Raw genomic sequence first — 144,179 nt, 5'->3', positions numbered from 1 at the left:
GACAAGCAGAAAATGCAACTAGGTAGCTTTGCACAGAATCTTTTCCCATGCATGCTCCTGTTCTAGGCACACATCAAAATTCTAACTGATTTTAAGTAGTATTTTACTACTAAACCTGATTTAGTAAACAAATAACAAAATCATTTACCAAGATCTAAATTGCTAAAATGCCTTCTGTTGGCTTTCTGAGAGCGTTTGACGTGAAGTCTCCCTGAGAAATTAAAAGTGCTGAGCCTCTAATTTGGAAATTTTGTTTCTCTTGGGCTGCCAGGCACTACCCTTAATTTCAACTGTTGGCAGTAAACAACTTCAATGTGAGGGCTATTAAGAAACAATCATTCAGAGGAAGCCTCATGGGTGACAGAGACTGTGTTGCCAGGATTCAGTTTAAAACTGTGCAGACACAAATATGGAGAAAATGCAACTCAGCTGCATGGATTAATAAAACAGAAATAAAATTCTGGATAACAAAACTTAATATTTTTACCTAGGTGTGTGTGATTTTGCCAAGTATGTGTTAAATTTGCAAGTAACCTATTAGAGACTCTTTATTACATCATGTGGACATGCTACTGAATATTAAAATCATTCCTAAACAGTTTTAAGTCATACTCTTAGAATGTTTTAATATGGAAGTAGAAGGGTTCTTTCCGCCCACCATCCCAGTCTCAATCTTTTCATTCCTGTTTCTTTTATAAAAATCCAAAGAGATTTTGTAACACAAAAATGAAACTGGTTTAGATATGGTAATAATGTAAGGCTTTTTATCCTATATGTATGCAGAAATACTAGAAGTCAAACACTTCTAAGTCTTCCCCCCTACTCCCCTGAATACTCCCACAACAATTCTTTAAAACTGTGCTGTGGATTTTGAGGCAGAGCAATGCTGTGGCTGTTTCATGGCATAGCCTGAGGCAGCAAATGCTCTCAGTCCTCAAACATTATCCTTCAAAGTTTTTAGAAGTTTCTCAATTCATTGCTTAACCATCACATGGAGTCTCACACACAAATTTCGCCCAATCCACCAAAAAAATTAAATAATGAAAATAATTAAAAATCCATCTGCCTTCATAAATAATTCATTACAGAAAATATAACATGTATCATGCTGACTGTATTTAACTGTTAAAATAACGGCGTGAATTTTGCCAGTGGGCATTGAAGGCCAGTTTCTCAATCAGTGCATAAACATTACTTGATTTACTTCAAAAAAGACATTTAACACTGAAGTATACCATCTCAATTTATAGTTTTGGGCAAACGAATTAAAACCCATTTAGTAGGTTTCCACCTGAGTAAGTTTATGCATTTTCCCTTAAATGACTAGAGATAAGAAAAATAACACAATTATCAAGAAGGTCAGGAAACAGATACTTCTGAACATAAGAACTGTTGGATATTAAAGGTAAATCAGATGTCACCTGTATTTCAGCAACGGTTATCTGCCTGTACATACACAATTTTTATTTGGATAGACCACTTCTTATTTCTCTAAATTCACAGCAAAAATATAATGTGAGAGTTGCAGAAGGAATTAATTGTAAAATAAACCAACTGCTGATGAGAACAACGCTTTTCAAAATAAATATTTAATTTTCAACATTTTCATGCTCTGAAAGCATGATTAGTTAACAGGCATTAAATACTTCAATTTAGAAACATACTTTGAAAACAAGCATGATTTGTAACTGGACAAAAAGCTAAAACAAGCAAAAACCTTATGTGCAAAACTAAGCAATGAAACAAAAAAAAACCTGCAGTTTTTCTTTCTACTGCACATTCTGTTTCTGAGCTAGCGGTCGTCATGTCACTGAGGTGGACTTATTCTGGTGACCTGCACCAAATAGAAAACCTGCAACTTCAATGAATTTAAAACCAGAATAATATTTGTGATTCAGGATTGAGAAGGATCTTTAATACTGAAGATGAGTAACAAGTGCTTCTTGTGTTGCTTCTACATTTCTATATAATAGCAGAATGAAACTAGTAAGATGGATCTGTTTTACTACTGCCATTCAGAACTCCATAGCAGCAGTAAACCCCTTAAGAATTACATCAGTTCCAGGATGCTGCTCTGAAAAGCTACTAAGAACAAAGGACAACTGAGATGTAGATACAAATATTATGGGGTTCCCCCCCTTCAGGGCAATGAGGATAAAATGTTTTAAATAGGGTGCACCCCCTTCTCACAATAGTGAGAAGAAACACACAGAAGAAGGAAAAAAAAAAATCTCAGCAAAATTCATTCCTTTACGTTTTGTATACAGCCAGACCTGTAAGAGGCTGGAGACACCAGTTAAAGGAACGGCTCATGCACAACTGCCTGATACCATCCAGACCCTGCCTGAGACATCCAATTCTAGCCCTGGAAGAAAGCCACTGCATGTCCACAGCACTTGCTGACTAAGAGGACACTCTGAACCAGCCGACAAGTGGTAACCGGCTGCCTCTAGTCCTATATATTCTGTCTGTGAACTTGGCTGTGGAATCAGTGTTTGCAATTGCCTCTTTACTCTAAAAACTTCACCTTTTTGTGTAAATTAACTTTCCAATATCAAAATCCTACCCAGCAAAATTAAAGACAGGAGAAATGTGGCTCATGAGGGACATACTGTGCCAAGTGAAACAATAAATAGGACAGATACTTATCACAGTTATTCTGGAATTATTCAGCTATAATTTCACTGACTTCCATAGTATTAGTATCATTCATTAGTTTCATGGGGATGTGCTCCAGCATAAATAAGGTTAGAATCAGGGTCAACCCAAACAGATTATAATATATCCTGTACCGGAATGAAGTAGCAACCATGCTTATTCACTCTCAGTTTCTTGAAACTCTGGGTTTTTACTCGAAGATAGATAGATATATATAGATATATATGTATGTATAACCAGTACAGCACTGCTTGCATTTCAAGGGTTGGGAAATTAATTTCTTTTTCAAAGACATTCCTTTTGAGCAGAAGCAATGTTTTAGCTTTCACTAATCTTAAGCTTTCAGTTGCAATTAAGATCAGCAACAAAATCAAATGAAAAATTGAGCAATTTTACTTACTTGAGTTTAATAACTTCTTAATTTAAGATAAGATATTTATTTTCACATAAAGTATTGGCAATCTTTTGGATTAGAATACCTTCCTTTATAAAAATGAAGGAAAAAACACTCTACTTATGATTGCTTTGACGTTGTATTACCCCACTGTGTAGAATAACTCAAGCTCTCCAGACCAAAGCTGACATTCACAAAGCAAAATAATCAAGACATGTTAGTAACTTAATTCAGTTTCTAAATATTCAGGCACGTTGAATTCTTCTCTGTTTTTAGTTGAAGAAAAGTCTATGAAACCTGCCCTCATTTTTTTTCTGCATTACTATTTTGAAGAAAACTTATTTATATTGATGTTTTTGGATATTCACTATGATTGTCCAAAATGTTAGATGATGGAGTCCAGGAATTATGTGATAATCATAGCATTAATTCAAGAAAAAGTAGCAATGAAATAAAACATTTCTAGTGCGATGAGATGAAAGAAAAAATTGAAAATATCACCCTAAAGGATCATAATTTTTAACTAGTCTCCCTAGCCCATCAAGTTAGAGTTCACATTTCCGGATCTCTTATCTCACATTTCTGCCTGTCTACATGTGGAAACAATTCCTTGATCCTTCTAACTGACCAATATCAAAGTTGTGGCTTAATTTTTTGTTGCAGATGCTTTATTTAAAGAATTTTCTCATATTCTTATTATTGTGGCTAAGAAAATGGAAAACAGTCCTTCTGAGAGCCTTTGTCAGGTTTCATGCTCATCATAAGCCATCTGGTGCTTAAAATTAATTACAATTGGTTACCTTGGTAACACTAAATCATGCTTGAAAGTTTCAATATTGTTTATCCTTACAAGTTTCCACAGCAATTTCAGTTGTGAGGGTAAAAGATTGGGGATCAAAGTTCAGCAGAAAAAGCAGTCTACACTGACCCCACCACTGATTCAGCACCTCTTTCTCTTTCCACCTTTTATAAGAGCATTTATAGCTTGTTGCGTTCTGGTTTGAAAACATTTGAACTTTGCGTATCTACCCTTAAAAGGCTATTCATCAAATGCCTACTGTTCACATCAGACACCTACTGTTCAAGTCATAGATTCTTAGATCTCTGCTAAATTGATATTGATTTCATATGTTCAATTAAAAGCATACGAAAACCAGGTTGAAAGCAGAGACTGAGGAGCTTGTTATGTTGTTTTCAAATAGGGAAAGAAGAACAAAGCTACTTTCAAATACATCAGGCTATTCCCTGCAGTCCAAACTCCCCTTATGACTTAGGATAAAGAAGCATCAGAAGAACATTAAGTTCCTTAGCTTTGGAAGAGAAATTTCATTTTACTAGTAAAATGGGCTTTTCAGTATGTAGGTTTTCCTGCAGGGTGAGGGGTGGAGGGTTATAAACTCTGTACCTAAGTGCTTGGATATATTTTTATAACCCTCCCTTTCTACCTTAGGTTTAAAAGATTTTAAAGGTAAATATCTTAGTCTGCAGTTGACAAATTTGTAGCTTAATTTTCTATTTGCTACAGAACTGGTTTGAGACTCCTGTTAAATTCTGTATAGTATAAAACACCTCATAGCTAACAGTTGTGAACAAAGCTTCTTAATATTAATGTAAACTGATGTCTGCTTTCAATTAACTATTTATGTCCCTGTAAAACATGAGCTGATACAGCCATCCCATTTACCTGAATTATATGATCTCTTCACCATGAAATTTGCCCCATCCTCTGAAATACAAGAAAAAAGTAGCCTTTTTTTGGCTACAGAACTCTTATTTCCACCTACAACCAAGGCACTCCTAACATACCCACACTGCAAATGCTTTTCCACAGTTGTTAATTGCTCTACACCTTTTGTCACAAGAGCTCAGGGATGAGGAATTACACTAGTTTAACATACCTTCTCTCCTTACAGGTCTACAGGGCAAAACTGGGAAACAAAGTTCAGTGTTTGAGCAAGTCATGAGACTTGAGAGCACAGGTATGTTGCAGGAGAGCACGTAGCTAAGGCTTAAAGTCAGAACAGTGGCTGAAATTATCAATAATAGACTTTTCAAGTCTCAGTCGTCATCATCTCCACCACACTTCCACCTGCTAAACCATTCATAGTGAAATATCTGCTGTCTTCTCTTCCTGATCCATGTGCAAATCACCCATGCTGGACACTTGGAGAAGGAACTGTCACATTTGCGTGCTGTAGCGAAAGCATCTAGCAGGGCCTTACACCTTCTGGAAAGTCGTAGAGCCTCTCCTCCAAATCTTCTGTATGTTCCAACTTGGATAGGCATACTCATCTCATGAACCACAAAGCAAATAACCAACTCAGACATTCCCCTGATAATGAGACCCAATATAGGCAGATGCATGCATTGCCACTCCATAAAATTGCGAGTGAATTTCTCTAAGTTCCCTAGCCTTTTAGAGCCTAAAGTGAGGATAGAAAAAGTAAATTGACAACTGCTGAGCTGAAGAACACAATGACCTCCATCAGTAAAAATATCAGTATAAATCGATGTAAAATAACATCTATTCAGAAGGTGAAGGATGAGGTGCAATTAACCTTACTTTGCAATTGAGGCATGTGTACAGGCAGACTTCTGGCACTCATCATGAAAGCAAGTAAAAGGCATTTCTTGAAAAGTGCTATTTAAAACATGTCCCCTCTTTCATAGTAAGAAGTGAAAAATGTACTTTTTGCACTTTTCCAGTTGCACAGAGAATTGGCACCACAGAGACAAGGGGCTCCATATTAGCCCAGAACAGCAGATGGAGCACATTAACATTTCTCTTTCTTTTCACATATGACATAGAAGTTTTCAGGTATTTCTTTAGCAACTAATGACATGTGAAACCAAAATCCTTGACTATAACAAACTATGCATTGAAATGTAAGTGCAGATTACCAAGTGCAGACCTTTCCCTGCTCCTACTGCTGCTCTCACTGGCACAAACCACACAGAAGGAAATAGATGATCAGTACAGAGTTGTAAAAACAAACCTGGGACATACAAGGATAGAAAGTCCTTTACTGTCCAGCCAGAGGAGAAAGAGGTGGGACATAAAAGCATGTAATTAAAAGACTCATTACATTCCTCCTGAACAAAGAGTACCCGGGAATATCCAGCAGGTGAATTAGATGCACCTTTTCTTGAAGAGATTTGTTCCCACAAGAGTCTGTTACTGCTTCATTAAGTTTGCAGATCTGGATCTGAGATGTGCAGCACTGCTTTGCCCTTTCGATGCTACTCCATTCCAATGCAGTTGTTCATTACAATTAACATTAGTTACGGATTAATCAACAAGAATAAAGGTTGAAGAACTGAGTCACTGGAATTCATGTATTATGATACTGCAAGTTTCAAAGCTTGACACAAACCGTTTGAGCCTGTGGACCTTTTCAGTTAAGTTCAAATCCAAGCCTTCACCTAAAACTTATCTAAAACCTACCTTCTCCTGTCTCCTATTGTGCCCACACATCTTTCCCTGGCTAAACACATACAGAATTTTACCCCAACAAAAAGACAATACCTGTGCCACTGCATTGCTCACAAATAAAAAGAAATAAATTGTGTTGAAAACCTGATCAATTTTCCATACAGCTCTTGTGTCATAGAATCTACCAGCTACACAGCTATTTCAGCCAGAGACTGCTTTATAGGAGAAACCACCAAGCAAGTTGAAATGTCTACTAAGGTGGATGACATCTCAAAATCTGTGCCCTCTAACAAACTTCGAAACTGCAGCTTGGGCTCAGATCTTTTGTGTTAGGCTAATATAGTACCTCACTGGTTTACCTGGCCCTCTTTTTTTTTTTTTTTTTTTTGTTCTTAATCTTATGCTGCATGTATGGGTATCTGCCCTCTGTGTGCATTGCTTATCAGATAACACAAGGTTGCTATAGTGATTGCTTTAAAAAGAGAAAAAAGTGAAAGCTGGATTGTGGAGAACCCTGAGGCTAGAAGATGGATAAATGACCAATCCTGAAAATGAAGCTTAAGTACCATTTTTCCTGAATCCTGCTAGAACTGTTTGTAAGAGAGTATATTCTCATTTATGAAAAAAAGGCATCTAATTTCTTCTATTAAATCTTTATGATTGGTACCTATATTGGAGGTGGCCATAAAAAAGGGACAAAGTAAAACAGTGAAGAAAAATTCTGTAATATTAATTTTGTACTTGTCCAAACAGGTTTTTTGTTCCAGGATCAAATGGGGATAAAATTACCCTCCTGTAACACAAAATGATATAAGTCACAAGGAAGTTAAATAAGATGCCTAAAGCCAAAAAGGGTCATTGCTTCCTGAAACCTGAACTCAATCACTCTACGTTACTGCTTCAGATAAAGATTTATATATTACAGTCCTTTACTTAACAAAAAAGTAGATATATACAGACACACGTGCTTCAGTTTATTAGGTATTTATACACTATACAATTTATAGAGGAAACACAAAATTAGAACCAAATATCTAACCTAAGCCAGCATTTAAGGCCTTACAATCCTTTAGTTTAAACCTTAAATTGTCAAACAGATGTTTCCCTTGGTGAACCTAAAAAACACAACCTGCACTGGAGTACAATGATATACATTATTTAGATTGTGCTTCATCAACCACTATGCCCCTCTGTAACTCCATTTGCCCTACTATGGCCCAGAAGGTACATAACTGAAATCCTCTGACATCCTCTTAGGAAGAATTGAGAGTCCCACACCATTCAAAATAAATTAGTGAAACCTCAGAACAGCAAGTCTCTACTCAACAAACAGAAGTTGGGTCCCCAAAGTCGCTAACATAAAAGGTAGCATCAGCATCCCCTCAGGGAACCCTGTGGCTTTAAAGAATTTCCAACAGTTAGAACAATCACTTAAAAGGTATGACTCAAACTAGCTTGCTTGCTGCAAGTGGAATCATTAATATGCTATTAAAAATCAACCATAGAAACAGATATCAGGAACAGCACCTACTTACTGTATTCTGGTATTGTTTTATACAAATCTACGACTGCATGAACTTTTAGTGACACAAGTATCTCTAGATTTGTATGACATCAGTTTGGTGTATTATTTCAGGAATACAGGCATATCTGAAGACAGTTCCATGGACAAAGATGGGAAACCAGTGCCAAACTAAACCTTCATTACTGACCACATTTCTGCCTAGTTCTATATACTAGAGGATTTAGTTGCCTATCACTAGCACCTTATACAGTGATCTTCATAGCTCTAATTTTAGTGGATTTAATCATTGCACTAATATTCTTTTTGCTTTAGAGGTTCATTCATTGGGATATGTCAATGCTGGCAGGCAGCAGGTGATACTCCAGTGTCTGAAATTTGTAGAGAAATATCAAAACACTTAACTTGTATGCTTATGCTTGGAATCTGTTGTATTTTTTTAGTATAATTTTATTCCTTATTCACAAAAAGTTTAGAGAATACATGCTTCTAGGCAGATGGGGAATTTGCAATAGCTTTCACTTCATCATTCTGTTTTCTTAATTAATGGTGGGTACTCTGTCTCTCAAGATACATAGCCTTTGTTCTGATCCCTGATTGGAAGATCAGGTTGTAAGCTATAAAATGCATAAATTACCTGATAAATAGCCATCATCTTCCTGTCTCTGCAAGGATAACCCAGCACTGATTTAACCAGGACACTCATACAAAATTATGCTCTTCAAGAGAATATTCAAACACAGAACATTTTCACATACTGAGAAATGCCACTGAGATACCTCCGTCAGATAATCAAGGAAGCCAGCTAACCAAAGGGGAATCTAAAATTTAATGAAATGAAAGAATTTAATCTGAAAAATATTTAGACAAAGTTTCTGATAAATGGCACAACTTATTCTCATTTTCCCAATTATCTAATTTCAAAGCTTAACAAAAAAATGACAATTTAAGTTTAGTATTTTATCTGAGTAGAAAAAAAAATAAGTCTCTTCTTTTCCTTCTCTGGTTTTAAAAGGTAGAAACAGGGCAGGTGGGCAGTCAGGATTAAGAAAAGAAACTACTTGGCAACAAGCAGGAGAATGTAAAGCCCATTACAATTCCAAGGACAAAAACTGCTTCAGCTCCATTTTAAATAAAAGCCTTTAGGTACTTTGTGTAATTTATGGACAGCTGCAAGTCTAGAAGCATCTATGACAGCCACAGAATTCCATTCCTCTAATGCAGTTAACTAAGAGTATTTAAAACATCATTTCTTAATCTAAAACTGAATAAAAGCCATAATTTGTCTTATGGGTATTTACACATTTGAAATGAAGTGACTACACAATGGGAATTCTAAAAGTAATTACTTCCCATACATTTATATTGCAGCCCAGAGAACCAGTACCTGTTGGTTGCCTTTCCCACAGAAATTACTTGAAAGTTTTTGCATTCTCTCCTAGGGGTGAAATACAAAAGGAATCTACAGAGAACATCAATTTTCTTTGCTCTTCTAATGTTTACAACTTCCATGTAGTATTTATCAAGAAATATACAACTCCCCGTAGTTAGAGCTGTGCAGGCTAACAGTAGGAATTCTTGGTGTTGATGGAGCTATTGATCATACAAACATTAAAATTATGTCTCCTGTAGTAAATGCCAATAAAACAGAGGTACATTAATCAGGAAATCAATATCCTTGTCAATAGAAAGGCTAACTTTGACAATGTAATGCAGCAGGCAGACCTACTGGATGGTGGACCAAAACATAGTAGCCCAGGCAGTGACCTTTTTGTTTGACTTCTGGCTGTGCTGAAATACTGTATGAATAACTGGAATGTACAGAACAAAAGGAGGGAGGCAAGGAGTTAGCTGTTTAATTTGTTCTGTAGGCACAAACTTTAATTTATTGCTACAGTGACCTTTAGTTGTTCATTTAAAAAAAAAAAAAAAAAGGGGGGGGGGAACACAACACCAAAAACTGAAGAAAAACACACACTCACACACAGAAAACCTCAAAATTTATGGCTCATGTTCTTTAATAGCTTTGTGTTAAGGGACAGCATTAGTAGCATGCAATTTGAAAATTGTTTGATGCTGGGGGAGAAGGCTAAATTGCCATCTTTATAATTTTCTCTTTAAAAGAGTAACAGTGTTCTTTTATGTAACAGGATCCTTATATATTCTTTCAGAGCCTTAAATAAGTAGAAACTACATATCAGGTGTGGTCTGTCCATTAGATTGGAAAAAAAGCAGCACACATTCTCCTGGACAAAAAAAAAAGCACCTATTTTAGCACCTTCTTTATACGGGTTAACTGAAACTATGTATTTGAATCCCTGAGGACAAATCCTAGAGTTTAGGAGACAGTACAGCTTAACTGAGCCCTGCACTCTGAACCAGAGTTTTCCACAGTGCAGATCAACTTTTTAATTAGCTTATTTTAAACATTCTGCACTGGGACAAAATCAATACTCAGTTTTACAAATTCCATATACGGAATTGTTGTAGACTGTCCAGTGCAGTCCTGACCACTTCATCCTGTATAACTGCTAAATATGTAGATTAAGTGAAGACCAAAAGTTGACAGGTACTGAAGTGCTAGTGGTTGGGTACAGATGATTCTGGCCATCCAATTTCAGATCAATTATTAAGCCTCTGTCAGTGGATTATTTGTTTTGAGGAAGAAGAGATATGCTCACTGACTAGCTAAACAGTACTGAATATATGAAACAGGTAAATTTATCAAAGAGCAAACAAGCTATATGTGCTACCTCATATATGAGCTGTATCTAAAAAGAAAGGAAAAAAAAATAAAAGAGTTTGGCCTATCCAAGACAGAAGCAAAATCTGCTAGAAAAGTAACCCATATATAACTATACATATACATACTTACTAGATATGCCACTGAGGTGGTGCCCAATACACACATGTGGCAGCATTAATAATAATAGCATTAATATCATATGAGTCAGCCACAAATGCAGTCTCCCTCCTTCAAAGAATAAAAAGGAAAGAAAAGACCCAAGGAAACAGAAAAACCCCAAACTTCAGAAAGAAGCATCACTCATCTGGACCTGTGATTTACTACTTATCACACCGAAAAAAAAACCAACTAAAAAATAAAGAACTGTGAATTCCTTTTAGGATTCCTTCTGCACAGATGTTGAAATAAAAACAGATCTTATACAATCCAAAGTACATAGGAATAGTACAACATAATGTTAATCCTGTATCTTGTTAATAAATGATATATGGTGGCAAAGCTTAGATTGTTAAAACGATAGTGCAACACATCTCTAAATTTTATTTTCTGAAACTAGGGAATGAAAGTGATTTTCTTTTCTCTTTTTCTCAATTAAAAAAGCATTCTTTTGTCTCTCACAGCTCTCATTTTCTCTCTTTTCCTGTCTGTGTTCCTCTTCTCTATTATTGCTTTGGTGCTAAACATTAACAAAGCCATAACTGGGACAAGCCTAGGCAGCTATTTTTAGGGCAATTTTGTTTGACTGTTTATGAGCTTATAAAAACATCCTTAAGTATCAGAAATACATTGTTTGTATCCAATGATGTTTCACATTCTTTCAGAATGAAATCTGGAGAGGATTCAGACAATCCCACTCAACTAATAACTCTAAAGTCAAATGCTTGATTCAGCAATAAAGTATGACTTTGTAAAAGAAATAAAGTTTGGAACATTTGCTCCTTTAGGTGCGGACAGACTTGATCACAAAGGAGACTGACCTTGTACCCTGATCTGATTTATCAGTAATGCTGGCGATTGCCCCTGTGCTGCTGGAATACAAAACCATTCCATGGCACTATAAATGGGTCTTGTATCAAAAATTAATGTTGACCATCTAGTCAACATCCTCTCTAGTTTTATTTACCTTTCTAACTGTGCTGGGATGTGGGATTATGAAGCCATGCAGTTTTTATCCTCTTCAGTATTTTCTTGTTAGACAGGCTTCTTCATTTTTATTTTTGGTCACCTTCCTTAATTTTTGGATATATTTCCACTTACATCTGAAATATGTTAATTTTTGTTGAAGATATTTATGGAGAAGCAGTCATCATGTGATCTAGGTGCTATAAATTTATTTTTATACTTACCACATTATTTCCCTCTCATACGCATTTATGACCCAGTTATAGTGCAGAATTAATATGTACATCATAACTAAAAATAGTCTTGGTTTTGAAAACCAAGTTAGATAGACTTACATTGAGAACTAAGGTCATAAACTTTTTTCTCATAACAGGTAATTAAAAGCACATTTATCACTCATGTCTCACCACAGTAACATGACAACAACACAATCTACTTCAACAGGTCAACAATAAGAATATAGCCAGCTGACCCCTCTACTCAGCACTTGTCAGCCTGCACCTAGAGTAAGTATCATGTCCAGTTCTGGTACCCACAATTCAAAAAAGAGTGGTCCAAAGGAGGACCTGCCCTTTGAGGAAACTGAGGAGTTAGGTCTTTTCACCCCAGAGAAGAGAAGGCTTAGGGGGCAACACATGACAGTTTTCTAGTACTTAAAGGGCAACTACAACAAGAACAGAGGGTCTCATCACAAGGAGACACACGGGGAGAACAAGGGACAATTTGTGTAAGTTGCACTAGGAGAGATTTGAACTTTGATATAACAGAGACATTGTTTACAGTGAGATCAGTCAGTCACTGGAACAACCTCACCAGGGATGTGGTAGAGTCCCCATCACTGGAGGTTTTCAAGACTCAACTGGACAAGGCATTAGATAATCTCACCTAGGCTCCCTTTTCCACAAAAAGTTGGTCCAGGTGATCTTTCAGGGTCCCTTCCAACCTGGGATGTTCTACGATTCAGTGATCAAAGCTTCAGCATGTTTGGGGTATGAGTTCAGTAGACTCTAAAACCTGTTGGCACAAAAGAAAGCTTACAAGAAGCTTGCCATTTTCTCATGTCTGTCTTAGTGCCTCTACAAATTCCTACAAACATTTTAAAGCTGTGTTCACTACTAGTCACAGAAGATCCCATATAGCATCCATCAAGCCATAATGACCATAAGCCTCAGTCACATGAGCTAATGAAAGCTCACTTCTTGAACTTGGCTATCCAAAATCATCTGCAGCTCTCCTCACAGGAGTAGTTCAGAGCAAAATGGAAAACTTCAAGTTGAACACATAATTACGATGTTTAATTCCTGAAACAATCACTTCAGTTAACTTGAGAGTTACTACGGTTGATTGACTATTAAAAGCTACATATAAAACTGTGAGGTATGTCTTGGTAAATAAAAACAGTGTATAATGATACATCATAACAAAACCAGACCATTCAGAATGACATTCCAATAAATTTGAGGTTAAAGATAAAAGAGGGAAAAAAAAAAAAAAAAAGCAGTGACATCCTCCCAGTGTAATTACAAAGTTAAGAAAGTTTGTCAAGATTACTAATCAAATAGCATGGAAATATTTGCATCAGATAATAGAAAAGAAATTTAAGTAAAAGAAAATGCGTAAGGAGCTGAGTTTTGCAGGACTAAAAAGGAAAATACTTGTAGAAGTAAGAAAAGGAGACAACTGTCTTACATGAACACGTGATGACATATTTATGGGGAACTGAGGAAACACTTTAGATGACCAATTCTGGAATGGAAATATAGCCAAGAAAGAAACCAAGGTAAGTAAATAATTTGAAGACCAATTTCAATTTTCATTCTGTGTTACTCAAGCAAGCTCACAAAAAGGAAGAGGAGAAACAGAATTTTATCCTACATTGGGAAAATATAAATCTCCTTCTTGTCCCAGTTACCATACTTTTCATTTCATAGTTTTAACTAAACATTAAAAAACTAGCAAAATAATTTAATGATCACATATATGAATTAATGTAACATATATTACTGAAATTGAATTGTGATATATCAATAAAAATGTTATTTAATATATATAATTTACCTGATATTTTATTCTTTGAGCATTTGCTCAGAATAGGAAACAATAAACATTGCCATTTGTCACTATGCTTCCTTTAAAGGAGTACCACACATGTATTTGCTCAACAAACAGAAAATCAGAACTTTGAATATCAGAACTGTAAGTAACTAGGAATTTTGCACTTTCAAATTTTGAGGTATTTCTAAAGCTTCTTATTCAGACATTTTTTTGCATCAACACAATTCTGTGTAACTAGAAAGCATGTAGAAATGAACACTAACTTCCAGACGTTTCTGACCTCTCAATCAAGAAGGTACTCCACAGTCTTAATATCAGCTGCAAAGCAGTAGTGATTTCTAGTAAGTGTCCTGTAACCTATTCAAACAGAAATAGACAAGACAAGTCCATTTATGTGTAAAGAGCTTTTTCATCCTGCACCTTCGTTCTTGAAAGCTTCTGGAGAAATTCACAAGACTCCTTCTATAAATTAGGCTTTCTATCACATCACACCTTCACTGACAGGTAGATGTAGTAATTACCTGTAGAACATCTAAAGCCTGTAGAATGAAATCTTGACTGCTAAAATTGTTATTTTTATTTACTTCATCACATAACTGTAAATCTGTTGGTGTATACCACAAAAACATTGAAACTACTTTAATAACTGAGTATTTGTCAACTGTAGTTACTGTGTCTGTCATGCTGTTTATCATGGAAAGCTTTAGGGAACTCCATTACAATTCATATTTTTTTCTTGTGGTGACAGATTGAATTATCTCAGAAAAGAAAGACCACTTGGTTTTTCATTTGAATGTAATTCAAGATTTAGGCTGAAACTTGCAAGTTTATACCTTTTCACAGGACTTACATGAAAAAAATGAATCCTGAAGAGGAAAAATATGCAAATATATAAAAATATTATCACTATTTTTAAGTGCACTAGAGGACAGAAAGGTTTTTCTAGGATGTGAGTCACTTAGACACTGATTTTAAACTTATAGATGACAGTAACTCACACAGACCTTAACTGAGATAGGAGTTCTGCTGCACTTGGCACTGTAGAAATGCACAGAAAAGACCACCTAGATAAGGGGGGAAGTTATCTTCAATCTTCATTTTGTACACATAACAAAAAAAAGGAAACATCAGGGGACAGCAGAGGCCTTTAAGCAGAGAGAGAACAAGACTAGCCAGGGTATTTTCCCTACAGTAAAACAAGATTCAGAGGGTCTGAGAAATTAAGAAAAAAAAAGTGTTTTTCGTTCCTTCTCCTAACTTATCCTTGACTCCTTCAGCTGTTTACAAGTACTAGACCCCTGCTTCCTACATAGGAGTTGTAAGCCTGAGGAGTGAAGGTATTTGGCCCAGCCTTAAGGTATTTTCACAGCTTAAAGGATTTAACTCTCAGCTGAGGTCCTAACAAGTTACCTTAATATGAGATCAGTCTTAGGTATGTACTAGCAGGAAAATGAATGGTACTGATCCGTGTATTAATAGTACTGATCTTGCGCTGTCTGCAGCTAGAGCACATCTTGGTAACCATGACAAAGTTGGAGCTTTCCAATTACAGTGTCGCGAGTGAAATTCATATTACCCCTTAGTAGAAGATATATTTCAGAAGGGCTTTCTTTTGATCTCGTTTGGGTTCTTATGACCAAGGAATTCATTGCACTTAAAAATGTAAGACTGTCCATACTGGCAAGTCTGATGATAAGTCCAACGTCCTCATCAGATCTGCTGTTTGTGTAGAGCAAATCCAACACATCACATAGAGCATGCAACCCATCTGCATGGGCACAGCAAAGCAAACATAACCTGGTCCAGTCAAACCAACTACATATGAAAGTTTATACTGGTAGAAATTCATTATGACACATGCAGACAACTAAATTCTTCAGGATGGACTGATGAAACTTGTTGAATGGGTTTTCTTACTTATTTCAACACACACAGCTACTAATGGGCTTTTCATGCACTTCTGTTTGAAACCTGTTAAGGTTTTTGCCAGTAAACTGGGTTTTTGTTTGGTTTTGTTTTGTTTTTTAAAGAAGTTTGGTAACTCTTGATATTGTGCATGATAAGACTATCATAAAATAGTATTTTGCAAAGAAAAACTGATTCAAAGGTGAGGTTAAGTGGTTGATCCACTGTCATACAGCATGAGAGGCTCTGCAACACAGAAGTAATGTCTATTTTAGAAGATAATTGTCATTCATAATACATCAGAGCATATTATTTAAACAAAGAATCTCATTATCATAAAGAATGGTTTCTGGAATTATCTTGACTCAAGCAGTTTGGTGCTAAAACCAAAATTTTCCAAACTGGCTTGTACTCCTTAACAGATAAGAGCAGAGCTTCACAACTCATACCTCTTCATAATCTGATCTATTTTATATTTGCAAAACATGGTTTGAAGGCAAATGCAAGGCTTTTTTGCACGATCTCCGCAGTTTTAGTAACTTCCCCAAATCCTCAAACTTCCACTAAATATCTTTAACAGAAAAGAGTGAACGCTAGAAACAACAGAATCTATACTCTGTCTCTAGTGATGGAAGAGAATGTAACACCAAGACATGCTTTAAAAAAAATACATTAAACAAAAAAAAAACAACCAGATATTGGCTCATATGGAATCTACAGAGAATGGAATAGAATCAGTTTCATCTACTGAAAATAAATACTGTTTGGCTGATTAGAGACCAAAGCAGCTATCTGCAAATGACTGCCTTAATTTATGCTGAATTTTGCCTCATCACTATTCTGCACTGTATCAGTAACCTGAGAGGAAAAAGAAAACAAAAGTGGGGGATAGAAGATAAAAAGAGATCAGAAAGAAGAAAAACAGTATCACTTCTTTGCAATATAGAGATGCATTTCCCCAGCCTTTTCTTCAAAATCATGGAGTTTATTTTGCAGGAGAATTAGCTGAAATAAAGCTGCTGAAACATAACAGTCCAAAGAGGGTTTATTAAGTTACAAGCTTGAAAATCCTCTATGATAATCAACTGATTTTATACCTCACATACACTTCCATTTAGGCAGTAAGCAAAAAGCAAATTCCTATTCAAATTAGATTCCCTAAAAACCCAGAAGCAAGTCCTACTCTGTTTTTACACAACTACCATGGCACTGTCAACAATGGCAAAGTTTTATTGTTAATAATAGTAATGTCTTTACGTTTTGGATCTATGTTCTTGTAAGATCAGCTTCAAAGTAACTTAACATTCCGGTTAGAAATTCAGATTTAATTCTTTCTGTCCATTTTCTTCACTGATATTTACCCAGATACTACCACCTGACCTTTCTTCTCCTATAGCTGCATTCACCTGACGATCCAAATGGAGTAAGTGGGAGAAGCTGTGAACATGCAAAGTCTAAATTCCTGGATGCTTTCTTTGGTATCATAGAATATATTGATATATTTTACCAAAAATTAAAAACTGGGAATAATGCACAATAATGTTTTATTTCAAAAGTTCAACATCTGGTAATATTTTAATTATTATATAATACCCTGTGATTCCTGGAGTCAGATTAATATGCTAAATAGGATTTTCTAGCAAAAGGTCTTTTTAAACAAGCAACCAAAAAAAAAAAAAAAAACAAACAACAAACAAACAACAAAACAATAAACAATGTGCCATTAAACTACTATGCGACTTTTAAGAAATGTAAGAAATGATAGGTTGAGAAAGACAAATTAATGAGACAATTTAAGTCTGCTTTTCAAAAAATGTCAAGTGTTTTATCTACATTTTAAAGGAAAACCATTACTAATTTCATGAAGATCCATAATATTAATATCACCTGCAACTGGAAAGAAAAAAAAATAAAAATAATATATTCAAATATTGCACATATGTTCAAAGTTGTTCTGTTTTTCATAAACTAAATTGTCAGGGAACTCTAAAACCGAGAATGGGTATAAGAAATAAATTTCAGCAATCACTGCCATTTTGTTCTGCAGATAGCAAGGTGAGAGGAAACTGAGAAGGCTTCCTGTAAACTCTACAAAAAACATTTTTCTGCAGAATATTTCTAATCATTACAAAAAGATGATTTATTCCTGATACAGTTCTGGTAAACCTCACAGTCAAGACACAGAAAGCTGTTTACACAGCCTCAGGACAGATGGGTGTTTAGGCCAGGCAGTGTGCTCTTATTGAGAAACAAATGAAGGTTACAGGAGAAAGTTCCTGAACAGCTTTCTCAACATTCCTTATTACTGCAGTGAAAATATGGCAGTTTTGCAATTTTTCCAGAATAACATTAGTCAGAACAAAGCAACAATGCCGGGGAACCTGCTGGTTTGAAATCTTATCATTCTCTCTTCTAGAGAGATTATTCCTGAAATCAAACGAAACAGGATCTCAGCACTAAGCTTTCTTCCTGATGACTAGGACAGTGCAAGACCTAGCAGCATTTAACGGAAAATGAAATATTATTTCCTGTGATCATGTCTTTTCTACTTCACACTAGTTTGCCAGGTTATGCAGGTAGTTTCAAGTTGGAAGTAAAAAATACTTCCTGGCCCATGATACTGCAGAATACTTAACAGTCACTTTGTTCTACACACTCTGAACAGTAAATCAACCTATATCCTATCAAAGATAACTTCACATTTGATAAAAATTTTCACAGGTTAGATTCAACAATTTGAGTCTTTGGGTTTCTCAGAAAACTAATGTACAGTTTTTCCAATCACCTTGCTACTTTAATTACCTCTATGACATAGTAACAAACCAGCAATAAAAATAGACATTTCAAATTAACCAACATTCTCCTCTTCCATTTTAGTGACAGAAAAGCAAATGAAATCATAGCTTTCAGTTTGTAATAAGAGGACAAAGGCTAGTTGATTATAATGCATCTTTTCCGTAAGAAGATCAGTACTACCCCCATTTTCCTCCAATAAGCTCCTGTGTTTAGTTTCTAGTGAGCACATCGCTGAAAAATGTTTGAGGTCTTCAGTGTGCTGTTCTCCCGACATCCTGCAGAACTCCTCCAGAAGTCTTTTTAACTACATAGTTTAAAATAATTGGCACTCTAAAGCTTATAGTTTCCTTCCAGACTTTTCAATAAACAGCTCAATAAACCTGTATTTCTCTTTTTACTCACACATGGAGACAACTGATGTTGTCCAGCTTTATATTATATTTTCTGGCAGTACACTGCATGACAGTGTTAACAAAAATTTTGCATCTGCTACCTCAGTGCCTCTTAAGAATCATATAAGCACCATATAAGCTTTTCCATATAGTAAGTCTGATACAAATCAGATTCCTTTTATAATGCCTCCATTTAGCTCTGCAATGTTTAAATGCAAATATTTTATTTTAAAAGAAATGGCTCAAGCACAAGGCTTCCTTTCACATCATATTACTCTGACAGTTTAGTACATTAAAAAGGTCAGCTTTTATGTAAATTCAACAGACCAAATTAACACATTTTATTAGCTGATCATTTCTACAATAACATGTTTGCAAAAAAAAAAGCTACCCACAAATTCAGTTATCAATGAAAATTCTGTTTTTCTGAGCATCTGTTGGTGATCCAAGTATCAAATTAGCAACATTGTCATAGATTTGGCTTACTGTTATTGTTGCCAACAATCTTATAACTACATTTTAAAAGGGAAATTACTCCACAGCTGTTGATTGATACTAAACTAACATCATCTTTGTGCAGTTTATATACTTCAACTGTTGCACCTGTTTCCAATTCAATTATTAATGGGAATTGTCTATTACTGCTATCTTTTCATTTGCTTCAGTACAACTTAAGAAGACAACTGCATACAATGCCTGTCTCATTTTAACTTTGATGATTCATCTTTTAAGTTGTATTCTTCTAAGTTGTTTTATTTCAGATATAGGGAATTCGGAGACTATAAGAAAAATTCTGTCTTGCTTCTGTCTACTACTTGCCTTCCTTCTCCAACATGTATTTTCTCTATACCTAACAGCTCCTCTGCATTCAGAAACAGGTTATTAGTAGCAGACACCTCTACATGTAACAGATCCTCTGAAGTCCAGCAGAGTTGTGTTCCAATGCATACTGCTGAGGTACCCACCAGGACAGACCATAGCTGCCTTGAATTAAACTACTAACACTAAATTTCATGTTAGAGAATTAGCTCAGATTAGAACAGACTCAGAATAACAGGGGAGCAACCAATTGTTCCCATATCTACCACTTTTAGTATAGCTGTTCAGTAAATGGTATTTTATGTTTTCCCTCCAAGGAATTTCTCTGTATTTCCCATTGTCAGAATGTGTATAAGACTGGGCAGGCAGTAGAGCAAGCTGGTAAAACTACTATAGTGGATTAGCATAACTATGACTTACTGATTTGTCAGTTCATTTTCAGATTCCAGTAATCATTATCTTACAGATACAGAAAAGATTACAAAAATGGAGACATTTTCATTAGCTTGTAATAAAATAATGCTATCTCTATCTCCAGTAATATAAAAAAACCCAACAACAACAAACCCAAAAATCAAACCAACAAACAAACTTTAGTAGAAAAAAGGTTTGAATGAATTGAGAAGTTGCTGCTACAGAAAATGGAGTGCCTCAAGTAGCAGTAGCCACTGAAGTAGAATCACTTTAACAGTTCCTTTTAGTTTAGAATTTACAGAAATATATTAAATAGATGTGACATTTGAGATGCATTTTATTGAGATTACTGCTTTGGTGCCAAGTGATCTTGCTTGTATTTTATAGACTTAAAAATTATAAATGTTTCAACACTATCAAAGCAGTAATCTTTATACTTCTTATTAACTTAATGAAATTAAGGTGCTCCGTAACTTTGATTAAATAGTGGCAGTACAACTAATTAAATATATTTTGATCTATTAACAAGTGACTCAAATCATTACTTAAAGTTTTGGTAATGTTCCAACACGCTACCTAATCAAGCCTGTAGGTACTACTAATTTGTTCAAACAAATAGCATTGTACATTCACCTCATTTAACTAAATATGTTAATTAAGTTGTCCTTGTTATTTTAATCTTCAACAATGAAAATGGACATGTCAGTGTCTCTGTTAGTCGAATAAAATCTCTATAATCCTGTGACTTTGCCTCTTAATGGCTAGGTATATTTAAAACCTCCAGAGTAGCCAAGTTAATTCCACTGTATAATAGTCGCTGTTGTAAAATTTTACTTTTACTGCATTCCAATTTTCAGAACCAATTAGCACACTTTATGACTCCATTTGGAACAGCTCCAAGTTTACAACCATATCACTATACTTCATTATTACTTTAGTTAAACAGTCTGACTGAGACCCTTGCTACTATAAGGTGGTCTACTGTCAAGTTCTGGAAATATTGCATGTATTAAACAGATGTCAACACTATAGATTTTTAATTAGCTGCTCTTATTTTGTAACATTTACTCAAGCTTTTGAGTGCTGGAACCATTTGGTGCCAGACAGATATGATGTCCTTCAAATTGGACAAGAGGGGAAAAGAGGTCATGGGAATAAAAAGAATAAAATGTCACAGTCAAGTTTAGAAGTGGAATAGCTACAAGACACTTCAGTTAACAGCTTAACAGTGTAAATGTGGCACACAGTAGGGAGGTTCATAGTCCATGGAAATCTGCAGGTTTGTCCATGGCTTTCAAGCACACAGAAACTCAGGGATCTTGGTAAGTATCTTGATCTTGTAACTTGCAATCTGCTACTACGGCAAAAATAAATAAATAATTGAAATCCTTTTATCAAGGTCCAAGGAAGTAGTCAGAAGAGCAGACTAAACTTGCAGTGGAAGAATACTGCACTTTACCTATCCTTTTCCTCAACCCAACAGTGTTTTCTGTATCATTTCTTCATATGAAGGCTAAAGAGTTGAGAAAAGTCAGTCATTCAGAGGCTCAGGCTTGTTGCCATTTATTTAGAGGATAGTTTACCATAAATCCATTTTGCAGCTCTGGTTTAGCTAAGAGCCAGAAGCCCAGGGGGATGGGTATCCACCCCTGATAAGTCCCCGAACTCACAGAAAGCTTTCCCAACCACTTTACAAATCTCTCCCCATATTATGCGTTCTGAAAAGGTATAGCTCCATGCCACTGAAAAAACAACCTGAGGACTGAGCAAGATATTTCTGGTAAACAACTAACTAGCTATTGTTCTATGTTTTGGCTTTGTTAGTCCAAAAAAACTCTCCATTATAACTTTTGTTGCAATGTTTCAGACCATTTTATAATAATTTATAGAAAATTAAGTCTTAAGTTTGCCCTTTGGAAAACAAATTTAATAAACAATTTTGTTGAGCTACGTCAACATGAAAGATATGAAATATTGCATCAAGAAGTTAAAATTAAGCATTTCTATTTCCCCCATATTTTTTCCACCAACCATACTTCTCAGATAGTATTTTGAGGAGAAAATATACTGACATCCACAAAGGAAATGAAGACACAGCAACTGCACTTCTCTAACAGCAAAACTTATAGGTGCCTAAGGGAAATTAGGCTAGTTATTATTTTGTAGCAAGATAAAAGTCTGGATAATGAATGAAAAAGGTACTAGAAGCCTGATTCTTGACCAATTGCTAAGGCAGCCAATATGAAAACATTTTTAAATTGGGGATTATATTGTCAGAATTATATATTTTATTTATAAACAAATTAATGGGGTACTATCTTCTGCTGTCAGAAACAGCTGTAAGATGGGGCTGGGGTTTTTTTTGCTTTCACACTGAAGGAGTCCACTTCCAGACCCTATCAGAATCTACAGAAAATACTAAGCATATCTACCAACACCACATAGCGCCCACTTCCAAAAAATCATTACTTCATTTTCACGATTCCTTCTTTTTTTAGAAATGCATAAGTAATAGTAAAAAGCTTTACTTAACCTCTATCACTCTAACTTTCTTCTTAGCTAGGGAGGACCCAGTTCTGACTTTACTGATGCAAAATCCTGAGAGATAATAAAAAGCAATGGTTGGCAGGGCCAGGCCAACCCACATACATTAAAATCCCCCTTCTTCCTGGAGTCTCATGACTGCTGTGAAGCACACAAAATCGAAAGGACCTTCCTGTATAGAGTCTTTCATCTTTTAAAGAGAGAAAGTGCTGTAGGCAGTATGCAAGCTTAATGAAATTCCCAGCTCCCTCTAAGGGCCACATGCTCTTTAAGGTACCATTCAGTCCCAGAGTCGGAAGGATCCAGCACAGCAGCACCTGAATGTGAATCCATGTGCTCTGACCACTGAACAAGAGCTGAAAGAAGGGTCAGCACTGAAGAGAGGACAGGCAATTGCATCACTGAAAAGATGCTCTATCTTTGTGGCCTCTTGAAGACAAATGCCAGAATGAAAACAATGGCCTCCTCTAAGGTGATAAAGCATTAGTTTCTTTCCCTGCAGAGAAAGCAAACTGTAGCTGATGGGGAGATAAATCAACTCAAAATAGGCAAAATTCATCAGCATAAAGGTCTGTAAAGTTCAGAAGTCCTATGTGGATTTTGAAATGATCTTTGCAGGTTTTTGTTTTCATACTAAAATTCAAGAGCATGTAAATTTTGCTTCAAGTTACATTTTGAAAGACCTGCACAGTCTTACTGAATATGTTTCAAAGAACTAGCACAGTACAGCTAAGCTTTTAAACACATCTTGATCCACAAAAGCTAAAACTTTACTTTTATTTTTCATCTATTTTCTGAAGTCAATAAATCTCACATGAATGCACTAGGTTTATTACATGCTTCTTTCTTTCTCACTTCTTCCTAAAAAATAATTTTCTAACTTAGCAATACCTTTTTATCAAACCTGAATATGACTAAGGTTTTCAAGAAAATCAAATATCAACTGCTGTTGTGAAAAGTAGGAAGCCTAAAAGACTAATGACAAGACCTAACCATCCTCCTGGAAATAAAAACTTGATGTGAGTTCCTATTCTGTCAGATCAGATAATCCATATGGAAGATATTTAATAAAATCACAAACTGGAGGAAAACTTGAAAACTGAGACAAGACCAATTTACTGCAAGACACAGATACACTAGAATGTGTGTAATTTCTAGTGCTGGTAGAACATTTTTTTCCCCATTTAAACTACTTTTTTTATGCCAAGGATCTGATATTGACCATTCCTCTATAGATATATACCATTTAAGTTTCCTTCCTATTTATGCTGTTTTACTTTACTAGATGATATAGTTATTTAAAAAATCTGAAAGTTGGAGTGGCACATTAAAGTTTCAAAGGCATTAAAAATTCAGGAGATAAATATTTCTCAGAATTGTAACAATTAAAATCTATGAAACTGTTTTGTTCTATTGTTAAATTATTTTCTCAGTTATTTTTAATATTTTGTCACTTTCCTAAGGAAACTGAAGTATGTCACAAAAATTTAATTGCCCACAAGTTTCAAAGATTTCAAAAAGCACATTATGGCAGGGTAACAGCTTGATTGCTAGCTTTGTGGAATACGAAGAAAATATAAATAAAATTGTTATATTAAACGAAGCGGCACTGAAGAAATCGATGCTTGCAACCTGGTGACAAAACAAAATTTTCAATTAATGTAGGATATGCCTTGACAGGCAAGTATTTCTGACAAATCTGATCATCTGGTTTGCTTGGAGATGTTTACTTAATTTAGCAATAAAATCTGAGACATCTTGATTTAGTTTTGAGGGCTTCCCCCCCACACACACACCCTTTAGCTCTATTGTTTAAAACGACATAAAAATTATTGTTATGTGACAAAGCTATTCAAATTTAAAACATCAGCAGTCCAATTTCATAATTCTAGACTTGAGAATATTAAACTTTTTTTTTTTAATTATATCATCTGTCCATCCTATCTGTCTACTCCAGTTCCTAGAAATACAATGACAGTACACTGCATCTTTTCTGCCAGGAAAATTGGAAAATGCAAAAAGGAAAAAATCAGGTCAAATGCAATTTTTTGGTTGAAAAATATGTCATGTAAAATTGGTAAGGCAGCAGTGGGGAAAGCTATGGGGATATTCAGGAAGTAGGACAGCAAAGAAAAGTATGTGTACCTCCTATAGCTGGTAAAAGGGTCAGGTAGAATATAAAGTGGGTATAAAAAGATGAAACGGTAAAAAGCAATTAACCCCTTGGCACTGGGAATTGGGATTTCCTGACACCAACTGCTAATGCTGGCCTTAAGGGGTTATAGGATCAAACAATAATAAGCCAAGTTCTGAAATAAAAGCTATCATTTTGGGCAGTGAGGGAAGGCATTTCAAGTACATTCTGGGCTGCCAGACCAGTATGGTACAAGAGGAAGGGCACAGAGGAGAAACACTCTGAAAGATAAATGGTAAAAATAGTTTTCCAGATTTGGACTCAAACAGATATCTTTCAACCAACCTTTTCTTTTTTTTTCTCCTTCTGAATTAAACACACTGTTTTGCCCTATATATCTGTGATCTGTGACCTCATCCAGCTCTTCTCTGATACACAGAGAGATTTAGCCTCCATTTTCTGAGCAAGTTCCCTCTCATTTTGTGATTAACTTCTGAACATTGTCTGTATTAGCTGTAGGTGGTTTACTTAATTGCCTTAAACAGTATGGTTTTTTACTTTCCTTCCACACAGAAGGGTAAAAAAAAAAGTACATGTGACAACAGGAAACTCCTTAATAAAAACACCAGCATTTGATAATCAACCAATCTGAGAAATGGAATGATTCTAAGAACCATAAGCCTACATTGATGGCAGAGGGGTTGTTTCTTTCTTTGTTTTTAAAAAGGCCACTTGTTCCAGGACATCTCAGGACCTACACATATTAACTGATATTCTACTCTTTACATATTTGCTAACTTATGGTTTTAAATTACTGAAAAAAATTAGAAGTTTTGTATAAAATAATTACTGGATTTTCAGACCAGTTGATTTATATTACAGAAACTCTTTATGAGCGCACAATGAAGCTGATTTCCTTTAGTGCACAATAAACATTCTGAAACTGTTACATAAATGCTGATCTTCTCACAAACCTTCAACTCGTGCCCTTTTAAAATTAGTGAAACTTCATTAATTTCCAATAGTTGAAAATCCAACATAGTTGCATTCAAAAAATTGCAACATTTTTCAGTATAACTTAATCTCTTGCCATATGGGAAAATTATAAGAAAAATAAAACTTAACATAAATTTCAGTATTTTGTTTGAAATTTTGTTTATAGGTCCTTTTGTGTATAGGTCACTGTCAACTGCCTAACTTTGTATAGGTGTAACAGACTAAGAGAAGAAATTAAGCACTATGAGTGTGAGAGCATTTAAAAGGAGCACATAATATGCCTGCTACTCAGTTATCTCTCCCTCATATAATTGCTCATGTTTGGACATACCAGCTAGCCTGCCAGTAATGACATTATTTACAACTGTCTACAAAATAGTACCTCAAGAGATTGAAATTTCATGCAGTAGGTACCGTGAGTTAGCTATTGGTAAAACCCAAATGTATTGTCCCTTTGCATATCCCTTTGTACTGTCACAGCTTCAACTTTGAATTGTGCTCACTGAATTAAACGAAAACATCTCCACCATCTTCAGTGGTACTGGTCCAAGCTCTGACAGAAGAGTCCTCTGTGTATTGTCAACAGAAGAAACAAAGACTGATAAATTCTACAAGGATTAAGAGCAGTGGGAAGGAGATAAGAAAGATAGAAAAGATACAGAAAGACATAATACAAAAGTAAAAGAGAAATGAGGAGGAAAAAAGACCAAGTGATAAAGAATCCTACTGTGATATAGTACCATACAAAAGACAGTGAAAAGGTACCTGTTACATACTAACATGAAACTGCTACTCTCCAAAAAAAAAAAAAAAAAAATGCTGGCAGTTGGAAATTAAATATTGCTTACTCTAAGCAGGTAAGATCAACATCTCATGCAGTTTCAAAATAGAAAGCAACAGCTGACATGACTCCTTGCTAGGTGGCCTGAAAATACACGGGCTGGTACTTCATGCAAAGTTACGAAGTGCTTCTCTAGAACACTGATCTCAAAATGGATCCCTGAGGAACACTACTTGTTACCAGCTGCTTCTCCCAAAGGCCGTACCCAGCCAGAATTTTACATTCCTTTTAAGCGGTCGGTGAAAACATTCTCTCAATGAAACATCATATCCAATTCTTTACTGTGCTCCAGAACAATAAGGTCTCTTGTTTTCCCAAACTTCTGTAAAGAATTGAAAAATAAACTGGTTCTGCTAGGTCAAAAACTGAGATAAAAAACCATGTTTGATAAAATATTAAAGATTATTAGGATTATTATCAGGATCCTACCACTCTCCACATTATTTGTTCTCCATAACACATTTGAGAAGTTAAGAGTTAGGAAATCCTGACCTCCTATGGCCTGAAAATACAGTGTGATTTCTTTCAAGATCAAATAAAGTTCTGACATTACAATATAAACCTTGTCTTTGGGTTGTCTCCAATTAGCAATTCTGTTCTCAATTCAACAGCTTCCTAGGAAGCAGGAGAAAACAATGACAAATGGAGATCATGCAGTAAAGGATCAAATAAAGCTTAAAATATATAAAGACATATATTTTACAAATATGTGAAGCTTATTTGAAACTCCTTCAAGTAACTCAGACCTATACTACTTTTTGAAAGCCAGCATGGAACTAAGACTAATTTATTTCAAATTTATATTTTTCATTTGTGTTATGTAAACATACTGATATTATTATATAATGAAAAACAGCTTTTCAGTGAATATTTTACTTTCAGACTACATTGTTGTAGTAAGTTGCATCAACATAACACTGATACTATTAATTAAAAAGCAGTTATCTGTTCTTCCACTGTATTCTTAGGGGCAGACAGTAGCCAGCATGATGCTGATTTTAAATCCTGTGGACCAAATGAATGTTTGTACAAGCTGCATCTTGATGTGAAGCATTTCAGATGCAAGTCTGAAAACATACAGGCAGGAAACTAATTTTTGCTGTTTTCAGTTGTTTTGCGAGCCAATGGATTTCTATGTGAAAACTGTAGCTTTGGTAATGACTATACCCACTAGTATGAATAAAAACAGAAGCTGAGATGAACTGTTTTCTCCAAGTACTGCTCTCTGTATGTATCTTCTCTTTTCTCTTATCTGATTATCCTAAGGAGATTAATGATTATAACAGCATTATAGTCACATTTCAACTACTGTTCCCTTCTCTTCCCTCAGCTATATTTCCTTAGCTAGTGGACCATTCATGCCACACCAAGCAAACAAGCTTGCTTCTCTTTAGAAGCTACTACTATGAAGACAAAGCTGTCCAGCACTTGCAACAGATTAAAACCATATATAAAGCTCACTGTGGCTCAGCTAAGGGGCAAAAGTTTTCACCTGTGTGGTGGCGACTGCTTAAAAGGGATCACTCAAATTCTCAGGATAGCATGAACATGGGCTAACAGAAGAGTTAAAAAATAAAAAGAGGAATAGACATGATGATCCTGCTGAAGTTCTCATTCTTACAACTACTATATCTATGATCTCCCCCATGCTGTTCAGCTTCACTCCCCACAACACCTCAAATCACATCCAATCATTCTCTTTTCCAGGACTTTTCATATATACACTGTATGCTGAAGATTAGTAAAGTGATGCCCATTGTGTATAATAAAGCACATATATACCTAGTGACATGAAGATGCACTAAGAAAACCCCAAATTCAACCAGTTTCGGCACAAAGATTGAGGTGTTCTTGTCACTTAAACTACAAGTCTAATTTCTACCTGATAAATTACTCTTCTCCCTCTCCAATTGTCACTGCTTTTGAGATTATTTCTGCAAGCTATCAGAGGGTATTGATGCTACTAGATTTGAAGACTACTAACTCTAATTCTGCCATAATGAGAGACAACACCTTCTCCAAAGAACATTTCAAACAGAAATATAGATGCTCTGAACCATCCTTTGAAGGGGGGACATCTTCCTTTCCCATTGGCTATGACCATAGATATAACAACAGGTACTCAAAACAGAACATTGAAATGTCATTCACTGCTACTACTGAAAGACCATAGACCTCATGACAAGGTTAAGCAACTGCAGTCCACAAATGGTTAAGAAACCTTAACTGATCAGAAAAAAAAAAAAAATCCCTTGAACCTGTAATCATAGAAAAGCAACAAAAGCTAAGTCAAAGCTTTCTTTCTGATATCTTAGGGGAAAAATAAAAATATTTTTTGATATTATCACTGCTAGCTAGTAAACAAGGTGGTCTAAGACAGACAGAAAGCTCCCAGCTTCAGTGCTAGGTCCATTCCTGAACTGGTAGAAGTATTTACCACTATAACTCAACTTTTAGATATAGTCCATACAATCTTTTCATCAGTGATAAGTTTTATATTCTGAAAAATTTCTTTTTCCCTGCCAAAAGCTCTGAATTCCATGCCTTTTCATAGTCTATAACTCCTTCATCTGTTCAGGGTTGTGGATAATTGGAAGTCATGCTGTCCTTGCAAAATATTTGTCATGTGTAATCTGAAATACATAATCATAAAATAAAGAAAATATATTACCAGTTTCTAATGTGAGTCTGATGGATTAGCAATTCTTAAGCTTTATTCTAGAATGAATAAACCTGTAATTGCACAGTATAATTTGGCAGGGATCAATTAGGAAACCCTGTATGAATACATATTCTAATACATATCATTCCAGTTTCATATAATATTTTCCAAACTATGTTGGTACTTCTACAGAGAATTCAGGAAAAAAAAAAAAAAAAAAAAGAAAAAAGAAAAAGCAGCACCTACCCATATCTATTTCAAAATATATGTTGCTTTTATATGTATTCTGTAGAAAGGATTTTCCCCCCATAGTTACCCCTGTATCGCTGCAAATTGACAGCTATAATTATACAGGAGAACCTTCCCCCCTCCCTGACGGACAGAAATTACAGCAGGATATAGTCTGAAAACCAGCCAAATGCTTGTTTAAAACTGTTTGAATGCTTTGCAAGTGGGGTATTTTTCAGCTGGGGCTCTTCTTTCATCCACACACAACAATGGCTCATATAAATGCAAAAAAGGTATGAGAAACAGGCATCATGGTTTCCCCAATCTAACGCTATTAACCATCTGACCCAGTATTGGCAGGATGCAGCTCAAGAACGTCACCACTCCCTCTGACACAGCCCAAGAACCAGGGAATGTACTGTGAAAGATAAAGGAGCAAAACAAAAAGTATATAATAACGTCCTCCATGCTCCTAGGCAAAGAAATATATTGCAGTAAAACTTTTAAAGCATTTTTTCCTGTTTTACACAGCCTGCTTTTTACATAAAGGAACCAGGAGGACAAAGTCCTCACACACACACACAAAACCTTTAAAAAGCTGTTTGAAAAGCTTTACAATTTCTACAAAAAGACTTCCTGCAGCCCTTTGAGAAGGCAAACAGTGCTTTTAAGTGATGTATTTTTATTCTTTTAAACTTGTAGATAAAATCTGGGTCCGATGGAGAACATCCCCCACATGCACTAGTTTTGCAAGGCAAGTTAAGTTAAATTTATCTCACTGATAGAGTCATAAGCATGCAAGTGGACAGGAAAACATATCACAATCCCAGCACAGTAAAATGAACACAGTAAATCGAACACTGTCAAGTCTGCAGATGTGAGGACAGTGTCAGACAAATACAATTTAGGCAAGATTATTAACACTAAGTAGTTCAATAGTACAGTAATCATGCAAGCTCCTTGCATATGAAAAAAATACTTATGCAGATGCTTATAAGGGTGGGATTAAACACTTTATTCACATCCCCAATAAGGATACAGTTAGTATCTAGGGTACCAGAATTTAATATCTGATCTCAACAAAACCAGGGAGTTTCCTTGCAAGGACACAGCTTTTCATTGTGACTTCAGTTTCTCTGAATACTTCCAGTCATGTCAGTGGAATTTTCTCCTTGTATGTGAAGATACAGTAACAGAAATCTCACATCTAAACACATGCAATCATTTCAACAGTACTTGCAGCTAAGCATGTTGGACACTGTATTCCACATGCCAGATCATACTTACAAAATCCCAATTATGGTCTTTGGCAGTACAGTATTACAAGAGGTACTAAAAATGTTTACTCATTTTTCTTTCTTCTGGCCAGGCAGTATGGGTCACACAGACTAAATGCAAGTAAACACCTAACCATTAAGGAAAGTATGGGGGCTATCACATCCTGTACCAAATAACCACGCAGAACTCCTTTCTGTAGTCTAACTACAGATCTGAAATGGAACTAAGGCAAGGGTTCAACAAAGTATTTCAAATCTATGAGGCTCGTGCTGGTATAAATTTAAACCACAAATTTCTACTGCTTTTACTAGGTCTTTGTTTCACCAGGGAGTTAGACTGTGCTTTAGCATACAGGGAGAGGTTTATGGTTCTTAACCCTTACTATCCATTACAGAATGAAACTCACTAACACCTATGTCTTCTGCACAACACATACGGTGTATTTCATATGAGCACATGCCTTCAAGCCTGCTGATTTTGCCAAAATAACATAAATTTGACATTTAAAATTTTAACTTGCATTTAGTTCCATGGAACACCGATCCATGTCTCCATTCTGCAGGATGTCTTTCACTGAAAAAACATCAGTCTTTTCCTTTACTGTTCTCCATAAGAACCATGAAAGAGCCTGAGAAGGCATCATTTGGTTATATACTCATATTTGCAAACAGAGAAAGTAAAACAACAAGCCAAGGAAAAATTATTGCATAAAGTATTTGGGGAAAAACAGTTGCCTGATCTCTGCCACTGGCATGCATGTTATTTAACACATTTGCAAGGCAGAGCAAGAAATCATAGATGGTGACAGATTAAGAGTTTTTAAATTTGATTTAAATTCAGTAATATTTTCTGAAGAAATCAAAAATAGACTTCATGTGCTAGCCCCAGTGGAAATTATCCAAGTTTTAAATCAAAGATCATTAACATATGAGAATACACCATATCAAGAGATAACTGGGCCGTTTTAAACATAATTACTTCCAGCTTGTATTTCCACCTTATGTAATGCAAGTTACCCACTAACTGATTAATCTTTAAGACCCAATTCCAGTTTTAGCTCTAAGGGAGATATTTCTTAAGACATTTTCTTAACTTATTAAGGTAAATATGATATATAGCATTAATCTAACAAGACACGGAATTATTTTAGGCATGTAGGAAACGAAAGTCAATTTTCAAAAGTATCAAAAATGCATGCAGGTTAAAATTTGCACAAAACTCACCTTGGAGAAGGCTGAAAATCAGTTACTTAGTTGATGTGGGAATATGAAATGGGATTTTGGTCAATTATTAGAATATTTTCCTGAAAAACCTACAGATATAAGTGAAGTAAAACACTAAACGTTCTTAAAAGCACAGGTATCATTCTTATAGAAACATTTAGTTGTGTGACATCTTAATATTCACATTGTTATTTAGAGTCCTCTGGAATTAATCCTGCATATTAAAGCGGAAACTATCTGCAAAGATTTTTTTTTGATCTGTAATAAGCATACACCACATAGATTTGGGATGGCAATGGGAATTATTCTTCACACTGTATTTCCCATATTTTTTTTTTTTTCCCCTTTAAAAGTCTCTCTCTAAGCTTGGACCTGTTCTGGGAATTCTAAAATACTGAACATAGCAATTTTATTTAACTTACCCATATATTCACACTTTATAAAGATACATAATACTTCTGAGAAAAAGATAATATTTTAGAGTTTACGAATAAATGCAACAAAGATGTAAGTAAACATCTTTTAATACTTTGTGTCCATTTTCTCGCAATGGGTAAGTGAAAAAAATTGCTTTTATTCCTGTTTTCAGCCCAATGACGGCAAAACTTCTTTGCACCCATAGATCTAATAAAAATCTGACAAAAGTGAGATAAAATAATGAAAAATAGATTCAGCACACTGAGTCAAACAGAAAAAAAGAACAATACAGACCTTTGACGAAAGATGGATATTAGACTACTTTTTATTTATTACACACATTTGCACTGTGCATAAGTCTTTTTATATTTACCAATCTGTTGTTTGCATACTGACCGGTTACTATGCTCTCATCTTCCACTGCACCGGGACAACAAATACTTGCACACTTACCCTGTGAAACAGTACTCACATTTACAGAGAACCTAAAAGTAGATGTCTTGACTAGAACTGCAACATAGATTCCAAATGTTAAGATGGGGCAGTATGCCACTACCTATTTCACTGGGTGCAGTGACTTTCACCACAGGAAATCCAACATCCCGTAGTCTACTAGGCATGAATGGGTCATGACTTTCTGCCATAAGTTTGTACCCTCACTGAATTTCTATTCTAATTTCTGTATTGTGCCTCAATTACTTTTATATAGAGGCATATGTCAGATAGATGTGAAGCTCCATAATTTTTTCTTTTTCAATTAAAATTCTGTCAGTTTTGGCTATTCTCCAAATAAATATCTATATACGTTTTAGGAATCTATGAAAACATTAAAGATGTACATAAGAATCTGGGCACCTCCTTTTCTTTCTCTCATTCTACCAGTTGTCTTTGGGCTACCAAACCCAACTCCTTATGTTTCCTTGTCAATATATGTCTTTTTGCAAAAAAGAGTCAGTGAACTATTCTGACATAAGAAACTCAAGCAGCAGAGTGGCCACAGGACGGCTCATATTCTTGATGAGTTTCAGATTAAAAATTTGCTAAACCATTCCTAGTCCTGCTTCCTATGCTCTTCTGCTTGCCCCATTTTCCAGTTTTGCTTGTGGCCTTCAGTAGAATCAAGGGGAATTTGCAATATATCAGATCAGTACAACCCTGCATCTATATTTCATCAGGACCAGCCAAATTCCCACCTCAGAGCTCAGTGGGGCATTCTTTATGTATGAGTTAGTAAAGCTATTCATTATTTTAGCATTCAAAAAAAGACAAAGGAAATTTTTGATATAAGTAGTAACAGGCTAAATGATCAAACACAGAAACATGGTGGTATACTTCTGGTAAATCCAAAGACAGCTTCAAAGATAATCCTCAAAGCAAAACCAGATAAAATGCCTGCACTGACACTCTGATTCAAAAAGTGATCTTATGTACATACTCGCTTATGCATATGCTGTTACAAATTATTTGCACATGAAACCACTCATTCCAGAAAATAGTTCCTTTTTACTGATTAATATAATGAACTTTCAAACTATCTTAAATTTAACACAGTATGGTGACAGGAATACTGATAAACAACTAGGATACTTTATATGTGCATCCTACCAAAGTTCATATTAATTTCTATGTTTAAACAAGCTCCTATACAGTTGCAATTTAGTTCATCTCCAAGGAGAAGGGAATAACAGTAACCAAAGGATGAACCTACATTAGGCATTAGTGTTCTGCAATGAGACCACAGCTGGGTACTCCTGACTCCATGTTTTGTGTGTGTGTGTACTTGTAGGAATGAAGTATCTATATCTTGTGCACATACTGAAATACAAAGTTGTTCCCAGTACAGATATCCCAGAAGGCCCTGATGAAAATCCATATAATCTCTTAGTAAGAGCTTCCCTATTTACCCCTTTTTAAAGTGGCTGTGCTGCTGGTTGTTTCTAATTCAATCCAAGGATTGAACTAGGTTTTAGTTCACATTAGAAATCAAGTCAGATTTTATTACATGCAATTCAGTGTAAAATGGTGATCTCATGTATGGTATAGAGTGAATTAAGAGCTGTAAATTCCCAGTTTCCAATCTTGTACTTAAATATACTGTTTTAAGAGGAAACCACTTTCCAAATTTAATATAGAATCTCTGAAGAGTGCTTGTTTTTGTGCAGCTTTTCAAACCTTCTATCTCAATGCCAAGTGAACCACTCTCAAAAAGAATTTTCAGTGAGTGGTATCAAGTGGGCCCAGCATACCCATTGACCCTGAAAGCAAGAAAATGGAAACAGTCACTTCAAACAATGTAATTTGTGTTCTCCAATAGCGTTGGAGTGAATAGCATCCAGCTAATCTGTAAAACTCTCAAACCATTAAAATTTACCCTATGAAACGGGCTTCACTGTCAGATGAAGAATCTCCGATACTGGACGAACACTGTATACTCAGCTTTTATACAACAGTCAAGAGATTTCTGAAATGCTCTCAGGAACGTAACCTCCACAAAATTCTCAAGATAAAAACATACTGATACTGTTTGCACACATCACAACAATACAAAAACACTTCCAGAAAGTGAATGACAGCAATTTAAGAACAATGGATTAAAAAAAAAAAAAAAAATAGAATTCCTTAATATGAGATTATTCAAAAGACTTAGGTAACACATTCAAGGGCTGGTCAATAATTTATATTTTACCTTACCAAAATGCAATAAAAAAATTTAACGGGTCAGAACAAGCAAACTATAAAACACTTTCTCTTAGTACTTTATCAGCAGAACTGGAAACCCTTTATACACAAATAGAAGGAGTAATCTTACTTCTTGCAAACAGCAGTGGTATCAAAAAAAAAAAAAAAAAAGGAAAAATATCCAACCCTCCCCCAAACACTTCGTATTTCATAAATCTATGTTAGAGGCCATGGCCACTCACTGCCACTAACAGTCTTGTAACATAATCCTTCCTCCACCTCTCAGACAACTATTGAGCATACCTCTATATTAGCAGATATATTATTCTTATAATTTTCAACCTAGGTATGGATGTTTTAAAGTAAATTATTTGAAGGTAAATTACATCATCCTTACACTGTAAACTAGACTTTTGCCTAAACATGCACACACACACACACAAAACCCTCTCCTTCTTGTGTCTCAATACCAATCTATTTATAGAATGAAATCATATTAGCATGCAAACACTTCTCCCACCCTAAATAAGATAGGCTTTCATCTTTTCTCATAGAATCAGCTCTCCCTTTCCTTGAAAGCACTTGCAGCTCAACACCCTCCTCCACACACACAGTGATTTCAACTGGAATGAGCCTTCTTGTATGCAGATAATCAGACCATACAGTATCTCAGAAAAAGTCTCACAGTCCTTGAACAATTAGATAAATACTTTTCCCACTTTACAGTAAATTGCCCACATCATAGAAATATTCCTTTTTTTTTTTTTTTTTTTTTTTTTTTCTCAGTCATCAGTCACAACCATCACAACCAGTGAATGTGGTTTTCCAGTACTACCGTGGAAAGGAAGGCAACACAGTTAGGGAATACAGAAGCCATATTTCACAGGCGGACATCTGGATGTAATCAAAAGTATATCATTACTACTGCCAACTGCAAACTGCAAGTGAAAGGCATAACACTGATAAGAACATAACTCCAGCAACTATCTACAAATGTGACAAACTAGAAACATCTAGATGTTATGTAGTTTGCGAGAACCATTCTGGTGGTTCTTTAGTGAAGAGAGCAAGTGCATATATTTCATGACGTAGCTTAAGTAAAGAACTGAGGATGCACAGAAGACAATTTACCTTACTGTAGGATATTTATTATGAAATAAACACCTTAGGTCTCAGACCATTTCTGTTCCATGATTCTACAGCAGTTAGGATGATGAGATGCTGGTTACTAATTTTCTATGCTGGTTCCTAAATTTTCTATAGAAAACATGAGATACAGATCACATAAAGCTGATATTAGGCATATGGATTATTTCCAGTGTTTTAAATATTTTGAATATTTTTTGACTTTTGGTCTCATTTTGTTATAGAGATATCACTAGTATGGATCTTAGGTAATGTATTGATGGAAGTCATCACTAAGTGACAGATCTGCATTTGCATACAAAGGCCACACTGAACACAAATAAAAGCAGCGTCTGTGCCCTTGTACACAGTTTGACGTAACACGATTCAGACTTTTCTCCTCTGAAAGTAGAATTCTACTTTGAAAGTAGAGGGACTGGAGAAAAATACTCTCCTGGCCCATTCTTTTCCCATCTAATGTTTTTCCACCATGCTTAAAGTTCCCGGGGGGGGGGGGGGGGGAAGGGGAAATAAATTTTAATCTATGCCAAAAAGACATTTCCTTTTCCAGAAAAGAGATCTGCTTCTCCACTTCTGAAAATCTATTTCATTATTCTCTCAAGATTGCTTTCAATACCCCAGTGAAAGAGGACAAATCTATCTTCCTAATTTAACTGGTTTTATACTTCTTTTCCTCATAATGTATTTTCACTTTAAATATCAAGTCACTGAACTTGTGACTAAGCCTTGTCATCTCTTTGTTTCATTAATGTAAAGAACACCCTCAAGTCACTTATGTTTCAGTTTCCCGTTCTCTTGACTAGATACCTGTCCTCTTTGAACATGCCAGAGCAATTTTTAGATTTTAGAAATAAATTATTTTTTCTGCTTTCTTCCAGAATTGCTGACATCACTTACAATAAGTAATGCTACTATTAATATCTTGAGAAGTAGTAATGTTCTGTACGTGGATGATATAGAAGTAAAAACATAGGTTACACTGGAATCATAATATTGTAAATGAAAAGTCAGTCTTAAGTAGTCATCCTGTATTCCATCTTCCTCCCTTCATGTATACATATTATTTGAAAAATATTGTTAGTCTAATTTCTGACTAGTATGCACGCTAATTTCTTCTGTTAATCATTCTGATGAAACAGATTCACAAAAATGCTATTTTCCTCAGAATGGATAAAGTGCCTTTTTTTTTTTTTTAATCGATTGAAGAAAATTATGTGAACAAAGCAAATAAACTAATACAGTTTAATGCCTATATACAGGTTAGTGTACATGTTTAACAAAACATATTTGGAAAAATGTTCATATTATTTCGGCTCTGTACATAGGGGCCCAGAAAATCTTCAGTCAAACTGACAAGTCTAATCCAACATCTATTTTTTACAGACAACTCCTGTTCAGAGAGATTGCTGAATCCATATTTGGGTCCAGGTTTTGCTTTTGTGTTATTTATAATCTAGATTGATATTTGGCTATGGGAAAAATGCAGACACTTTATAGTTTTTCATAAGTGAAATGCTATTGACCATCATACAGCCCAGAGCTCATGACTTCAGGATATTTCATTGCATGTATTTTCTTCAAAGCACAACAATCTAATGACTGTTCATTAAAAATTACTTGGGTTTACCACCTCTTCATATTCTTCCCACATCCCTTCCTTCTTTGACTAAAGCAGATTTATGAAGGAGCATAGAAGTATGGGCTTGACTTTAGAGAAGATATATGTCATTGTGGGAAACATGCTGGGAACAGTATTCAATTTCTGTGTTTTGTCACTTGTTTAGGTTAAACCTAGTGCACTTTTAGGAGCAGATTTTGAAAACAGAATTATCTGAGAACATTTCTTTGCATCTCCAACACTTTCTGTAGAACTCATGTCACATCAGAGGTGTGTCTCAGTGGACCTAATTCATCAAATAGATTTTAAAAACCAATCAAATGAAACTAAGTAGTCTTGCTCCTTAGGGACAAACGGTAGTAAATGAAACACTTCACAATGAAAGAAAGAGATAATAGCAGTCACAGGACTACATTATTCTTACACATATATGTATATAACATACAGAAAAGAAAATGCCTTGTGCAGTATGAAAAGTAAATTACATTCTCAATAGATTCACTAAACTGACTGATAAAACAATGTAATCTGAAAGGCTGTCATTTCAGAAATGACAAAAGAATAGCTTTTAGATGGGAAGGAAATGTGTTTTTAAATACATATTTCAGCCTTTAAAATGTACTTATGATATTGCAAAAAGTAAAGTCTTTATAATAAAAAAAAACAGACAGGGCAGCAAGCTGTAAAAATGATACTGAAAATACTGTCTTAAAAACTAGCATCCTTTGTTCTCTTCCATCAGCTACCATAAACCTCAGTGAGATCAATGACAGTACTTCAGAAAGGCCTAAGCTCTTTACAGGTGATGACAATTTCAGCAGTTTGATATACATAACAGCAGGAAACAGCACCTGCAACCATTCAGTGGCAATATGATACAAGAGGTGTGCCTTTAATATATAGTAATGGAGTAATATCAGTATCTCACATCATAGTGCAAATAAAAAAATGCCAGAATAAATGCAGTTTCAGAAACTGCTGACATTTGGAAAACAACTATTTGACACTTGAACCCCTGGGCTAGTTTTACAATTTATGAGGTTCCCAAAGCTGATAGACAGTTTATTAAAATGTATTTGCTAGCATGAAACAAAGATTAAAAAAATTCTGCAGAAATTATAACTGAATTAAAACTCAAGATATTCTGCTGCAGAATCCAAATGGCTCATATGTAGGTTACCTGCTTTAAAAGAAAATCAAGTAGTAACTAACTGCAATTTGCAAGGAAGGACGTTATGATCAGGCATCAGGTATATTTTGCAAAAGTAGCCTCTTGACCTTTGGGCTTTTCTGTCACTTACCAGATGGGCTGGGATTTAACACTGGTGTGATAGCAGTGGAACTGGGCCAAAAAGGAATAAAAAGTTATAGTGATCACAGCAAGATATATGTACAATTGACCCAAATTAACAGAAGGCACTCATAACTAACCGAATAAGCATCTTCATCATCCAGCAGGAGCACAAGCAGACATATTTCAGTGGTTTCTCTTTTTATCCTTTTTCTCTAAAGGCTACATGACACAATCACGTTTGAAATTAAATAACTGTTTTAATTATGATAGTTTGTTTTACTGATATAGATATACTCTCTCACTTGGCTGGTATTTTAGAATTTTTCATTCATTATTTTATTACTATTGGTCCCTTAAGACTGTCATATTGAATTTACCTAGTCTCTGAAGTAATGAATATAGTAATTAAATCTTGGTTAAAGGTAGTTCATGGCCAAATGGTGCTCATTTCTTCCAACCATCTGGTTGTCAATTCAACTTTTAGTTTGCTGGCTTTGGTAATTCTTGACCCTGATCAAAGAACTTCTTAATAGAGCTCTTAGTGGCTATTTACATGAGAAGATAAGAACTGGAGAACAAAACTACAGGAAAAGCCAATCGGGCACTAAAACTCTGATGGCTTTTACCACATCTTACTCTCCTCTCCTTCAGAATAATCACAAGGATACAGAAGTGAAAACAGGTGGAGCTATCTAAAAAAGTCTGTTCATTGCCCTGAAGGGACTACAAATTACATTAAGAGTTAGATCCTGTCCTCCTTAATCCCATGGAACTCAATGGTAGTTTCAAGTAAAGCAGAAGTCAGCCCTACCTGGTATATATATTCATGAACATAGAATGGGAATACCTGAATTTACTGAGAGCTACTTACGCAGATGTTGAGGAACAATTACCACGAGAGCTGAACTTCTGTCATGCTGTGACTGTAACTCTTTCAGGTGCCATGCAATCTAATTGACATTACTACTTGGACAAAACCACATCTGGACAATAGCAGAAGGAACTACAAGGGACACAGATTGTTCCATAACACAGGGAAGGCAATGAGAAGTCTGGTAAGAACTGCAATAGGGAAAGAGGTGATCTGCAGTCAACCTCAGAGATAGAGAAACAAGTCTGTGAGAGCTCTGTTGGAGGCTGCCAAGGAGAACATGTGACTGAAACAGAGCATGTGTCTAGAGGATTTTGAGATGAATGAATGAAGAAAGGAGCTGCAGGGAAGGACGATATAACATGAGTCATAAGAAATGAATGAGCAGAAGATACAGACTTACTGTGCTGGAGGACACAGGCATAGGCATCAGGTATATTTTGCAAAAGCAACCCTTCGGACTAAGTAAAACAGCCATCCTAATGAAAAAATAGTGCAAGACCAGAGCCTGACAGGTGAGGTTTCTGACTCTCCATGATTGCAAACACTGATGAAAAGGTCGGATAAGTATTTTTTAGGATTACACAGTACAGCTGATTTAATTTTGGGCCCATGGCAGAAATTAGGGGAGATCAAGATCTGCCCAAGTCCTATGATTTTGTGACACAAGACTGTATTCAAATGCTTACATACAAGTAGGAAAAAACAATATGTGGGCAACCTTTTACAGACTTGCTAAATTCTGACTGACTTCATTAAAAAAAAAAAAAAATGTCCCAAGTCTATTCTTCACTAGGAAAGCATCATTATTTGGCAAATACAAATTAGCATGTTGACAGTCACCCTACATACATACATAAAGACATATATATGAGAGATGGATATTAAAAAAACTATATTTTCCTCCAAGGAATTTTAAAATGCAAATTGCACATTTAGGTAGAATGTTTGCTGTCTTAACGATGTCAATATATCATATATGTAAGTATGCACAGAGCAGCCTTCTAAGTGTAAGTAAACCATTTGCAAACAATGAGGACCCATATGTTTCAATGCATACAACTTTAAACTTTTAGAATAAAACATTGTATGGTCTGCTCAGTCTCAGATAAAAATACTACAGCTATTAATTTTCTTATTAAGAAGGCTTTTCAACTAACTATAAAAATAACAACACGTTCTTGTTCTCCCAGTCTATACATTAATTTTCTCTTGATCGTCATAACCTTATTCCTGCCTTACAAAGAATGGTATGCTGTTGTAACAATAGCAATGTAAGGCTTATCTCTCTAACTCTCTCTCTAAGGAACATGTATCTCCAAAAATGAACAATTCAACAGATTGAACCATCATATTCTGTTTTATTGATGCAAGTACGTCTATTTCCATGATCTTAGAGTACTACAGTAAACTGAAACAATCCTTGGCCAAGTAACAGAAAACAAGCCATTCTACACACGTGCTCCTCTCACCACTAACAGCAGTTGTGGAAACTCAACCCTAAACCAGCAAATATACATCTGGAATGTTAAATATGGTTTTCCTGGTCAATTAAAGGTTTACGGTCTACAGTTTCCCAGAAGTAAAGCTACTTCAACATGAAGTGGAAGTGTCTCCTATGCATCGATGTTTTCAGTGTTGTCAGAAAGGATCTAGTGGGGTTTCTTCTGTTTTTTTTTGGGGGGGGGTTATCTTTAATTGAAGAAGCCTTTTGAGGTCCATTTTTAAAGGTATAAGATGGATTGCAGTTTGCCAAAAAGCAGTTCCATGTATATACAAACAAAACACATGGACTATACTCATTTTCTCAGCATCAGCTTTGATATTCCTGCCTTTTTAGACTCCTAAATTGTATGTAATGCAGTGATATTGAGAAATATTAGTTTGATAAATTACGCCATTAGAAAAATTAAATAAAAGCATGTTTTGGAGAAGCTTTTCAAGTAGGGGTTTTGTAGTTCAAACAAATTAAGGTGCAGAACTTGTGGTTTGCAGCCTTGGAGGAATTAAGTGGGACACTTGCAACACTTGCAACAAGCCCACAACTACCTATCTGATAGGATTAGCTAAATAGCAAACCATGCTGTGTGCCTCTGGCATCTGGCACCGTCTTATAATGGCACTGTACCAACAATTCTATTACATTTCATTACAGGCACAGAAAACTACGCTATGTATATATATTATAATCTTTCAATACTTCCTAGGCACTCTGCTCCCTTACAAGCATGTTTATCCTTCTCCTAACTTCAGTGTTTTGGTAAGGACTAAACAATCATTAAATAGTAAAGTCAGTAACAGACTAAAAGTGGAGCTCTACTGATACAGAAACAGACAACATTATTTGAAAAAACCCAGATAATTAAGGTAATATAGAAAAGGGTCTATAGCAGCTGACGGCTTATAGCAGCTTTTGTTACTGATCAGAACCAACTATTGGCAATGAAGCACCTGAAAAATTTTTGAAAAGAGATCTTACTGTACGGATAAAATAAAAATAGCACTATGTAAGATCCTGATCAGCACTCGCAAGTAATGCATGGAATCATTTCATTTCCCCATTTTAGCTATTTTGTTTTCTTGAGATTATAGATTAAAATTATCTTTTTTCTACCATGTCTGATCATTTCAGATAAAAGATACCAAGTCACAACAAATAAGCAAATATTACCCTTACAATCTTAATATATATTCACTTTTCTGCAACGAGATCAACACACCTTGGATTGCTTAGATTTGTCTGACTTTAGTCTCCGACTAGATATATCATCAACTTCTAGGACATATGTCAAATGGCCATCATCTTTTGTACTCTTGAGGAAAAAAAAATAATCCACTATAGCAACACATAATTTTGAGCCTAGACTCCCTCCTTTTTTCAAAATCCATAAGGTGTAAGAGGAGTTATCACCCTAGTTTTGCATCAGTGAAGTTACAACTTCAGTTTGAACAGCCTACTAAGAAATGAGAACAGGAAAACAAAGCTTAGAGTCCTTTATTCCATCCATAATTTTCCTTCTGAAAATGTTCCCCTAGAACCCAAGCAGCTTTCTTGTCTTCTTGACAAGTCTATGACTGCCTTATATATCATGTATGATTTCTGTACCACAGGATAGAGCAGAACTTCCTTTAATAGTAAGGATGAAATTAAAATGAACATGAAAACTATGCAGAAATATGGACATCAGGCTCACTGTTGACATTTGAGTCAATGTCCCAAGCCAGAACAGCTAGCCTTAGCCCAATTTACAGTAATTAAGTATCTACGTATCACACACATGTATTGCAGTGACCCGAAGCCATCGTATTTTCAAAGAACATTAAGGAAAATATGATCTCTCCTGGTGCAACTGTTGTCTCTCTTTCATTAAGACTATTGAGAACAAATTCTACCCAATCCTAGACCAGGTGGAAAATTCAGTTAGCTTGACAATGATATAATTACCAAACCATACAGCTTCCTAAAGCTCATAATCCCTTCTATGTAATAAATAAAGGAAATTATCTTTAGTTCAGTGCATAAGATGCTCTCAAATAGCATCATAGGAAAGTGACCTAATAAAACAAATAATTAATAGTAAAAATGACCCTCAGAAAACATCTCTCAGTATATATCTCAGCATTTTTTCTAGCTTATTGTAATGGTTGAACAGAGTCTATACTTTTGGTTCTGTGTTTTCACCCTAGCAGTCAGGAGCAGGGGAGAGAGGAAGTGTCTTTTACATTCTTTTCTAATACGTACAATATGAAATGCTCAGGAGTGCAGAAAATTATGTCCTGATGGGTTTTCTAACATTCTTACACACTGTCTCTCACAATACTAAACCTAAGATGACAGACAGTGATCTCTCTACCTCATTGATAATTAGATCCCACTTACCTATTCAGGGCTTGAAAATACTTCTTTGTCTCACACGCCCCCTCCGCTCCCCCCTTAATATTTTTGAATAGCAGAATTATTGCAAATAGCAAGGCAAAGGCAAAACTCTGAGCAAGATTTGACTCATTCAAAGTCAAAATAGCAATAAAAAGTAATTTGGAAAGAAGTCTATCTGAAAGGACAGCAGCTTTCTAGCCCTACATAAAGTCCCTTGCAAATCAATTTTACCCAAAACAAATATCCCCCATGGTTCACTGACTGCCTGGGGAATATTTCCAGGAGGTTTCAAAAGCAGAAGTTTCTCCATATTTTTTTCAAGTTGCATTCAAATATCAACTTTTTTTTTTTTTTCCCCCCCTAATTACACAGTATTTTATTATGCTCCCTTCTTTCTTTCACCAAGAATAGGAAACAACACATAGATTGGGGAATTGGATGTATCCATTAGACAGGTAATTAGACCAAAAAGGAGAGTGTAAAAAAGAAACTGAACATGCAGTTAATTGAAGTCAGTGGGGTTTTGGTGCTGGGACAGACGAACTGCTGGCAGAAAATCATGCTGAGTAGAGCCAAGAATAAAGGCTTTTAAGCCAGCAATTGTACCTACAGAAATTTCTCTTGAACCAGGAAAATGATGGATAAACTAATTCTACAGGAAATAACACAACCCCTTCCACACAGTTGAAAAAACAGACAAGGAAGACCTGAAGTAAAATGATTATTGTCAGTTCCAGTTACTAACCCATTTCATACCTCAGGATTGTTTGACCAACACGTGTTATGCTTTTTTATTCTAGATCATCATGCTGAAAAATGGCAGTTTCTCTCCCTCGAGATCCCTGCAAAACAAAAAGTGGCAGAATTATTTTTTACTTCCTATCTTCCCTTTGTTTGGATTTATCACTTATAAACAAGATGGATCCCGAATTTCATACAGGATTTTTTAGTTTTTTGAATAAGAGATGAAGATTTTTTTATTTTTTATGAAAATATGTTTCTGAATATGTATTTAATTATATCCTCCCACTGAGCAATGGTACATTCAAGAAAACGGAGAACAGTTTATCAATTTTCAAGTACAGGAAAAGTGCAGAGAAAAAGAGAAAATACATAATTTGTCAAACTGGAATTTGGCTAGTACCCTCAGCCCCAATCATTCCCCAAAATATACACATTGTGGAAAGAAAAGGGCATACTACATTACAAGTGGTCAGTTTAACTTGGCAATTCACATAACATTAAAGCAAACCACACTCCTTTTAAAATTGGTTCTCAAGGCATCTATATTTTTTAAGATTTAAGTATGCAAAAACGTATCTTCCACAAGAGAATTCTTAGTTGGTTTTGGAAACATATATATAGGTAGGTATGTATAATTTTTGAGTTTGGGAAACGGTAGGGAAATTACACTGAGGAGTTTGATTTATATTTCCATTTGCTGACAGCCTTTGCAGAATGATACAATGCCTTATTCTATGAACTCCATCCTAATTATAATATCACACTTGGGAGTCAAATGTTTTAATCATTACAGAGGATGTAGCAATTCAAGTGGTCCTAATGAGATTAATAAAGCAAGAAGGTCCTTCAGATAGAACCTTATGTCACGTTAGGCCTTATTAGAAGAAGAAAGTATCTTGCCATTGCACAGCATATTCTGAAGGGATTGTCAATAACTGTCGCATGGTTGCTCATTAATTGTGATTCACTGCTTTGAGAAATTTATTTTTCATCTAGGAAACCAGAACCCTGGAACTTATTTCATTTAGGATGCTGCAAATTCATACCACCCTACAGCAAATTTCAGGATGGCAAAGTTTCGGGAAGGTTCCTCTAATTAAGGTGTTCAGTACTGAGGGGGAATGAAGTTGGCCACTCCTGACCTAACGGCATAACACGCTTTGCTGATCTGCAAACAGATAATGTATTCCTCAGCTGACACCAATTCCTGAAGCTGTAAATCGGCTTTCTCCTCCACTGGGAGGAACGCTATCCTCACATTAATTAATCCCTCTAAAACCCACTCCTTGCATGCCAGGGCTTCAGTTAGCATATTTGTCATACAATCACAGGCCCATGAGCGAAAATATTTTTAAGTTTCACTGAATTTACTGCTAGCTGTTAATACATTTGTTTGACTTTATCATAGCTGCTAATATTTCAATGGCAAATCAACGAATCTCTTCACAAACTAAACTCTCCCCTACCCCACACCTTCTGACTAAATGCACGGTAATATTTTCGCAATTTACCTTTGTCCTTAGAGCGGCAGGCAGTGCAGTGGATCAGGACTGCAAATGCCCGTGCCGCCAGGGCACTGCGACGGCTGCCAACTCCCTCAGGGGCGGCCAGGCCAGGGCAGGGCAGGCCCAGAGATGGTGGCCAGCTCCAGCCGCCAGCCCACGTCACAAGGCAGCAGGGAGAGAGAGGTCTGAGGCCAAGCTGCAAAGCCACTCTGTGGGCCAGGTTTGGGCAGCGCTGCTGCGAGCTCTGGGCAATTCCGTGGAGAGGAGCTGGGAAGCCATCCCAGGGCCGGGGTCCAGGCCCCAGGTGCTGGCACTGCGGGCACAGCTGAAGCAGGTGCTGGAGGCCCTGGGCTCAGCTAACAGGCTCTGGAGGACCCAGGTGAGGCTCCTCATCCCCTTTACGACCTATTAGTGCCCTTGGGGCATGACACCCTAGTGACCCATTTTCTTTCATTTTGCATAAAATAAGGAGGAGAGGTGAGAATTGGAAGAAAACTCTTACATAACAATGCAGTTTATGAGGGGAGACAAAAAGGTAAATCTCAATTTCATCGTAATGCTCCAGCCCTGCTCTATAGTGGAGCAGAACACATGGTACTTTTCAGAACAGCTCTCAGAGCATCACAGGCAAAAGGAAAGGACGTGTCTAAGTGTAGCATGATGGCTCAGGACAAAAGAAGATTATTTCCTGTAAAATAAGTATATACCCACATACTAAGATGTCTCTGAATCACAGCAGTCCAAAGAAGGGTGGCATCCTTCATTTTCTTGCAGACCTGCCCTACCAGTGAGGAAGCCACCCAAAAATTTGAGTCTCGCCTTAAAAACAGAAAATAAGCATGAAGATATTCAAAATTATTCTGTCCTTCTTTCTACATTAAACACCATGCAAAGTTATTTAGAAAAGCACCTATTTGGGAAAGACTCACTTTAAGCACATGCTTAAATAATATCCTGAAATTTCACTTGAGACTTCTTTCATATCTGAACACAAATCCACCTAATAAAACAGCAGTTATGAGACCTGATCCTCCTAATAGCACAGACTCAAACACTTCCATGCTTTCTTCAAACACTAAATCAATTCTTGCACTGACCTTGTGAATTACTTGAAGTCTTCCCTTATTCTGAATTTTGATGCTAGACCAAAAGTAGATGATTCCACTGTCAGCTATCAAAGTCATCCTTTAAATGGTTAAAGCGTGGCAGTATACATAAGATATTTGTTCTAAGGAATATAAGTTCAGGAAAGAGACAGAACTGCTATCTGAGGAAGGACACCAAGTGATAAACCTGGCCGTTTCTTACCAAGATAAATTTTCCTCAGTTAGAAACTACAGAGAAGCATCTGTCCACAGCAGCACAGAATGGCAATTAGGAGTATAATGTGTACCTTGCATGCTATTAAAGCCTTGGACACTTCTGTTGAGAGCATTCTGTAAGCCATAAGAACCCCTATGTGCATATTTAACTCATCAGGGAATTGTATATCCAAGTAGTTACTTAAAGTTAATCCCCCATAAACCAAAATGGCACAAAATTCAATTTCAAGAGTTGGTGAAAGTTTTCAATTGTTGTGGTTTAACCCCAGATGGCAACTAAGCCCCACACAGCCACTTGCTCACTCTCTCCCTGGTGGGATGGGGGAGAGAATCGGAAGGGCAAAACAGAAAACTCGTGTGTTGATATCAAGACAGTTTAATAAGTAAAGCAAAAGCCACGCACAGAAGCAAAGCAAGGAATTGATTCCCCACTCCCCATGGGCAGGCAGGGGCTCAGCCAACCCCAGGACAGCCGGGCTCCCTCACACGTAACGGTGACTTGGAAGACAAACGCCATCACTCCAAATGTTCCCCACTTCCTCCTCCCCTCCCATACGCTCCCTACGCTGAGCACGATGCCGTACGGTGTGGGATGTCCCTGGGGTCAGTTGGGGTCGGCTGTCCCAGCTGTGTCCCCTCCCAGCTCCTTGTGCCCCCCAGCCCCTCACTGGTGGCATGGGGTGAGAGGCAGAAAAGGCCTTGGCTGGCTCTGTGTGAGCCCTGCTCGGCAGTGAGGAAAACAGCCCTGTGTTACCAACACTGTTTCCAGCACAAATCCAAAACACAGCCCCACACCAGCTGTTATGAAGAAAACTAGCTCTATTCCAGTCAAAAACAGCACATCTATGTATACAGAGAATAAAGAATAACTTAGGCTACAATCTGTCATCGCAATAGAACTTTTCCCCTTCCAGATATCCAAGCTAGTATGTTTACCCTTCCAGTCTATGCTGCAAATAGTTCCTACAAGTTTAAGGCAACTCTCAGAGAAGAAAAAAAAAACTTTAAAAAATTACAACAAGGTATGCCTACAATACGACAAGGTTACAACCAGATCTTTTGATGAACTGCCTAAACCACACTTAACCAAGCTTCAAATTCTGATAGCAGAATAATGCAGAGCGCCATACAGGCTAACCACCTCAGTGTTCAACCAGGTGAGTCACCAGTATGCTGAGGTCTTTGCCAGGATGAATATGATGTTTTACAGGATGGGAGAAGGGGCAGAGAAGGAAGGAAGGTCTCTTCCCTGGGAAGGGAAGTTTTGGTTATGCTTAGGTTAGTTTTTATGTATTCTTACCACTTTCTGCTTCCTGTGTGGCAGGTGCCTTTCCCAGACTCAGCTGACACCAGGCTGTGGGTTGTCACTCACCGACCCCCAGAGATCTGATGCACCAACCCTGGGTTACCAGCCCCTTCCTGGGTCTGCATTCGCAAAACTGAAGCTACAGGTGGGGAGGTCACAGGCACAAGGCTGCTGGACGTAGGAAAACAAGTGCCAACCAGCTCTGGCCAACACAAAGCTAGACAGCTCTTGGGGCCCTGCTCTGCCAGGACAATGCAACCCTATGGCCTTCTACAGGCAATTGCAAAACCAGTGAGCTCCTAATCCCCTCTTCATAGTCACTGAACCACAGGCCATCACTCAGGAGCGCAGCAAAGATATTGCAAACTCTATAATCCCTCAAGGATTCTGGATCAAAACCAAGCAACATATCCTCCTGGTGTGCTTGCTTTTTCCTGGCTAGTCTCAACTCATGACAAGCTGAATAGGTCTCAGTGAGGCTCACATTTCCTTAGCAGATGAAGTGATGACCATGCACAGTGATAAGTGATTGATTTTTGTACCCAATGCAATTTTTATAATCAGCAAAAACACTATGATAGAACTTGCAACCACAGGTTGTAAAGTTAAGCTCAAAATTCCTGCAGTTGTTGCAAACCACTGTGTGACTTTTAAGGGTGCAGTATAATTAAAATTATAACTTTTTACATAAGCACCTATTATGAGGCAGGTCATAATCAATAAGGAAGTTTATAACAATTTCTAAGCATTAAATAAATATACAAACATAATTAGTTTCCACATATACAATTATAGGTTGATTAGAAAACACCAATTCATTAATCATATCTGGCCAAATTTTGATCTAAGAAATTGCCCAAAATTTGAAAACTAATACCTTCATATATCTCATTCATACATTAAGCTTCTGGCTTTTCTGGCAGCTTCTCTAGAGACAGTTTGGAACATTTCATTTGGCAGGTAGCTCGTTCTCATAGATACATATCTCAGAAACACCATAACACATTTCCAAAATTACCATATCAGACCCTTTGTAATAAAAATAATTGTTTCTAATTCAAGAATGATTAAATAACATATGCATATGTAGTATTTTGATATTTCCATAATTGAGAATTTCTACATCATTTGTTAACCACCATATATTTTAAAATAGCCCCAGAACAGCACAAAGTGAAGTCCTGGTGTTACAGAGCTACACATACGAGTATGATTTAAAAAAAAACCAACCAACCAACCAACCAACACAACACTTCCGAACAGTAAACTTTTTTTTTTCAAATACCTGATCAATTCACCTTTGCTTCTTACAGCTGTAAAAATATTGTTTTATAAACACAATAAGTATCATCCATTTATAGATTATATACAAAATTTTACAAAAATAGGCTTTCTATATTGGTAATCTACTAATTATGATCATTATTAATAATAAGAAAAATATCTCTCCTTACCCAAGAGAAGAGGGTTGCTCTTGTTTGGATATAGAAACACCTGAATCTGGATTTATTTTTCCTTATTACCTAATTTCTTATGCATTTTTTTTCTATGATTTTAACTTCAGCCATGACAATTGACCTGGAAAAACCCTTATAGGTTTATTTTTTCAAATATGCATATTAGCTAATAAAACAAAATGAAAACCAACTAACACAAAGCTAAACAATATATAATTAATGATAGCCAAATGGTTGGAATGGAGTACTTACTCTTCAACACCTACCGTAGTTATCCAACATAAAGCATCTCCCACCATAAGATTTTCTGATTATATTAAGGCTATTTAGTATGTATGTTTCTGAAATTTCTGTCACTAAGTGCATTATTGTTACTTAATAAACTTCACTCAGTATTCTTAAAAACTGCTTATTAGTCTTTTGTTCTTGTTTGTTAACCTTTGGTTTCATCTCTCGTTCAGAACAAAGTTCATTTTAACATTAACAGTAGTCATGACACTTGTTCATAGATTTCACCATTCCTTTTTCCACCTTCTCAATTATATTTCAAAGACACCCTTTTTAATACATGAATTAAAAACTTATTATAGGGTTAAATTATAACTTTAAGTTAACTCCATCCCAGTCCAGTTAGAACTACTTACATTCTGAGAGCAGTACATACTGTTCTATTTAAAAACCTGCTTTTTGTCCCTTTCTCATTTTTGATATCCCTTTTCACTTTCTGCTCATCTCAAAATTACCCCTGATTATTGGACCTATTATGGCAGTTCTACCATTAGCTTGCACCACTGCCCACTCTATTTTAGTTTAACCAAGCAGTTAATGTCAGTATTTCTCACATCCTTGGTGTTCAAATGCTGCATCAGGACATTGCACATTGGCAGTCACAGCTCTCAGCACCTTTGGTTGCACATTTCACCATCCTTCCCTTTCTTTCATTCCTCCACCTTTTATTTTTAGAGGCCTGAGTAGCAATGAGCATTAAAGATTTTGCTTTAAAATTACCCAAGTGTTTCATTAGCAGGATCATAAGGTCTTGTAACTTTTTTGAGAAGGGTTTGTCATTTAGGTCAAAGTACCTACTGTGAGGCTTATCCCATTGATAAGAGACTGCTTTAGAAAGGGCCATGGTCACACCTTGTTTTGTTCTTGGTGCTCCTTTAAACCCTTTAACTTCAGCATTACAAACTCAATTGTTGAATACTTCTCTTTTAAGGTATTTCCTGCATTCTCATTACTTTGCATAAAAATCTGCCCAGAATAAAAAAAAAAAAAAAAAAAGCAACAACAAACAACCCCCGCAAAAAAAAAAAAAGAGAAAAAATTAAAAAAAAAAAAAAAAAAAACAGAAAAAAATAATAACCAAAAAAACCCACAAAAACCCCACCAAAAAAACAGTACTCAGAGAAGAGAGATTTTTTCCCCAGTGTCTTCCCCAAATCCAGTAAGAAAGGTCAATCCAGTGCAGGTTTTCTCTCCTCGACAGAGCAGTATGGGGTTTTAAACCCTCAAAAGTCTTCTTGGACTCTCTATAAATTTAAACTGGTAAGAAGTTAGAGGGGACAGGCATAATGGAGTGCCAACATTCAGATCATGCAATGACAGGCACCAGTAAAAGTTTCTGAATGGTAGAAATTCTGCATGAAAAGGAGACTCAATTGGAAAAGCACTTCTTCCAAGATTCAGCAGAGGTTAGCAATAAAGTGAAATCTCATTGCATCATCGCAGCTAATATGGATGTCCCAGATTATCCTCAAATTCTGTAAACCAAGGTAAGGACATCTAAAAGAAGTTGAAGGGTGGGAGACAGTAGGAAACCACATATTAACTTGCTACAAGTGTCTCCTGATTCTTTTAAGCAACTTTTCTGTAAGCAAAACTAGAAAGGGACTAAAAGTAACATAAAGTTTGATGTGCAACCCAATATATGCAGAATCAAAAAAGTACTGTATTTAATTCAAGTATATTTTAGCCTTTCTCCTCTGATTTCTCCTGCCACACCTTGCCAGCCCCACTCCCTTGAAAGATTTTTCTGAAAAAATAGGATCCTCTGACAACACTGTAGTAAAAATAAAGATCATGACCCAGGGTGCTCTAGGTAAGATTACAGAATTCCTTTTCTACCCTCCGCTTCATTAATCATAATCCACTAAAATAAAATTTTTAAAAGCTTGATACACTTAACAACTTGTATATGTGACCCTTGCAAAATCAACAATTTATCAAACTCTATTCATGCTATGATTAAGCAGAGGTATCTGAAAAACAGAAATAAACTTTTTAAGATTGACCTTAAATATGATTTTGTAACTACTGTCATTTTATTAGTCTACTAAGCATTTTGGTTTGCAAATATAGTTTAAAAACTTTCACAAATTTTTCTTACCCTATTTCTTGGGATGAAATAACAATACAATATTTTGAGAATTCTGCATCCACTTTTGTATACGGAAAAGATCCATCATAAATAAAATATGTTGAACAAAGACATCTGGGGTAAGATCCTTTTGAATCTTTATAACCAAAAGAATGAGAATTAGTAAGGAAAAAATGCTACTAGCATACACAGTTATTGCATCCCTACCATAATGTGAATACATTTAGGTTTTATTAGAAAGGGTAAATGAGTATAATTTGACATTTATACTTCTTTGACTTCAATAATATTAACAGCAACAAAATTTAAAAAGGCTTTAAAACATGCTAAATTTAGAGTTTGAGCACACAAGGAAAACTGAACAAACACTTTAATTTAATTTATTCCATTTTACCAACAGAGTTTAACGGCCCTAATAATATTGCCAGTAATGCACATGCTTATAATAACCAGAACTATATCTTCTGCTTAATCACTAGTATGTGAATATTAACATTACTAAATACTACGTTTAAGTATTTCTAAGTACAGCTGTATTTATTTCTCTAACCTAAATTGCACTCAAAATCATTCAAAAGTCATCCTGAGATTGCACTATAATATTGCAGATAGACATCAGTACAGTACTAAAAGGACATTTCTGTCAAATTTAAAACATTAGGACTGAAATATTGAAGAAAAAAAAAAAAATCACACAACTTTCACTTATATGTATATTATCACCAGACTTCAGAAGTACCTCTGAATCCTGCTATCTGATGGGGATATTAGCTTGTCTATATGTATTATCTGTCTTTAACTAACAGGTGAATGACTGTCTATCTGGAGTTTGAAATATTTTCAGTCCTGAAATTCCTTGTTGCCAATAAATTATAAGTAGAAGTCAACAATTTTCCCTGAACAACCTTCAGGATAGTAGGTTTCTTCCCTCAAATTCAAAATCTACTGAACTAGACTTCTCTATTACAGTCATTCAGGTGAGTTATATTCTCAGCAGATGTTAAAATGGTGCAGAACTACTGAAGACAAGACTCAAATAGCAAGTTTCTGAATGAAATAAATGTGAACTCCTGGACCAGCACAGCCGATACAGGGTTCATGTTTCAGAGTCTAGGTTGCTCTGGATATGTGCAGGCTCCTATGATTCAATGTCAATGGGCTGAGTCCAAATTATTACAAAATGAACTATGACCAAAAACGTAACTCTGATGCTCATCTACACCACAAGACAAAGACGAGCAAAGGATTACCTGCTGCCAGCCACAGACCGACGCAGCTACGCCCATGTGCCACACTGCCCACTCTAACACAGCTCCACTGTTTCTGTCTCTGCATATAACATCTGTGTTGTGCCACATACTGACCAGCTCTTGCTTGGTATTTTATACCCTGTGCCGCAGACAGAGCAGAGTTTTGGGGCTTGCTGGAAGCAGTTATGGCACATAACAGAAGTCAGAGATCACTCCTCATATTTTCAGTTATGGAATGGAGGCAATTACTAGTTCCCAGACATTGGAAACTGGCATTGATTTGCAATGGCAACCTATGTTTTTAACCCCTCATTAAACATCAGCCGAGTAACTCTGGTTCAGAGAAAATGCCTGAGACAGAATATAGTGTCATATAAAGAGAGACACCTGATTCTCCTTTTCTCTCTTAATATTTCTTCTCTTTGCTGGAATTCATCTGTCAAAAAAATTACAATAAATTTCTTCAATGATTTGCACTTCCCACAGGCAGTTCTGACATTTTTGCTAGGCAACACCATAACTTAACACATAATTTTTACTAGAACATCATTCACATCAGTATAACAAAAAGAGATTGTTTTTAGAATAATTTTTCCCTGAATCATGTGCCATAATCAGAGAAAAAAAAAAAAAAAAGATATTAGGAGGACATATGAAAGAGAATTTCTTCTTTGTATCTGTATTAATATCACACCTTTCTCCTATGGTTTCCTAGTATTAATTTTAGTAACTATTAAATAATTTTTAACAGTATAAGTTTCAGATTTGGACTTTGAGGTTCTACAGAAAATAACAACTGTCTGCCTGATTTTTTTATTATTACTTTTGACCTAGTGAATCTGTGCCTATCCAAACTGATTTAGTTTACCTAGATGTAGTCCAGTGAACCAGTGAATGCAGTGGGGGCTGGATTCTGCTCAGTTACTTCTGACAACTAATTTTCAACTGAGTTACATCTGGATGGGATTTTGTTTCAATAAAAGGTCAGCTTCTGGGCTTCAACAGACAAAGAGCCATTTGGGAAGTAAGAAGTCAAAAGCCTCCTTAAATTAGAAGCGTCAAGAGAAAGTGGTATGGAACTCTTGATTTATTTCAGAAAGAAGTGATTAAATGTTTGTGTTCATAGAAATTACAATGAATATGCACAATGCAGAAGCCATCTGCTGGAAGAGTCTTATAAAAGATTAAACACTGAGTATATGGGAAAAATCCTATGGGAATTTCTTGCACAATTGGAAGCTAGCATTCTAGTGCACACAGCAGCATGCAGAATGAAAAAAAGCACAGCAGAAGCTCTTTAATCATAAATCCTGAGAGTTTTCAAAAAAATCCTGTATATTGTCAATTTATATTGGTCTGTTTTGTAAACAAACAGCCTGGAAGCCAAGAAACAACCAAGCCTTTTACTTATCAGAAGCACTGATGGCTTTCTTTTGTAATCACAGAAATACAAAAGAACAAGCCCAAAGTGCACCTTGGTAATTATCTAGGATTTCTCTTTATTAAGGTATGTGAAACTGTCCCACTTCATTGGTAAAACTAACTTCCAGCACCATCATTCCTCAAATAGTATTTTTAGTAGGTTTTTATTCTAATTAGCCTATGCTCCAATTATTTTATCAGGACTGGAAAAATCCAAAATATGTGTAAAATAAATAATTAAGAAGAATTCAACATGTTTGGCAAGCAATAAAGTAAAAAATATTTGCAAGGAAATGTTATATAATTATCGATTTACAAAGCAAAATAATTGTTTTACATTTACAAGAATGACTGGACTGCAGAAAATGCAGACACTTTTGTACAAACCAGTCAGTTTAGAGTAACCCTCTATCCATTACACACAAAGTTCATCTTATGAAACTCTCCACACAATATTGCTTCTACTCCAGATGGCTACCATCTAATAACTATCTATTTGCATTAATTTGCTGAATTATACTTCTTACTGATACATACTTCCTGCAAGACAGAAGATCATCTTTTTTTGTCAAAAGTGTCCATAAACCATTAAATTCTAAGTTTTGCATGCTACAGGCTAGCTAAATAATTCTCTTTCTTTTTTTATTCCAGAAGAACAGCATCAGCTTTGAATACAGTGGCATTAGATAATACTCTTCAGTTTTCCAAAACCTTTCCTCAAAAGCTTTGTGAACTACAGAATACAATTATTTCACCTCAGAAATACAGCTTTTAAATTATGTATGACAGTAAAGAGCTTTTCAAAACACTGGTCAAAGACTACATCAGTCTGTGTAACTGGAAGTATACCAAACAAATTGTTTAACTTGTGTTCTGGCAAGGCTATCCGGTCAAGCTTTCTCTTCTCTAATAAGCAAGTGGGTTAAGCAATCTGACCTCTTAAATTTCCAAGGCTATACCTACTCTGTAGTTGTGAGTTATCTAGATGTGAGAGTTAATTTTAACAAAAACAGAACAAAACCAACAACAACAAGAAAAAACACACACACAAAAAGGACCCACACCCCAAAACCAAACCAAGCCAAAAACCCAACATACACCACCAGACTGAATGGCCTTAAAACCTTCAGCTTACACCAAGCCAAAATGCTGGGTAGGTAGCCACAGGCTCAGGCCTAGTTTGTCAAGGATATGTTGTTCTAGCACCTATGCCACCTTGCTGCATAGCTGAAGTATACCTACACAAGCTTCGCACAGATGGCAAAGCAGATATACCTACATGTCCCTAACAGTAGAAAAAATGAGAGCACAAACATCACCATACCACATGTAACTTCTAAACTTTTGTTTGACCACTTCACCCAGGAAAATACCTCAGAATTTCCACACACTTTTTGCTCTAAAAAAATTATACAGTATCAGTGGGTCTCAAAGTACTAGATATCCAAGGTAATGGGGCTAGACATTTCTACTTATGTTTGAAAAATGTTAAGGTTCCAAAGACTGTTGTTTTCTCTAATTTTGACTAATTTCCAATATGAATTTGTGCCCTATACAATGCAGCCCTTATTAGAAAAATTTCCTAGGGTCACCCTTTGCCAGTGAAGCTATCTGGCATCTATTGCTGCAGAACCTACCAGCCAATCTACTGTCCCATTTGCTGTATCACTTCACTTCTCTTGAACAACATCTGCACCTCACTGTAGTACATCAGAGAAACACACACCTAATAACCTTTGCTTGGGAATCCTTCCCTCTGTCCTCAGACTTTGCCATTTTCCCATCATCCTTCTAAACCTGTGTTATTTTGCTACTGCTCTTTGAGACAATTCCAAAACAAAAGGATTATGCTCAGAAGAGGAAGAATAAAAACAGGCTCTTCTTGTAAGAGCATTATTCTTATTTAGAAGTACTACAGGATTTCCACCTGTACTCTGTTTCAGCCATTCAAGCATTTTGATTCCAAAAAAATTTATCTGAGTTTCTTCTTGACTGTATTTTGAAACACAAAACAAGCAGAAAATACCAGAAAACAGAGCCAAACATAATGAACCCTGAGGAAAAAATACCAACCATATTAGAGCTTTGCAGTTTGGCATGACAGGTGAGTATTTTTTTTCTTCAAAGACTCCAGTAAATCAGAACAATGGTGCTGATGGCATGGTATAATTGCCTCTGATATGCTGCAGGGAATGTTATTTATGGTTGTTTATAAAATATGCTGTCAGAATGGCAGGCTGCCTAGGACCTTAGCATTATTTATGGATTCTTCTGTCTTCATATGCCCTTTTGTGTACAAATTAAAAAAAAATCTAAACAAACAGCAAAAAAACCCCACAAAGTTTCAACTCTGTGCTCTTGAAACAAGAGCACATCCTTCAGAAAACAAGATTTGTTACATTACACATCTGTTATTCTTAAGTTATTCTGTGAATACCTATTATGAAAAGTATTTGCAGCTTCAGCAAAATATTTTCTACACTCTCTCCCAGAAAAGGCCCAAATTCTGTAGAGTGATGACACATATAATGCTACTTATGCTATTATCATTATACTTGAGGTAAGTCAAGAATCTGGACTTTTGTTTGGGGCGTCCACAGGTGCCTATGGAAATATATCAGCCTGTTCCCACACAAGTTTTAAAATAGGCTCTTAAATACCCAATACCTGTAAGACATTTTTGAAAACATCTACATAAAATGTTTTGAAGTACAACTTTCTTCTTGGGCATACCAAATATCCACTTCGACAAATATGCCTTTTATTTATATATATAAAAAAACTACCAAACCATTATAGAATTTCAAAAGGCAAATTTTAGAACTGTTCTCACTTTCTTTCAAAAAAGCTTTAAGCAAGTAGGGTTTTCAAGTTCATTAAACACCAACCACACATTAGTTTCTTCAATGAAGTCATGCTCTTCTTCAAAAATTGTCATTTAGCAACAGAACATGGCTTGTAGAAGAGATACAAGATAGGTGGAGCTGTTTAGTTTGAAGTGTTAAATAGCACTAGAACACGGGCATACAGACAAGATACATCTTCAATCAACAGTTTAGATTTCTTTGAATATTCTGACCCCAAAAGAACTTCAGTAATTCCAGTCACTTGAATCAAAATCTAAGAGTGATAAAGCAAACAGGCTTATTCATTTGTTCATCTTTCCATACATTTTTGATGTTTTGCAGATTCCAGAGACTCTCTAATAAGGTTCAATTTGTCAATGGGAAGATATAATAAATAAAAGAATGAGGAAAATAGTTACTTTATTGTGATCCAAACAAATATTATAGAGAGAACTAATTTGTTATACCTTTTGTCACCAATTATTTAAACATGATAATGAAATATAAAACTAGAAGACGTATGTCAATAATATGTTTTTCTTTTTTATCAGATAAGTAGCTATTCTTAAAAAAAAGAGAGTACAAGTCACATTGATATTTAGTTCTCAGGATCCTAAAAATACACACATCTAATAACTACATGCTTTTCATCCCAAAGCATCTTTCCTCCTCTTAACAAAATAAACTAAATGACATGTAGGAGATGCTCAACTTTATTTTCAAGCTTCTTGCTAAATCACAAATGAAATGAGGATAAATGTATTAGGAATCCAATAATGATTCTAATGTGTCAGATTCCATCATCTATTGATGATACCTTACTGCAGTATCCATTTTTACTTAAGACTGTTACTTGCCCCAATCTTTTCATACTTTTCAGGCAGACTGAGCCTTGGGAATAGTTCCAAAAACCCAAAACAATTCCAGCCTCCTCTTTTATTTGCAGCATTGGAGGAAAGACTATAGAGGTAAGATGCTTAATATTCTTATGCCCTTCAATACAGTTGGAAACATGTATCATCTTCTTTAGTCTTCCTATATATATGCCCTGTATGTTAATATTAACTAAACTGCTTTAATACATTGTCCTGCCAAAATTAATTAATAGCATCTGACAGATGTCAGACAGCATCTGACAGAACACAGATTACCTTCACACGTCTCTGGATAGTTTTACCCAAATACGGAAGGCTGAAAACCAATGAAGGTTAGAAAGTATAATTTAATTAATGAGAAAAAAATCAAGATTTATTTTAGTTCTTAAACTTGTCATGGAAAACTGAAATGACTGGGTTTTTAAATTAAAATGATCAACATGATTTCCTTTAAAAACATCAAAAGTATTTCAATATGAAATGAAAAAAAAAAAAAAAAAAAGCATGCCAATGATTTAACTTCAATCTCTAATTGCAGCTTGAGATTTCTCAGCTTCATCAGAAAAGTGAGTTACATAGCCACAATGTGATCTTACTGAACATCCTGGCTTTTAGCAGTTTACTAAGAGTATTTCCCAATATATAATGAACTGCTTACTGAGCTCCTGCATTTGATTTTAATTGTACTATTTCTAGCTATGTTTTCAAAATACTACATGAGGAATACACATATGCTTTAGCTGTTTCCTACGATAAAATTAACTGGTCCCAGAATTCTCAAGAAAGTTGAGCTAACAAGACAGATGACTAGATAGATGCCAGACAAACATCTACTTTCCAAAACAGCTTTTCTGACTTTAGGTTTACTTGTTTACATTGTAAAGAATTAAGTACTCCCTGGCTGTTGGACAGAAATCCAAAGTGCAGGTTTTGTTACAGAACATAACACCTGTAACTTCAATGAGTAAATCCAATTTATAGTTGAAATTGAAAAGAACTCATGTCCTGAAATTCCATCCTGTTGCTATAGAAGTTGCAGATATTTTGAGCATACTAGTCTCTGCAAAACAAGACATTTCCTCATCATAAGACTGTACAAGTTAATTCCTAGAAAAAAGGAATCTAGATTAAACAAGCTCTCAACTAAATGAAATTGCTTAAATTTTTACAGAGTACAGCACAGACATGGCATACATTATTCAAAAAATCTCTGTGTCACAGTCAGTCACATTTTCCCAGGCTTTTTGCCATTGGTACTGCCAGATGTTACCCTACTTACTTGATTTCTTGCTGATCACAAACACTGTTGGGGATGGATACCCAAAACTTTAACCACCACACAATGCCACTTGGAAAAGACAAACTCATGGGTTATAATCATCAGTAGTTCACTACTGCTCCTAGGAACAGTAAGAGATTATCAGTACTACCAACCCATTCTATATCCTTAAAACCATTCACTTTTACAGCCTACTGGGAGAAACAGACATTTAAAAATGACTGAGTTGTATCAAAACACTCAAAGACCACTCAAAAGACATCACTTAAGCTCAAGCTACAGAAATCAGATGCTGACACCAGCAGTCATCCAAAAATTCAGGTTCAGAGTGTGCCTGTCTACACGAGAAATGCCTGAATTAGAACACTCTTCTTGGTCAAGTGGTCGTTAGGATACTGAACAATTCCTAAGAGGCCTTGCACTCATCCAGGCATGTGCTAGAGTAACAAGCTCTTACGGTTTCCAATTCTCAAAAAGGTAGCAAACATTTCTGACTTCCTTCTCTAAATGTGGATTACACAAGTAAGAATTAAGGGTATTTTAATCCTGCCATTTATTTACCAAAGGGACATATTGGATCAGGACCATTTCTGAAAAAATGGACAGAATTTTGAACAATGATGCTCTCACTTTAGGGTCTAATATTCTTAGCAGTCCCTGCTCTCACTGTATCAACTAGGTATAATTCAGAACACAAAAGTGAAGAATGGCCTTGATCCCTTAAAGGAAACTTAAAGTAAGATCCTCAAAAATGTTATCTTGTAATGTATCTTTGTACAGTGTTCTTTGTAAAAGGCTTTTCTGAGCAGACCTTCAACTGAAAAAAACAAACATGTTCCAACTTAAAAATTAGAGGCTTTTATGGAGATAAAGGTGGAGAAATGACAGAACACGAAGAGAATTAAAATGCAGCTCCTCATTCATGCAAAAGATACCAAGATCTTGAATTTAGGAGGAAAAAATTTCCGCAAGGGGAGCAGAAGAGGGATTTGAAAAAGATTTGCCTTTGGGATGGCAAAATAAAATTCTTCATTTCAGAAATCAAATTCATTAAACTAGTAGGAAGTAGAATAGAGTAGGATTCAAAGAAGTCTGCACAACATCTCTCATCCACCTTCACAGTGATTAGTGAAGAGGCTAGAGCTAACTACAGCAGTTTTAGCTGGGCCCATGAGGAAAGCAGACATACACGTAGCAGTAGGAAAGAAACAACCAACCAATTAAAATTTTTGTCCTCAGTTTGTGATGCCAAGAACATGCAATACACTCTGATCAATCTGAACACTGAGGTATTGCATACTCTTACCCAGGAGATGAGAGACATTTTTATGAAAAAAAAAAATGAAGTAATTCCAGCTCATTGACTAAGATCCAGAAATTGTCCAGAATCTTGCCCAACCTTCCCCTCCCTTATCCACTGATTGTACATCATCTAGTAATCATGTGCTTTATGCTGCTGGCTTGCTTTCAGCACAAGGACAGATGCCATGAGCTTCCTATTAGCACGATAAAGACTGTAGCAGCACTTGTAAATCAACATGATGGATTACTCCAGGAAATGAGCCGATTCTGATTGCAGCATTAGGCAACACAGAAAGGGGAAGACTCTCCTATGCTTATGGCAGCATATCACTGATGTTTTAATTCTTCCTCTGAAAAAGAAGTGTATATATATATTTGAGTATGATATATTTGGGAAACATGTTAATGAATCAGATAATCTCTGCTAGCGTCTTGCACAGCCATTTCATGCACTGTTCTACCTACAGCAGGTTACTGCCTTTGTACTTATCTGTAAAAGAGTTAGTTTAAGTTAGTTTAATCCGCTGTCCTGGGTTGAGTGAGTGGTGGGGTTTTTTTGATGGCAGGGGAGGGGGCTATAGGGGCAGCCCCCTGTGAGAAGCTTCTCAAAGCTCCCCCAGCTCCAAGTCAGCTCCACCTCTGTTTGGAAACTGAGCCAATCGGCTGCGCCTCTGCGATAACGTATTTAAGAAGGGACGTGGTGACGTGCAGGGGGACTTGGGAGGAGGAGTTACTGCATCTGTGTGAACACCAAGGTCACTGGAGGAACGGAGGAAGAAAGGAGGGGGGAGGTGTGCCGGAGCAGAGACCCCCCTGTACCCTGTGGTGAGATGGCAGGGCAGCCCCCGCCCCGCCCCCCCGAGGATCTATAGTGGAGCAGACATTGATTTATGGCCTGTGGCTTCCGCCTGGATAATCAAGGTGCTGTGCCTGAAGAAGGGCAGGGTCTCATGGGAAAAGGTAGCCCCGCTGCTGTAATTCAGTGCTGGGAGGATTGCAGCATGTGGGGGTGTCCTACACTGGAGCAGCTCGGGAAGGGCTGCAGCCGTGGGAGGGAATTCAGTTGGAGAAAGTTAGTGACCCACGATGGAACAGTGTGGGGAATGCTGTGGCCCGTGGGAGGAACTCATGTCAGAGAAAGTTTGTGGAGGACTGTCTCCTGTGAGAGGGGGACCACCATGGATCAGGGGGAACAAGTTCCAGAAGCTCCCTCCACCAAAGATGGAGGAAGTGGCATCACTAACTGAACCCTCCATTCCCTGCCCCTGCGCCACTGGGGGAGGAGGTAGAGATATCAGGAGCGGAACTGAGCCCAGGAAGAAGGGAGGGGTGGGGGGAAGGTGTTCTCAAGATGTGGCAATGTTTCTCACTGTCCTACTCTGTTAAGTGTTGTTAGTGTCTATAATAAATGTATGTTCTTTTTTAATTCCCCTCATAAGTCTGCCTTTTGCTCGGGGCCATAAAGGGGGATTTTTCCCCATCCCAGTCCTATCTCGAACCCCAAGCCTGGCTCTCTGTCCCTTCTCATTGCCGAAGAGAAGGGAGAGAGAGTGGCTGCATTGTGGTTGGCTGCCAACCAGGCTCAAAGCACGACAGCCTTTTTGGCACCCAACGTGGGACTCGAACCCATGACCCTGAGATTAAGAGTCTCAGGCTCTACTGACTGAGAACTAAAACTCTTTTACAGATAAGTACAAAGGCAGTAACCTGCTGTAGGTAGAACAGTGCGTGAAATGGCTGTGCAGTACTCAATCCAGGACATCCACATGTATCGAAATATGCCAAAGTTTACTTAATACTACACAAAATGAACATTAAAGTGAAAAATGAGTACTTTATGGGGAAAAAAAAAAGAAGTAATTATGTATACATGGCTAAAGTATAGTTTACAAATGTCATTTTAAACTAAACAACATTATACAATCCTTTGGAAAGGGAAATCTTATTCCTCAACTATTGTTTAATCAGCATTGACTTTCATAGATACAAGGTCATGCAGTAAATGTGAAATGGTTTTTTTTTTGTGGGTTTTTTTTAAGAGCAAAGAAACCCACAGAAAAATCTTTGCAGCATTTTAGCAAATACAACTGTTACATGCAGTGTTTGAAATCAAAATGGATGTGTACAGAAGCATCTTCCAACTTTCTCTTGCCAGACATTCCTCTTCCTTAAAATAAAAAAAAAAAAAAAAGAAACAAGGGAGTGATGGTTCTGGTGTTTCAGTGCAATACAGTGGGTAAATATGTACAGCATAGCAAGGAAAGTAAAATTAGAACTATCTGAAAGTTGGTGGCAGAGCTGATTTTAACTTTCTCCTCCAACAAAGCACATGAACAGTATTTTCAGATTGAAGTAAATATCAGGTTACTATAGGGCATGGGAAATATGGCTGAATTAATCAAGACAGCACACATTATTTTCATTAGACCTATAGAGTAGCTTAACAGCTAGTAACAAAAAGTAAAAGACTCTCAACAAAGTCAGTGGATTTTGGATTAACTTCTCAAATGAAGAAGCCAGCCAAAGGAAGAAGTAGTAGAGTTTCCTCTATTTTCATACCAACACACTTTGACTCTGAACCAGCACAAGAGAGAACAGTAAGCCACAGGACAGATGTTCATCATCTACTTTTTTTTATCCTAGAAATTTTGTCACCTGATTCATGCCTATTTTAGACAATTCAGTCAGTGAAGAGAGGTACAAGGATGACAGCAAGAACATAAGAGCTACATGGGCAACATACAGCCCTGTCTTTGCCAAAAGGAAGACTCTGGCACAGGTCTTTATTCTCTCTTCTGATAATAGCAGGATTGTGCAGAAGCTGTTTTCACAGTAACTGTTCTTTCTTTGCAATGCTTGCAAAGCACCTTTGTTTCTCATTCTGCTTTTTTTGAGACTAGATATCAAAAAGCTAAGACTCATACTATTACTATACTCTGAAATCAATAGTTATACCAGCATAACACAAGAATAAGATAGTATATCACAGCTAAGAAGTGCCACTAGCCATTCCTACTTACGAGAGCAAAAAAATACAGTACTTCATCTTAAAATATATATATAAATTAAATTTGATCTGAATACTTATGAGATACACAACAAACTTCAAAGTCCTTTCATTAATAGTAAAAGGGCCATACAAGTGTTAAATTAACTGTAAAACAAGATTCTAGTTGTTCTTTCAATACTATGCCAATATCACGGTATTTCACAAGGTGGAAAGTAGTAAGAAATCACACAGAACTATACATGATGTACAGCCCCTACAATGTTATAGAGTAATCAAACTCCGCAAAGTAGGTCCAAACTTCCTAATGCATACAACCTGCATTACTCTGTTGTTTGTTTCTTTCCTTTATAAATTAAAGGATACAGACTGACCAGAAGGGTGCCGATGCCAACATGTGCTGTATGTTACTACTTATGCACAAAGGGCTTATTGAGTTGCAAAAGACTCCTCTGTTTCTTCTGAGGAAGCATTATAGTGTACTGAAATACTGACCTATTTTTGTGATTAATGCTCTTGTTTTAGTAGAAAACATGGATCCAATCACCTGCACTGTATCTTTAAATGTTTTTATATTGATATTACCTGCCTTGCAGATTTCTGTAAGATCAAAACAAAATAAAGCATAATTTAAATCAGATCCATATATAGAGAGATGGAACCTCACACCAAACATGGCATAATCTGCTTCTAATCTATTCAAACTGACTAAATCATAAGCAATCCCCTTGATGAAGTGTAGCACTGTAAGGAATCCATCCTACACACTTCCTTCACTTCAGAAATGTGTTTCACGTAGGCCAGCTTAAAGGCCTTTTTTGAGCAGTTTCAACAACTGACTTCAGTAAATAAACCTGGAAAGAGAATCAGGTGCGTTATTCTTTGCTTCTATTTTCTCCACTTCTTCATCACCTTATGCCTTCCACCATATTTACACATAAAGAAAGTGCATCGGCAGCATAGTACTGAACCAGAACAATTACATGCATCCCCAAATGTGCCCAATCATAAGCACCATTACAGAGTGTCACAGCATGGTGGTTCAAGCCCCACTGTATATTTGGTCTGCCTACCAATTAGGCAACAAAGAAAAACTTAAATGGGAACTCCATGTGGTTCACAAAAATATCCCTGACGATTATCAACAACAAGAGGCCTAATTCGACTAAGTGTGGTTTTTTTGGTTGGTTGATTCGTTGGGATTTTTTTCATCTATTATAAGACTTGCTGATCCACAGAATTCAAGGATGAAAAGGAAAACCTTTTCACCTCTAAAGAGCGTGAAATTTCCTGCCAGACTAAGAGCAGTTATGGAAAATACATATTACTGAAAGTAGGCAATACTTTTCATCATGAAACCACATTAGAGTAAACCAAGTCAGCATTAAAGGAATGCTTGAGCTTTGAGTATCATGCATGACAAACACTTCTAGGTAACAGGAGTGCTATTTTCAATTTAAATACAGTCTGATATTTTTTCCCTTCCAGCAGCAACATTTCCTTAGCAATAAACAATTTAAAATATTAGCTACTTATGAGTCAATCTAATTTATGCCTTGTATCAATGCCACATACCCCACTATTTAGAAAAATCAGCTGGGACATATCCTAACAAAAGAAGCTGTAGGTCCTCTACTTTGTAGATGTTTTCTTCAATTTACTGAATGTTGACAACATTGATATACTATAATTGCCTGTCCCCTTGAGTGGAGTGTTATAAAATGGTTTTGAAAATACAATTTTTAAAACAAAAACTTTCAGACTAGTTTTTAAGTTATGCAAAGTTTCTAAAAATGGATCGTTTCAGAAACGTCACCATGAATCCTGCTAATTTGACTCAGCAATCCAGTGTTTTAGTATTGTGTCAGCTCACCGATCCCTAAGACAGCTGGACCAAAAATGTAAATATGCTAACAAACTGCTGAAGATCCAAGTGCCACACACTCCTGTAAGTTTTCTTCAGGTTTCTGGTATATAAATACATATGAAATTTTAGCAAGGGCAGAGGACATGCCAGTTACCATAAACCCAGTTAAAATTTCTATTGTGGAAATCAAGACCTTTTCAATGTAGGAGAGATTTTACCACTTCTATTGACATATTCTTAATAAGTGCTTACCTAAAAAATTAGCTTACAGCACAAAGGTTTGCTTGCTTCTTTTTAATGATGCCCGGTAAAAAATTTCACAAGAAAAAAGCCACCCTCCTAGAAGACTCCAAATGCTATCATGTCAAATTATAACAGTCTGACTGCAACTACTAGTTTGAGAGAAGGAAGAAAAAAATCTTCTCTATACACTAGCAGAAAAATTTCCTTCATCGACAAACCTAGGTGGTTTGATGTTGCACAAGACACTTTCTAAACTGTCTTGGAGGTGAAGTTTCAGACAGTTCCCATCCTTACAGACAGCAAGGACAGATGGTTTAAATATGCATAATTTCATTGAGTTATTGAAAAAATTCAAATTTATTCAAAGTATCCAGATTTGTGTCTTCCTTTTCATGTAAAATATAAGCAAGAGGGATGGAAATATGCTTGATAAATAATTTGAGTGAGATTTAATTGTAAAGTAGAATATTCCAGTAACTAAACAGCTTTGTGAATTCCTAAAGGATCAGTATGTCATTTTATTCTTCACAGGCCTCAGATAAGCACCGAAAGGAAACCTGTCCCAGGTGATATGGCCACACTCAGGGGCAGGGTGGGGGGAAGCATCAGCACATTTATATAAAGGTCACAGAAATTTCCTTAATCTTCAGAAAGATCATGCGTACTGCTAACAAACATCAGAATCAGCTCAAGATTCATCTACATGAGATCTCCTAGCACACAGAACTTGATCCAGCTAAGTCTGTGGTAACACCCATGGAAACATATTTGGTTTATTTCTGAAAGGACACATGTTGCTATGAAGGCAGAGTGTTCGATTACACATGCCACTGCACAGATGGGTCTTCCTTAATATCTCAGCACAGCTTCACTGGATGTCCCTTGCTCCACACTGCCATAGTTTGTCTGGAGAAAGTGAGGATACCACCACCACCAGTCACCCATTCTGGCTGGGCAACAGACAGCTTCAACAAACTAGACCCCAGAAAGAAAAAGAACAATGCTATGAAGCATTTTCTAACAAAAGGAGCACAGTACTGAAGAATCAGGCCTCATACCTCTCCTACTTGCCAGGTGTCCAGCCATTCTACAGGCTACAAAGACATACAGATAAAAATTCATTGTACTTTATTAAATGAACACTGGATCAACATTACTGTATTTTGTCAATTTCCTCAATAACATTATTACTAGAATTTTCTTCGCAAATTACTTCAAAATCGGACTACAAATGGCACTGTGGTCCTCTAGCATCATCTTTTTGCACAGTATAGGTCCCAGCATGCCCAACTTTTACACTAAAGCACCTTCTGGAAAAAAAATTAATCCCATTCTAAAATCTTCAGGGATGGAAAAAAACAGATCAATGCCTAGTAATTTCTGTGATGGCTAATTACTCTTTCTATGGAAAATGCCAATTTAAAGTAAAGCAAGAAACCCCAGGTGTAACACTAAATCCCAAGTACTGCATGTCTCTGGAAATGCTTATGTACTGGTCAAGTTGATCCTTAACGCTCTTTCTGCTGACACTCAGCATGTAACACTTTTTATCTTTCATTATGAGGCATGTTTTCAATTGCTGTCATGGCTTTACAAATCTGTCTCAATTTATTGGCATCTTTTTGAGTTGATGACTCCAAAACTGAACACACTATTCCACTTTGATTATAAAAGTGACAAATGCAATGAAAATAGCATCACTAATTTAGATTTTCTGTTTCAACACCTAAAAATATATTACCCTTTGGCCGTAACATCATCCTAGCAGTATACATTCAAGTGACACTGGACCAGCACTAGTATAACTTCATAAACATTATTCACCATTCCCCCACATACCTCTCACTGCACTATCGCTTTTAATCATTCTATGGTTTCTTCCTGGTCACTGAGAAGAGTTCCAAATTATAGTCTGAAAAACCTATTAATAGCCCAAATATTGCTAAAACTAACTTAATTAGGAATTCATTTTATTCAAGGTCCACAATATGACTTAGCATCATATCATTTTCTTAACCAAAATCTTAAACAAGTGCTTACAAGAATCTACCACATAAAACCCCATTGCCTATATCAGCCAATCTAAATCAAAATAAAAATGATACCAAGCCAACTTGGCAAGATTTATCTTCCATCAAGCCTTTTCAGGAATCATTAATTATACTTCCCACTTTGAGTTCTTCATTATTCAAGCCTTTTCTCAATCATTCCATTATTTTTCATGGACTGAAGTAAAAATTAAAACTCTGAAACTGAGCCATAACACTTGGAAAAGTGTTAATTTTCTTTTGATCTCTTGAAAGAAAAGTTTTCCGTTTTTCTGAAAAAGAACTAACAAAATGTCAAATTTTAAGATCTTCTTAAGCCTCTTTAGAAAAATCTTTGAAAATTATGAGAGTTTTTTGAACAACTTTCTATTTTTCATAGCATTTGTTATGTTCATTCAGTTATTTGCCATACAATGTTTTTATGTATCCTTTTCTTAATGTATTTACATTCCATATACTATTAACTGTATCATTAATCACAACTGTGATACAGATGTTTAATTTAGTTCAACCTCAGCCGAGTTTTGGTAATTGCACACATCTGCTCCATTTTAATATAATATAACAAGTTAGCTTCACTATTTCAAGTACATTCAATACCATTATCAGACTATACCCATTTAACCAAGATCTTCGAGCCTTAATTTTTTTTTCGTGTTAGACTATACCCATTTAACCAAAATCTTCCAGACATAGATTTTATTTCTTTTTTGTTATTTTCTTTCCTATCATCCAGCTTTCTGCAATTCTTAACTCTTATTTGTATTTTCTCTATTTATGTACTTCTCTTTCAGTTAAATCTAGTTTTCTAACTTTATAGAGTTACACTTAACTTCTCCCTAAAATGTAGCTGTTTGTTTTCAAAAGTGAAAGAGGGTCTTCCATATCAAGCATAGCACTAGGCTTTTCTATATCATTCACTTAGTATTTTATAAACCTCTCAATTTTTATTCTATTACCTCATTTAATTTTGTCTTTAATTCATTTGATCACATTTCTTAAGTGAGAAGAATCCTGTCAAATGCTTTTTACTGAGCTGTGACTGAGTCTTCGTTTTCCATTTGTATGAGGTCCAAATTAACATTTTTTGATTAGTAATATTCAGAATGCAATTGAGTCAGGAATTGTCTTCTAGGATAGTGAGACATTTTGAAATTACTTTTAAATTAGTTGAATGCAGGTTCTAGCATGAAAACTTCATGTAAAAATTTCCATGATCTCCACAGTGAAGTGTATTTTTTTTCTATGCTACATATAAATAAACCCTTAAAGAACTGTCATTCTGTTCTTGGGACTGATCATTATAAAGCAGACACCCACCGTTACCATTTTGCACTTCAGTTCTTGCAAGATTTATCCATTGTCACTGGAAGCTTCCCAAGCTATTGGTAATTCAAACAGCTAACACTGTATTTGGCATAAAGCATCGTTTTCCTCCCCTTCTGCCACTTAAGCCTTCCTCAATATACTAAATATTGAATCATGTGAGTCGTGCCACTGGGCTTCAGTGTTGCCATAGTGGTATTATATTTGTTAGCTTTCCTTTTCAGTTGCTGAGCTACTTTTAGAATATCCTCTAAATACAGTCTCCCATGATAATATTGTAATAGCTTTACATTAGCACGAAACCATGTTTGTTTAATTCACATTTTGACTTTATGGCCCTCACCCTCACTATTTTTGTTTAAAAGAAGAAATATGTCAGAATCATTGGGATGGGTTTGAAAATTGCTCTACTCTATGGGCCTACTGCAACATTCCTTCCAATATCTTTCTATTTTGCTAGAAGTATGCAGCCCTCCCACTGAGACTGAATTTGCATCCCTTGTCCTTCTGCCCCTAAAAATCATTTCCCAGACTACTGATGAAGTCTCCTCTTCTGAACATATGATTAGGCTAGAGAGGGGCTAAACTATATTTGACATATTTTTTCCCTTAAGAAGCTTTCATTTTAGGCAACGGAATATATCTTTACTCTTGAGAATAATTTCTTTGTTAGACCTTTATGCATATCTGTTAAAAGTTTTGATTCAATCTTAGATTATTTTTTTTCCTTGAATAATTTTGCATATTGTATTTTAGGACCTTCTTGTATCAATGAGTATACTTTTTTGCACAGAATTTCATTAGGTGTTAAAAAAAAAGAAATTCAGAGCATCTTCCCTCAATGCATTTGCAGTTTCTAACTTACATATTTAAGCTACTCCTTTCCAAATAGCTTCCAGATGTCTCTTGCTCTACATGTTAGGAACATATAAATATGAAAAAAAAAAAATCAAATTGCTATTGATTTACAACACAGATAATTAGGGATGAATGTGTAGTAAAGCTTTCTAATAGAATTCTGTCAATCATTTCCAAGCACTACTTTCTCATTATGTGTTTGCTGAAACTATATGATGGAATTCTACTGGTGACATTTGAGTGATAGTGACTTTGATTTCAAAGGAAATGTTTCAGGTTCATTTCATTACCTTGGAAAAGTAAAAGCAAATTTGCCTTATGAAAAGCAATTACTTCTTAGCTGACCAGTGCACAATAGCAATATAAAAAAAGATTTCTCATTCCACTATTCAAATCCTAAACTAGCAAACTAGTGTTTGATTTTGCTTTAAACCAATTTTACCTTGTTTGAATTGCAAAACCATTTAATCTTCATAAAGTAGGTTATTATAATGGAGATCATATTTTATTGGTACAGTACACCAGCCTGGGACAAACAGCGGTTTTTTTGTGGTTTGGGAGTTTTTGCGGTTTGGGTTTTGTTGTGCTTTTGGGGAGTTTTGTTTGTTTGTTTTTTAATCTAAGGAACAAATGCTTAAAAATGGAAGAATACCCACACCCTTTAGGTATGCAACATTTTTAAACTTTTTACAAATACCTACAATAAAAAGTATTGAAACTGTATTAAACAAACACATACATTCATGCTGTATGAATCATATAGCCAACAACATTTCAGATGCTATATAAAATACAAGATTCTATTCAGTTAACTGTTCTCTTTCCACAACAACTGTTGTAAGAAGATCCATGATAAATAGGAGCTGAATACTTATGTGGTTTCTACAATAAGTTGTATAAATTCTTCTGTTCCCAGGGTTGATAGTCGTAATTCACAACTACTTATATGGCAACAAAGGTATAACATTTAAAGCAGATTCAACATAAATAACTGTAACTACAACCATCTCAGGTAAACGTAGTATCAAAAATTCTCTTATCTTCCATGTTTAAATGCAAATAGAGAATACTGTGTTTTCTGTTACTTATTACTCATGTCTATCAATTTAATTACAGAATCTCCTTGGAGTCATCAACATGAGTTTACTGAGCATCATCACAGTATTCCACAGCAACTTCTATCTTAAAGTCACTTTGGAAAATAAATAGATCGATACGTTATTATAAGCATCAGCAACTGGCATATCATTCAGCGAGTCTAAGCAATTAATTAGAAATAATGGAAAGAAAATCACAAGAATTTGACATATTTTCTGATCATATTTTAAAAAGCGACTAAAATAAAACCCCTACTTATCTCTGTAATACAGCATGTCCAGATGTATAAATTATAGGTAAGGAGCACAATTCCAGAGCTTTTCAAGGCTCTCCAATCAAAATAATCTAAAATCATAGTGCATGAATTGAAAACAAAATTAAATGGAGAACCATGAAATCAATGGTAATAAAAACTAGAAATCCAAGCAAAAGTTTTAGAAAAGGAGCAACACAAAGTATCTTGAGCTAAAAGCAGAGCAGTTATTCTCTGCATTTGAGTGTAAGATGTGGACCGATACATGTTAGCAACTGAAAGAATTGTTACAAATATTTTCAAAGGTAGTTCTAACATAATTTCTACCTTTAAAATGTAAGGTAGAATACCCAGCTTTAACTTTTGAAAAAAAAAGGCATTTAAGATAAGCAAGTACTTCACTGTTAAGGACTGTACAACGTCGGAGATTAACATGTAATTGTTGCACTTGTGGAAAAGGTTAAGAAGAGACCATGCTTAAGTGCAAAGAATTAAATACTGCACAGTCCCCTGACCTGAATAAAGCCTCTGTCTCCCTCATGCCTTCTGCACATGATGCATGCGGAGGGGCCACATTAGGGTTGAGTTTATGGTCTGATGACAGATACGGTGAAGTGTTATTTTGAACTTTAAATGAAGCAATTAATCTTTGTTACTAGACTGGAGTAATTTCCTGGCCACCCAGCAACCTTTCTATTAAGAAAAGTTCGGTTTATCCTGTTGCTTCCCACATAATCCAATTAATCTTTTTCCCTTGCATGCATGTACAAACTTAAAATGTTCTGCGATCAACAGACTTGCTTACTTCAGAGGGGAAAGAAGTGCATCTTTTTCCCAGTAGATGGCAAATAACAAAATGCAGTTTTTCCTGTTTATTCCTAAAAAGACCCAAATTCAATTTTTCTTTTTTGACAACTCTAAAGAAAAACATTTTTCTGAATAAAGTCCTGTTTCAAAAAATTGAGAAGTGGCAGCACCAGTTTCCTTAAATTATTACTTTCAATAATTTCTAGACAAGTTTCTTCTCTAGAAAAAAGGAATAATATAGATTTTTGTTATACAGAAATAATAATGATTTTTAACTAACATGCATAAGTCCTTCATTCAATTGGAATTGCTATCTTTTGTAATTGGATGCTTCAGAATAATATAGCAAAAAATGGCCAAATTAACCTGGATTTATCTGGATTCCCTACCACAGACAGGGAGAATGAGAGTCTGAAAAAGGACTGGGAAAACCATCAAGAATGTGTGAACAGAGAAAAAGATTTTTGCCTTCTACTCTAAGTGATTCTCCTCAAAACTCATTCCAAAAACAGAAATGTTTATTTTTTCTATGGAAATAAAAAATGATCTTGTATTTTCTGTACAGCGTTGCAACCAAATAAATATGGTGCTGTTATTGCTGGTAACAGGTTTTGCATTAAGCCAACAATGCAAGCTTCAGGACTCATTGGACTTTGCTGGGTCTGCCTGGAGCTTTGATTTAGCTTGTTTAGTTGCAACAGCACTGTCTAAAGACCCAATGAATATTACCTTTTTGTTTTAACTTTTCTTTGCATTGTACAACTGTATAGTATACCATCTATTGTTATACACATATTTTAAGTAATAGATAATAGCAATCATTTACTCTGTGCAGGATGAATGAACTATATGATCTTATAATAAAAATTCAGAACAAGCATGGGATGAGAGGTGAGGCCCTGAAGGCACAGGTATACAATAATATGGGAAGTCTCATGGCTACAAGCAACTTACTAGTGGTCAGCTTCTGGTCAACAAAGAACGAAGTCTTGAATAAAACCAGCTGTAGCTAAAACAAAAAATCCAACACGTGAGAAATATACCATTTCTCATAAGCTCAGATATAATAAGGAACTGCAGACGAATGGAGAAAGAGCAAGCCAACAGACCGTGCTGGTGAACTAGCTCCAAGTGTATCTAAACTGGAAGATGAAGAAACCATCAACGTTGTGTTCTTACAGCAAAGGACTTGGGATGCTTAAAAATCATCAAAACCCATACACAGAAAATTACTTTTAATTGACAAAAGATATTCGCACATGCCTACATACTAAAACCTAAATTTAGCTGAAATAGAACATTGGAATTTTAGATCATCAGAAAGAGAAAGAATAAAACATAATTCACTGATGTTTTGTAAAGAAAGACAACTTTTCAACATGTTAGCTAATAAACTGGCAGTGTATAATCCAGAATTTGAAGTAAAATCACCAGCAACTTAGTACCATGCAAAGAAAGATTAAAAATCTTTCCATTTACAACAGCATTATATTACAAGTCAACAAATTAGTTTCTTTCCTAGAGAGATGCAGACAACCCCTTACACTGAATGATAGATATTACAAAGCCAAACAGAGATGAAGCAACACTGTCCTTGAATCAAGATAAATGTCAAATGAAACTGTGCATCATCCTCAAGAAGAGAAAAAACAAATTATGATCTTCAGATATAAATATTAAACAAGGGGAACCAGATATTTCTGAAAGAATGATGTGTATAAATCACTGTATAACACAAAATTAGTCCTGTGAGATTCAAAGTCATTAAAACCACTTCTCAGCTTTAAAAATATACCAAAGAAATAGTGAGCATAGCAGGCTGGCTACACAGAAAGTGAGGAAGATGATTCAATTAAAAAACAGATTTAATTACTTTATTGAAGGCATTAAATCTCCCCATTAAAAATATAATCTTTTTCCACCATTTTTTCCTGTTCAACAGCATTCCTGTTTCAAATTAATGTCCCTGCATTTTCCAGATTTTTCTGTGAGAAATTTGACCATTTTTTAAAATAATAATATTTTGATTTTGTAAATTGTGTTCCCCTCTTCTTAGGCAGAATGTCAAACTTTTACTAGAACACGAATAGAAGGCATGATTATATTTTTCTATATCAAAAGGTATTTTAATTTGTGCTACATAGCAGTTTCCTTCCATTATTTCCAAAGAACAATAGAAAATAATTTAAACCAGGCTATCAAAAATCTCCTTATATACTGCTGCTTTATCAGTGCTATGCCTATGAACAATTTTTTCATAAATACGGTTTTCATAATTTCGTAATTGTTTTGATTCGAAGCCCGTAATAATTTCACGGGGAAAAAAATCAACAAGAAAATACACACCACAAAGATGGACTAGGAAAATAATATAAATGACGCTCAAAGTAAGACTTTATTGTAATAGAACAGAAACAGTGAATTCAGTGATAACAGGAACTCTTCCTCCATACAGCAGTAAGTTTTAGAACCTAAAATCAACTACAGAGATTTGTATCAAAGAATCTTAATGATGTTTTTAGATTTGTCAATAAAATAGCCTTAAGAGCAATTCCTCTTAATCAAAGATACATGATTTTCAGCTATGTAGATCATGACACTTCCAGCAGCATAAAAGCTGTAATAATGTTAGTTGTCAAAAGATATGCTACCAGTTAAAATAAATCAGGGGCAAAAGGCTACAAACACCTAATAAAATTTAAACCCAAAGATGGCAGTGATGACAAATCCTTTGATGTGTTACCAAAAGCACATCTCTGTAACACTGCAGCTGAAACTCTTACCACCAATGGATCAGTAAGACTACACATGTTCACTGTCTCCTCATGTTCCTTTTTCCTTTTATAATTTCAGCCTCGATTAGAAAATATTTTCCTTAACTCTGAGAAAAAAAAATAAATTCCACAATTTAAATAAATTCCGCAAAAACAAAAATTCCACAATTTTAAAATATACACTACATCAAAGTAGTTACAGAGATTCCAGGAATCTCAGCACAGTAATGTAGCCACACAATTAAATCGGTACCGCAAGAGATGTAATAACCTGCTGCAGCTTGAGTAGAATCAGATGGATGCTCATTAAAATCTAGAGTTGAAAGTTCAAAGGAAGAATTTGGAGAAGTCAAGCTGTCCTCATGTCTGAAACACTTTTTGATGAGACACAGAGGTGATCAAGTCAAATTCAGTCAAAAGAAAAAATGAATAATCAAATTAAAAAGGGAGAAAAAAAAAATCACCACATCACAAAGGTAAAGATTAAGGTAAAGCATGTCATAAAGACTTTTTTTTTTTTTTTGATTGAATTTAGTGCTTCTAAAAAGAAGTCAGATGGATATTAGCAGAAACCAAACCCTTTTGTTCCCAAAACAAGATCAGTACAATCAGCACTAGAAAGCACAAACTCCTGCCACTGACCAGCCATGCAGCTAAACCCCAGCCTGGCTGGGGCAAGCTTCCCACAGGGGTAAAAGACAAATTAATTTTCTGTGTTCATCCTCACCTTGTTCTCTCCTGCAAGACTGTCAGTTAGTGAAATAGCTAGTAGTGGTTGGTATGGCCTAGTTTATAGTTATCCATATTTCAGAAGAAAAAGGCCAGCAGCTGATTTACACAAGAGATTCAATAATCATCAAACCACTTTACAGGCAAAATAAAGGGTTTTTTTTTGTATTATCAAACATTGAGAGAACTGTGGATCCAGTCAGTAAACCAAAATCCACTAAGTCTTACACACACATGTATTTTCTGATGAATTATGGGCTACCTGCCAATTTCAGTCTAGTTGTGGCCCTATGTTTTAAAAAACCCAGGTAATCACATCCTTTAATGGCACAAAGGTACCCTCTCTTCTCTACAATGTGGAAATATCTACCTAGAAACTAAACATGCTCTGAGCAGTGACTTTGCCACGCAGCAAAGATTTCAAGTTTCTCAGTGCTCCTGAAACTGCAGACCAGCACAATCGCTTTTGCACCAGTCGGCCCGGGCACCGTCACTGTTCTCTGCTTGGTGATTCTGGAGAGATCTCACACAGTCTCGCACACATTCACATGCTCTGGGAGACTGCCTCAGAATGTCAGCCTTTTGTCCATAATCACCTTCCTTTACTAAGGGAAAAAAATAAACAAAGTACTATGACAAAACCTGTGGCAACAAGACTCAGAAACATGAGTTTTCATTGTTATCTGATAAAAAAAAACCCATAGGATCAAGCAGACACAACTGAATTGGTTCCACAATGCCAGCAAAATAATGCAACTCACTCCTATGCACCTCTCTCTCCCTCTCAGTGTGTTAACTACTAGCAGTGCCAAGTGTTACACGGAGCACCTGCTGTCAATGAAATAGTCTTCCCTGGCAATCATTTGGCAGCATTGTGCTGCTTGAAATGGTCATCATCTCCAGTGACCTACTGCGAAAATGAAATGCATTTTCTCCTCTTTCTTGGTTGTTCATACAAAATCTCAATGAAATCTGAACATTGAGATACATGCTTCAGGTGTCATGAATCCACTTGCTCCCAAGCAGGCGCTACAAGTACTGGCAGAAATAGAATCCCAGCAATTAGCAGTCAGACATAAAAGCCCTGACGGGGGTTTGGTAGCAGTCATACTGCAGTTTACAGAGCCATGAGAGCTGTTAAGACCCTACCACATTCCCACTGATGGAAGCAAAGTTTAAACATTTACCAGTTAACACACTGTTCTCCAACCTTCCAGTATAAACATTTCATTCATCGTTTGCAGCTCTTACAGATTTTGCAAAGAGATCTTACAGAGGCTGCAATCAAACATGCACTTGCCAGAAAAGCCCAAGCCCTTAATAAGTGTTATATAAACATACAGAGTCAAGCTCTAATGTCAGAGAACAGCATTAACCTTTTACATAAGCTCTTTAGTATTTTGGAACAAATGTGTGATTACCAAACTATGGTAGATTACTGAGCTACTGATAAATATCACACATTTATAAATTATTTTATTCGCCAGATTATTAAAACCTTTCTCTGAGTTATATTATTCCTCACTGATACTCTATGGAACAGATAATTTAAAATAAAAAGGGACAATCAGGATTTCTTATTATGCTTAGCTCAATTTCACTTTAAAAACGTTCAAAACAAAATCCACCTTCTGACACCAAATCTTCCTTTGCTGCTTCCTGCATTTATTTATTTATTAACATTGAAAATAAATAGTGATTTTTAAAATGCAAGTTTTTTACTCTATAAATAGTCGGTTCCAAATACAGAGTGGCATATATATAAATATTTGAAAACAGTCAAGCAGAAAAAAGACTTTAATAATATGAAAAAGGTTGCAACATGTCTTTTTTTTCCTCCATTTTACAAAGGAAATACTAAGTGACCCTTGTGTGAATTCACAATATTCATGTTATTATTTGTAAAAATATGCATGAGAATGTAGAATCTGAACATGCTTAAATACATTCACTATTTGTTTTCTTTATATAGTGTACAGCTATTTAGCTTGGTTTCTGTTAGACATCCACAGTCATTTAAGCTTTCTGCACCTCACACTATGTAACTAAGTTGCGGGCATTTATCTACCCCCAAGTTCAGTACTCATATATCCCTCTGCGGCCTGCTTGAAAGCTCTAGGTACAGCTCTTCATGGCTGTTTGCCACTGCAGAAGGGAAAACGTATGAGCCATATAATGTCTTCTCATGTAACAAAGCCCAAAGAGACCCAGATGGACAAACAACACTCCTCTTAACTTCAGGTCTTCTTTGAGCACTACAAAGATTCCCTACTGCAGATTCCAGTGTAAAAATCTGACCTCTTCCCTTGCCATGCTGAAATATTTGTATTTTCTCCCAGCAGCCCAGTGCGATATGTGATGAACTGCCTTCAGTGGAGGTGTTCAGGGGTGGAGAGAATGGACAAGCCAAATACTGGAGAACTTGTATGCAGGCTTAATTTTCATTATTTCCCTTTGTGCTGTTGTTAATGACAAGCAAATATGCACCACCATAAACTTTAAGAGGTCTGGGAGACACATCATAGGCTTAAGCTTACAACGTGGACAAAATAGTTTTCAGGGTCTAGAAAAGAAACTGAATATAAGGAACTACTACAGAGGGGGAGCTCATTTAAGTCAAGCTTGTTCAAGGTAGCTTGAGTGTTAGTGAAAGAAATACGTCTAAAAATTATTTCCTTCATAAAGAGGTTATGCTCGAGCATAATTAATTCTGATTATCCTCTGTTGAGGAAGCATGTGTGAAACTAAGCTGTAGAGATCTTCCAAACAGTTGAGACCATGAGCAATTCAGACTGTCAGCAGTGGTATGATTCGTGTTACAACATTTACAAACATATAAATTTAATTTGTTGTAATAATTTTTAGTGGCATGCTGAAATAAGCAACAGTAGACAAAATGGCTCTTTTCCACTCCTTCAGTTCTTAATCATGGCTGGAAAATCTGCATGTATATTCATAAAATTGGACACTGTTTTGTCTGATGCTGACAATGATACCAAGCTTTTCTTACTCCTGATAGGACCAGAGTTCAGAGCATACATGGCTGACAACACTGCTATGTAGGGCACAGTCAGACTTGTTTCTGCAACTTGGTGTGAGTTATCTGAGTGGTTACCATCATGTGCTCTGAGACAGAGTGAGTACTCACAAGAGAAAGAAGGTCTTAGTTTTAACTGTCACCAATGGTGTTTTAAGCAACCCTCTTTTACTTTTTGGTCTGACATAGACTAGGAGCATTGCCATGGTCTAATGAAGGATTACTGGTATTCAGCTGAAGGGAAATTGAACAGCAGTAACTCAGATAACTTCCAACTCACTTGCAAGAGTAGATTTGACAGCACTCGCTCTGCAATCATTGATTCATATATTAGGTTTTTCCTAGGACACCACCTTGTTTGGTAAATAAGATGGATGACTTTCAGTGAACAAAGTACTACTTTATTTTATTCTATCTCCATAATTCAATGTGATGTCACAGGTCTTTAATATCACTTCAAAAACTTGTTACCTCATTATTCTTCGTAAGTTTTTTTCTGTGAAACTTTGTCCTGTATCATTTGAATGACTAACAGCCACCAAAGAGTTTACCATCAGGATGTAAAGTCATATTCCCTTATCTCTGGTGGCGAACTGAGGCACATAGAGTACATCTACCCTTTTATCACAGGGTGACAGCAGTGTGACATAAAGGTATCCACAGAATTTAAACAAGACATTAGCAGATTGTCTATGACATGTTGAATCACTTTGGACTATTTAACCTGCTCCGCAAAGCTAGCTATGCTTATCGTTATCCCCACAAATGTAAAGGGTTTATACTCATTTGAGGAGTCTGCTTTAAAGTAGTTACTTTTCCTGAGTGTTCAGTATTCCATGGCACTCTGAATGATGCAACTGATATGACATAACTCAGTATATGGCAATTCTGCAAAACAGGACTCTGGATTCAATAAAGAGAGATTTAATGTCCCACCTTTCTCTTGAAGAAACCCTGAGAGAAGGGGCACAAAAACTGGGTTATTGAGATAACCCTGAACTAATAGCAAGTCATTTAATTCACAGGAAAGTGGTTATCTAATTATATGAATTATGTTAAGCTGATATCTATTAGTAGGTTAAATTATTCATGTGTCTCCATGTCACAAAGCAGAGGTTTTCCAAGGTGACCTTTAACTGCAGTGCCTTGCCTTTTGACGATATGCATTCTGCAAAATATAGAGATAGATTCCTACATTCAATATCCTCCATCAACAAAAAGCACTGATATCCTCATCATATATCCTCATAATGAATAAAACTACATACATTTGAGGGCTTGGAAATTATGTGGCTTTCTCAGTTAAAGACCATACCATAATATCAATGCACCAATAAAAAATTTGCCAAACTCTTAATATTAATTTGACTGTGGTGTTATTTGGAATACACTTGGGGACTATTTGGGTATACACACACACACGAGTTAACGTGATAAGGCCTACCCGGCCACAAGTCTGCGTAATTAAGGCCTCTTCCCAAAGGAAACAATCAACAGCCTCCTACTAGAATTCTTATAAATCGTAACTTCTACATACAGGGTTTAATATCTGTATGAGGTATACAGTAGCCATTTGAAAGTTGTTAGTACTGTGAAACGCAGTCATAAAATAGTACATGGCAGAGCACAGAAGGGGTAAAAGACGTACTACTTCAATTTCTGTTTCTTTACACAACTCAGTAGCTCCTGAATGTCTTTTGGTATGCACAGAATTCAGTGTAACAATAATATACACTAAGAGAGGATCCATATGAAACAATGTCCCACACAAGCTCTGACAGAAAGATGTTCTTTCAAATCATGTAATACAGTCATATTACCTTTTTAAAAACACACATTTTTTCTCTAATAGTTTTTCATTTATAAACTCAGCCCTGAATATGAAAAATATATATTCAGGACACACAAGTTGATAAGGGAACGTTTCCTATATTGTGATAAAATGAAGGTGATGACTCACTGTTTCAGATTCCATAAGTACTCTTTAAAATTGGTTCTATTGATTACAGTGAAAACAAATTTCCTTCAACCATCTGCATTTCCTTGTATTGAATAAGAAAACACATTTGGCATATATTTGGGAAGCATAACTGCATTTATTAGTCTCATATTTTATTATGCACTTGATTTGTACAAGTCTCAAAACTATGGAAAATGCCCTGATGTATTATTCTGTTTTGAAAAGATGCAGATTACATATATATGCAGACTACTGCTACAGTTGAATTTCTTTTACTAATGACAATGCAGTGATAAAGGTCAAATTATCTTCCATTCTTGTATGCTTTGTTATTTCTAAAATCATTTTTATCCCCAGGTTTTCTGAGTAATGGTTTAAAAAGACTCTTTAAATATTAACATACAAAAATATTGATGGATTAAATGAGACCTAGTTTTATAATCATAATGCATAGTGCTTAGTGCACAATGTTTTGTTTGAGTGTGCTTAGTATCGGCTTTCAAGAGGATGCCTTGCATTTTAAAATAGACTCAGTTTCATTATCGTAGATGTTTTCTCCTTTTGAAAACATTCAGTCATTCAGATATATTTTTTTTAATTTTCCAGATACTAAACCCCTGGTGGGATAATCTCATACCAATCCATATGGGGAAGGTAGTTTTGCAGATCAACAAATCCCACCATTATTTGATTTGATCTAAGAACAGCTTAATTAAAAAAACACAAAGTCATTAAAAATGGTTCTTATGCACATCCTAGTTAACGTAAATGACAGACAGTTTAAAATAATGCAAATTTTGTTTTGACTAACAGATGAACCCATTCTCATAATAAGTAAATCTACGACTTTCTTATGTGTACAATACATTCTGGTTGGTCATAGATAATGGTTAGTTTTGTACCGAAGGAAGTGAACTGTTTATAACAACTATGCTGCACGTAGTGTAACACACACATACACAGAATATAAAAAAATGCTGTTAAAAAAAACAGGCACATGCCATAATCCAGGTAAAGTATCTGAGGCAATGAAAATTCTCATCAGAGATATTATGTTAAAGTGGGGTTTCATTTCAAAATATATTTCCAAAAATGTTTTTTTGGATTATAAAAATAAAAATAATGAAACTGCAGTGACTCATTTAAGAAAAAAACCTGTATGAACATGAAGCTTTTATTGCTTTTGCAATTAAAGCAAGTCTTTAGCATTTAGCCAGCATTAGAGATACTTAAGACAGAGAAATTAATAGGCTACTGAAATATATTCAAACCCACAAAAACATCTAATTCAGACCTTCTTGTCTTGTACAAATATCTTACTGAAGCTACTTCATGTTTTGCTGCTTTTGAACAAACTGTGGGTGAAAAAGATGTTTTCTACCTATACAAAAGAACAGACTTTAGTATTAGACTTTAGGCAGTCAAAGCTCCAAAATTCTCATTATGGACTAGAGGATATTTTCCTGTGGAAAGCACGTTTTTTGGGGTAGAGGGGAAAAAAAAAATAGGATTTCCTAATGAAATTTTTCTTAAATCCTTCAAGGTAGAAGAAACTATACACCATTTCACTTTATTTCAAAAAGAAGCAAAAACTTGTACTTGTAAAGCAGGGGAACTCTATGCCCTGAAAAATCTACCAGTCAAAAAATCTGGTCAGCTGTTCACTCTTCTACTGAAACATAATAAATCACTTCACTCACAAAAGAGTAACAATACCCATTGCAATTCACTCATTATTTTTAAACAACTTTGTTGATACTTTCTGAAAACACTCATCCAACCAAGTTTTTCCTCAGGAATGTCTACAGAAGGAGAATTTCACAGTTGTTTCTATTTACAAATACTCACAACCAAAAATGCTTGCATAGACCATAGCATTTGCATATTCAAGGAGGAGTAGAAACAGGATCCTACAGTGTATCCAAGCAACTATATCTAACTAACAGGATATGGACAATAACTATGAATTATCCCTGGATAGCTGGGAATAAAATTCCAGAGCTAAAATTTCATGCCACTGACACATTCAGCTTGCAAAGCAAATAAAACCAAGGGCTAAAATAAACAACTAATTTTTTTTTTTTGCGAATTATCTTCTCGGTCCAGTTATTTTTCTCATATCTGCAAATACCATGGTAATACAGGTAAGTTGTCTTGCAAGTTAGAGAAATTGTTTGCTGCTCCTGAGTAGTGAGTTTGTGTTCTTGAGACAACAGTAAGTCTTTCTAATATGCCACAAGTTGCTGTGTTCCACACATAGAAATAATGTACACCCTTCATGTATCTACTGGCTGGTTTTCTACACAACAAGTATATTGCTAGTGCTTACCACCGTTTCTTTGAGAAGGTCTCCTTAACTAATAAAATCAGTTTGCCACTTCTGTTTATTCACTGATCTCCTGGACCAAACCACATCCTTGATGTAAAGCAACAGATTTTGTGCTCAAATTCCAACACAAATTATTGTATGGACTGTATATATTTAAAACATATTGTATATATTTCAAATTATTGAAGTAAAACTATTGTGATTACCTGGTCCATAGATCTGGTCCGTAAATTTTTTAGCTGACATATCATACATACTGAGTTTTGGTAGTTCTCCATTAAACCTTATAGTTACCCTACCTCTGAATGCTTCCACTATATTGAAAGAAACACACAGCCAAGATGACCCTACTGACATCTGATCGCTCACCAGTTGAAGTGACCGTATGTATTCTACAGACCAGTATTTGGCACTGAATCTGCCAGGCCATCTCACATGGAGTATAACTCACGATGCAAACCACTTCTTGGACAGTAAATATGTAAGCTCAAGAAGGTTCCAGAAAAGTAAACCCTGTTTTCAACTGGTTTCTTCTTTGATTTGCTCCCCGATTATTACTGTTCTCTTTCCATCTTCGGAAAGCCATGTTACAAATTATCAGATGATTCTTGTTCAGATCAAAACACACTGAAGACTGACCAAATTACATGCCTGCCAGGCCTCCTTTTCAGTGGCCACACAAGCTCTTTTTGAGGAAAATAACTGGGGTAAAATATGAATAATAACTTACATTTCTGGTTTTAACTTTAGAGTAAGAGTTTCAAATGTCAGTTGGACTTTAAATTCCATGAAAGCAGGAAAAACCAAAATGAAATATTGTAACATATTTTTCTTAGTATTCTTAATACACTTGTCTTAGTTTATGCAATTAGAACACCACCATCTGAAATGTTGATTTGCGTAGTTTATTCAATTCATACAATCAGAATGGCTTAATGTTTCAAATCATACTGTACTCTATGAAAATAAATTCCTAAAAATCTCAGATCTGTGCTCCTAACTAAAGGGCAAGCCCCACTATTGTAACTGAAAACCAAATAGTGATAAATTAGAATGGTTCAGAATTAGTTCTTCCATACTCTACATTATCTTTGCTTCTATGAAGCAATACAGTTGTTTAAACTTCATCTTTGTTATCTACCCTTTAAGTCTATTAAAATCAGAACTAAATAAAAGCAAAAGAATAGTTATTCCTCATTGGAATAACTGAGGATACCATCTTTTCAAGAATCACTGCTCACACCATGGGAAGAATTTTTCATTCTATTTATGTACCATGACACTCAAAGCAACTGGATATTAATTTTGTTATCTAGATGAAGAAGTAGTATGTACACTGAGTCATGAAAATACACTGGTTTTAAAATTTTATATATTCTTTAATATGAATCATAATCCACTACTGTCTGTGACATCACAGCTGGTTACTGTGGGGATGCTGACAGTGCTGCAAATATAGGATTATTACACCAGGAGAGGGAAAAAAAATGCAGGAATCGATAAAATGTAATAAGGGGTAAAGTTCCTGTTATTTATGAAAAAGCTGTAGAAGAAAAAAAAAATGAGAAGAAAATAGGCTGCAGGTGATACATAAAGACAGAATTGTTTGATTTAATCAGAGTATTTTCTACAAGGTTAATTCAAATAAAAGAGTCTATCTGCGTTATGTTAAAACAACTCAGGGTTTAGAGTTAGTGATGAAGGGTCAAAAGATTCACTGTCAGGAAAAAACTCTTACCTTTCATTTCATCCTGCAGGGTTTCAAAATTTCATGATAAGAAATCACTTTTCAAGTTCAAAGACAAATTAATTAGATTTAAGGCCATGTTTAACATTGAGAACAAAATTTAATCATACCTGTAATTCAGACTAAACTACTATTCCTGCAAAAGACACACCTGGACATATTTTATTTTAAATTATCCACCTACTTTATTTCTCTATATGTATTCACCAGTTCATATAACTAAGTGTATGTAATCATAAAGGAAATCTTAAAAGGACTAATTTTTATCTTCCTCTATTACAGTCTCTATTACATTCAGAAAACCTCAACAAAACTTCTCTTACTCTCTTCAGGTAGAACAGAGGTATAGATCATCTACGTTGACTCATGACTATATTGTCCAATCTGATGATCCACCAATAACAGGTGGTTGTAAAGGCGGTATTTTAAATCCAGTTACTTCTGAGCAGATGTTTATCACAAAGAAGAACCTGAACTTCCTCAAGGGCAATGCAACAGATCATAAAATAAGGCAACTGCATCCATATAATGTACTATTTTTCCTAGGGACATAGAGTGATTGATTGATTGATTAATTGTAGTTATTAAACCAGAATATCCACCCTCTGCCTTGTCACATCTTATTTACAATCTGGTTGTTGTTATGAGCAAAGTCATTTTATATAAATCTTCATTTGAGATGCATATTTTTGTTGCAGATTTGCAGATAAAAGCCAGAAGATAAAGCACAGCAGGAGAATTTTAAGCTAAACAAATGGAAGGAATTTTAGATGTCATCAGCTATGTTCATAATATCAGTCACAAATGACAAGTATGATCATTGCTACTGAAATCAGTGGCAGCAGAATGAAATCACCATTTTCTGGGAAAGTGGTAACACAAAGATCAAACTCTTCCTTCAGGTTCTGGGTGGTAACTTATTGCAGGTATATCCTGCACTCTCACTAAAAAGTTATCATCTCCCTATCAATGTGACCAGCAGAGGTCTTAATGCCTTTCTTCCCTTTACTAGATGTTTTCTGGCTGAAAAGATCAGTATCAAAAACTACATTGAAAAGCTGAAGAACAAACTTGCCTCTGCTCTTATTTCATTTCCCTTGTTCCCATTTTCCCAATTTCTTCTTTCTCCTTGGTTTCTAACATCCATTGCAATTCACTGTATCTTGTCCCACTCTTCATACAAATCCTTATTTAAAGGTTTCCTCCATGAAGCTCAGAAACATAAATCCTTTCAGCAAATGGCACTACCATCCATAAACAATTATTAGAGAGAATTACTCAGAGATCTATGGTTGTTTTTTTGTCGCATTTGCATGCTTTTCTGTTCACATATGATCTTAACACTCAAACTTGCTTTTTATTGTATAAAAGCAGTGAGAAATATTTCCTTGAATTTTTAAGATTATTCAAGGTGTGATTGCCTCTGCTGTTGAACACAGCAAATTCAGAAAAAGGTGAGCCTCAAACTCACTGAAGACCAAGGAGAATTTTTTATTGCTGTCAAAATCACCTTTACATCAAGCTCTGTTTATAACCTGGCCTTCTTCCTATACAAATACAATGTCCAAAGTGATGTGAATTTGTGCCATGTTTGCCTAGAAGTCCCAATTAGAAAGCTGCTCCTCCTCTGCTAGCCATTAGTAACGTGCATATCACGAGAAAAGTGAAATTATTTGAAAGACTCTTAAGTATCAAATACACTTCAGATATTTTAACATTAATCAAAGCACACATGACTAAACCTAAAATACAAATTCATCATTACTTCACAACATGTTTGCTGCCATGACAAACCCTCCCTTAATCACTCCTTTCATCCAGTTATTGTAATTCCCTAAGACCAACATCACCACCAAAACTAAAAGGGCAGCTGAAGAATGCCAGCAGGGAAAAGGAGTTCTACCACCAAAGACTCTTCACAGAAGAAGCTATATTCTTAGCCACCTGCCAAAGATTCAGGAATGAAGCTGTAGCACTTGCTCCCTGTCTGACTATGAGACAGTATCACACATTAAAAGTTTCTCACAGGACCAGGTCCCAAACTATCTAAGTCTTAAAATAACAAAAACCTCACCCAGTTTCTGAGACTTCCTAGGTAGACACAGACCACTACTGCAGCAAACAGAATACTAGTTTTACATTCTCCCAGCATCACTGTCTACTTAAAAAACAAACTGGCAGTTTCCTTTTCTATCTGATGACAAGAAATAGTCCCACACAGGCCACATTGCAATGTTCTTATTGTATGGTGATAAAAAACAATCACCACATACAACTAAAGCCACAGGTACCCAAACTGCATCACATTGCTCCAGTATAGAACCAGCCTACCACAGCTTCACCAGCAGAATGTAGCAGCCTGCAAGAAGGAAAATATTTTATCTTTGAGATTTCCTTTCCCAATCAGTCTCAAAAAATAAAAAATCTAACAAAACTAAAAAAGATAAAACATTCCAGACTATTTTACACGGGCTCCAAGCAATACTATGAGCAAAGAGTCTCTAGAGAGATCAGGATGCTTATACTAATTGTGTTTAACATTTTATAAATAAGCCATGGGGCAATTGAATCATCTTGTGAAATTACGGTGGTTAGGATATTCCCAAAAGTGTAAACATTTGAGTTTGGTAAGTTCTTTCCTTGTATTGCCTCAGGCAGCAATAGCTTTATCCTTTCCATGGCTAAAGTTGGAATTTCTCAAGATGATGGAAAGCTCATGATGCCCTTCAAGAAACAAAAATCAACTTGCTTTTACAAGGTAACTTGTCTAATGCAAAAAATTACTGCTTTGTGAGGTTTTGGTTTGGTTTGGTTTTGTTTTTTTTTTGAGATTATAGGGTGTAAGGTTGGTCTTCATAGTGATTAATTTGGGGTGAAAAGTCAGGTTAGCAAGGGAGGGGTTGGCAAGTGCAAATCTGTATTCACCTACAGGTTTGATTCACCTTTGCAGACAGAAAGACAGAAATACATTAGGTGGTACAGAGCTCCACCAAGGAACAGAATCCTAACCAAGAGAAAACATTATAACAGAATTATGCAAACATGATGGAAAATACTTTCTTTGGGACTAGAAGAAAGGTCTATCATCCAGCCACAGTAATAACACAAAAACAAAGAACAGCAGCAAATAAGCACAAAGTTTATCATTATTCACAATACATAGCCTGTAAGTGTCACAGTGAGGAGAATCAGCCTACAGATTCAAGAAGCCAAGAAATCTGCAATGTGGAATGCCGCAGACTTCTGAAAGTTGGCTGTCAGCTCAAGAAACAGGATAGAATGGTGAGTGACACTCTGAAATAAACAGCTTCTTTTTTTTTTTTTTTTTTTTTTTTTCACCCCAAAGGGCCAAGAATTCACTCGCTGTGGAAATTCAAAATAGTTAACGCAACAAGGTACCTCCCTGTATTTATGAACATGTCAAATAATTCTTACACAAAGACCATTTGCTTGGTTTTAAAAACCAGGGAAGAAAATGTGCTGTTTCCACGTTTCATTTACCTTTTTTAGGATATACAACTTCATACCTGTCACAGATTTGGTATTAATTACCAAACAGTGTAGATGATCTATAAGGGATAATAGCTTCCCTACGATTCATCTCCTATGAAGGCATTTTAGCTGGAAGAGAAAAAGAAATAGGAGTGAAGTCACAGATGGGAAACTGTATCTTTCAGAGTCATTGGTCCAGGCGGATTTGGAGTCAATTATTTTTGTTATGTTGAGGCTTTGGCCAGAATTCAGATCCTGAGCGAAGCATGCCTATCCACCATCCCACCTCTTATTGATTTCTGGAAAAGGATGAAGTAATAGAAATAAAATTACCTAATAAAATTCTGAATGGAGTAAGGGAGAAGTTAAACCTCTAGTAGAACTGAAAAATCTGTGGAAATTAAGACAATGGCTGGGGAATGTTTAAACACTGGTTGGCCCTTATGTACAGATAAGTTATCAGTGAAATAAGCTAGAACTTAGATACAAGTGATGACAGAAATCTGAAATATGCTACACTTCCTGTCAAAACTAAACTAATTAAAGGATTTTTTTTTTCTTTCCCCCACTCAATTATTGATGCAAAACCAAAAAGAATCAGAAGAGTTATACGTCCAATACAAAGCTGAAGAGATTCTTAACTCAATACTGGTAGGGTCCATAACTCATTACTGGTTAGACTAATATCTTAGCAATTGACACAGGAAAAATTTATTTCAAAGGTAGGGCTGAGCAGTCAAGCTCAGACCTGGGCTGCAGCCAGCACTTTTTATTGTGTCCAGGATACAGTTAAGCATTCCTGCACACTGGCATACTGTGGAAGCAGCACTCAGGGCATGCTGCGGGATCCTGAATGTACTTCAAGGTAGCACGGTGTCAGTACTCTGACAGAATTCCTAGAAAAGTGATCCATGAATACAAAGGGGCACCTAACCAAACTATCCACCTGCAAATGCCTCACACCAGTCTGGTCAAAACACAATCCTGAGATACATACATCAGTGGAGGCAGACCTCAAGCTCAGTAAAAACTCCTTGAAGAGAGTAACACTCAGGGTAAACCTCTGAGCTTCAGCCACCATTAACTGCTGAAGTTGCTTTTACTTTTTTTTTTGTTTGTTTGTTTGCTTGTTTCCATAGCAAGTACTTTCTAAAAATTACTTTGAAAGATGGGTTTCCCATATAACACTGGACAGGTATACCAATGGTCCTCCAGGAGTATGCAAAGGAAATTAAACACCTAATGTGTTTTACTGCATTTGAATTTTGTGCACAAATCTAATGTGCACTCAGATGCCTCTAAAACTGCCTTCAGGTCAGCACAGATCCGTGGTCTGTAAAACAGACACATTTCCCTGATACAAGCTAGCAATTATCTAAGAAAAATCACGTATAATGGGAAGAAAAATGTTACTCCTACTTGGAGCATCAGTACAATGCATGCTCCTCAGGGACTTGTCTCTGAAATTATTTTGCTGTCAGATACTCAGAATACAACAACACTACATTGTAATAACTGAAGGCTATACTCTTTGCTGCAATTCTTTCATTCAAACTAAATTAATTTTAATTTTATTTCAAAGCTTATAATGTAATATTTTCATTTTGGAAAGACTTCCTGCTATTTTCTGGTTTTGGTCTCCTGTCCACAGTTTGAAATAAGTTTTCTTGAGCATCTCAGGTCTGTAGACAATGCTATAGGTGAAAGAGTTGCAGTAATTGTATGTTTGGGTTGTGGACGTTTGTACTGCAGGGAAAAAGTATTGTGGTAACACATGGGATGAAACATAGATGTGCCATGTATTTTTTGTGAAGGTGGATTGTGAGCAGGTGATTCCCTGTTCTATTATTGCTTTGTTATATTTTTACTGTTTGCAACAACAACAAAAAATTACATTTGGGAAATCTTAGCTTGTTAAAGATAGAATAAGCACTATTACAACATGTACTACACATATGGACTGGTATGGATAGCTGAAGAAAGACACTACAAGAATGACGGTGTTTGGCTGGGTTAGCAGAGAGTGATGAAAGCAAATCACATTCCCACAACTGTCTCAAAGACTCCTTCCCTTCTTACCTTCTCACTACTGCTTGTTAAAGGTACCAACACCAGTAAATAACTTTCCATTACAGACTTCCCTGATTATCTGAATTGGAGAAAATGTGTTGAGCCCAAGAAGACAAATGCAACAAATATCACTGACCCACAAGTTTCTGCAGAAGTTGTTGGTGGAGGGGGAATGACACCTAGAAAATGTTGGATGAACCAATATGGAAACACATAGCTATGGAAAGTTCTAGATATCCTCATCAAAATCATTCTGTTAAGGAGCATATGTAAAAAAGAGCTTCAGATCTCTTCTTCAGTGCTTTGAAAACCACTTTTTCTACACTACTGTTTATTTAAATGCATCCAGACATGCTGATAACAACTACATTGTGCACGTTTCAAATAAATGCCACAGCCAGACCATAAATAGCTAGACAATACGTCCACTTTAGGAAGCACCCGGTAAAGGACTGATTTCTTATATCATTTGATTTTTACAGACATGTTCCCTGGTTTCTAAAATTTTAATAAATGCCAATATTGATATTAAAATGAAACATTACTTGCTTTCTAAAGCTGTCCTTGTCAACACTAGTGGTTTTTAAGATCATAACAAATCTCTCTCATCATTGAGGTAAGTGCCTTTCTAGTTACACATGCTGGTATTTTCCCCACTAAAATACATACTTTAGGATGATTTTTGCTTGCAAGGGTGCCTGAAAATAACCTAATTTTTTGTTGTTTTTGGAGGAATGAGATGCTCTTTGCTAAGCGTTCATGAGAACAGCAATTACTACCTATAGGGCTTCTGGTTCTCACTAACCCAAAATATCTATCTTCTGATGCAATACAGATAAACTACTGCTGGGAGTCTATTTAAGTTTGATTTAAAAAAGGAACTGGAAAGGGGAAAAACTAGGAACCCACAGCAGATTGCACTTTTATGGTACTTATAAGATGATCTTATCTTCACTGCAATATAGCCATTATATGGATTATGCCTGAAGTGGGGCAGAAAGGTCTGTTTCAGAACTGCATTATCTAAAGTACCATAAAGCATTTTTCTCCTTTCACAACTGATGAAAACTGTTGAAATATTTTTTCTCTACACATACACCTAGATAATGTGTCATTTATCTGCATTTACTTAATATTCAATGGAGATGGTTACTGCAGTTTATTATATGATGATGTTTTAATCTACATTGAATATTTTAATAAACCTACAGTCTTAAACAGATCTGTGAGACAGGCATACCAGCACTTAATCACACGGTAACCCAACATATCTTTCTGTCTTAGTATACGCAGAAAGAAAGAGGGTTTAAGATGTGTGCAAGTATATGTTATATATCAACAGCATCACTAAAATACAAAGCTGAGCTATAATACACAGGTTCTGATTATATCAGGTATAGAAAAAGACTTACTAAAGAGATAACCATTGAAATAAATTAAATTATTCTAAAGAGCATGTGACTGGTACATTAACACTGCATTGATTTTTTTCACGTGTTTATAATTTTTTAAACTACATTTTAATAACAGCTAAGAACATGGATATTTATAGCACTTGAACTAAATTAATGTTTTATGGCTATATATTAAAAATGTGATACCAAATGTAAAACCCTTACATATTACAGCATTCAGTGAACAATCAGGTTCATATTATGGCCTACTGTTCCTGGACATTTTATGTTCTATAATGTTGAGACAAGAATGAGGTTAAGACACAAGAACAAGGAATACGTATTTGGAGCACCTTAACCAAGTCTCCATAACCATAAGAAAGCCATTTCAGCAGACAGGTTCTAAGTATACCCTTTTGTATTCCAGCTTTGACATGCCTTAACTCCTCTGAAAACACTTTATACATGAAAGCACTTGTAAGTCTAAAATGAAGAGTGGGAAGGATGAACAACTAAATGAAACTGTTCAGCACATGGAGTGCATTCCAGGCCAGCAGCATTCTGACTTCTTGAATTGACCTCTACAGTTTTCTGCTGGCTTACTAGAGCCATATAACTCATCCATGATCATGTTTTAGAGAAGGGGAAACAAGGAACTCTAAAACTGGATTTCTGCATAAGGAGAGAATAGAAGTACCAACTGAAGAAGCCAGGAAGAGATTTCCATCTAAAAAAAGTACTTTGCCCCCTCCTGGTAAAAATACACTTTAAAAAACTACTTAATGTAAGATTATGATGTAACTTACTTTTCATGAGAAAAAAAAAAAAAGTAGCTATAAACAAAATTCATCCACTTTGGGAGTTGATGTTTGATTTTCTGGAATACTCACTTGAAAGTGTGCTTAAGTTGACATAAGTCAAACATCATTATCAGATGGGCTGTAAGCCACGATGTGCAGTATGACAGGACAGCATATGGGTAGATATGTGGAAAAACAAAACAAAACAAAACAAAACCACCACCACAACAACCCCCCCACACACACACCAGCATTATAATAATGTACCAGTAAACAGCCTGAAGAGGAAGGCTAAAACTAGAATAGACTGAGAAACCAGTACCTTTTCATACTGCAACAAGTTGCTCAACTGTCTCAGTTATAGTGCTAAATAAAATACTCCCAAGTATAGCCAAATTGATACATTGTAGGAACACTTAAATATTTGTAAATAATTGTTGAAACAGAAACTTGATGGTAAAGTGAAGAGGCAAGGAGATAATAACTAAAATGGAGTCAGGTAGATGTAATCAAGCAGCAAGATGATGATATATTTACTCTCTACTGCATACAGTCTGTATTGTAACACTTCCACCTGGTAAACCAAGGCATTCTCTCACTTTAATAGTTTGGCTATGTTGTTTATTCATTTTCTGTTTGAAAAAGAAAACATCTACCCATTTTAACCTCCTCAAATTGTTTCAGGACAATTAAGTCCCTGAAAACCAGAAACAAGTCTCAAATGTGGAACATTACTAGAGATACAGTAAGTGTTAACTTTACTCACAGCTGATACCAGTAAGAATCCAGGAGCTGGAGAATACCAGCCTACCTCAAAACTCCTGCTCTCGCATGGACACATACTAAAGCAAAATAATCCAAAGAAACTCTCACATGATCTATGATGCTTTCCCTGCTGAGAGACTGGTGAATATTTTATTTTGAAATAGGGACAACTGTATCCAGTTCTAACCCATCTGTATCACAGAGAAACATGAAGAAGGTGTAAGAGAGTCAAGGGAATTAAACTAAGTTTTGTAGCCTAAGAATAAACGAAGGGAAAAGGACAATAACTGGCCAGATAAATTTAACGCTCATTAGCTGGAGTTTTTACAGACTCTTATACTTTATTCCCTAAAGAATACAGGCTCACATACACAGCCCAAAATATCTGCAGTTTTGGCCTCACAAAAGATGGAAAAGTCACTTAATCATATCTGGAAAGAACAAATGCCCTTGCTATATAGTGCTATACCGAAAAAGAACAGAATACCATAAAAATAAATACTGTGGCTACAAACCATTAAGTGTCATCTCCCATCATTAAATCTGAACCTAGTCTGTCACAATGGTCCATGCCAAGCACAAAAGCACTCAGTACAGCAGTGAGATGAGCTGCCTGCAGTCGACCTGAGAAACCTGGCAAAAGAAAAAGGCTGAAATAATGTGGATCCTCAACCACACTTCACTGATGGCTGAGGAGAGGCTTCATTTGCAGTATTCTGTCTGAAGTTCCTCCCTGAAAGCAGCCTCTCTCAGAAAAACTAAACAAAACTCATGGTTTACTTTAAAAAACAACCAGCCAGATGAGGAGAACAGTGTTTATTAAGCACACTTCTGGTCAGTGTCTCTATTGTTAAAATGATCATACAGATGAGTATAGAAAATTAAAATGTACTTTCTTTCTCTGCTAAAGTATTTCTTATCAGGAAAAGAAAATTGTGGCTACCCAGTTATAGTCTGTCACTGGTTGGAGACGATTGCACTGCAATCATCCCACTGCACAACAGAGAAAATCAGAACATACAGACTGCAGGAAGGGAAAGTGGTCAGGGAATTTATCTGCATGTGTGAACATCTCAGACTCTACTATAAATAATTTTTCATAAATCAACCATTGGAAGAGGGATAGTGCCCCAGCTGTTGCTCTTCAGATGAAGGCAAGAGGGACAACCCCTGTGCTTTGAGACTCTCACTCCTGGCTACTATCACAGTCCCTCCTGAATGTACTTGGTAGGTAGGGCCCAACATGCTCTTCAGCCTCTCCTTCAAAATGCAGGTGGAAGGAGCACGTTTTGCAAATGAAAGAACAGTTTATATGTAAGTAATATCAAGAAGTCAGGGGTGTGTTAGGGATTGCAGAGGCTACACACAAAGGAGGTTTCTCTCTTCACTTATTTCATTTCACAGTTGAACTGAATTTCCTGATTAATTACAATATAGTTGAAGGGAATGAACAACAAAGAAATCCTGTCACAAGCTCATTTTTAGATAACCATGTCACTTGACTCTAGCAACACAACTCTGATTTTTTTTCAGTCTGCATTGTACATGGCAAACATGAAGAACCAAAAGTCAAAATAGCCAGGTCCTCTCATACCATTTTTCCTCAGATACTGAAAAGTCTTTCACATAATTTTGAGCAATATGGAGATAACCTGGTAATGCCTGAGCAATAATGCACTGTATTTACAGGCAGATCTTGAACAATGAGATCCCAGAGATACTGTTATTATCCGTACTTTCCAATAACTCAACTCCATTATTCATCTACTGTGAGTTGATCATTTTCATGAATTCATTTGCATCACAAATCTAAACCTTTTCTAGTTAAAGCTTTCATATCACTTTTCTATGGCTCTAATATTTCCTAACACAAAACAAAACAAATTTGCCTAGTGTTTGAATTACAAAACCAATATATTCAGTCTCCAAATTTCAAATGAGGGTAGTTTTCAATAAACTGAGATAGGCATTTTGAAAATCTCTTCTTAAAGCATTTGCACATTTAAAATCACTTCACAGTCAAATTTAATGGCTCCTGTTTGCCAACAACAGTAGTGACATAATTTCACACTGTATTAGATGTTGTCTTTGCAAGTGCTTGCAGGCTATTCCTTATACTATCACTCTTACCCTTTGATAGGGCCCTCTCCAAGAGTGAAAGGTATTCATTAATTCCAGTATTATCATCCTGGGGGAATTACACGACCATAGTCAATTCTGGTTTGTAAACTAGAGGAAAACAGCATAACCAAGACTAAGATACTTACTTAGTAACAAATTACTAAGTAGTTAGCTGCTTATTCCTGTATTTCACAGTATGTACCTTGCATAAACTAGCACATACATACAACTAATGAGCTCACAGGATATTGAAGATCTGAGCTGCAGAGTATTAAAGAAAGAGTAAACACAGGCCTTTTTTCTGATGTGTTTTCATCAAGGAGAAAAAAAGGCACTAGCTTCCCTGCATTCACTGGAAGAGCAAACCCCTCCATATGCTAACCTGTTCCAGAAGGGAAATGCATCTGACTGCCCAAAGAGCATCAAGCTGCCTCTGCTCCCCTGGCTTGTCTTTTACTGAGTCCTGAGTTCTTACAGTAGGTTCACAAGAAAAAGCCTTTAAAGCCTGATGCCTCAGTTAGCCCTGCATCCAATAACAAAAGCCCTTTCAAAACCCCAAGATTTAAAAGGAAGCATCACCATTCTCTTATAGCTATCCCAAATAAAACTTGTTAACACTAAACTCATACCTCTGCCCAGAAGTATTTGTTACAGCACTACAGCTGCTGTGACAGAAGTGACTGACATTTCCATTACAACATATTTTTGCTAAGCTACATGACAGCAAAGTCACTGGTTAGAACATAAACCCAAAAGCCAGGAGAACTCAACGAACAAATCAGATGCATTGTCACAAGTCAGGCAACAAGAAAGGGCAAAACCTGGACTTGCAAGGAAACAAGACAAGGAGGGCAAGGAAAGGACATCACCTCTCTGAATTCCTGGCTCATTCATCTTCCAGCTTGTGTTTGTGAAAACAGCCCCTCAGAATTGGGAGAAAGGAAGAACTGCAGACAGCATCTTCGAAAGCTAGGCTCCTTCCAGCAAGACTCACAGGTAGAAATTAGAGCTGAGTAGGTGAACGCTGCTGGGTTGTGACACATAGATGCACAACCAAACATTGATGGATATAATGTTAGAACTTTTCTGAAAATTCCAATACATGCAGTTGTTTTCATCAAACTTACCTTGCAGCTACTGCATCTTAAATATTGTGGTACTAACAACCTGAGAGTGAAAATGATTACCAGCCCACTGAAACTAACTTCATTGATTTTCCCTGTCTAAACAAAGTGCAATGCAAAAGAGGTAATCAAACAACCAACCTTAACTGTGAAAACAAAATTGGATTTTTAAAATACTGTCATTTTTATTAATCTGAGGTGATATCACTTAGCTGAAGATTGCCCTTCCATTTAGAATAAATGTGCTTTTTCAAGTTAACATTCACTATTTAACTGAACAAAGAGTTATTTTCAAAAAAAATTTCTGCTGTATTTCAGAAAAAAGCTATTTTTTACCATGAAGTCATAAAACCCCGTGAAAGGAGTTTACAATGGGAGCATTGACATCGCCTTAACTGCAGTAGCACCAGCTAAGGCAAATGTAATAGGGAAGAAATTTCAAAGATAAGAATCAAAGTGTTTTACCAAGGTTGTTCATCCTATTACAATCTCCACTTCTACAAACCTTTTAATGTAGAAAGTCACCTGCTGGACAGAAAGCTGTTGGTATGAATCTGTATATAAAAGCATTTTTCAGATACAGTCTGTGCCTGAAAGGCCAATAGGATTTCTTCTGTGGAATTTCTTTTAGTGAATTTTGGCTTAAATGATGGTTCTAAAGTAGGTTGAGCTTGTTAATTTTTTTTTCTTTTTTTAACATAAAAAATTGTATTCAGTGTAATAATAAGAGTCATATCCTCTTCTCAAAAATACTGTCAAAGTAAAACCACTGAAATGTCACATCTTACCATGGTTTTACACTGCTCAGGCTCAAATAAGAATTGATTCTTGGGTCCTTGCATGTTGCTATTGGCCTGACCTTGGAAATACTGAGAATAAGCTAATTACAGCCAAGAATAGTTATATCTGAGCAGACACACATTTTCAAGTGCAAACATTTTTAAAAAGAAAGGGGGAAAATATCTTCTAATCCACTGCCAAACTGACAAAATAATTTTGAGAATTCAAAATTGTCTGAATAAATTAAAAATGTAACTATTTTCTCCCTCCAATTCCCTTTGAGTTTGCTGATACATAGCATACTCACACAAGATAGTGTCATACTCACTCAACAGTGTCAGTAAGATCCCACTGGATTTGTTTTTATGGAGACATGGACATATTAATTAAAAGCAGATGAAAATACTGCAGGTTTAATTTCACTGAGCTAAGGAACAGCTACAGAAATATTTCTCAGAATAATTGCATGTTTCTTATTTGTGAAATAGAAGCAAAGTTTTACAACAGATACCATTAATTAAACACCACAGAATTAATTAATTAAACACCACAGAAATACCATCATCTATTTACATTTTTGGCTAGGCTCACTTCTTTCTCAGAGTACGACAGTGGTATCTGAAGAAACATATGTATACCATAAAATTATCTCTTCATCCAGTTGTCCTCATCAATGCATTGTGCGATTTAATTAGTCATGCCTTCTATCATGATAAGACGAGTTTTCCAAATACATTAGCTGTAAGATGTAAGAAACAGCTGAGACTGAAAAGGCCCAAGGAAAAGAAAAATACATTTGAAAACACATAACTGGGCTTTCTGGACATTGCTAGGTATCCATGAATGAAAACAGATGGGCCAAGCATTCGTGCTTAATACAAATCATTTAAGTTAAAGGTATTCAGGAGTGAAGACTTTGTAAAGCTTCTCTAGCAAAATATGAAACATTTTACTGAAAGCTCTTCACCCTTATGATTTGGTTATGAAAATGGCGGTTCTTTCAACCATACAAATCAATGGTTTATAAATTCCTATAAAGGCACTGTTTCTTCATTTATGTCAACACACCTAGGCCTGAGTCAATGTGAACAGCCTGCAAGGGACTTTAAGAGTGAGAGAGTTTTTGTTTAGATGAGGAGACAAGTTTTAGTCAAGGATATTAATCTCAAACTCCTGGATACTAAGTTGAGCATTTTTCCATTAAGCCAATTACTAAAAAGTGCAGCATCAGTATTCTATGCATGAGAATGGTTTGAGCAATATTTTTAAAATTTTCCCATGGGGAAAATTAAGTTTATATATAAATTTCAAGCAGAACTATCCTAGCTTGAAATATTGCAGTTGCAATATTGCAAAATGCTCTTTTTGAGTCAATGCAACATTTTGCTTAAGATATCAAGAGCTAGATTGTTCCACAGAAGCTGTCCAAAGTATGCATCACCAACTTGTTCTTGCTCTCAGTTGATATCCATTGGCATTTAGACCATTTCTATGATGCCAAAGAGTGCTGTGACTTGCGAGAGGCCAGTGCATGCTTCCCAGATATTTAAGGGTTCTTTTCATGCTCTGGTTCTCATGGTTGCTTTTTAATCTGGTTTAAATCTTTGAGCATAGAGCAATGAGGAGTCCTGTGGGACTTAGCAAAAAGCATGTTTGGATGTTATCACATCAAGTGGCAGGTGACTGGCAGAAATTCCAGGATGTGAGTGTACAGTCAGAGGCAGAGTGCCCAAACCATTGCAAATCCAAAGCAAAGGCCAAATTTTCTATAACTCTACCTCTGTGTACCATAACCTATTTTAAAAACACCTCATTCTCCAAAGAACTTGTATTCCCTGCAGCTGTCCCTGACATGGAATATTGTATGTAACATCTGATCCCTTGCAAGGACACAGTAATAAATAATGAAGAAGGGCTTAATTAAGATTTCCCCTTAGCAATGAACTAGACAGGGACCAGCTGCACAATTCTTCGCTTTCCAGGATTTTTGCTATGAAGAAGCCATGCCAGCCATGTCAAATTTAGGTCAAAGTAGAAAGGAGAGCTTTAGGGACTCGGAGTGTATCCTGTATTTCTGAAATATCTTTCTTCCTCGTTCGGTACCAAAAAAACTTTGTAGAATTTGCTGACAATACATTTTATTACATGGGCTATTTCAAAATTCTAGTTAATTTATTTTCTCCTCCTTCTGTTTTTGTTACCTTATTTTTCTCTTAGTCCATTTTCCTCCATTCCCTAGGAGTCCTTTTGACAAGAAAAGGAATCCTGTAAACTGAGAGACCTGACATACATCCACATATCATTTACCATAAAGCAACAGAAAGTCTATTTCAGATCAGAAAAACAAAGAACAAAAATTAAAAACCTTAAAATAATTAATTGGTTCTGAAATTGACAGAAAAATAGAGTGAAGAAGGCTACATCACCCCAAAAATCACTAGCAGCACATGCATTGCTGTATGATTTATATTGCATCTTCTTAGGAAAGGAAAAAAGCATGGGCGCACATAAGGGGGGTAAATTTCAGCTCCTGATCAAGGACCAATCTGTAACTTGGTAACAGAATGCTGCAAGGGGTACAAGACCTCAGACAGGAAAAGAGTAGCTCCGTGCTATTCCTTCTTTGGTTTTGATTTCCATCCACATAAAATTGTTAGCCCAAAGTTCAAGAGGTCAGCTGATGTGACTATATTATCAGACACAAATTTTCTGAACGAAAGCAACAGCAACCACACAGCAGCAAAGCCCAGTCCCTAAATTTGCACCTGCACTTTTGTCCTTACGATCACCCATGACTGCCAAAAATACTGACAGTGTGCAGCAAAGCTCATATGCATGAACATACTGAGAAAGCACATGGACCATCGATGAATTCTTTTCAAGTACAGCACATTTTAGCATGGATGTCTTGCAGGTGCACTTCACAAGATTAAAGTGTAAACATATGCAAGCATTTAATATCACACTTCACATAGAAACTGTTTATAGTGATAAAATTAATCCTGTTCGCAAATGTCTGAATATCAGAACAGCCACATTTTGCTTGAACAAAGATCCACAGTTGGGAAATACTATAAGAAACTAAGAAAATACAGAATGGCATATCCTTCCAGCAGGATATTGTATCTCAAAGACGAGGCAGGAATTTTATCTGAAAATTGCATGTTCTTTAAAATCCACAAAATTAGGCCTATTCATTACAGCACGAAGTAATCAACTCCCATTTGAGCCTATTCATATTTCAAATCTCCATCATACCATCTGACAGGGAATTCCACAATTTAATTATGCATTTATGAAACAAATATTTCCTTTTGTTAGTTTTAAAACAGCTGCATCATTATGTTATTCAGTACACCTTCATCCTTGTGTTATATGAACTGATTAAAAAATGCTACCTTACCTACACCATTTGTCATTTATTAGAACTTTACCACAATCCTAGTCCTCTCTTTTCCAAGCAGGTATATAGCCATTTCATTGGTCCTCAACAAGAAACCCTTACGTGCCTTTATTGTACTTGTTCCTTGTAGCTCTTCTACTCCCTTTGGGGACTTTTATCAGTCTTGTCTGTAATAACCAACATACATTTCAAGTGGATTGTACTATTTTTTTTCTTTTGCTTAGTTTTTTTTTCTGTATGTTTCATAAAACTGTTTTTTCCTCTTCAACCAGCATTGAGGCAACAGTTTTACTGAACTAATCACAATAACGCTAAAATCTCCCTTCTGGATGGCAACTACTAAGTCAAAATGTGTTATATATGAAATAAATACATGTGTTAAATACATGCACTCCATTGCATTGACCAAAATTGAATTTCATCTGTAATTCAGCTTCTTTAAAATGTTTTACCTCTTTAGAATCAGCTTTACTTTTGAGTATTCAAAAATATTTAATCAATCAGCAGGCCATATCTCAACTAATCACCCCTTTCCAAGGTTATTTATGGGCATGATGAATAGAATCAATATCTGAGCAGCTAGATTGAAAATCCTCCCCTCAAAACTCAGATTCCCAAGTATTAGTGACACCCTTATAGACAAGGTACAAAGCTTGATTTGGGGTGTTTTGACTTAGATTGCAAATCTTCCACTTCCTAAAAATTTTATTCCACATGGGATTGTAAATGTTAGAGCTACTGAAACATGGGAAATATTTTCAGAACAATTCGCTTGAGTAGAACCGATTTTAATTTGGACTGTACATGATATATTACTCATCAGGTGAACTCTCACACAAATCTTTGCAAATATTGAATTTTCGGTTATTAGTAGATTTTGTTTGTTTTACAGAAGAAAAATAATTATTTACTGAACAAATGAACCCAGAAGTGGACTAGTTTCCTAGAAATGTCATAGAACCTAATGATAGCAACCACAACCACAAATACAGGGACAACTCTACAGCTCAAATCACAAATTTGAAATATCCAATGCATACACTGAGCAGACACCATAGACTCTGGGTCCCTATGTTTGCAAAAGGAAGTTAAACTGTTTTAAAGTTAACCATAAAATATATAACAATTCTTCAAATTAAAAGTATGGTTTATTGAAAATATTATTTATGTCTATCACTACTTGAGCTAATTTCAACCATGACTCAGTTATTCCACTGCTTTAATGGCATGTGTAAATCACTCAGTGGAAAATAATTTCTTCAAATACAGAATAATATCTATTATACTAGTTTTAGAGAGAGAAATTAAAAAGAGTTGTGGGAAAGAAGTTCCAGAAACAGTTTCTAAAGTGAAATCCTTCTGGTCAGTCTCTGTACACTGTAACAGACTGTAATAACAGGCAGTCACCTCACAAAGATTAAACTTGACATTATATGTTCCTTTTCAGAAACAGCTGGGGATAATCATATCCTGCTCCCAAAAATATGAAACTTGCTGATGATGCAAGTAACACTCAGAAATTACTGTTTCTAAGCCTGTGCCCACTTAGGAATCCTATCTTGACAGCACATCTTAAGCAGAATAAATGTACTTTATTGTTAATATTAATTAATTCTGATCTTAGGCTCCTTATTATATTGTCTCTGCAGTAGTTACGTGGGCTTGCTCAATTCCCTAATTTTTCCTCACTCACAGCCATTTAAAACAAGCTTTTTGAAACTTGTGAGCTTGCTGAGTTGAAGAGTTCTTTTTCTTTTTAATGTGTGTGCTCACCTGGTATTTCTACCCAAGCTCTTACAGCTCTGCTTAAGAGTTAAAAACTGTAATAAAATTGAAATATGTTAATATAAAAATGAAGAATAGGATTTGTCTTACCGTATTAAGAAGATTAAGCAATGGCTAGATAGTCCTGGACCATCTAGGGTTTAATGTCTACTTGTCAAAGCTTCTTCCTCATCTCTATAAAGACACTAGATTATAGCCCTTTTCCAAGGTCAGGCTACTCTGTCTCTGCAAGTGAAAAACATGAAAGAGATTTATTAGGCAGCAATATACATCTATGCATTTTATCTTTCTGCAGTCTAAACACCTAGGAGATGCTTGAAGCAGAGTTTAAGAGGAATTCAAATGAATTATAAATGATGATAAAGTCTAACTTGATTCAAAACTGATGGGGTTGCATCATTTAACATTGTCAGTAATGTCGAGTACCATTTTTTAAATGGTACATTTTTTTTTGTTTGAACATGTCATACACCATCTATTAGCAAGATAACAGCATACATCAACCTAGCTTTCAATTAGAAGATCATCATAAGCATATTTTATATTGCAATGAGCTTTTAAAACTGTAATCAGTTTATAGGAAGCAGTTGAAGTGTGAACAATCATCTCCACAATTCTGATGGCCCACACAAATGCAGGCATACTGTATGGATGTCTGCATAGATATGTATATATGTATGCACACATACATATCTCTCCATAGATAATATTGAACAAGGAAAGAAAAGTAAAAGTAAGGAATCTTTTTTTCAGACAGTACTTCACAGGCAGGTAATGGACTTACAGCTATATAAAGAACGTTTAAATAGATAACAAAGTATATTAACAGTATATACCCCTGCCAAAGCACTGATAAAATGCTAAACCAGGGAGATTCCCAGGCATAGATCATTTTAGCATACATCTACAGAAAATAATAACAATAACATAACAACATTTTTGATATTGTCACTCACACTATTTCTCCTATGGTATCTGGAATGCAAGGTCAATATTATGATGTCTGTACTGTTTTGTCCCACACGTCACCTTTCATATGGCGAGCATTAAATAAAATTTTCTGCTTGCATACAGAAACTGTCTTAAATGTTAGTACTGACCAATCCATTCTTGTCCATTTATTAAGAGAGAACAAAACTCTTTAAGCAAAGTGTCTAAACAACTTTTCAGATAAAGAATATAGCCAGAAAAATCTGTTCCTCAATGTTGGAGAACTTTTTTGTTACAGAAATAAAATATTCAAAGTTTTAAGAAATATTTTGTAGGCACACTTCCCACAATGAAGAACTTTGGTTCCTCTCAATGTCTGTTTTCTTATTTCCTTGCAAACACTCAAAGCTAGATTTGGAAAAAAAAAAGGGGAAAAGCACCAAACCCACTCAGCAGATGACATAAAAAATGTCCCCATGAATAAAATGGATCAAACATGTAAGATTGTTTTCAGATGAACCCAGGCAGCCTGTGTTTATTATGAAAGTGTCACACTTACACAGTTAAGAGTTAAGCTGTAATTTACCACAAACTCAGCATTCTAAAAATCAACCTAGACAACAGATTCTGATACCAAAAGCTGCGTTCTCTCCCTCTCAATTTGCCCCTGCTTGTTTCTGGTGGGCATCAGCACTCCTCCAACCCTGTACTCACAGCTCTCTGCACCCCAGCACTGAAGGAGCAGGTTGAAAGCATTCTTCACTCCCTCCTAACATTCCAAGTGCAAGTTTATAACTCTGACAGTCACTGGACCTTATTTTTTCCATACTTTGGTTTATTTATAACATGTATTTCTCTGGAGGTTCTCATAAAAATCTACTGAAGATTTTTCTGCAATGAAAGCCAAAAAGCAAAAAAATTACAACTTTCCCTAATCCTCAATCCAGAAATTTCTTTCCTAGTTGTATTTGAAACATTAACCTTACTGAGTTATTCATGAATTTACCTGTAAGCAAATGTATGATATTTACAGATCAAGGAACTCGGAGTTCAGGATCTATACAGATATTCTTCTGGCAGTACTGATGTGGCTAGAACAAAAATTCTACTTGTCCATTAAAATTGGTCCTAATAGAAGTGGACCTATTCAAATAGGTTGCAGAAAATAGGAAGAAGCTTGGGAAGATGAGAGTTCTGTGATGAATATCACAATATAGTGCTGTACATATTGGAGGAAAAGGTTTAAAATTTTTTCTATCTATTTGCTATTTCTTGCTTCTTGTGTGTTGGGATGCAGTTTTGCCTATTATACTTTGCTTGAGATCTGTGTTTGCCCAAGCTCAGATTATCTCTATAATATGTCATTTTGGATCATGTATTTATCATACCATAAAGATCCTTGGAATCAAATTACCACAAAAAATGTCATCCAAACCCCTGTGTATTGTTTACAGTGACACAGGTTATTTAAATGGTAATAGCTGCAAATGCTCACATAGAGTATTTCTCCTGAATATGATATCACTCCCTCTCTCTGAAAGCATCACCAGTGATTATCTCAAGGTGAACATTAAACAAGAATTCTAAAAAATCTTTAAATTGGATTAACAAATATGATCAAAACTTGATAGTTTCATAAACTTCATCATATCCGAAAAACAAGACTTGAAATCTCTAAATAAATCCAGGTGCACACTTTTTTCTATTTAAGAATTTTATATGCTATTAGGTTGAACTAAAGGTTTAGTGCTGCAAAAATTAATAAAGTATTCATTAACCTGAAAAAAAACAATGAAAAATTATGGATTCAGCTAGACCTGAAAAGGAATATTGTTGAAATTAATTCCATCTCCCAACCTAACATAAAGGATTTTCTATTGTTTAGTCCTTAAAAACAGATTTTGGAACAAAACAGTAACATTAAGAATAAACAAAACTGAAAGCTCTTAAATTTTCCTGTTTATACTGGATAAAACAATCTAATTTAATATAAATTTATTTGCAAACAGCTCTAGTCCATTTATATATTCTTCCCAGCATTGTCAGACCATCGCTGGATATGGATAAATGGAAGTGTAAAATGCATCAAGTCAAAGGTAATCCTTTTAGGCATAAAAACTTATTTCCTACAGGACTTGTATGGAGAAATTGACATGTTAAGGAAACTCTTGAATTTAAAATATTGGAAGGAAAAAAGTAAATATGGAAACATAGGCACACTATTTAAAGTTTAAGTAAAGGTATCGATATATGCAGTAAAACATTTGTCTTGCCAAAAAAAAATGTCATCAGGTGGCTTTCCATTTTAAAAAATAAATTGCATGTTAACATATGCATTTTTTCTGTAGTTTCATACGTGTCAATATTTCTGATCTCATTCATACTACAGTAGATATACAAGTGTAACATGATAAGCTTTAAAACTGGTATCTTAAAATTCCAAATCCATTTTACACTTTTGAGCCAAATAATTTTGGAAGAAGAGTGTGCTTGCTGGTTGAGTTTTGATGACTGCCTCAAATTTTAATACAATTGCATTACAATTACTGTATTTGGAAAACAAAGAACACAAACCCGAAAAGCATGAAAAGGAATAGATGATGACATTTGCATTTGCACAGTACATTCAATGTAAGTTTGATTTTTTTGGTACTCAGCATCACAAATGTGTTTTGAAACCTCAATGCAGTAAGCATTATGCGTTCATTTGAGAAGTTTCATTTGCATTTAATTTGCCTTCAATGGCTGAATAGGATGTTAATTTTGGAGGTTTATAATCATTTCTTATGAAATAATACTATGATCTAGACATGAGAAATCTCCATATTTTTACAACTTTTTCACTCAATACTAATCTGTTTTTATTTTATGTTTAAAAGTGGAAATCCTTAGCACAAAGTAATTTCATTAAAAAAAAAAAAAAAACAAACATGTTCTACTGTTCTGAATTTCCTTTGAAGCTGTTTTTAATGTACAAAATTATAGTAATTTTTTCATTAGCAGAGATTAATACATCTTACTAACATTGCATGCTAGATCTTTAGCGCTGGGGGTCTTCAAAGTTATCCACTTGTACGAGGATCATCAAGTACAGAGAAAGCTTCACCTGAAGCTTCGTGATTATTAGCATAACTCTAAGAATCTTTGGTACCCTATGACAGCCTTCACTACGGTGCAGATATCAAATCCTGAAGGGAAGAAACTTCCTTCACTCATGGTATAACACCACTGATTTGATCACTGACTCGAAGTGTCCTTAACTGAAGGGCTTGACCATTTTAACAGCCAAGAAAGATATAACAAAGGATGATAGTGGAAGAAAATAATTTTACTAGACTTGAAGTAAGATTAAAGAGAAAAAGATATATAGAAATGGAATATTATTCCAAGAATTAATGCAGCTATGAAACTTGTTGTGAGAAAAAACTAAGGCCTTATTTCTCTACAGAGGAGAATTCTGCTCAAATTCGACAGTTCTGTATGAACAGACTGTCATCTCTGGCCAAAGCCTCAGGATTCCAGGTTACAGAAATAACTGAGCAGACCCTGAGAGCAACCACAATGACCAAAGTGATCATAATTTTCATCACTAAATTGGATTTTTTTTTTTTTTTTTAATGGTACAAAGACAGGAAATAGGAGCAACAGAGAGAAACTTTGGTTAGATGAAACATATTTTTATTTCAACCAAGCTGAACAGTTTTATGTTATCTAGATATCATGGAGATGAATAATAGGAAAATAAAACAAGCCCATAGCTAGATTAGATTTTGCAGAACTAGCAGGAAATGAAAACTAAGGGGGTTGCAGAGGCACAACAAAAGAAAAAGAGGAAGACAGACAACATGGTGTAGCACGTCAGGAATATGCAGATTAGAATACGGTCAGAATGGCAGCAGTAGCAACACTACCCTACTACAGTCAGAGAATAAAGGTCAGGGGTATGGTTGAAAAGATCCTTGCTCACATCTCAGGTGTTCACCCCCAACAAGGGAAAGGGCAATCCTCAAATTCAAATCCTGTTGAGCCTCTTACTCCAAACATGGTCACTGCTGTGCATAAATAACGGAGAACTTCTATCCAGTTTAAATGGGAGTCAAGCATCTTTTACTATTTCTTCAAGTCATTTGAAGACCTATATTAAAGCATGTATTTAATGTGCTACCATGGGATGCAGTTCTCTTATAGATTGTATTGGGAGGTCCACCCACATGCATGGCAATGAATTAATTAGGGACTTTCTTTTGGGAGATTGAAGGATTTAACTATATATATTAAAGCTGCAAATGTTCCTGAAGAATCAAACAGTTTTGTGGATGCTCTGTTATCATGCCAACTGCAGCAGTGCTAGTTCCTAGTGACAGAAAAAGAAACAGAACCGGTATTCATGCTGGTTACGTTTTAAAATATTGGCCACTAGGAGTCATGTTTAGTTAAAAGATTTGTGGTCTCAGAAATTTCAACAATTAAGAGAAAAATTAGTTCATGGCATTTAGCCTTCAAAGGAGGCTGGTTAACAGCCAGGTGAATTCAATGGATCATTTAATTCAGTTTTTAGGGCCAGATATAGATAAAAGTTCAGTGTACCCAGAAAACACTCAAACATAGTAGGCACTACTGGTGATAGTAAATTCATCAGTGTGGGTGATCTGTCTAAGGATTCGTTAAAAGGAAATTCTAAATTGCTGGCCATCTGTTAGCAATGAGTAAGGAATATATACAGAGGCAATTTCTGATGGGTCTACGATGCAATTTATAACCAGAGTGTATCATTTGACTTAAATCTCTTTGCACAACAAGAATTGATTCCAACCATGTTGATTCCTTAATATTTTTTTTTTATTTTTATTTTAAACAAGAGAGAATTCATTACTTCTTAAATACCACTTGAAGGATGTGGGAAGGAAATCCTACATAATTTTAAGCAGCTGCCTTTAGGAGTGGGAATGATCACATTCATAAAGTTGTTCTGATCCTACATCTGACTTTAGTGACACTCCTTTGTAAGTTCAGAGATCCACCCACGATGCCATATACACATTCAGTTGTAAAACTGATGGCTTATGTAATTTCCTAATTCAAGGACTAAAGAATGTTGGCATTTTTTTATTTCTTAATGCATTTTTTCTTTCCTGATTAAAAATTCCTATGAGAAATAAAACTTTATATTATCAGAATATACAAAAAAAAAAAAAATGAAAACTGACACTATCAATTCTAGGAGCTTCCTTTCTTCTTTTCAATAACTCTTTAGACATGGTTTCCTCAGCATGAAAATAGTGCAGGGCAGCAATGTGTGAAACTGTTACAAAACAGCTTTTTCCTGTTCTTTGCTATGGGAGGGTTAATCACTGCAGTGAATTTGCATGAAAACCGGTGAGAAAGTTCAGAGGTTGCACAAAAGTCTGCAGTGATTCTTCTTGTAGGTAATACCAGAGCCAGACCCTCCCCTTCAGTTCCACATAGCCCTTACATTTGCAACACACAAGTGAAACTTCTGGTGCTGATACTTCTTGAGCTACACTCTATATGGAAATTCAGACAACTATCTTTGCTGACCACTCTGAACAAAATATGTAGCATCTTCACAGATGAATAACAAACAAGACCTATGAGTATTCTGAAAATCCATCTGCATCTCTGTGTTTGTATTCAGCATTCTAAAAATAACAATTGTCCACTCTCACCATTATAACAAATTGGGCTTAAACAAGACTGCTTCAAAATCCAAAGTCAGGTCTTAACCATGGTAAGATCATTTAGTCATCACTTTTTATACCTATAGCCTTGACACGTATGACTGATTACAAAAAGTCCATGCAGCTACTCACTCAAGATACAATTGCTCTACAAACAAATTTCCAGGCACTTACATTGCTTAGGTGACAGCTGTGCAGACTCATCCCTAGGCATCTACTCAGCTTCCCACCCATCCAGAAGGTGAATTCACCATCTCAGTGGTGGGCTCTGTCACTGAATTATGTATAACCTTGAACTGACCGGGATGCATGACCTGTGTGCTTGTAATCAGGTCCTGTAATTAACTTGACTTTTGGAAGATACCACAAAATAAACAGTTATGGCGTACAAAGGCAGCACAATTATCCCACCACCACTGTGACTGCACCAGCAGCATTTGCCAAACACAGGCTTCTGGAGAACAGCTGCAAGTGAAAACAAAATTCCTAACTCAGCTTGGCTTCTGGCTAGATCAAACTTGTCCACATCAATTAGGAAGCAGCCCTTATAGCATCACTCCCCACAGGGATCTCACTCTGCTTTCCAAGACAAACAGTGCCTGATAAATCTCATTAGCAATATCATATAACCCCTAGAGTATATGATAACACAGATATTCTGCTTGGCAGAATCTACTTTCTACATTAGAAAGGGTCATTACTGAGGTAGTGATATCCTTGTTCGGAAGAAGTGATCTTAACAACACGTTTGTCCACCATAACAGCAACAATAACCCAGACAGCATATTCAATAAGAGAATTCACATTAACATTTTAGTTTTCTTTCATTAAACATTATTTAAATAAAATATTTATGAGCAATTAATAGACTGAAATAAATGGAATAATCATAACATAAAAAAGTAAGTACTGTTGACCACTGATCAAAACTGGGTATTAAGAATGGCTACTTTATCTAAAGCATTACTTGTACACTCAACTCTTAGTGTACAGTACATATTTTACATCAGTGTTTTATTTGTAGAGAAGGATATGCAAGAATAAATGACAACAAGAATGACCGTGAGATTACTGGGTTGTATGTGTTAAGGCCATTGATTCATAACTTATAACTGCCATCCCATTTGCTAGCTCTGTGGGTTGCGTTTTTGTTTGTTTCTTCCTTTCAATGTGAAGACTTCCAGTGCTGTATCCCTTATGCTAGCAAGACTTGCTTAAAATAGATGAACATGGTAACTTAACTTTCATAACCTCATTCATAATTTTATCAATCTTGCATCAATATTTCTCCACAGAACATAGCAGCACTACACGTATGTAAATTAAACAAAATAATTTAATTTCACTGGAGTTACCACAGCTCACAAGAATGGCAAGAAAATTACCAGAAGCCTAGTCAGTCTGACTGAGTTATACCGTCACAAAAATGTTATAAAGAATAGAATGAGGATTCAGTTTCTAGGAATATTTGAGAAAGCAAAGAGGGTGATAATAAAGTATATTTTGGAAAACTACTCAGTTATGAATTCAGTATTACTTCTAACCATTATTTTGCTTTCTGACAACCATCTTAGCTTGGTAGAAATGTTTTTGTCTTTTGTTATCTCAAGACCCCTTTTCATCATGTGACTATCTTTTCCTATTATTTTACATAACGAAACAAGTTTCAACATATATTTAAGATCTGATCAATAATTGTCTTCTGTGGGTTTTTTTCTGAACAAATTTTAAACCAAGAAAATCTCGCTTTTCTACCTTATGCATCAATTTATTCCAGTAGAATCCCGTTATGTTTACTTTTTCCTGCTGCCCATTATACAATTTCCTTTAACAAAGAGATTCTGGCACATTTTGTAAGATCTGAAGGATGGCTACATTTGTGCTCTAAAGAAAATCAAGTAGGCAATCGTATCACTGAACTCGTGCATTGCCTGAAGACTCTAGTCAGCCCTAGAAGTCCTATTTTATCATTACAGTTACTTTTCCAAATACATCAGGGTTTTTGAGCACTTGTTATCGTATACAGCACCTTCATTTATTGCCTGAATAGGCATAATTTCCCTATCCAGTATGTTCTGGGAACAGACACAAATCTATTTGTTCTTTCTGAATGAAAACTACATTTTAGAAACTCTCGTATTGATGCTTTACCCTTCATTTTTATTTACAACAATAGTATAGCTCAGCTTTTTAAAAAATAAATTAGCCCCTACAGATGTTGATGTTAAGCAATTACTTGAGTTAATAAGTCAGATATTGAAGGTTAAGCATATTTGTAGTAGTAAATTACATTAGTTAGTTATATACCAGAGGTGGTCAGATCTCCTTTAGTCTAGTCTAATAAACAGCACTGACAGCATCACTATCCTGAAAAACAGGCTTCTGATTTACTTGGGTTAAATATGAAATTTCACTGTCAAAACTGTGAATTAAAGACGGAACAGGAAAAAGGTGCACTAAAGTTAACACAAAGCATCTTGGGCCTCTTCAGTTAGCATCTGCAAAGCTAGGGCATGTTCTCCATTGAGGAGTTGCCCGAATTACAGACAACAGCAGCAAGAGCTGGTGCAAATTGTAAAATCTTACTATAGACCAGCTGAGCTTATACAGCCTGTGATTTCCCCTACTGCAAATAACAAACACAAGTCACAGCCTACAGCAGTTTGGCCTTGTTGCCGTGTGCATCGCACTGATACAGTCGCGCCTCTTGGCTGCCCACAGACAGCTGAAATCCCAAACCAGCTGGTTGCCAACTCCTTGGGTCATGATAAAAACAATAAAAATCCCAAGCAACAGCTTTTGTCCAAAAATGTTCAGAGAGATTTTAAAAACTTTAGACACAAAACGAAGGTGAACTCTCCATTATACTAAGCTTTTGTTAGACTACAGCCACTACTTTTGGAGCAAGATAAGGAGCAGCTTGAAAAATCTTTTTCAGCTGGCGGGTGGGAATAAACTTGAGGCATGACTTTTGAAAGAAAAGAAATTTAGAAGCTTCCTATCTTTTTCACTAAAAAAGCCATCAATACCCATTACCAGCTGGCATGACAGAAATTCATATTTCCTCAAACTGTAATGACTGTGTTGCAGTCATATGAAGTAAATAATTTTGAAACCTGACTGGTGTAAGGCCATTCTGATAGGGAATATTTAATGGCTTTTATATGGAAAGCAACCATTGCCTTGATATAACAACTGACACAATTTCAATAAGTTGCATTTAAAAAAAGTTTCCAACTAAGATCAAAGGTTAGTCAGCAGCACATTTGCATCAATTAAAAATAACAATATTCATGGATACAGTTACAAATGTTATTTATGTACAAACTGTGTAAATACTAAAGCCTGTGTAATGCTGAAAACTGCCTGTCTCTCATCTATATAAAAAATAATGTGGAAGGTAGAAAATATCAAAATTTACTGATACTGCTGATCTGTGCTTTGTACATTTGCTTAGCTTGACACAAAAAACAGGAGAGAATTTGGGGTAGGAGGCTTAACACCAGGTTTTTCCTTCTCTGACACTAAGGACAAAAAGGTGCAAATAGAAGAAGAAAAAGACTAGTTTTTAATTACTGCAAAGACTGTGGAAAAGGGATGGAAAAGCTGATCTATTATTTCAACGGTTTCCAGCTTCTGTCAGCTAAGAACAAAAGCACTAGGGAACAGGCACAGCCTTGCAGCACAGAAACTGTTGTTACTTGGAAGGAAGTTACCGCTCTTCACCAAAACTCATCTTGAATTGTAAAAAATCACTTTCACCAGTATTAAGGCTGCAGGACCTACAAATACATGGGAGGAATTATATTGGATGTACCTTCTAAAACTGGTTTAAATAAAGATTTATCTGGCATATTTTCAACTTCTGTAAGTGGATTCAGTTCTACTATTGGCCATATATGATAGCTGTAAACCATTTGGGGAAAAAAGGAAATTTGACTGCATGTATGGAAGAGCAAAAGTCTAAATCTGTCATAACATCCCTCAGGGGAAAAGTCACCTCAGCTCTGAAGTGCTTCCCATGAGCCAGTACTCAAAATTTCCCCTTAAAGAATAACAGTATTTTCTATAACTGTACAAAATACAATTGTATATAGTTACATAGACAAAGAGGACTATAGGTAAGAATTTCTCATCAACACTGGGATACTCAAATCCTTTAGAACTGTATCCTAATTTAATATGTAAATCAGATCTAAATAATCTTTATCTTAGTTTTGTGATAACAAAGAAAAATACCTTAAGAAAGGATCTAGCACATGACATTTTGCTTCTGAGAAACTTTGCATCCATGTATTTAGAAAATCTTTACTTTTATCATCCAAAATACACAGCTGCAATATTGACAGAACCCAGTATATTTAAATCAGCCCATGTAGTGGTTAGGACAGGATATCAGTTTTGAATACATAAGTCAAATATTGTTACAAATTGGTTTTCCAAGATTATCTTTTGGGAGGCAGCAGATGTATAATGCTCCTGAAAATTAAATGGACTATGACAGGTATGCTAAATTCTGCTTAGATAGGCTTCAGTGGGAACTGGCCCTCCTTCATAATTTAAATTACTGCTCTGTCATATTTTAATGCAGAAACAGTGTCTGTGCTCATAGGATTTTCCCAGTTTTTAACTGTGGAGAAAAAGTAGGCCCTACCTTGTTTTTTGTTTTATTTTGGGGTGTGTGTGTGTGTGTGTGGTTTTTGTTGTTGTTGTTGTTGTTTTTTTATGATTAACAGTAAGATTTCCCTTAATTTAAAGAAAGAAAAAATAAACGGTAAAAAAAAACACGGAAGAAAATATAAATATATTTCTGCTTTAAAAAAGGAAAAAATATTTCATCCATCTTGTGTATTTTAATAGAGCATAACATAGCTAAGAATAAGGCCAGCATTACATACAGTGCATCAGCCTACGTATTTTGCGTTTTATGTGTATTTACTTTGACATGTTTTTGAGAATGCATTTTTTAGTCTTATTAATGACTCTTTTAGTGACAAATACTATCTTATACTATTTTAGGCTAATCTGTGCTAATTTTCTACAGGCTATCTCCTAGATCTAACCAGAGCAAAAACTTTCTCATCTAGAATCACAGGGCTGCTACATCTACTTTCTTGTGTGCACACAATGGAATTATTAAACCAAAAGTAGGTTAGCTGGAGTCTCAAATATGTCTTTCCTTTATTAAATGTCCTTCAAGTCATGCAGATGTTTGGATATTACAGCAATGTTTTAGCTGAAATTTCTGGATCGAAAATAGTAAGAAATTAATTTCTAAATAACTGAAAAAAATATTTTAAAAAAATTATTCATTATTAAAGAAGAAGTTTTAAATCATTTTTTTCTTCTGACATTTGTAGCAAATACTTAATGGTAGTGAAGTATCTCCCTCCAATGGGTCAAAAGGCCTCTAGTATTCAAATAATCTTTAGAAGATGATAGTACAGTTGATAAGATTAACTGCAATACTTAATTGGGCATTTATGATATCTAAACTAGTGAGTTTTGAACAGGTAAAAATGTATAAACACACAAGTAATTTGTAATTGCTGCTATAGTTATTGGCTGACCCATACCACTTTTTAGCTTTGCTATGATAAATTATTTTTTGTAGGATCACCCAAGACTTCCTCTAGTGCAAGATTTTGTCTCCTAATTTAATTCTTTTTTACCTCCTCTACCCCAATAATTGCAGATCACACTAAAATACAATGTATTGCATCTTTACTCTGACATAAAACACCACTTGGATCTTTACAACAGAAAATGAGAAAGAGTTTGTGCAACTGAAGGGATCTGGGTAGCCAGACTTGAAATTATCTTATTAACTTTGTAAAATAAAATACTGAGGCCATTAACCTCTATTCCTGTAAAAATTATGGTCACCAGTGGGTCATCCTTTCATGGTTTTGTTCAAAAATGTAATCTCTGGTGAAATTAAGAGTTTTAAGGAGCACAGCAATGATGGTTCTTTCAGCTTGGAAAGTCTTCTCATCGGTTATCAAAAGGGCTTATCTCATTACTGAACAAATTACTTTGCAAATACACAAAACACTGCAAAATAGATATTTAGACTTTTACAAAAGTTTACTCCAACTATCAGTGTCCTTTCCTGTAACTGAGTACTTTTTTCAGAGAAATATAAAGATGTAGACATGCACCATATTGGTTAAGCCATTGCAGTTTTGTCCCATGCAAAATTTTCCCTTCTGGTTCAAGTCTGAACATTTCACAGGCTCTGAACATGATGTGATCATCCAAGTGAGAAAGGGACATCTTAAGGGCATACAAAATTGACAGCTGCTTAGACACAATTAAGTGTCTAAAGCTTTTGGACGAATGGTCAGTCCAACCACTGTAAAATTTTCTAGATCCAATTCACAGCCATTAATAAAATATTATGAACATTACTCGGCACAGTCTATTAAATTTAACATAGCAGTTTCCTTGGATATTTACAGTGTATTATGCTAAATTGTCCCAAATGCAAATAACCACCCAGATTCAAACCTCAATCAACTTTATGTGCAACACAAAATCTTTAGCAGCAAATGATGACTGAATCAAAAAAATATCCTTGAAGAATTTTCACCAGTTTAAAAGCCCAAAGTCTAGAAATGTATGGCCTAGATTTTTACAGCTGCTGGTAATTTTTGAATTTTAAGTATCCGGGTGTTTTTACTTCCAGGTAGCCTGATTTTCAGAGACTACATTATGTTTAAATATTTGTAACACAAACACCTTCAGAATGTAGTAAATTCAGTATCGCAGAATGAAGGCATCAAATTTCACTAATCCTTTTCTGAAATCCTGGTGGCAAGCCCTAGTTTCTTTTATTCAATCAGAAATGCAGGTAGAGAATAACAAATGGGAACAGTGAATGTGAAAATCAAACCTAGTTACAGATACGATTTTCTCTTACTTGACAATTTGCAGTCACCTAATGCAAAAGGAAAACAAAACCAGTATCTCTCTAAGAATTGTCACATTATTTTGATCAGCCCACTTAGCACATATTAAAAAATAGAAATGACATCACTTCCAACAGACAGAAACAGCTTGTCTTGTCCCTTATTGTTGTTGTTGGGCTGGCTGATCCAATTCTGACATCAATTTTACAAGTGATCCTCTGCTTAGGGTTTGCCAACAGAAATAATTTGAACATAAAATCTACAGGCTGGTTGCCCAGCCAATACTCTATTTCCCATCCCTACTATATATAAACTGCACTTTAAATTCTATCATTAACAATGATCACTTAAATAACATACAGGTGTTTTAAGTTGTTCTAGTTTTCTTGAGTCTGATGAAAAGGGATGTAACAGTTGACAAGAACTTGAACTTAAAAAGAGAACAAACCTCTGATGTCAAGTGTGTCTAAAAGACTCTCAAGTAAGAGTAATATGAAAATGGGCTCACCACCATTCAATCTATTCCCAACAGTCACCTGCTGGTCTAAGTGCCTCTGTACCTTTATAAAAATCTGTCAAGCATTCAAAACCAATTACACACAGGATGTCAAATGCTGTCATGCCAGCTGTCCTTTCAGTCCACGGTGGCTCTCACTGACCATTTCCAGTTAAAAACACTGAGCTACACTGTTGTTTTTCTCAGCTGTGATTCACTACAGTATGCTAATCTGACTTCTGTGTACCTTAATACCTTCATATAAGGAAATTAATATTGATACATAATAATAGTATTCTAAAAATTTGCATAATTAGAAGTATAATAAAGAATTAAAACCTATTTCAGGACATATTAACATCAAGCTACAATTTTAAGGGGAAACCATTAAGTACTTCAGTTGTTCATTTGTGTTGCCTTTTTCTATGATTGTACATGACATTAAAACAGGAAAGGACGTTTTAAAATACTTCTCCTGCTGTCTCTTCTACATGGTACATAGACTTTCATGCATTCATTTACAATGACATGCAGTAGGAATGCATGGTACAATTATTTAAAGATGTGAATACAAAAAGAATGGCACCACTTGACTACACAGGCAAACTTCGCAATCTTATGTTGAGTCACGTACTACTCTCAGTGCTAAAAACAGTTTCAATATCCAGAAATTTAGAGGTACAAGATGCTCAGCTAGATATTGATAACTGTATTTGATGTGAATTTAATTAATAATTTGAATAATATTGAACTAAACAACAAAATACCCCACTACTAAGCCTTTCATTCTTTCTTTGTGATAACTAATTTCCATTTTACTATTATTCGTTGAGATAACTTTTTTCACTTTTCCATATGAACTTTGGCATTACTTTTATTGAAGGAATTTCTATTTGTGTCATAGTGATTTAAGTCTTCCTGAGAAGTAAGCTCCTTTTTCAGGTAAAGCTTTTAAATGGTTTGCAAAATTCATAGAAGGTGGTGCTATGTCCTTTCATTGAAGCCAAAAGTATAATGGAAACATACGTTTTCCTACAGTTTTTTTTAGTAGAGAAGTTTTAGAAACCTTTTGAAGCTTTTGAAGAGAAAGGGAAAAATCATGGCTTCTGAATTGAAAGCATCTGTTCTGACACGATTCTATTGCAAGAAAATATTCTAAATGCTTTATTTTCAGTCCAGTGTGAAAAAATACCAAATCAAAGCTGTTGTGTGGAAAAACTGACATACCCCAAAAAGCTGAAAAAAGATTGCTGATAGTGCCAGGAACACTTATCAATAAAAAATCCAGAGGAATCAAACATGAGTTATTTGTCAAAAACATTTGTATACACACTTATTGTCCAACTCTGTCTTCGCTGAAGACAACAGCAAAAAACCCGTTTTGAAAGCATGGTGTAAAGTGAGTGAACAGCAAAGCTCATCTACTACAAAGGTACTTCTAGTGACAATTGTATTCTTCTAGTATTTATGAAGTTCACACTTGCTTTACAAAAAGCTCTATAAAATAAATCTTAAAATATTTTAAAAGACCCCAGTCTTCCCACATAGCTGCTTTTACCATTCCTGCTAAAGTTCAGTCTCTTGCCGGCAGCCATATGTAGCTGTGAAATAAAGGTTAATTCAGATAGCAGAGTGAAAAACCAATGTTGGGATTTTAGAACAGTGTGGCTCCACATGTGCTAACAAGCAGTATGATGACATTCTGTCTCTGATACACACATATTATTACAGTTAAGGAAAGATATAAATATATTTTACTGTTGTTTCAAAACAGAGAGAAATAGTGCTAATTGATTTTTTTTTATCATTATTATTATTCTGCACATGGAATAATTGTGTCTTGCTGAATACATAACTACCAGTAACACTGAAAGATACAAGCAAAAGATTAGTAATTTTTCACACATATCCATTTTAAAAAAATGCTAAAACTTAATGTCAATAATTAAAGAAGGTTGAAAGTATGCTCTCTAGAATAGTCTAATCAATGCTATGCAATATTAATACTTGTAATTTCAAACAAAAAAGTAAAATAAATTCCCAATTTCTCTTTACATTTAGTTACTTGTTACAGCCTTATCAAAACTATTTTAACCTTCCCATGAGCTGACTATAAATGGGACCCTTCTTATAAAACTCTCTGAAATCTATCTATTTAGCAAGTAACAATTTTACTGATCTCCCTTGGGCCTTTGAGCATGATCTCTCCAAAGCAAAGACTGTCTTTCTAAATGGAATCCAAGACTTTGTGTTTCACTCCTCAATGAATTTCTTAGGTGCTACAAAACAGTTTTACAAAACATTAAATTTACTACTACTACTAATAATAGTTTAAGAGTGATAACAACAGCAGAAGAGTCATACCAATATATTTTAACAAATGAAACAGTGTAATTCACTTTCTATCCAAAACATTTGGACACTGCTGTAATAAATTGACTGTCTCCAAAATGAACATATATCATATTTTCCAGGCTTACAGAAGTCTGCAGTCCTGAATAGGTTTTGTGTTCATTTAAAAATACTGAAGATTTTGTACTAGTGATTCAGAACAACGATACTAACATGATGATAGCCTAATGCACAGACCTGTCCATGCAGTACATACTGAATAATTTGTAAAAGACTAAGAAAGATCAAGTAGTCTTGTTGGACATCACCCTCAGATTGTAGACAGATACTAGCCTGAATAAATTATTGGATGCAGTATTGTTCATGTGACCATCCATTAGAAACTTGACACTGGAAAGCTATGGTACTAATCTGGAAAGAGAATGATTTTGACAGCTTTGGAAGGTTTCTTCATGCTTAGAAACCTATCCCTATAATGCCCATTTGAAGACTGTACTGTAGGACCAATAACAGAAAATAAAATAAAATAAAATATTAAATGTTTACTTAAGAAGATGTCCCTTCAGTGACCCCACCAGGAAACCTAGAAAATGTCACCATCTATCAGAATCACAGTCACAACTTAAACCAGTGTCTCTGAAAAAGGTCACAAATCAAAATGAAATGAAAAAAAATCTTTACAGCAGAGTGCAACATAAAGAGCAGAAATACTTGTATCTTCTGTATTCTTGACCTGTACATATGCATAGAAGCCCTTGAATAAAGGGACAGAGAAATGCCAACTACTGTTTTCATGGTCCATATAAAGAGGGGTGGAACTTAGTTAAACAATAGCATCACAAACTTCATAGCCATAGTTATCTGAAAACTTTGTACTGTTTTTGAAGGCTAAAGTTTGAAAGGCCAAAACCTGAGCTTGTATAAAGTCAGAATTTTCCCATATATTTCAAAGAACTATGCCTACCTATGCTGATTAAATATTTAGCTTTCTCTCTTTCCAGACATCCTAGCAGTTGGCACCCATTTTTATCATACTGCTATATTAAAGCAACACTAAAATATGTATCTAGAGCAAAATTCAGTATCAATTTTCAGTTTATGTACAAAAAACATTGCTTCTGGTGCACATGACACATAATGAATGGGTATAGGTCTGGTCAATAAACAATAGTCAATTCTGGGAATATCCTAGTTTATAGTAACCTTGTTACACTACCAGTCAGTGCAGCTCATTGACTTCTAATAGGGGAAAATCTGCTTAATGCAGCCACAGTGGGGTATATCACTTTCCTATGAAAGATTAATCTGAAACTCTTTAAACATTATACACCTGCCTTCTCCAACCTAGATCCCAGGTGACATAGCCATAGACTGAGCATGGAATACAAGCATTGGAAGCAGGTTTGCAACAGCATGCGTTCCCTCTCTCTCTTGCTTAGGGTATAAACCGCAGGCACATCTCCCAAAACATCTGCCAATTTGATGGGGCACTGTAGCAAACAAAAGCAAAGGACTGACAACTGTGTATAGACCCTTGCAGACTTCCTGTTCCATTTTTGATGCATGTCCTAATCTATTTTTTCTCTGAAGCTGTAAATATTTTAAAGCAAAAATTATACAAGCTGGATCACTCAGGCCTTGTTCCCACTCTCATCTGCTGCCAAATCTGCTGTTTGACCAAGGTAATAAATAGTTCTGTATATAAAAGCAATGTACACCTCTGTCTAATGAAAACACTATCTTCTGCCATGCACTCAGAAATATACCCTAAAAGAACTTCTTCAATCAGCTTATCAAAGTAGCTCCTCTTCTTCAAAAATAAAGGAATTAAAAGCAAGGTTTAAGAGCAGATTAATTTAACAGACTGAAGTTTACTCAGGCAGTAAGAAAGAGGCATGAGCCAAAAGATCACCTATAAGAAGCTGAAAATTTATTTTCCTCAGGAAACATAACTTCGTAAGAAAGCTTGAACTCTGAGAATCCAGAATTTGTGGTGTACTACCATATAAAGACACGAGCGTTTTTTTTGGCATAAGGTAATGAAAGCTCATTTTAAAAGCATTTTACTAAGCCTGTTATGAAAAGATAAAACCAGGAGTTTTTGTGTTTGCGCTAAACTTACAACATAGTGCATTTTGCTTATGGAGGATAAACTCCAAGATTTGTAAAGCAAGTATCACATGCAGAAACTTCTTAAAATAATCCTGCATTGAACACACTCAATCCTCTGAACCCAACTGCATGATGATTTTTACAGTGGTAAAATACTACATCAGTGACAGGTAAGTATAGTAGGCAGAAATCAAAGTAGCAGGATGTTCTTCTCTTCCCATCTGATAGTATTTTGTGAAGGCAGATCCACCCCTACACACCCATGCCAACAGATATCTGAAACTTTAGCTGTAGTATATGTGCACACCTCCTGTGTTATATTGTGCAGCGCCTAAGAGCCCAACCGATGAGCTAGGAGGCCACTGTGGTATTGTGGGGCTGTCACTGTACAAATGCAATCAAAAAAGGTCCAGTTCCTTCACCCTAAAGAAAACAAATCAGCTCATATATTTAATGCTCTACACTAAGAACATGCAATAATTGTTGAGAAAAAAATCTTGGGAATGTTTTCATAATGAAGAGGGTAACAATGAGTTTTTGATGATGAATGATTTTTATTTAATAGCTGACAGGAAAAACAGTTAATTGAGTTAGACCTAAACCCTTGCTTAAAGACCAAAAAAAACAAACTAAATTATTTCTATAGTCCTCATACAAAAATTGTACCTTTTCACCTAGCTTACATGTCTCTGTCAAGTCTACATTGTTTTTATCACTGGCTTCTGCTGATCTCAAACATAAAGAAGCAGCATAAAGGAGGATAATTTAGATCTGATTAGAGGACCACATTGAAAATGGTCAAGACATCACGTGACTACAATGGGTGCAACCACACAGAGGCTTTACTTCACATCACCTTTTTTTTAAATAGACTTCATCAGCACATCTGCGTGAGTGAGGCAACTCTACCTTAATCAAACTAAACAAAGGTACTATGACAGCAAATAAATGCAGTGGGGGAAGACCAACCATCGAGTAAAGTGATTGTTTGTTTAATTGACTCATAAATGGCACTGCTCAGACCAATGTTAAAGAATATTTTTAAGACTTAGGACCAGACTAATAATTCCCCACTTTTAAAATGAAAACAGAGACTCACAAACCAGTTCTATTTGTCAGCACTTCATATTGAAATGCTCTGAAACCGATAATTTCAAGGCTGCTTCGTTTAGACCAGGATAATTTACTTTAACTCCCACTGGAGAATTAGTACATTGATAGATTTGGTGACATGGTCAAAGGAGATCTAATTGTCATATGATCTGCTTATAATTAATATTATTCTTCCTCATCTTCAGGTAATCATGAGGATGTGCAGAAACTAGATTGTGAGTTCAATTCACAAGATGGATAAGGGAAAGCCCTGAGACTTACCACTGGGCATACTGAGAGAAGCACATAAAGAGAGGTGATACCAGTAAGAGACATTTTATTTCTTTTTGGTGCTGTTAGGCAGAGAAGTAGAAGCTACTTGATAACCTGGTTGTGCATTTGAATGAGTGATGTGAGAAAGCCATTTACTTTGGAATTGAGAGGAAAGTCACAAAGGCGTGTCAGATAAATTACAACTTGGCTGCCATTGCTGAGGCACAGACTGATGCCTGCTACATGCAGGACACCTTATGCACAAAACTCCATTACAACGTTACAAAAACACTGGCAGGCATGTGAAAACACAACCCACATGGGTGAGATGTTCTGTTTTCCTAGCGCTCATTTATATGAATTAGGTTATATTGGGTTGAAAGCCTTTGCAGACTGGATTAGAGAGCACCTAGAGTGGCTTGTGACATGGAGCAGCAGAGGGGAGGTGTGGCCCCAGGCCCTGCAAGTTTGGGAAGCACATTCCCATAAGTACTAGCAGTGGTAGCCAGATGTAAAGTGTTAGTCCTCTGAAAAAAAATGCAGGACAGATTGATGGACCTGCTGGCTCAACAGCTCAATCTGCAGCGGGTAGAGTGCACTAAGTAGGAGGACACTAAGCTTTTTTTGAAAAAGAGGGTATATATATTCAAGTATGTATAAAACTGTTTGTGTCTTACACAGCACAATGAGAGTGCTTCACTGAGCATTTTCTATGCATGAAATGGCACAGGGAACTAACTATAAGTATTTACTCATTTGTTTAATATTTAACAGAGTTGTGTTAGGGTGCTTCCAGGAGGAAATAAATAAATTATTCCCTATGTCATCGGGAAAACACCAAAAACAGAATTAGACTGCAGCAAGTCATTTAACTGAGGGATTGTGATTATTATTTTGTGGGATATTATGGACAATTAACCAGCACAACACACCAGGCTGCGGAAGAGGGAGGTGGAATCTCCATCATTTTAACCTTTTCCTAAAAACCATACAGGCATTCATAAAATCAAGGACACAGATTTGAGGTTTATCCAGCCCAACATCGCAGAGCTAAAGAAATCTTGTATGTAAAGAGAAAGTGCGTAGAACATGTTACAAAGTAATATATATTGAAATGCATAAAATGGTCTATTACCAGTCCTAAACTTGTTGAATAAATCTCAGAAAGATATATTTTTAGTTTTCCTCTTCAGTGATATTCCATCTACTGTAGAATAATATCCAGCTATCCATAGCTGAATAATTTTATTACTGCAAATGGTCTTTATTTTTGACCTACACATCACTGGGTACTAAACTAAAAAGATTTTAAATTTAGGTTTTAGGCAATTGCAACATTTACAAGTTCGGCTTTTCTAAAGAATTTTCTTAATGCTATAAATCTAAACAAAATGTTCGTAGCCAGATAGATTGTACCTGTATTCTTCAAAATTGATACTCTGTAGATTTCATAACACTTAATATATTAAAGGGCTATGATGAGTCAGACCTCAATTGAAATGCATGTTTTGAAAAGACACAGGCTGCAAGTTATTAAACCAGAAAACCTGTAGACCACTAATCCCTGTTACCATCTGTATTTATAGGTTTGTAACAGGATGGTGACTGATCCTTCTCCTTTGAGGCCATTTGCCAATTCTGTCAGTATTCAGTGCAGTGTAATATAATTCTCCAAGTAATGCAGCTTGGTTGCTTAGCAGCAGGTTCTGCTTGTGTACATGACAGTCCTTGGCTAATTTAGATATAAGTAAAAAAAAAAAAAAAAGAAAAATTAAAAAAACAAACTAAACCAAAAAAACCCAAACAAATAAACAAAAAAAAAATCCCAAACAAAAAAAACAACCCAAACAAACCACAAACACAGCAGCAAGAGATCCTACTATTATTATCACTGTATACTGAAACAAGACTGGAAAAAGGAGAGAGGAATGTATTCTGAGCTCTGACTTGTACTGAAGAAAATAATCTGACATTATTAACATTTGAAAAATTCACATTTCACACAAAACTTCCTTTATCAACACATTGGTTCTTACACAGGAAGATACAATTGCTGGTGTTTACACATTCAGTGGGAGTGAGATATCAAGCCAAAGTTGAAAGAGTCAACATGTACTTCTTCTACCATCATCATCATCTATGGATAAAAAAAGTTCAGACCCCATTGCAGAATATTCTACTAGATTTGAGATAGAGGCAGAAAGTACAAAATTCAGATCTTTAATTACATATATAGGCTTAGTGGTACAAGCAACAGACTGTCTTGTGCTGTCCAAGTTTACTGACCTAATTTAGCACTAATTTATCAATGGGACCTTGGGCCGATTTATTTTATCTCAAAGAAATATAGTAGTTCAACAATTCATTATCCCCACCTTTTGTCTATGTGACAGCCACTTCTGTAGACTTTTTCCTAAGTTGTTCACTGCGAGCCAGAGGAGCACCCTTAGTGATACTGTGACAAAGATGGTATCATAAATCTCAGTGCTGATGTAAAGCCTCAGATTTAGGCTCCTCTTTAGATAAGATGTAGTAAAACAGTTATATATTGAGGTAATAGTAGAGTGAAAGGGAGATTACAGAAACATGATGGTTTCCTACCAAAATTTTGCCTGAAATTCACAAGAGCCATATAAAAAGTTGTCAAGAATTACAGAAAATTAAAGAGTTAGATACAAAGCTGGGCAAGCTTTATTTAGCTGTTGGCATATGTATGTTAGAAACCCCTTCCCTTGAGACATCAATGAATTATTTTTTAATGGGTGGTCCAGTATTTTACCTCCTGCTGTTTGGGAGCCTTGCTATGCACCCAAGTGCATTTTAAGAGACAAACACATGGGTGAACAGAAGTGGAAATAAAGGTGTAAAACAAAGTCTCCAAGAAAACTAACAGGAATACCACAGTCACTTTCTGATGTTTAATCGCATGATGTGTTTGATGTTTCTCAATGCAGAACAAACAAGAAGGGTCACCACCAAAACTATAACACAGTAACATCCTGAGAGCAGTGGGACTGTTCCCCTAAGACTCCTTACCACAAATCAGAGACAATAATCTACCAGCCTTCTCCTTTGATCTGAAAAAAGGTGACAAAAGGTCACATCACTAGCATCTCAAACTATGTTTTAGTGTTTTGGGGCCACCTGAGTGTACAGAAATAAACACACTGGCTGAGTAAACATACTTCTATGAATAACAAAAGCATAAGGACAGAATCTGTTAGGTAGGTTGGCCACATACTTTAAATTAAAAGAAGAAAATGATTGAGTAGTCCAGATTATTGAGATGAAATAGCTACTTCTTATTTAAATTTAATAGATTGGTTGGGGGAAGGGAGGAAGGTGTTGTGCATTTTAATTAGTTGATTACAGTCAGATTTACAGACTGCAACCAAACTATTTCACCATGTTGGAAACTGTACACGTACCAGGATTGGTCTGGCCTTAAAGTTTTTACAGTCTAAATAGAAAAAAAAGTATGAAGGAAGACCAGAACATAAAATGTTAAAGAAACTATTCTAAAGCCACAATACACAGCACTTACAGAACCATCTGTTGAAATCTTCTCTCTTGATCTTGGCCATCATAGGTAAAAATGTTAGAAAATACTAGGGTTTTTTATTTGGAGAGGCTATCAAAAGACTGAGATAGCATCAACAGCATATTTAACAGGTATTCCTAATAGAGAAATATTTGGAAAGCATAGTGCTGTAGGACTTTCAAAATTAAAACTGTTTTTAATATTGGAGAAAAAGATAGGATATTTCAAACATTAATCTAAGCCATCTCTATTTATAGACCTTATTCTTCTGTTAGCTCCTATTTTTTATTTTATTTTGTTATTTAAGTAAAAAATATATTTTCAGATAAACAGTTATCAGTAAATAATACAAGCTGAATCTACAAAAAAACTTCATCCACTTCAGTTTCTCATGTTGCCTCATTTTTAGAGTAAAATATTTCTCAGTTTAAGAAACTAACTCTCTTGCTTTATGTACAAGACAAAACTGATTCTGAAATGGCAAGGAAAGTGTCATTCTTCTTTCTTCATCTTTAAGTATTTTACAAAACCCTGGTTTTCACTATTGAAGCTATTTGCTGCCATGACCACTGACTGAATGGATAGTACCAGAAGCAGATAGCAAAGTATACACATTATCCACTCTAGTTCTAAATGTAGTCTGTAAGTATCTAGTGAATAGCACAGTATTTGAAAATCTTTTCTAGACACAATGTAGGTATTTCTCACCGCAAAACCAGACAAAGAAAAGAAGCTTACAGTGGATGTAGGTAAAGCCACTTAGGTTACTGACTTTTTTAAATAGAATCATTCACTGAAGTTTGTATTGCTTAACATAGCTTAATAATATGGAGCATGCACAGAAGAAACATACTCTGAAATGAGGGAAAACACACACAAAAAAACACCAGCTCCATACCCAGATCTAGTTAAATTAAACCATCATATTCTGAGGTTTGGCTCTTGAAACTGTAGAAAGCAGCAGGTAATAGAATGGAAAATAGCGTTCATTTTCAGGGAATGCAAAGATCAAACTGATTAATTAGCTATACTCAAATTTATATGCATGATATAGTTAAGACTGATGTTTTGATGTTTGACAGAAGAAATTATTATTTCACATGCTTTTGCCACCAGTACATAAAAAGCAAACAAAGAAACAGATAGGAGACTTATTTTATCTTTCTGACCTTGTGGAATAAAACCAAACAAATTTCTAACCAAGAAACTTTCACTGAGTTCTTCATTTGCAAAAGTGACCACCATCAATGGAAAGCTAAATGAATCTGAAAATACTTTTTTTTTTTTTTTTTTACTTTTGAAGGGAAGTAACTGACAAAACATGTGTCTGACACCCCTTCTTTATATCAAACAGTCAGTCTGCATCTATTTTCCAAAATATCTTTATTTCTCTCATAGCTATAGGTTCACTTACACAGTAGGTACTCTCCAATTTGAGGACACAATCAGGAGTACATTTTTAGAGGAGGATTCTTGAAAATTTGGCATTTTGTGCTAGAAGGACTATGCTATGAAATAATGGAATTTAGGCAGTGAGGTGAGTTTTACTCTGTGGAGCATAAGAGAGAAAGAGGATAAAGTCCTGATGAGTGTGATGAGAAACAGCACCCCTCTACAGAATCATTCCTTGAACAATTAAGCTCTATTTCTGCTGGTGTTTTTTTTTTAGACTGCCATGGCATTGTAAAATTTCTTTGCAGTCCTAAAGAATTTGCCTTTCAGGTTTTTACAATAAGCTCCTTTCGTTCATGAGGACAACAGTGTAGAAAAAACATTTGAGAGGTGCTTGTCTGAATATTCAAGAAACTACCAACTTCACTGTTCATTGGTGGTGTAGAAATCAAAATCAAAGCCAACTTTCATTCCTTTTACACCCACACCAGGTATGTGCCCTGACACAGTCCCAAGACAATCTCAGAGGGAGACCCAAATGAGCACCAGATCTCTCCTCTTCCACCAAAAGAGAAGGAGGAAGCAGCACTGATGGGGATGACCAGTAGATCATGTTATGACACACTGAATACCTGTGGGTCTGTCTCTCTTAAGCCTTGCTATCAGCAGTGCTTATCTTCAAGCTGCACAGAAAACAGGTTTTGCTCACACACGTGAAAGCCAGAAAGTTAAAATTACAAAACTTTGGATTCATCATATTCCTTTTTCTAAGTTAACCATATTTTTATGAAGAGTTTTAGTATGCTTATAGCCAAATAAGCCAGCTACTGAAAATCAACCGCATTTTGAGCACCTCAGAACAAAGCTGCTTGCCACACACTTGCTTCCTAGTGATACAAAGATATTTTATAGCAAGAATAGCTGCATTACCTTCAGTAAAGAGACAAATGAAGAAAAGAAGCTTAGGATACCAACAGATAAAATACACTTCACTTCTCTCTTGTAAATCAGAAGTCAGAACCTCTCGGTTTGTATAGTGCAAATTAATGAAAGGGAATAAACAGTCCTCTATAAGTCAAGCTTTCAGATTAAAGGATTTGTCATTGAATATTCTATAAAAGTAAAATTGTGTAAAGCCTTTGGCATTATGAAGAAAACACCTGAGTCTGAGGCAATAGAAAGAAAAATACTTCACCGAATAAAAGTTCTTGAATTAATCTCTGATGTAGCTGGAATATTTTAATTTTTGGTCTAAAAGAGGATATGGTTACAATACATTCCTTTGTTCTGTCAATAGCAGATCAAAAGCAGACATGAAACAAAGCAAGATTCTTCTGTTTCCCTGTTTATCACTTCATGCCTCTTTATTCATGACTCCTTGAAAACTGCTGAAGGTCTAAATCATACCCAGCTTAGCCTGAAATGGACAGGTTGTTTCAAATACTCTCAAGCAGTTCTGCAAATGATAAAACCACTTGGGCCCATATCTTCAAAGGTGTTTAGGCTGATAATGAGATCAATGAAAATTATGCCCTTTTGAGGAGACAAGTCTTGATTTGTAAAAATAATTGGAGTTCAAATAGAAGTTTAAGCAGGGTTATGTTCCAGAAATAGTTAATTGTAGCTGCCATTTATGTGGCAATAAAAGAGTCAATTTTCTCTTTGCTATATGAGAAAACATTTAAAAGATGGGTTTATACAATTAATGGACCATGAACTTTATATACTTTTGTCACTGGAGGCTGGGAGGCTACAAAGAAACGTACAGTAAGCTCTTTGGTGTACTTCAAGGCAAAATTAGTTTCAAGATATGAATATGCTACCTAAAGAGGTAGATAAGCTCTGTAGACTTTTATTTCTAGAAACCTGATTTAGGATCCTGATGTTTCATTAAAGGTAAAACTGTGTGAGTGCATGTTTTTCTGTTGCTATTGGCAGAGCCAAGAGACACAGATGAACAATGGATTTAGGAACGCCACACCTAACAAGGGATTTAAAAATATAAAAGCACAAAGGTTAGTGAAATAGCAGCCTGAAATGAAATTTACTTGCAAGAAATCATAATACAAACCACTGTGGAAAACCATATGATGCCATGACTTAAGCCTAGATCATCATCTTAAGATTGTGCAAGAACACTGTTTTCTGATGCTTGACTCTTACTAAAAGGAGACAACTTGGATTCTTCTAAAACCACCTCCCTGACATTAAGAGAGAGATATTTTTTCTGAAAGTCACAATAAGTCTGCATTATAGAAACTCCTTGAGAACTGCTTCAGATATTATCTAGAGTTGTCTTATAAAGCTATGGATCTTGAGCCCCATATTTTCAAACGTTGGTAGTCAATCTTGGCAAATAAAGAAATAAGGTAAATAAATACTTTTGGAAACTACAGTGCAATCACTGATTTAATAGGATGAGTCAAATTAGAAGACCTGGAAGAACACACAATTGCTTTCTTAATTTTCCATGTATTTTACCAATTTTGCAACATACAAAGGAAATGGTCTCAATTGGATTAGCCAACAGAATCTGTTTCTTCTCAACTCTCATCACTGTCCTTGTATCCAAACAGAATATTTTACCTGCTTTCACTTTATCCTAAATTCATATTCCCTTCACATATGGCTTCCAATAACTGTTATAAGTAAGTAATTTTTTAAAAAAAATGAAATAAAATCATTAGCTACAGAAATATGAAGTTTAATTATTTCTAAAAAGAGCTTTCATCTGGCCAGGCCTTGTCAACAAAAAAGGCCCCTGGCTAGCAGCAGGACTTCAAAACTTACTGGTTTATTAACCAGACAACATTAAGCTATTATAAGTGCCACCCAGGAATAGAAGGAAAAATAACTTATTTTATCTGACATTGATGGACTGAAATTAAAATATAAATGAATTAGGCATATTATAGATAATTGTTTTCATAACTGCAGTTACTAGATGTCAGGATTTCAGTGCAAATCTCACATTGAATATTATTTTATGACTACCCTTGACAAACAGATGGTCTTCTCCAACAAGAAGGCACACTAGAGAGAGAAAAGAATGAAGCAGCGCTAATTTTGACAGCATACTTTAAAGAGAAATTAATCTCTTCTTCAGTCTAAATTTAAATAATCATTTAGGTCTCAAATCAGTAACAATGTTTGGCATCCATACTAGAATAGCCCATAATGCCATAGAGGCCTTCAGCAGCCCAGCATGACCATCTGCAATGTAGGAGCCTGAACATATTTTGTCTTTAAATTGAATTGTACCCTTTGGTGGTAGCTACCCAGGCCCGATAATTATCCAGGAGTGTGAATGGTAGCTTATAAAAACAAAACAAAAACAAAAAGCACACACACAAAAAACCCCAATCCACCTAGCAAATTGTGTATAGGAGGTGAGGGGAGAGTTATATAATTGTTTTATAGGGTAGTAGACTCTGCACCAAGTAGATCACTGCCCCAAGAAAGTGCCTAGCACAGAGAGAATGGATGCCCAACTCTCCTGTCCCTCAGACTTCTTGCTGACTTCCCACTGGTCTCTGTAGCAGCACTCATCTGGGCACAGCCAGCGCCGGGGGGTTCCTGCCAACCCTGTGCGGCCGTGGTCCTCTCCAGGAGAAGGCAGGAAGCCAGCCACGAATTCTCCAGAAGACTGTAGGAGACAAGGGTGCCTGCAGTATAACTTGGACAACATCTGGGGCTTGGACCTGAAGTTAAATGAGTAGGTTTGGAGTGGGGGACGTAGGTGAGGTTGCTCAGGGCAATTTAGGCCCAGTGAACTGGCAGTTCACTAGAACTCTGAAACTTTCTACTGCCTATCAGCAACTCATCCAAGCAAAAGTCCTGATATCCAAGTAATTTTTCATTAAAAAAACCTGTAAACAAAAAGCACTCATCAATAACAACTTTCATGAAGCTGACCTTATATAGCGCCAGAAGAAATGAATCTTTCCCTCAGTTCATCTTAATGTGACGGTAACTACAATGCTTCATTATGACTGACAATTCTAAGAAGAAAAAGCATACTGACAAACAAAAAAAACAACAGCAGTCATTAAAAGTAAATTGTTGAGTTACAAATAGCTGAATTCTTTTTTGAATACTGCTAAATGTTTTCAAAGGAACCTATATAGCCACCATCAAACCCCAGCATCCTACATCAGGCTAGAAAAAATAACCAAATTAGAGATGAGGCATCACGAGCTCCACTGGTATCAAGTAAGAAACAGAGTTTTGTTCTAATCCACATCATTCAAGATGAATAGATTGCAAAGGCCGACATTAGAAGCTTCCTAATAAGTAAATAACACTAAGTGCAGCCAGATAAATTTATCATAAAAAATCAAATATCATTACTAAATATTAATCTGTATTTTAAAATAATTTCTCAAAAAGTGAGGGTTTCTAAGCAAAACATTAATTGCTGCTCAAAAGTGAGAAACCATGTACAATCCTCATGAATACCACTGCATGGGCCCCATTCCCTTGTTCTGCTTTTGCATCACACCGACCACCTAAAAGGTCCCCATACCATGAGGTTGTTTTCCTTTTAATCAACACCCAGCTACATCATTATCATGTCCACTTCTTGAAGACGTAACTCCCTATTAATGGCTAGATTTAGAGCAAGAAACACAGTTTAAGTGTGTGCAGGTCAAGCACAGAGTGACTGTGCTGTTGCTGTATTGGAAACAATTATTTGTAGCAATAGCAGTGTTATTCAAGTATTATCTGTGCAATATTCTCTATAAAAGTGAACCTAACAGGCAGTGAATGATGTTAAAATAGAAACAGTTACATATTCCGTTTACAAAAAAATTTTTATCTAATCTCCCATTCCTTTTAAATTGTGGCTTCTTTCCCCACTGAAAAAATACCAGTCATAACAGCACATACAATTTTAACACATCCCTTCCACTGTCCCACTCTAATTCCCTGGGGCATAAAATGTAGAATTTTTAAAAGCAGCTAGGTTAAAATATTCTCATGTAGCATTCATTTGCAATACATTCACAGAACTTTCACACCTTTTTCTCAAATGTTCTCATTAACAAAAGCATAGGGTTTTTTTTTAACACATCTCAATTGTAATGGAATGGGCTCATTAGCATAAATAACCATGACGATCAGTCACAAAAAAAGCGCAATAATTTTCACCTATTTTCAGATGTCTGAAATTTCATGTTATATCATCAAAAGATATCATGTATGAAAAAAGAGCCCATCTTTAATCACAACATTACATTACAAATGCAGCTGTAATGTTGGAGGCACTTCAACACCATCTGAATTTTTCTATTATTTTTCTTTTAATGAATTTCAGCTACTACCTTTAGCTTTTTATCTGTATGGAAGTTTCAAAATACCTACAATCTTAAGAGCATGAATGCTCCTTATTAGAGGAACCCTTTGCAGCTAGATTTGATGAAGACTATGTTCATCTGAAGAAAGTTAGCACAGATAGTCTGATATTCATGTAAACATATAATAGCACTTCTCTCATTTGAGTTCATATATAAACTAGAACACCACTAGCTGTCTTTATTACAGGAAAAATTAAAACATATTTTATTTTTGCACTAAGAAGATAGAAATTATTTTTTAATCTGTGCTTTTTTCAAGATACACTATTAAACATACTGTAAACAGTATACCTGCTGTCACAGCTTTAAAGTCTAAGCCACTCTACTATTTCTAGTTATGTTTTTATGAACTGAACACAGAAGACATTCCCAGAAAATGCCTTGCACAGCCCCCATCTTTAAGAATTCTGCTGTTACTGTTTGAAGAGAGTTACTTTTTTCTCGTGAAATCAGCAGTATTTAAAGGAATGCATCCTTCAAGGCTGTTTTCAAATTATTATGTTTTAAAATATATATTTGAGTGTTGCTCTAAAACACAACATCTTTCATCTAATAAAAAATTACTGATAAATCAAAGAGAGCTGTGATTGGCAGAATTAGGCATGCAGATGTCAGTGAAAACAGGAAAATAAAGACAATAAGTTATTTTAAGCACTATTAGAAGTCCCAGTTCAGTACCTAAAAGAGTAAATCTAAAAATGTGGCTCTGCGCAATACTATCTGCAGTACTAACAAGTTCCAAAAAGTAAACATCCTCCAGAATACTACTTCTATAACATGCATATATACACATACATTGTTCACACACCCCACATCAATCAACCCTATTACTTTCCCAAAAAAATGAATCACTCATGCTAAAACTGACTATGAAAGAACTACTGAGAGCAATGTCCAACAAGAAATGCACACCTATGCAGAGCTTCATCCATGAACCACCTTTATCAAACAATCAGCAGAAACAAGCATTTAGTTTGCAAGCTGCTTCTAACACAGACTGTCTCTTCATGAAATGAGTCACAGCTGTTGAAAAGGGACCATTGTCTATCTTATGGCCTTGAAGTTGTGCCATTTGTTTTTAAATGCAACCTGCATTTACTATTTTTCTGTGATACTCCCTTCCTGTTTTGAACGGAGCTCATGACTAAAGGTGAACTCAAGAACAAGCCAGCACTTCTCATGTTTCTACTGAAACAAAATCTCCTTAAAACAATGCAGGAAATTTTGCTCCAGAAGCAATAACATGACCATCCAGAGAACTACCCTGAAAGAAAGTGGCAAAGAAAAAGAGTGTAACAAGAAATAAATAATATAAATGTAAAAGAGATGACACAGTGACAGACCCTTGAAGCTCAAATATTTAATCAGATTATATGGCAGCCACAATAAAGAACAGAACTTTAAAGTGACATTTTTGTTGTGATGCACTTAAAGGCACAGGAAAATGCCTTTCTTTTGGTACACCCAGAATTAGTTAGCAGTTCCACACAAAGTGATTTCAACAGTGATTTTTACAATTATTTTTCTATCACAATCCATTCTCTCATCACACTACATGTATAAATGCCTCCAGGTGTTTCTGTAGACACAGTATGTACAACATGACACCAGAGCACAGTAGCAGGTTTTATCCTAAGAGTAATGCTCATTTCTGAAGACCAGAATGACATTTGGGGATACTGAATTTCTTAAGCAAATATTTTTAACCACTGTGAAAAATATTTCTTCCTGATAACTTGCTTTTCTCTATCAATCTTGGAATAAAATCAAAGGAAACGGTGCTTAGCAATGTATCTTCGTTAATTGAGGTAATGTATGTATCAAGTATTTAATCCTGAAAAAATATAAAATGCAGCTTTTTCCTCTTCTCCACTCCCCACCTCCAGCTAAGTTAAAAAATGCCTCAGAACACTAGAGTCATACATTGTTTATTTATGGATAGCTATGGTAACCAGTCAAGTATGAGATTTAGAAAAAAGGGCATAGAAAACCAAAGTTCTTTACATTCAGTGAAAAGCAAGAGTGTGCAAATTAAGAATAATTTTTTCTTGGAAAGGAAAAAGGAATTTTCACAATGAAAGCAAGTTAAACAGAATTCCAGGAAAAACAAACAAACAAAACAAAACAAAACTATGGTAACTCTACAAACATACAAAGATTTTGTGTGATTACTTCTGGACCCCACATTTCTCTTTGAAAGTGCACTCCAGTGAGTCACTATAGCTGAAAGGCAGCAGTAACCACTGCAACGGTTTATGTGCCTATTTATTCTGTTGTTCGATAAAAATACCCATTAGTTACCAGTATTTCCCATTTCACTTGGTATGTATATTCCATTCATGAAATGGAAGATACTGTAAATGAAGTCATGTAGCAGGCTTCACGTGATGCATATTAATATCCTTATAAACAATTTCCAAAAAGAAGATACTTAATATAAATGGAAAGATCAAGGTCTGTCATGGCAATAGTTAGGATTTTCTAGTTCCCCAAGAAGCCTTTTATTTCATAGCTAGCTTCACTGATATTATAGCAGAATTGACTCTTAGTCTATCTTCAATTGCAGCTGACAGCAGTTAAAAAAAAAAAACAACACTGACCAGTGGCAATCAAACAGAGCAACTGATTTATTAAACAACAGTATGATAGGCATGAGAAGCGGAGTGGGGAGGAAGTAATGAGAAAGAGCCTAAGAATAAGAGGGGCGGGGAAATGATCACTGAAGATCTCTTCTACAGCCACCCATAGTGTTTCAAATGGTGCAGCAGGAGTATTATAAATCCAATGACATTCAGAATCAAGCTTTAGCCATCAAACTCCTGGATCTGCTCAATGCTGGTTATGAACATGGGGATTTCACCTATAACAGAAACAGTTCCTGAACACCAGAATATTGGTTTTATCACACAGATGAAGCACGACATGAATATGAAAGTAGGGCTCAATGACAGACCATCGTGCATTTATACGCACATAGGTGTGAATCTTCAAACATTCCTGGGTCTGGTATATGGGTTCAGGGGCACTATATCATACCCCTTCTGGAAGGAGATATTGAAGTCTCACTCAGTTTTGTTGTTGCACAAACACGGAATAGGCTTGTGTTTATAGACCAATCCACCCTTCCATCCAGGCCTACCACTCTGCCTCCAAGTATTTAGAAGTGCAAAATTAGCCTTTGACCATAGTGAGAGGTCTTGCAGTCAGCAAGCATTTTCTCATTTTTCTTATAGTTTACAGTACCTGTAAACTATGCAGGACCTGACATCAATGTGTCAATCAAGTTCACCCTGTGAAACCAGTCCTAAAAATAGCAAGACTCACAATGATTCAGCAGGGAAGCGTCCAGGGCAACTTCTACCACATGTTTTTTCCCAAACCTAAATAAACTACCTATCTGAAAACCATTCATCTGCTAGCATTCATACTCCATCAGAAGTTGATGTTGAAGACCTATGGAAATGACAGAGATTGATAACTGCACCAAAATCTCACTCCAGATAGATTTCCCTGATCTCTCTGACTTAGCTGAGACACATGTACAATGGAGAAGCATACACAGATAATATTTTCTAAATACAAAGAAAACTCTCAAATATAATTTCCAGAATCTGTTATAAACATTTCGGGTTTGTGAGCATCTGAGTAACTGTTCTGAGTGCTTTAAAAATGTTCTGTTTAGACCTGATAGAATGAGACAGCAAAATAAAAATTAACCTTGAAAGAACACGTTCTTTATTACAAAATTTTATTTACATATGTCTTTATTACACATAAAGACATATGTAAATAAAGTTGCAGTTTGAAAAAAGACAAAAAAAAATCCTGGGTGTCTAGATGACTTATTAAGCTTTCGCTTCATAAGAAAATATAAATTCTTACTTTAAGTCTGATAGAACACTCAAACTGTATTCTAATTGGCTTAAGTTAAGATTATATAAATAAATATTTACCCGCAGAGAAAAAAATCTTCACAATAATAAAAGAAAAAAGCTGGAATTTGTATGGCATTTTAAATACACATTTACTTAATACTTTACTTGTTTAAGAGTTGACTCTCAGCCCTTTTGAAGCTCAGGTCATATTTCCAATTGACTTTTATGAACACTGAACCAGCACTTCAAATATCAAAGGAAAAAACCTGAAGTACAAACATGAATAAGAACAAAAACAGATTTGTAAAGTTAATGAAGCAGAAACTGAAGTTTTCTTGCACTCAAAAAAGTAAAGGGCTGTATTGCAAAATTTCAGGTAGAATGAAGGACCTCTTCTGCTCAATATATTACAGAAACTAGACATTTAGGATACAGTTCAGTAGGATGTATTAATTTGTCCAGAGTTCATGTTGCAAATGTTCAGTAAATGAGTGCTTAGTATTTAAATGAGCTATTCTGTCTCCTTACAGGGAGGGAAAGGGACTGTTTGAGTATAAAAGCAAGTAACAGAACATCATCATCAATTGTATATATTCTGTCTTTAAAAAAAAATGAATATAGAAATCTTTATCCTCAACTTCATGAAAGAATAAGAAACTTTGTGAAATTGCATACATAATTACATTCCAGAAACGTGCTAGAATGCTAATCTAAAACTCCTGTTGTCTCTATTGTATCACCCTCTTTCTTTAAAAGGTGTTCCACAAGTTTACCTCAATTTGCACTAGAGATGTTTGAGGAGGTAAATTTCCCTCCAGAGAGAGAAAACAAAATAGGATATCTCTGCCTCCATCCTGCTCTTACAAACTTTAATCCCCAAAAATTCCTACAAATGTGGGTGTGAATCCTTTTAACACAGTAGATTCAGTGTAACAATTGGTATATGTTAGGAAGATGCCACTGCCTTCTCAATTATATAGTCCCATGATGAAACATTCACTTTGATGATGCCCAAGAGCAATATTCCTCATTTAGTTAATTTTTCTCCCTGGAATCACTTCATTTTATTATCTGAACCTTTCTGGTTTATGTCCTATTGTACATATCTGCATTTAAAGTTGAAAGGAAGAAATTAATCTCTTTACAGGCAATCCACTCCCACTACAAAAAAAGCTTTGTTTTTTCTCATGTTCTCTTTCTTTTTCTTTGGATTTGTCTTTTATTGTTCTTCAAAATTTACCAATTTAAGATTTTTACAAGTCTAACAGTAGCATTAAAATAAAATTTACAAGTTAAATAAGTATTATGAGGACACTTTGAGAATTCTGATTTTTTAAAAAAACGTTATAGGGGGGGAAACTGTCAAAGTTTTTCTTTGGTTTTTTTTTTTGTTTGTTTGGTTGGTTGGTTGGTTTGGTTTGGTTTCTTTTAACATGCCATGAAGGAGACAGCACAGACAGCCATGCCAGATCAGAGAAAAGGCCCATTTAACTTAGCACTTCATCTCCATAATAACAAACAGAAAATGTTTCAGGAAAAGCACAATAATAGGACAAGTCTACTCTGATGCTTCTCCAGAACCATACCTGATCCTCTTCTGCAGCAGCATCTTCTAAAAACAGATGTAATTATTTGCTTAGAAAAATTCAGACAATCCTTTACATCACTGATATGTTCAAAAATGTAATATTACATCTGTACAATTTCTTCCAGTCACTTTATCAGAAATCGTAAGAGTCAGTTGCTACCCTCCGTTTTTCCTAACTCAGTAACAGAAAAATAGTTATTTTATCACTAAGTCACAAGGATGAACAATGTTAATGCAAGCCACATCTGCAGCACTGAGTCCCTACTCCTGCATGCAGTAGGGTACACTGAACCGGCTTATCATACCCAATTCACACAAACCAGTTTTTCTTTTAGCTTAAGAGAAAGTTACTCCTCAGCATTTGAGCTGAGCTGCAGCCAAGTGTTCTCCACCTTAACAAATTCAAAAAGCAGTACTCTACACTGCACTAGTGCAGCCCCGCCTCAAGTACTGTGTGCGGATTTGTGAGCCTCAATATAAGGAGGACATCAAACTATTAGACTGTGCAGAAGAGGGTGACCAAGTTGATGAAAGGCCCTGAGGGCAAGAACTAGGAGGAGTGGCTGAGCTCACTTGGTTTGTTCAGCTTGGAGAAGAGAAGGCTGAAGGGTGCCCTCATAGTAGCCTACGCCTTCAAGGGGGGCAGCACAGAGAGAGGTGCTTATCTCCTCTCTCTAGGGACCAGCAATAGGACACAAAGAAATGGAATGAAGCTGCATCAGAAGAAGTTCAAACTGGACATTAGGAAAAGGTTCTTCATCAAGAGGGTGGTCAGTCAGTGGAACGGGCTCCCCAGGGAAATGGTCACAGCCCCAAGCCTGTCAAGAGTTCAAGAAACATCTGGGGTGACACTCTTAGTCATATGGTTTAGTTTTAGGCAGCAGAGAGTTGGACTTGATGATCCTTCTGGGTCCCTTCCAACTTGAGACATTCTATGATTCTATAGTCCTCACAGCTTTTTGCAGTTCACCAGTTAGCGTGCTCTGACCAAAGCTCTGGATAGTGGTAGTGAGCTCCCAAACCATCAGACTGCATGGTAAGGTATACAATGCACAGACTGAAATAAAAGTGATTTGGTTTGGAGTTTTTATTTTGTGTATTTTTGTGAGGTTTTTTTGCTTGGTTGGTTTGTTTTTTTTTTTTAAACTAGTCTTATTTGCAATATTCCTCAAATTCTAAAGCATTGAAACTTTAAATCTTTACTATATAAGGAAGTTCACAAAGCACGTGCTTCCACAGTTCAACAATTTCAGAAACTAACTGTGATTTTCAACGCATAAATCTTGGATTTTCCAATGGTCTTCAAGGAATTGAAGTGATCAAAAATACTTAGACATTTAGGACAATGATATGTAGGCAACTACCCATTGCTCTACTGAACTTCTTAAATCCCACCATGCACACTACTTCATTTTTAGTTCTACCCTTCTCACTTGACCTTAAAAATAAAACCCTAACTGTCCATGTCAGTTTTAGTGATTGTTGACTCCAATACTTTTATTCTTTAATACCCTATTAGCTTTGTTAAGTCACATTTTAGCTATCAAGAGACGAAACACCCCCCGTTAAAATAAGACCACCAAAACAGATAAACATCCTGATACTGCAATAATCCATGTGGAAATTGATATATTGAATGGGAGATCGATTGAAAAAAAAAACAATTAATTAGGATAAATGCATTTTTTTTCCAAGTATGAACTTTGCTGGACTCCCTCTCTCTTCACTGCAAAGCTCTTGATCTTTAGATGGTCCTCTGATTACTTTCTTCAACTCATCATTGTAATGAGCCTCAGCTGGAAAATGTGCTCTCATCCTTCTCCCAAGAGTGGGAAGGTGTAGAGTAACAAGTCCTCAAGCCATAGACAGCAGGAATCTGTCCTTTAGACAATGAAAGCACATCATTTGCATTAGCAATCACAATTTATGATCACTGTAGTCCTTGAACAATAGTTTTAGCGACGCTCACAAGACCAGAGCTATAGGAAAAAGTGTGGCAAGTTTTCCCTTATTCTCTGAGCTATTTCATAATTTAATATTTAAGTTTTAAGAACATCCCAGAGTAATTAATTACTATTGGGGAACTAATTTGCATGCATCATCATATTTACACATCAAAAATAAAACCTAATTTGCTAGAGGAAGTCTTATACAGTGCATTTTGCAACATTACAGGCACTAGAATTAATTAGATCTTGTTCAAAGTCCTCAGAGTCTTTTCCTTCACACCTTTTTGAAAAAAAGTTATGCTGGTTTTTGTTTTGTCTTCCACTGGGATGAGGAAAATGCTTCAGCACTTTACAATCATTTTTAGAGTATAAACTAGCAATCGGTGTCAAATGATGATCTGAATATTTATGATGTGATGTATAGAGAGCAATTTAGAACATTTACATTGCAAATATTTGAAAATAGAAGTCAAAATAGAAATGATGCTATCTAATTAGATAGGTCTTAGAATTAATTCAAACTTTGCTTAGCAGGCTGGGAGTCCTCTTTCAAGGTACCTTGACCAGATTAATTGGATTCTAAACAACATGACAGAAACCCCTTGGTAAAAACAGTGTTTGGAAGTTTAAAAGTTGAGACATTCTTGTGGGACTGGTGAGCCAAGTGGCCACTAAAATATACTCTGCAGAGGTGGAGCAGTTCAAAGCATTCTGCCCAAGCAAAGCTATTGTTTTGCTTAATAATATAAGTATAGGTTCATATTTGTTTGTTTAACAATATCACAACTATTCGGTGGTTTTGGAATGTATTTTAAGACAGTTAAAAACACCAATAAAATATACCAGCCCAATAGTACTGTAGCTTACCTAAGATTTGTGTATGCAAGCCCAAAAAAGCTTAAATTAATTGAGAAGTTGTGACCATTCTAACTCTCCTGTTATGCTATTGCAATTTTTTAAAACAAATGCCTTTAGACTTACTGAAACGATTGTTTAAATCAGCTCTGTGCTGTAAAATTACAACAATTTTCAGCTATTGCAAGGAAGTCATGATCATGTCCCAGAACAGTTACATTACACAGAAGGCTACAACTTCTGTTTGTCATACCTATTCCAGTCAGAAGACCTATCCGGGCACAGAGAACTTCTTCTGTGTGCTTTAGGGTTAAGGAAAAAGAAACTCTGGGCCATGCAAGGAGGCACAACTAAACAAGAGGAAGAGCTAAATCTGTGAGATCTTGAAGATCATCCTCAAAATGCACCCCCATGCTTCCTTCTCTACTTTATTTCTTGTCTTTGGCCTTCGCTCACAATCCCACCACCTATTATTCACTGCTCACTGAGGACGTTGGTAAGCAAGGTTGTGTGTGGGCGACCTCAGCAAACGTGGCTGTGTGGCAGATGGCACAGGTGAGCATGCTCCCCTGACAATCTGTATAATGATGATGACCACAGAACTCACAGAAGGTATGAAATGGGGGACCTTGAGAAGCCCCATCTCTGCCCTTATTTTGAGAAAGAAACCAGATAATATCTGTAATGTCCCTGATGGTTGCTTTTTTGTCACTACACTTGCATTTGAAATTTTACAATAATTAAAACTACACCTCTCTCTTCATTAACATATGAAGAAAAGAAAGATTGAAATGTTGCAGTTCTTCTGTGGCAGGTGCATGGTGCTTGGCATAATGAATGTGGCAATAAATTAAAAAAAAGAAAACAAACAAAACCACACACACACAAACAACCCAAAGAACAACTGTAAGCTGTACTTATCTCCCTCCTCTCAGCCCCCATTCTGTTTTCATTTACGTGTGTTGTTCATTCAAAGCTACTTTCAGTAGCTTGGGCTTTTTTACCCTGTGCTTTCAAGCTTGGTCCTCACAAAAACTGGATATTGGTCCACTTATCTTTGAACATGGAACAGAAAAGGCCAAGTTACTTAGCCACCTTTGAAAAATTTACTCAACACATTTGTTTAAAGCTTCCTACAATTATACATTATTTGTTTTTATCTGCAAGAATTGAAGCTCCCTCTAACTCAAGTGTGGTACACACTCCTCCCTACTCACACCTTACTTTCTATCCAGAGCTGCACTCAGCAAGAAATTAATGGATTGTCTTCTTGTTTTCACTTTGATTCATCTTTATAGAAATAATTAAAAATAATTTACAGGGAAAATTAAATTGCAATAATTTAAAACTGGTTATGGAAACCTGGAAAATGTAAGACTCCAATACTTTTTTTAAAAAAAAAAAAAAAAACAAAAACAAAAAAAACACACACAAAAACCAAAACCAACTGGTTTTCCCTCGTGACATGCTATCATTGAAATGATATAAAATAAATAATAAGGACTTTATGAAGACTTAAATATGCTTCCTAAATTCATCTCAAGTTAATACAATTTTTAGAAAAATCACAGGCATATATTTATAAACACTTTAAATCACTCAGCTATTCTATTTTCCTTTCATAGTGTTAGTCAAAGCTAAATACTGCATTAAATAATTACATGGTTTGGGCAAAAAAGAATTTGACATAATCACCAGTGCATATATTAATATTCTAATTTTACAGTTTTGTTTAGGGTATATGCAGTATTACAGTTATAAATTAATTATGCAATGGTTCATCCTTTATGTGTTAACTACCTTCACAAGTAATCAGACAAAAAAACAGAAAAAAACATTACGCGAAAAATTCATTTCACCACACTATTCTTTGATCTCTCTAATATGTTGCACATTCATTAATTCTTGATTTTCATTATTATATTCTCTGTGTAGCTGAAAACAAATCCAGCTTGCTCCAGGCAAACATCTGCAATCTAAGAAAGTCAATGTCTATAAACATAATCAATCTTATGCATGAAATCTTAACACACACCCTCCTCTAAAAAAAAAAAATCCACAATCTAAACTCCCCCAAAAGTAACATAAATTTCAGCCTATTTCACTGTTATTTGCTATTCCATTCTAACTGAGAACAGAAAAGAATTAAGGGTTTCCACCAGATAGCACAACAGCTGTAATCTCTTTT

The sequence above is a fragment of the Tyto alba genome, unplaced genomic scaffold (genome assembly GCF_018691265.1).
Source record: "Tyto alba isolate M040663 unplaced genomic scaffold, T.alba_DEE_v4.0 Super-Scaffold_1000006, whole genome shotgun sequence".
Lineage (NCBI taxonomy): Eukaryota > Metazoa > Chordata > Aves > Strigiformes > Tytonidae > Tyto > Tyto alba.
This window is presented reverse-complemented; position numbering follows the sequence as displayed.